This window comes from Palaemon carinicauda, chromosome 45 (assembly GCF_036898095.1).
Source record: "Palaemon carinicauda isolate YSFRI2023 chromosome 45, ASM3689809v2, whole genome shotgun sequence".
NCBI classification, from domain to species: domain Eukaryota; kingdom Metazoa; phylum Arthropoda; class Malacostraca; order Decapoda; family Palaemonidae; genus Palaemon; species Palaemon carinicauda.
In genome coordinates, this window is record NC_090769.1 from 24,770,521 (window position 1) to 24,905,879 (window position 135,359).

At 39.5% G+C, this 135,359-nt stretch overlaps 3 protein-coding genes across 7 annotated transcripts in view; 1 reads left to right on the top strand and 2 right to left on the bottom strand.

Moving 5' to 3' along the window:
* Positions 1-8,580, top strand: part of wash (washout) — a 136,634-nt gene extending 128,054 nt beyond the window's left edge. For all 3 annotated transcript variants that reach the window (XM_068367116.1, XM_068367114.1, XM_068367115.1), the window contains exons 10-11: positions 5,132-5,200; positions 8,323-8,580. In XM_068367116.1, coding sequence (XP_068223217.1) covers positions 5,132-5,200; positions 8,323-8,505 — 252 coding nt within the window. In that variant the 3' untranslated portion in view covers positions 8,506-8,580. The remainder of the gene's footprint in view (positions 1-5,131; positions 5,201-8,322) is intronic.
* Positions 8,581-54,484: 45,904 nt separating this feature from the next.
* LOC137634615 (uncharacterized) lies at positions 54,485-121,280 on the bottom strand. 3 transcript variants are annotated; one of them, XM_068367079.1, is made up of 7 exons: positions 121,161-121,280; positions 88,335-89,156; positions 73,824-73,985; positions 63,916-64,039; positions 63,403-63,578; positions 63,094-63,253; positions 54,485-58,481 (listed from the first exon to the last, which is right to left on the bottom strand). In XM_068367079.1, the coding sequence occupies exons 2-7, from the start codon at positions 89,153-89,155 to the stop codon at positions 57,933-57,935; spliced, it is 1,992 nt and encodes a 663-aa protein (XP_068223180.1). In that variant the 5' UTR covers position 89,156; positions 121,161-121,280; the 3' UTR covers positions 54,485-57,932. The 3 variants fall into 3 exon arrangements, with proteins under 3 accessions (XP_068223180.1, XP_068223178.1, XP_068223179.1); XM_068367077.1 differs by having other exon boundaries at positions 88,335-89,160; positions 121,161-121,278; XM_068367078.1 differs by having other exon boundaries at positions 88,335-89,160; positions 121,147-121,273.
* A 5,856-nt stretch (positions 121,281-127,136) lies between these two features.
* The window catches only part of LOC137634932 (wee1-like protein kinase 2), an 8,554-nt gene continuing 331 nt past the window's right edge, over positions 127,137-135,359 (bottom strand). The window contains exons 1-5 of the mRNA XM_068367494.1: positions 134,882-135,359; positions 132,286-132,558; positions 130,622-130,846; positions 129,834-129,991; positions 127,137-128,448 (exon numbers count right to left, since the gene is read on the bottom strand). The exon at positions 134,882-135,359 is cut by the window's right edge and continues 331 nt beyond it. Of these exons, the coding sequence (XP_068223595.1) occupies positions 127,838-128,448; positions 129,834-129,991; positions 130,622-130,846; positions 132,286-132,558; positions 134,882-135,359 (1,745 nt within the window). The 3' untranslated portion in view covers positions 127,137-127,837. The remainder of the gene's footprint in view (positions 128,449-129,833; positions 129,992-130,621; positions 130,847-132,285; positions 132,559-134,881) is intronic.

Below are 135,359 nucleotides of genomic sequence, written 5' to 3' on the forward strand. Positions count from 1 at the left end.
TGTGGTCATGTCATCACAAGCTGGAAAGACTGAAGTAGATACAATTTATTGAAGTATAAGAATATTCATATGACTAATGTTAGCCGGAAAAGCAGCGCTATCTAGCTATACTGGCAACATTATTTTCACTTAAGATTCATAGGAGGGTTCAAAACTAGTTTGACTAGTCTCACTGCCTGTCATTAAGAATTTTATATGCCATTAGTCTTAGTAGATTTAAGTTTTGATGTTATGATGGTGCTTTGTTCCTACACGTGTATAAACCATTCAGCCTTTAAAATGGGGAATGTCTTCTGCAAACCTGGAACATTCAATGAAATTGTTATCGAGATAGTTAACATCAGGTGGTGAGTACTGGCAAGTAGCACTACCCACTCTCCTGTCAAAGACACTTAACATTTGTCTTGACCTTACAAGTACGGTCGTACTGTTATGTCTTATCCAAAGCTTTGATCTTTTATTTTATACTTGAACTTGAGAAGGGTTGATTTTGGCTTCGTGCTAAAGAAACAATGCAGAAATGCAAGTGTAGGTTGGACACTTCATCTGTTTATGGCAAAACTGGAGATAGATCTACTCAATCAGTATTTATCCCCATTTACTAAGTGTAGATTGTGGCCTCTTGTTAAAGCGGGCATATTCTTCGAGTGGGAAGGCTAAGCCTTCTTTGGCATCATTCTTGGCAATGCTCATGACAATTTCAGAAAGACTGTTCAACACTTTACACTCCACATATAGTTTGCTGAAGCTTCTAGGTGTGCTTCCCTAGCTTTGGACCGAGGAGTATGCTTCAGGAGCAGGTAAAACCTTGATTTACATTGAGGAGTTTTCTCAGGGTTGCTGAATTGTGAAGTGATTGCCACACATGAGCATGATCTGTGCTGTAAGCTCCTTGTAGACTGCCTTATAATGAGAGGAAGAGAGAGAGCAAAAATAATAGTGAAGGTTTTGCAGGTAGGTCCTCAATGTCTTTCTTGCGGGAACTAGTAGCTAATGCTCTCTCATCCGTTTTGTCCCCATTAGCAGTGATTGCAGTTTTTCTATGTCATACTTGAGTAACGTGTCATACATGTTGCAACTTCTACAATCTCGGGCCTCAGGTCAAGTATTGGTATCTGATGGTCAGTTAAAAAGCAATAAACCTGTAGTTAATGTTAATCTCTTAATGTTCACATCTTATAAAACTGGCACTCCCTTTTGGTGGAGGTGGTGAATAGCAGTTGAAAAGTAAATGTCGCTTAAACACAGGGTATTAAATGCTTTAAACCAGTCATTAATGTAAACCTTAGTGAATATATGTAGATTTGGTATATACTTCTCTGACCTTGTGCCTCATCTCTTTAGGTATGAAACAAAAGAAAGAAAAGATTGAAAAGTCAACTTTTAGAGTTGGTAAAGGAGGACTCTAAAAATAAAACATATATATTGTAGTAAAAAATAGAGGGTTGGGCATGAATGTAAAGAGTTCTATATGAGAAAGTGATTGTACCAACTGTGATGTATGGATCGGAGCTGTGGGGAATGAAAGTGACGGAGAGACAGAAATTGAATGTGTTTGAGATGAAGTGTCTAAGGAGTATGGCTGGTGTATCTCGAGTAGATAGGGTTAGGAACGAAGTGGTGAGGGAGAGAACGGGTGTAAGAAATGAGTTAGCGGCTAGAGTGGATATGAATGTGTTGAGGTGGTTTGGCCATGTTGAGAGAATGGAAAATGGTTGTCTGCTAAAGAAGGTGATGAATGCAAGAGTTGATGGGAGAAGTACAAGAGGAAGGCCAAGGTTTGGGTGGGTGGATGGATGGTGTGAAGAAAGCTCTGGGTGATAGGAGGATAGATGTGAGAGAGGCAAGCGAGCGTGCTAGAAATAGGAATGAATGGCGAGCGATTGTGACGCAGTTCCAGTAGGCCCTGCTGCTTCCTCCGGTGCCTTAGATGACCGCGGAGGTAGCAGCAGTAGGGGAGTCAGCATTATGAAGCTTCATCTGTGGTGGAAATGTGGGAGGTTGGGCTGTGGCACCCTAGCAGTACTAGCTGAACTCGGTTGAGTCCCTGATTAGGCTGAAGGAATTATAGAGAGTAGAGGTCCCCTTTTTGTTTTGTTTTATTGTTGGTGTCGGCTACCCCCCAAAATTGGGGGAAGTACCTTGGTATATGGATGGATGGATGGATAACTTCTGCAGAAAGTTGGCAAGAAATATTTTTGCTAATTCCTCCTTACCTGCACTGCAAACGCAACCCAATAGAATTAATTTGGGGCCGAGGGAAAATTTTCAGTGAAATGAAATAATATTAAGATGGCAAATTTATAGGAACTTGCAAAATGAGCTTTGTATACTGTGATATCCAAAATATTTGGATAAGGTTTCAACGCATGCCAAGCAATTGGAAGTGGAAGATGTAGCCAAAGATATGATGATATGATAGAGAAATATATCAACTTGGTCATTATCTCTCTCTCTCATATGGCTTAAAGTATTATTGTATATATTAACCCTTTTACGCCAAATGGACATACTGGTACGTTTCACAAAACTCATCCCTTTACCCCCATGGACGTACTGGTACGTCCTTGCAAAAAAACTGCTAATTAGATGTCCAAAACATTAACAAGGGCTTACAAATAGTATAAGAAACTAAATGAAAGCCCGATAAAACAGAGATCACGAGGAAGCGACACCAATAGCCGCGGCAAACCCCCGAAAGGGAACAACAAGCGGCGATAACAAAAAACCAAACACGGTTAAGAATAAATAAGTGTTGCTACCTAGAAATCCCAAACAGATAAATATAGTACTCAGCTTGGGAGCAGCAGAGATCTCTAAAACGGAGCAGCAGGGATCTCTAAAACGTCGGACATCTTCAAAAACACAAAACAACACAGAGCAAAATAAAACACATCTGACCAACGCAGGTGCTGATAGAGGAATGATGATAAGGGGTGGGGAGATGTAGGGGTGGAGGGGGATGTTGATGAAGGAGAGGTCTAATTGGTGAGGGATCTATGGTCGTGGTTCAATCACGCCCCAGTTTTCTATACCGACGCTCAAAGAGTGAGCGCGAGGAGTTTATTCCTGGCATTCCATGCATCTCTTTTTTTTTCTCTGGTATATTCAGCAATAACTAGGCCTTAGAAATGGTGCTAGAGGAGCATTTCACAGGTACTGTAGAGCCCAGAAATAGATTTTTCCTTCGTCAAAATCCCTTTTTTAAATTTCTCTAATTTTTGTCATAGAGGTCAGGTTGGTCTCAATTCTTTTGGAAAATGCCTGAAGTTTCTCATAGTTATCAAAAATATGCAAAAAAAAAAAAAATTTTAAATTAATATTTTGGCAAGGTCATATTTTATAGCGAGCTACACCCTTCAGGTTTATTAGCGCTGTGCTTGTTAGCCTATTTGGCCGATCCGTAGGCGGTTTCTGTGGGTAGCCTTTCCTGCCAGGTTTTTTCTTTTGAATTTGTTTCGGGGAGATGAACACGTTCTCATTTGGTTGTTCTGGATCGTTATTAACAGATTTCGGAAGCCCCTTTTGGTGTATTTGCCTTTCGGCTTTTTCATGATTTGTCAAGGTTGTTTTTATTTTATATCCCCGTGTTCTTTTCCCCCTAATGTTCTCATTTGGCGTGTTAGCTTTTATTTTAGTCATTATGTACGTCTGCCATTATATTTAGTGTTTTTACATGGGTTCGCAGGAGCTACATGATTGCCACCGTTTCGGGTATTTCCTTTGTGTTACGGTGGGTGGCCTCACCCTCCCTTTCGATCACAATGATCACCCGATTTTGTTCTGGTCTCCCCCCCCCCCTTGGATCCTTCCCCTCCCCCTTCTTAGGAAGGGGTAGGCTTTGGTCACATGCTCTCTGATAGAAAACGGAAAATTCCTCGAGGATATTGCAAAATGTGCTTAAAAAAAAATGCCTGGGGGTTAAGGGATGGAAAGTTCCAAGTAGCCTGGGGGTAAAAGGGTCAAGTATCTTAAGAGTGATAAATATCTGAATAAAGGAAAAATAACTGTTATACTAACAGACATTTCTAAGGTAATTGTAGTTGACTGTAGGCATTTCCCCTTCACCAGACTCCAAAAGGAGGATAATCTGTACAGGACTCAAGTTTTTATTCCCTTGGAGAATTAATAAGAAACAAGTTTTATTCCCTTGGGGGATTAATAAGAAACACAAGAGCTTTGACTTTGGCTGCCTCCATAATGAACTTAGAGAAGTGGCACACGTGTTTTCTCCTTTGGTTACGCCAAAGCCCTCTCCAAAGATTGGTACTAATATGGAACTAAGGTGAAAAACGGTTATTATATAGGTATGCTTTAGTAAAATCTCTTCCAGAAATTCAATTTGAAGGGAAAATGTATTTTTCGTAAATTGAACTATAAATAAAAAATTCCCCATCAACCACCCAATTTCCCAATGGTTGGCAACGTAATAAATGACTGCATATCCAAATAAGCACTTCACTGTGGGTAGGTATATTGTCTTAAACCAATGAATTTGAAAAAATTCTTACAAAAGTGCAAACTTGTCAGGTTGTTGCTTGTCACTTGCCTTTAGAAGAGAATATATATCATAATCTTCTTGGCCTCTCATAAGAGCAGAGGATACACGAATAAGTGGGTCAAGTGCCAGACAGATACCCTAGTAATTATAACTTAGGACGCCCTCCCTCCTAAGGAAGACTCTCATATAAATGACGAGGGATTGTATTCATGTAGGAACAAATTTCAAAATGATTTTGTATTTTTCCTAGCTATACAAATAAGTCATTTATTCATGCACCCCATAAGTCCCGACCAAGAACAAAGTGATAAAGTCGCAAGCAGCGACGCAGCAAGTGCAGCTGGGAATATGATGCAACCATACATTGTCTTATATTTGTTTATAAATCAATTACGGAGCTAATCCATATAAATGACTCGAGTTTGTATAGCTGGGAAAAATTAGTTACTCATTTAGTTTCGAGTTAAGCCTTTTGTATATAAATTATTTCATCATTATTAAATAAATTCTTTTCTGGATATAGTAATGTACAGAAAAATCTAACAAACTACTGTAGATTATGGCCACCTTTTATGGATTAATATTATTATGATGAGGTAATAGGGAGAATTTAATTTTTTATCTTTCCAGACTGTTTCTGCACCCCCTGCTGGTGATTTGATGAGCGATTTATTCAACAGACTTTCTCAGAGACGCAAAGTAAGTGAATGGCTGCCTCAAGATTGTTACTTTCACATATGCTCGTATAAAAAAAAAATCAGCTTAATTGACCAAATTTCTGTGGTTAGGGGAACAACGTGTAGAATAATGTTTAAAAATGTATATCTTGATTTCACTGGTACCTGGTCAAGTTACAGTTGAAAATGATTGGTGGGTAAATAATATATTTATTTGTATGTTTATGGTGGCTTTATCATTGTTTGTGATAAATGTTAATCTGCTTCATTTAAAAGGCTATATGTGTGATTGAAAATACTATCTGATCATTCAGTACAGTATAGTACTGTATTGATTACTTTTATATTAATTTTTTTTCTTCTTTTGAGGATGTTAATTTAAAATTGGATTAAGTTATGAATTTGGGCTACAAAGCCTGGTAATGGGGTTTGCTAGAACATTCAGCATCAAAGTGCAACCAAGATAGAAAAAAAGAATGCGAGAATGAAGGAAATAGGACCTTTAGGAGTCCCACGTAAGACCTTTTAAAGATACTTAGGATTTTGAAAGTAGAGGACTTGCACACCGTCGCAGTACGGTACAGTACTTGTAGGTCGGTTCTCAGATTTCAGAGTTAAAGTTTATATACAGTCGAGATATTACCTCATTCATTCCGCCCTTCCAAGAGGGATTGTGCACTACCCGAAAAAATATAATTGCTTAGTCATTTAGGAAACTCGTGTGTGGTGTACATCATAAACCTACCACACCTATTTTTAAAGAAAATGTTTTTATCTTTAAGAAATGAATTATTGACAGTCAATTGGATGGAATATTTACCAGATTCAAAAGTAAAAACTTAATGTTAATGATATTAATCGAGTAGCTACTGCATACAGGATATTTAGTTTTTGCATTAAATATTTAGGGTTCAAGTACTGTGTGGTCTCCAAGGATTTTCTGGGTGAAAGGCTAGAACAGGGAATCCAATAGGACAAGATTATCAAAGAAATATTATTTCCCTCCCTGCATTAGGGCCAGTGTATCAACGTGCAAGGAATGAACTCGGTGATTATCGGGGGACCTTGCAATTTCAGGCTCATTTGAACTTGCCACAGCACCCTCAGTACTCTACTGTAGCTGAAAGTTGTCTTCTATAATCAGCAGCAGGATGACCATCCCCCTTTTGCTGGAAATGGCACTTTTTTGGATTGAGATAGTTGTGGCTCCTGCTAGAGGGACAGTCCCCCCACCCTACCATCAGTGGGGAATGCCTTCAAACTCTTAGGGACAGGAGGCCGTTCAACCTACCATCAGTGGGGGGATGCCTTCAAACTCATTGGTACAGGAGGCCGTTCTTTGGGGGTACCGAGTCCCATTCATAACTCTCTCGGACCTCTCTAGCTCTAATGCTGACAGTCCACGGGTTTAGTCCTGACGAATGTCACGCTGTCTGTTCTAGCTGTGGGATGCCACTAACCCTACAAAATAGGGACTTTGTTAACAATCTGAGGCTCTAAAGTAGTCGGGATGATTTTTTTGACTTTTTTTGACCGGTATGAATCAGTCTAAACAGAGATCTTTTTGTCTCCTGTACATTGCAGAATCTCGACAGGTAGATGGCAGAGGTGTCGTGAAAATCATCTCATTTAGATATGTCATACCAAGGGCACAACCTTCCTTTAGCTGAGAATTGCCAATAAAATTTCCTGAATTTGCTGAATTTGTATAACACCTGGGTGGTGATGACTACAAATCTCTTGATTTACCACGATCCCCAGATGGTACAAAATTAGAGGGGGAAAGAGTTGATGAATGGGAGGAGATACATGGGGTAGATAATGTACAAAATTAGAGGGGGAAAGAGTTGATGAATGGGAGGAGATACATGGGGTAGATAATGACTGGAGGAGCAAGGACTATCATATGACAGACAGGTTTCTTTTCAGCTTGTGCTGTCACGGCCTTTGGGTCCCTGTTCTCCGCCGCGAGTTCAGGCATGGAGAGTATGGTGTGATGAGTATGGTTGCAGTTCACTGGGAAGAAGTATGATCAGAGGTTGAGGTCTGAAGAGTGGGTAGGTGGTGGTTTTTTGTGCGGAACGATGAGGAGAGATTTCATTATGGAACACCCGAGTAGGTTGACTGCCCAAAGGAGGATGGAACACCCGAGTAGGTTGACTGCCCAAAGGAGGGTCTACAATCCCCAACTAGCAACCCCGTAAACATACTCTGAAGAGTACGCCATAAAGAGGAAGCCCTACGGAGATAGCCTTAAGGATCACATACTCGCTTCCTTGATCTTGAATTCTCCAACGCCGGAGATATCCTTGGCGAAGCATACTCTTCCTGAAGAGCCTCCGAGGGCGGGTGTCCATCAAGAAAAGCTCCAAATTAAGGAGACACCGTAGACAAAGCTGGAGGAGACTTGCTGGTGTCCAGCCGAGATGACCTTACTCAAGTCTTTCCTCTGAAGGGGAATCAGTCAACTCCAAGGAGGGCCACAGCAACCGAAGGTTAAAGGGAAAGACTAGCCCTGTGGGAAAGTCCTTAGTTTCTGAGGAAACAAGTTGCCCAAGCGTTAAAAGGCATTTCCATGTAGCTTATGAAGGTACCACAGGCATTTGGCAGTACCTCTATGTCCAATGTTGGAGAGAACACCAGTTCTCCGATGGCTGGTTGCTTACACCGTTAAATCACTTGGACTGCCAATTTCCACCTCGAATATCATCGTACTCCTTCAGGGATGAGGGCTTGTAAATAGTTTGGGAACAATCATCACTTGGATGGGGTCTGCTTTAATTTCCTGTTACACACTCTTCTCCTTCCCTTTACTTATGAGCTAAAATGATATAAAGTTACTGGCTAGTTACCAGAAAACCATTCAACATAAAATCCAGGGAGCTAATGGTCATGTAAAGTATTGTAGGTTGTATGTAAAACCACCTTGCCCATTGATGCAATTTTAGACGTGAAATTGCTTCAATCATTTGCAGTGTGAAAACATGGGCCATTGCATGACAACTTACTGCAGTAAAATAGGCTGCTTTTAATGTTTCATAGTATTTTTTCTTTTTAATGTCATTTTAATTTTAAAACATCTAATTGCAGGGAAAAACTACCTTGGTAGAAAAAAAATGTATTTTTTTTTCTTATTTATTCCAGGGTATATCTGGTGGACAGCAGAAGGATAAAGATGCAGTAGATTCTAAACAAACTGACAACAGTGGAGGATTGACAACAATGGAGAAAATGTCTGCATTAATACCCCCACCACCTGTTGCAATTGAAACTTCAGACAAAGAGGATAAAGACAATGGCAGTGATTTTGACTGGGATGAAAACTAAGTTTCTTGCAAATAATGTAGTTTTTACTCTTATAAACATCAAGTGTTGTCATAAGAAATATATGTATTGCACTAATGACATTTATCAGTTTTTCCTCATCTTCAAACTTTGATAGGATGTCAGTATCTCACTACTATCTCAGTTCTAGTAGCAGTTGTGATGCTAGAAGATACTGTAGTTATTGCAGAGGGTTAAGTGGAAATATTTCCTGCTTTACAAATAGTATACATGTTTGACCATAAGGCAAAGAGTAATGCTAGGCACCAAGGAACATTTAAAGGATTAAGAATACAATAAATTTCAAGAGTAAATTTATTTCAGGGCTGTATATCATTACCATTACATCGTAAATGAAATTTATCCTTTTCAAGATAGTTTGGAACAAAAAGACTATTCCACTAAAAACCTAACTTAGGTTATCCAATATAAGATGTATAAAGATTACTCAAGATAATGACAAAGCTAATATTTTACAAACTTAATTTACAACATAACTATTTATACATTAATTTTTATGAAAATAACTTACCTGGGAGTACAAGCCAACCCATGATACTGCCCATCAGACTTACAGAGCTGAAAGGTACGTTAAGTCATTAGTTGCAATTTAAGTAATTGCCATGATCAAATTAGTCCAGACTAATCAGGAGAAATTTTTAATCACAGCCTCATAGAATGTGGATAAAAGTCATCACTACAAAGACCAGCCTGCACAAAATAATGTTCAAGTATTGATAATCTTAAAATGAAAATTCAACTTTACCAAGCTTTTATTCAAAATGCCTCTAAAGCATCCTAATGCTAGCATAATTTTGACGACAACACTTATTTGTAAGAAAATAACTTACCTGGAGTGCAAGAACGACCCACGATACTACCCAACAGGCTAGCAGAGCTGAAAGATAGGTAAAAGTAATGAGCTGCAATTCAGTTAATTGCCCCGATTAAAATAGTCAAAACTCTTCAGAAGAAATATTTAATCACAGCCTCATAGAATGTGGATAAAAGTCATCATTACCAAGACCAGCCAACATAAAATAATGTAAAAGTATAGTAGTATTTTCATTCAAATACCTCGAAACCATACTAATGCTAATGTAATTTTGACATACTTTTCATTTATATTTGTATGAAAATAACTTACCTGGAGTACAAGGACAACCCACGATACTACGCAACAGGCTTGCAATCTGAAAGGTATGAAATTAATCAGTTGCCACTATCGTAAGTCAAAACTAAACAGAAGGAATAGTTAATCACTGCCCTATGTTTACTCGTATATTTAAGTTTAGTAGCAGCATGCTTTCATAAAAAGAATCCTACTTTTGCTTTAAGCACTGCTGGCTTTTAATTTAGTGTTCAATGTTTTGTTCCTGTGATTGCTCTGCATGCCAATATTAACACCTTTCTTATTTCCCACCATTGAGGTCTTTTGTATGTTTATTGCTTGTCTGTACTGCCATATTACTTTTATTATTACTAATAATACTACTATTATTTCCTGCTATTGTGCTCTTACATAAATACACTAGACTTTTTCCCAAATCCGACCTGCTGAATGTGTCATATGTCTGTGCATCTTATAACCGGTCAAGTACGCTAACTTTTAATTACAAAGTATCTCATTCTAAATATCTCCAGAGTACATAATATATGGTTACAACATCAAGGAGACTACTCAAAATCATTGACAGCTTCGCACTAAACCCTTTATCATTCCAATGTGCCGAGTGATGTTTAGAGTCTAGGGCTCAAAACCCAGAAGTCAATTTTATCCAAGTTTCAGTTGTAGTACTAAATAGGTATGAAAGGAGACTTTTTGTTGACAGAACAGGTTCACAGAGTATTAGTCTGTGCGTTTTACGTCTGTACATTTTTCTTTCCCATTTTACAGGCTGTGGTTGGCACTAACCAACACAGGGGAGTTAGGGAAAAATAATTAGAGAATTAATTCTAAATCTTGCTTATTGAGTACCTTTCATCCCAGCCTTAAATTCACACCACTTATCAAAAATTTGCAATATAACTCAAGGCACAAAATATTACTATCTTAGACAAATGACAAACACCCTTGTAGCTTTCTACCAAATGTCATCAGGATATTCAATTCTTCTGGATTCCTCCTCTAAAAAAAACCTACAATTGTAGAAGTGTTAAAACTTACAGCTAAAATCAGATGTATGGTATCAATCTCGTTTTAGTTCACTGGAAACCCTGCCATCTTGTGTAGAGCAACACCCTGTAAAGCAGTGTCAAGTATTAAATTTATTTGAAAAAAAAAATTCAAATTTATAAACTAAGTTAATCAGATTTTTATTGATTTCATAAAAATTATCAACCAAGAGGTGTTCATTTTCATCATCAAATTACCTTTGCTATAACTTCATTACAAGGAGGAATTGGGTGAGGGAAAGTAAATGAATCTTGCTTAACAGGGAAAGTACCACAAATCTTTACGTTAGTTAATCAAAATACTAGATATAACTTTCAAATCAAGAGCACATAAGCAAGCTATAATAACTAATCAATACCACCTCCCTCCCCCCCCCCAAAAAAAAAATGCTATCATGAACTGTCAGTACTGCCATAATACTAACAGTCAACCAGACCACTACATTACAACTAGTTTCATTTTGAATGTTTTTTTTTTTTTTTTTTTTTTCTAGTCAAGGAAATGTCTTAAATGTGGTAGACATCAATTACACATTTTTATAATAGACAGTAAGGAATTACCATTTGATCTTGGAAAAAATTTCAAATGAAAGTTTAAAAAAAAATCAAGTGAATAACTTGCCTTTAATTTTCCCTTCATTCGTTTCCTTGCAAATTCCATAGTTCCATGCAAACCGTCTGCCTTGTTCACCTTCAACACCTGGTAGCATAAAATCATGGCATTAATTTATATACTCAACATTACTTCAAGTACTTTCTTTTAGAATTCAGGATCTAACATTATCTTCAAATATCGTCAGGCTCTTCCAATTATCATCACTACAAAATCCAAACCTTTTATATACACAATTTTAACTAATTCAAGAAAACATTCATAGAAAATAATTTCTAGATTAAAACAAATATGAGAAACCTGATAAGATACTAACCTACAGGGTCTCCACAATTCTCCGAGTAAACTAGTGTACATCTGTAATATAAAGTTTAATTAATTATACTGTACAAGTTTCATGTTGAACTTTACTTTTAAATAACTTTCAGACATTAATAAAATGCAGCCATTACGTGGTTTCATTATACTCAAACGGTAATTCGATTTCATCACATTGATAATACAATAGGTAGACTATCTCTTGCTTTCTCCCAATTTAAGAGACCTAATATATATTGAAATAACTGACATCAATTAGAGCAAATCAAAGGTAATTTTAAATATGAAAACAATCTAACTTCTTTTACAACAAAATTTCTTTACGTTGATATTTTCCAGGCAACTTGTAATAATACTCTCAGATCAATAAAACGGAAAGATTTAACCTACGGAACTCTATAAACACCTTTCTAATAAAAATTAAAAAAAAAAAAAAAATCTATCAAGAAATTTACTTAGTAAATATAATTGTCCAAAGGAAATATCAATTACTTCCATTAATACTCTGATTAATAAAACAGATATAGCCTCCGTAACTTGATGGAAAAAAAAAATACTGTATAATTATCCAAAGAAATGATCAGTTACTTCTATTTTCATAATTTTAATGTGGAGAAGAATGTTAATCATCAATACCAAACATCCCACTAATAATGTACATGACCCAACTTACTTTAAAGAAAGAAATAGTTCCTCAGCACACAATACCTCAACCTGGAATAAAATAAAATTGGTGTCAAACATATTCAATAAAATTACCATTAATTGCAAACCAACATGATCAGATGGCCGTTCTTTGTGTCAATCATTATAATATGAACTGAACATTCATCACGAAAAATTGCAATTTATTTTATTTAAGCAATGACAAAATGCATGACAAATTCACCAAATTTTTATGGTCAATTTTCAACAAAGTAGGCCACCAACCCCTTAAGCAGTACCATTACTCAAAGCAGGTTATGGTAAGTTCCAATGAATTAGGTCATAACGAAAATGGACTGGTCCTGTATGGGGACAGGGAGGCCAAAGATAACCCAGCACAAAATATTAAAAATCATAAACAAGAAATAAAATATAATTCTAACTTTGTAGTGTAAGGAATTAGCAATTTAACTGTAAAATCCAGCACAAAATATTAAAAATCATAAACAAGAAATAAAATATAATTCTAACTTTGTAGTGTAAGGAATTAGCAATTTAACTGTAAAATCTACTATGACCATTTGAGTAAAATTTCCAGGGTAGTGCAAGAAAAACGATAAAAAATTGCACGTGTAGATGGATGTAAATCGGACAACTCAGTTTTTGGGGGCGCAGGCCCAAACAAAAACCCATAGTAATGCCTACACAGTATATCAAGGAGTAGGCAGCCCTAGGCCTTTAGGAAAATTCTCAGAATGGACAAGTAAAGAATCATGAGACCACCTTGAATAGTAATAGTTAAAAGCAGAGGGGCTGGGCAAAAGTCAATAAGTTAAAAATAGAATTTTATTTACTTACCCAGCACAAGATTTTCTTTTCCATTAGTCAAAGAAACCTGGCGGAGAAAAAGACATTAGGAATATGCATTTCTCACTTGGTTATAACAACTGTACTACTAATATCAGACATAATGGTCCACCACAAGCATAAGCTGTCTGGTTTTCACCGCGAATGAAAAAGATCAGTAATCATCATAAGACACTAATTCAATACTTCCCTTACACAAGTCACTAATTCCAATTTTATGCACATGACCAGTCACAAGTTTTTATACTGAAGTCAAATATTTTCAAATCTGTGTTCAAGTGACCATAGTTCCTTACAATTATCAAATGTAAAATCCCTTGTACTGCCTATTCTAATAATTTAACTGTATCAATATTATGACTAACAATTATATAAATATTAATAGGCTGAAAATTACTCTTTAAAATCTTGGACTGACCAACAAATTTAAAAAAAAAAAAGAGCATATATATAAATATTTCATCCATAAAGTGAAAATTTTCATGAACATTCAACACTGCAAATATTTTAAATTTGAAGTCTTAACCTGGCAAGGTATTTTCTATTTGACATACTAGGGGGGAGGGAGATGTATAAATCAATCTTACCTGGCAGAAGAATGATTAATCAGAGAAATCACTGAAGGTAAAGAATTCTCAATGCTCACAGTAGTTCTTGGAAAAGAAAAGAACACATTAAATGCTAAACTTTTTCACATATATAACAAATATATTAACCAAATATCAGTCTTCATTTGTCACCATCATTAATACTGACATATGCTTGTCTCGATTAAAATCATCATTAAAATTCTGCTATTTACGTTTAAGAGTCCTCACTTTCTTTTTCACTAATGCCTACTAAGCTATTGCATATACACACATGGATAACTTTACTACCAACACTCGTGCCCATCACTAATTTTCGAATGAACCACAAATACTTATTACAGATACAATTTGCTGTCACAGGATCACAGGCATGGAAATTCATTCAATGAGAAATATTTCTGCCCACCCAAGTTTCTTACCTAGCACTGATAAAGAGTAAAATGTGGGACTAACAGTATGTGTACAACATATCTATCTATAGTATATACATTGCCCAATAATATTTGTCACATCTTTGAGAAGATTTTCAAAGTTAAGGTCTCAATCCATAACCTGACAAGGCGGGACCAAAATAATTTCAACTTTTAAAAATTATCTAATGAACAGCTACCCAGGGGTTGTACAAATCCACCTTACCTGGCAAATGCACAATTAATATGGTTGATAAAGAAGGCCACACTGATGCTCAATGGAGTACCTGCATGAAGATGAGAAAAAAAAACTTAAAACTTATACTTAATCAACAATATAAAATATATTTACCAAATATCAGTTTTAATTTGTCACCATCATTAGTGCTGACATATGCTTGTCTCAATTTAACTCATCATTAAATTGTTAACCAATCCAAATAACTACCGAGGGTTTCACAGACTGATGCAAGCAAGTCTTTTAGGCAATAACTCTTTTAACAACCACTCACATTGGTAAGATATCAAAAAGAAAAAAATAAAGTCCTGACATTTTGTTCACACAAGAAATTCTCATGGTTACTTTATATTACGTTTATAATATGTAAGTTTGTATTGTCTTTTTACCGAAGATACTGATCGGAAAAACTATTGTGATAAAGCAACCTTGATTAGAACTTATGGGAATTTAAAAGAAATTTGTAAAAAAGGAGCAAGACACTCATAACCTATCGCCAGTCGAGTTAGTTGTGATTTTGTGAAGATTAAAATTATTAAAATCATAGAAAGACAGCAGGGAAGGAAGAGAAGACGATGGACAGACAAGTTAACAAAATTTGTGGCTATAGACCAGCCTGATGGGGGATAGTCTACTCTTCTAGGTTATCACAATAATCTGGCATGTAAACCCCCATAAATTAACTAGTAGAAACAAAACTATTAACTATACATTCCTGACTAAATTGAAACTAGATGCTTGCATACTTTCATCAAGCATGGGTTACTGATCCCAATAGGGTTTCATAGATGCGGGGAAAAACTTTCTTACCTAATAGTAGACCTTCAAGTTTTCAGCACCTCAGAACCTGCCCCTCACCACCTGAAACATTGAAAAGAAAATATCAAGATTCCACCAAGATTAATACATCCTTTCTGTAAGTACTCTTATCAGACAAATGCCTCGTAAATAAACATCTTTAAAGTGCACCAATCCCAAGCAGTTAAAGCAGCAACCATAGAACATGGCCAGACAACTTCACTTACAAGAGACTGATAACACCTCAGATTCGTCATCGTCTCATCCCGAAAAATAAAGTACTAAAACATTGCTTACATAAGATTTACTAAATGTGCTGTATAATAGTTCTAATACAAATGTATTTCTTATTTTTAGAGAAGGCCATGATATATAACATTGGAATAATTCTCTCTACATTGGTATGAGAATATTGTTGAAACAGACCTATAAGTTAATATTCTATATTCCAAAAATATTTGGTAGGCCTGTCATCACACTTTAAAATTCATCTTTACTACCTAACTGCTATATCTAATCACAATTTTTTTTTCCACAAGAAAATCATATTTACACGAAGTTTCGTACCTAACACCACCTTGTACAATGTAAGTATTACATATCAAAGTAAATTAAAATCTAAAACTTATGCAATAGTTTGTATAATCAAAATTTTATGACGGGCAATACAATAAAAGCAGGAATACCTACCTTGAATTAATAGACCTTGGCTGACGAAATAATTTGCCTGCATCTTGTATTTTCCAAATTAGAATCGCAGCTTGCCTAGTAAAAAGAAAAAAAAATCCTATTAAATCCTTGTTATGACATGAACTTATTATATAATATATAATGAAGTACAAATATGCCTGATAAACATATGTCAATGTTAACAAAACCAAGCAGGTTATGACGCATGCTTGCTTTACGTCAACACTAATTATTCTTTGACCAACCTTAGCACTCAAGTTGCAATTAGACTAAAATGAGCGACTCTGTGGTCAAGTCGAACCATTAGTTGGGAAAATCAACAAACACAAGATGATCACATGGACTAAAATTTAACCCACAAATTTATATACGGATGTTGAACAAGCCTGGACAAACTACAGCACTAAAAATTATAAGGAAAACATTACGTACCTCAAATGTTGGTTTAAGAGTTCAGGCAACTTTCTCTTGCATCCTGTAAAGGAACAATTTTTTAGTACTCTAATATCAACTTAGGAGAATAGAAAGTCATAATCTCAGTTATACTTTATCCACATATATTCCTTGAGACAGGGATAACAAATCATCACTAAACAGCTAAAAATTGTCCTGACTCATGTAAGCACACTATTACAAGTCTTGAAAACGGTATAATAACTAATTAAATGTCCAGTCATTACTCGTATCAATAAGAAGGAAACTTTTTCACTTTTAGATTAGAGAGAAATCCTTCTGTGAGTTTTACGCCTACACATTCCTATCTCCCCTTATCAGGCTGTGATTGTCATTTAAAGGAAATTTCATTATTACTTTTACCAGCTTCTGAATATTTTTATAAGATTTCCATTAGAAATAAAAAACACTAATTTGCAATAAACTTACCTCGTGATTACTGGGGGTTCCAAATGGTCAACTCTCCCAACCTGTCGTAAGATAAATTTTAGTCTAATGCTTTTCCATGTAAGAGAGCAATGAGAATATAACACTAGACTGCTTACAGCAATTTGTCATCAGGTCCTGCAATCCACAACAAATGGGTTCAACCATTGCTGGCTTTTGCTGTGTTAAGACTGCAGAACTCTTGACTTTCAAGATTCATCAGGAATGAATATTCAAGTTCACTACCAACCTCTTCAGCGAGGTTTCAAGAATTATCAGATTAAATACAGGCTCTTCAGAAAACCCTACTTTTTGTTGTAACCCCAACACCACCACCTAAAACAAAACTAAGATTTAATAAAAGAAAAAATTCTAATATCTTCCGATAGTTTTATATCAATCTTGAACCTAGGAGGGTAGATACAACTATTTACCAACATTCTGTTCCATTGATTTAAGCTCATACAATGTTATTAAAACTTACCCAATCTTTTCCTCGTTATTCTTGCTAATAATCACACAGTACTTGTAAAATACAATTAAATCTCCAATACCTGGAAGTATAAAACAAACACCTTTAATACAACATAGTAAACAGTATACATTCAATGACATCTTAACAAAATACTTCACAACTTGTAAAATACAATTAAATCTCCAATACCTGGAAGTATAAAACAAACACCTTTAATACAACATAGTAAACAGTATACATTCAATGACATCTTAACAAAATACTTCACAACTTGTAAAATACAATTAAATCTCCAATACCTGGAAGTATAAAACAAACACCTTTAATACAACATAGTAAACAGTATACATTCAATGACATCTTAACAAAATACTTCACAAAATTTATAAGAATCAATCTAGAGGATTAACACAAGTGAATCCTGCTGGTTATAATTCAAGTTAATCTTCCATTCATGCAAAAACAATAACACGTCTGTGTAACCGCTGATTAAGAATGGATAGTATTTAAATAGTCTATTGTCTATAAGTCTATAGTGCTGTACAGCACATAAATACAGAGCAAACCCATGAAAGGGAGGCATTATACTCATAATATATGGGATAATTTCCCAACCAAATATAACTGAATTTGAAAGCATGCCCACATAAAAAAGTACTAGTACTTACGATTATTGACAAAGAAACTCTTAGAAACTCCTATTGTGCTGATGAAACATATTGGCCACATCGATGTAATTTTCAGCATCTAATAGGCACCACTGCTTCTGTAATACAAATGAGTTTTAATATTCTATTAGAGCATAAGCTTCTCAACAAGGTTGAACACTTTATCAGTGTACGAATACGTTCAAAATCATTCTTAAATCACACAAACATTTTTCATCATCGAAAAATAAATGTACAAGGGAAATCAAAGTAAACCGATATAATTTTTCCAACTTCACTCAACGCTAAAAATTGTCCAAATATGTTTAGGTTTTATTTGTATGAAAGTAACTTACCTAGAGTACGAGGCAACTACTGTATATAATGCTGCACACCAAGATTGGCAAGCTGAAAGAAAAGCAAAGCAATCAGTGACAATTCAAACTTTTCACAAATCATATAAGGTAAGACTAGTCAGAAATAATATTTAATCACAGCTTCATAGAATGTGGATAGTCATCATAACCAATATCAACAAAGAACCCATCCCTCATAAAATAAAAGTACAATTGCATATCATGGAAAAGCTGTAAAATAATCTTCAACATACCTTCCTCGTGGCACTATAGCGGAACATCCGAAATTTTTTCGATAATCCTGAAACAAGAAAATTAAATAGCATCAATATCTTGATATGAAATGCAACCCAAATGGCTCAAAAACACCTTAAAAGAATAAACTATTCCCAATAGAATAAAAAGTTGATAAAATAAGCAGAGATTTGTCTTCACCATTCTATGAATAAAGTCCTTCCGGGGACCACCAACTACGAATTAGAAACATTAAAATATCAGTATGACTATATAAAGAAACTGGTTTTACATAAATACATCCATGAATCCTGATCAAAGCTAAATTGTTGACCTAGGTTAATATTTAACTTCTTTGAATAAACTTATTCAAAAAACATCAAACTACCCCCATTCCAATGACTACCAAAGAGGGTGTCTATGGGTTTATATACACTGGACCTTCAAGAGAGGATACTACCCTCTAAATTGAAATCCATTCAATGCAATGAGTGGTCAATGCTGAAGACACCTTCCTGCAGCCTATTGAATGAAGACACCTTCCTGCAGCCTATTGAATGCCTGTAGTTTATTACCAATTATTAGACTATTACTTAGAATACAAGAGCGAACTTTCTTTTATCTAAATTCCATACATAAGAAAAAACTAGAAGACCCTTTGAAAATGTGCTGTAATAGCATGTAACACTTCGAATACATGGCTTCAGTTGTACTATATAGGTATGTGAGGAGTGTTGGCAGAACAGGTTCACAGAGTATTAGTCTGTGCGTTTTACGTCTGCACATTTTTCTTTCCCATTTTACAGGCTGTGGTTGGCACTAACCAACACAGGGGAGTTAGGGAAAAATAATTAAAACTAATTTAAATGATAAACAGTTTGTTTATTACCTTTCATCCAGACTTTGCTTGCAATGGCCACGTGACGAGTTTCTTTCCTGCCCTGTTCCTGAAAACATATTAACATATAATTTTCTCATATGATAAATTTAAGTATTTCTATGTCCAAGCGCACCATTTTTGTCAGAAAAGATTAAGCCAAATAATTCAACATCGCAGTTCAGTCTTAAAATTTCTCATCATTTATCACTTGTAACAACTGCAAGCACATCAAAATTCCAATGCAAATTATTTACCATGTGACAAGTAGCTTCCTAACAAATGTCTGCTCGTCACCAGGACAAATTTATTTCAGATTCCTCCAACAGATAACCTACAATCATAGTGGACAACGAAGTGTTAAAACTTACCACTAGAATTGGATGTCAGGCGGCCATCTTTATTTAGTTCACTGAAAACCCTGCAATCTTGTGCTGAGATCCATTCTGTAAAGCAGTGTCAAATATTAAATTTATTCCAAAAAGGATGTTTTTTTTTATTTGTCGGCTTATCAGATTTTTAATTCATTTCATGAATATATCATCCAAGAGGTGTTAGATCTCATCATTAGATAACCTTTACTATATCTTATTACAAGGAGGAATGGGTAAGAGTAAAGTAGCATAAATGTTAATATTGTAGTAATTTGTCGCAATGATGGAACACAACCTAAAATTAAGATCGGAAGCATATGGCAAATATGAATTCTTCACTAACCTACCAATAAAATTATTCCCACAAACTAAGATTAAACTAAAATTAATTATGCTACCATGCAGAGTAAACTGGATTCTCAAATTAGGGAAATTTTTAATTTGAACATTTCGAAATTATCATTAAACCGGATTATTCCAGGGATGGGGGCCAACTGTATGTATGATTACGGCTAACTTAGGATATGACAGTGGAAGGAGGTCGCAAGGAGGCGTTAGCCACCCTCGTTAGGTAGGTAGGTAAGAACACGGGGCTTGTAAGTTAGGTTATGGGGGAAAATTTTAGTTAGTCGACTTCAATTTTTAATCCAAATGGGAGGAACTGGCCGCTGATATACAAAGGATCCAGGGATGTTTGAATACTCTACTAGGCAAGATTAATTTTTAAAACTGACCTACAGCCAAATGCTAGTTGAGGAAAAAAAAAAAAAAAGTGATTAACTCACCTTTACTCTGCTTCCTTGTAGATCCATTCTTCCATCACCTTTGACATCTGATAAGAGCAATATCATACCATTAATAAAAATCATTCAAAATTACTTCAATGCCATCCATTAAAAAATCAGAATTTTCATAGTGTCTTCAGATATCGTCAGGCTCTTCCAATTGTCATCACCAAAATATCAAAACTAATATAGAATTAATTATATCTAGACAAGTTAAGCCTGTCTAAATTACAACAAATGAAGAAGGTACTTGCCTATACGATCTCCAAAAATTCTTCTTCCCAGGAAAACTTGTGAACATCTGTAATTTATGGTTCAATTAGTATCCTGTACAAGATTCACGTTAAGCTCAACTTTCAAATAACTTTCAGACATTAATAAAATGCAGCCATTACATGGTTTCATTATAGTCAAACGGTAATTCGATTTCATCACATGGGTAAGTAAACTATCAAATACACTTTCTTGAATAAAAAAAAAAATTCTAGATCCTTAATGACAATGCACATAACTTAATAAATTAAAGGCTTTGTTAAATGCATATATTCATAATTTTGGTAAAACCACAAAAACTAGTGTTAATTTCATGATCTAAATTCCCAGATTGGATCAAAGATTTTTTTAAATAAAAAATTAGTTATGGAACATATTCCAATATTGCTCATCTTTAATAGCTAAACCAAAACTTTTAAAAGAAGATTCAACTTACTTGAAATAAAAATGGATCATAATCATTTGATTGCCCCAACCTGGAATAAAACAAAAATGCTTTTTACACATTCAATAAAATTAGCTTAAACTCCAAAACTAACATTTATCAGATGGCCGTTCTTTGTGTCGATCACTATAATCTGTATGAACAGAACAATCATCATGAAGAATTGCTATGAATACAATCTTTAAAAAATTTCAGATATAGATATCATTTATGGACGACAATCGGCAAGGTAACCCCCAAAATTCCCTAAACCTAAACCATCCCATTACTACAAGCTACTACAATATTCTAATCCAATCAAATCTACAAATAAATAGCCAATCTATTTTTCTATTCATTATAACTACGGACAATTATGAATGAATTCAGTCATTATGAACAATGATAGATAATGCTCAACCAGCAATTGCACTGCAAAATCTAGTACACCAATTTTGGTGTCAAAATCCTACCCAGGAGGCAAGCTCAAGAGAAAATTAGAATAAATTTTTGATGGGAATGACTATTTTATAAATCAGACAACTAAAAGCCAAAATAGGAGCTAGGCTCAAAAAGGGAGTAGACCAAATTCAATCTATTCTTATCTCATAGGATTTAATTATCAACTTTATGGATGTTTAGAAAAATTGTTGTTTCATCAGCAAAACAACCAAGAAATTAGACTACAACATGGGCTCAGTAAATAATGTAAATTTTCCCAGTCAAAACCCCATCAAATCTTGTCATATTTATCACAATTACTAAGTTTAAGGACTATCTACAACCTAATAAGGCAAGGCTAAACCGGTTATTGTAGAGAAATCTAATGAAAATGGTTGTATAATCTACTTTACCTGGCAAATCCACGATTTATGACATCATGGCCGATGAAGAATGGTAGTCCTTCATCACTGGAATTCCTGGATTTAAAAAAAAATAAAAAGGGTTAAACCCAAAGGTATTGGTAGATATAACAAATATATTTACAAAATATCAGGTTTAATTTGTCAACATTACTATTACTGACATATGCTTGTCTCTTTTCATATCATCATCTAAATTCTCTTCTTTGTGATCCAGACAGTTACATGATCTAAAATTCCTTCTGTAAATATTTCTACAATGCTATAATACATATAAATCTATCCAGTATTCCATTTCAATTCAAAGATTTCAATAAAGAAAAAACTACTTAAAATTTTAGTAAAGATATTCAGTTAAATGCAAACCTGTTTTCAGCTATGTATTTGGATGGAACTTTAAACAGTATGAATAACTGAAAATAGGCCAATACTATACTCAATCCAGAACTGGAATACATGTAACATTCATCCCCCTTACCACCACCAAGGTTTCAGGGGTCAAAATAAAATTAATTTAATGCAGTGACTTGGGCATGACTCTTCTAAGCATAGTGTGCAAGTCTCGTTTATACACAAAAAGATACCAATGTGCTCGTATCCCTAAGTTAATGTCACCCAAAAGACTAAATGTATGCCTATATATGACTGAACAAATTTCTATATTCCAAATATCTTTACCTCAGACCCTATAAAAATTTTGGTGGTAAACAAAGAAACCACTTTTTTTCTAGACTCTTGAATCCTTGGAGGCAGATAAGACAAACAGATTGAACTTACCTGGTAGTTTACTTCCAAGTTCAAGGCATCAGAACTTGTCAAGAGACTGAAATAGAAAAAAAAATAATCAAAATTCCACCAACATCGAAACATCCTTTGTATACATACTGTTATCAGACAAATGCCTCGTAAATGAACATCTTAATGATGCACCAATCCCAAGCAGTTAAAGCAGCAACCATAGAACATGGCCAGACAACTTCACTTACAAGAGACTGATAACACCTCAGATTCGTCATCGTCTCATCCCGAAAAATAAAGTACTAAAACAATGCTTTCTAAACAAGCTATGCTTTAATAAACATACACTACAAAAGATTATTAACAGTACTTTACTATTGCATCAGATTCAAGAGGGAGGGTCAATTCTATCCCTCAAAACACTGAAAATTGCCCGTGCCCATAACACCTACGCAGTAAAAACAAGAGGGCAAAAGCACAACCCAGAATCTGCTATTGTGCGAGAGAAATTTTGGTATCAAAGTAAAATTAAATATAATTAATGCAATATTCTACTGTATGAAAAAAATTACTTTTAACAATGGGCATTACATAAAAGCTTGAATGCTGACCTGAATTATTAGCTCCTTTCTGAAGAAATTCTTTCTTATTCAGCATCCAACATTTTCCACATTGGAACCACAGCACTCCTAGAATATAAAATAAAATTCTAGATAATTATACAAAAATAATCCAAGTACAGTACATGCAGTCTTAATTTCAAAAAATTTCATTCATCATATTGTATTCAAATGTTTAATGTTAACAAAACCAAACAGGTTATGACACATGCTTGCTTTACATCAACACTAATTACTCTTTGACCAATCTTAGCACTCGAGTTGCAATTAAGCTAAAATGAGCGACTCTGTGGTCAAGTCATAAACTGGTAACATTAGGGAGATGAGCAATGAGCAATTAGATTACCAGACATGAAAATTATTACACTAAAATCATACATGGATGTCGAGAGCCTAGATGGAAATTACAGAACTGACAATCAGGGGTCCAATAATACATACCTTGAATGTTGCCGTTGTAGAAACGAGACTATTCTACATCCTGTAGTAAAGAAGAAAATGAACTTTAGTAATCTATATACTCATTTGAAATGTTAAATAAAAATGTATAATCTCAGTTATTCTTTATCCACATATATTCCTTGAGACAGGGATAACAAATCATCATTAAAAGACTAATATTGGTCCTAAGGTACTTGTGACAAAGGACAGAAGCATGGGAATGGGAACCCCATGTAATCTATCAAAAGAAAAAATTTGATTTTGCAATAAATCATTATCTTCATATTGAAATATCAGCCACACATATTCAAAAGGTTTACCAATTCATAAAAAAAGAAAAGGGTATCTTAGATTAAAAATGCAATTACCCCTTTACTCCTCAACAATTTCAAATCAGTAATGCAGGGTGCACTATCTTCATTATTAAATTTGCTTCCTAGAATCACAGTGCCCCTATTGATATAAAAGTTGAAGAAACCCAACACTTATCTAAACTTTATACAAAAGATACTTACATAATAAATATAATTGATTCGTTGACTTCCTGGTCATCGGAAACTAGATGCAGGGTTCTGTGAAAAATAAAAGAATGTTAAGTTTAACAGTTCCAAGAAAAGTAAACTAATGTGTAAAGATATCTAAAATATGTTGGCAGGACAGGTTCACAAAGAAGGCTTTCTCAGTGAGTTTTACGCCTACACTTTCCTATCTCCCTTTATCAGGCTGTGATTGTCATTTGACTAACACAGGGGATTGAGGGACCTTTACCATAACTTTTTTAGTGTAATGTATACAGTGTAAGAACTAAAGACTTAAATGCAAAAAAATAACTTTTTAGTGTAATGTATACAGTGCAAGAACTAAAGACTTAAATGCAAAAAAATAACTTTTTAGTGTAATGTATACAGTGCAAGAACTAAAGACTTAAATGCAAAACAATAACTTTTTAGTGTAATGTATACAGTGCAAGAACTAAAGGCTTAAATGCAAAAAAATAACTTTTTAGTGTAATGTATACAGTGCAAGAACTAAAGACTTAAATGCAAAAAAATAACTTTTTTTAGTGTAATGTATACAGTGCAAGAACTAAAGGCTTAAATGCAAAAAAATAACTTTTTAGTGTAATGTATACAGTGCAAGAACTAAAGACTTAAATGCAAAAAAATAACTTTTTTTAGTGTAATGTATACAGTGCAAGAACTAAAGGCTTAAATGCAAAAAAAATAACTTTTTTTAGTGTAATGTATACAGTGCAAGAACTAAAGACTTAAATGCAAAAAAAAATAACTTTTTTTTAGTGTAATGTATACAGTGCAAGAACTAAAGGCTTAAATGCAAAAAATTAACTTTTTTTAGTGTAATGTATACAGTGCAAGAACTAAAGACTTAAATGCAAAAAAATAACTTTATTTAGTGTAATGTATACAGTGCAAGAACTAAAGGCTTGAATGCAAAAAAAATAACTTTTTTTAGTAATGCAAAAAAAAATTATTTATCATTTCCCAATTTCTAATTGAAAAACCTATACTTACATGATTAAAAATCCAACTGGTCAACAATCTCTCGCTACCTGTTGTAAAAGAAAGAAAACTATTAGCCTACTAAATTTACTTTTCTGGGCAAGAGAACAATGAGAAAATAACACTCAGACTGCTTTGAGCAATTTATCACCAGGTCCCGCAATCCACAACAAATGGGTTCAACCATTGCTGGCTTTTGCTGTGTTAAGACTGCAGAACTCAGACTTAAAAGCTTCATCAGGATAGAATATTCATGTTTATCACAAACCATATCAAAGAACATACATTCTAAAATTACAGAAGCAAATTTTTTGTTGTAATCCAAACTCAATTCAGTTATGAACTAAAACAGGATATTGCTCTTAAAACCTCATTACAGCAATCATGAAATCAATTTACCAGCATCTGGAATGTATCATTCAATATTTACCATACAAATGTAATTATTAACTTACCCAATTATCATCTTTGTCTGCATCTTTCCCACTTCTATGCGGGATCGATGTTTCTGGCCAGCTTTCTCCATCTACCTCTGTCCCACACTTCATTACCCAATCTTCTCTTACATCCTTATTCGTCATTGTGTATTGTACAATGAATGTTTCAATACCAGGAACTGCAAGTAAAATAAAAACACATTGAAAATTTGATAAAGTTGTGCATTCAGATACCTCAAAACAATAAAGACACCCGAAATGTAAATTGGGTCCTTCCAAACATTTGTAAGAATCAATCTAGAGGATTAACACAAGTGAATCCTGCTGGTTATGATTCAAGTTAATCTTCCATTCATGCAAAGACAATAACACGTATGTGCAACCGCTGATTAAGAATGGATATTCAAAAAGACTATCGTACACGTAGGCTGGAACCCAATGTACAACCCCGTCCAACACTAATTCAACAACAAATTTTGACAATAACCTAAGAGCTAAAAATTAAGATTTTCACAACAGGAACTTTACTGTTCCTTGTTCAAGAAAAGTTCTAATGAAACTGAAGAAAAATTACCATAGATATGGTGAAATTATTGCTATAAAAGTACTGTACTGTACACATATGAACGTATAGTTTGATCTATGGATATTCTAGTACCTGCACTAGATAAATTTAAGTCCAAACCAATTTGAAATGCATAAACAACCACGCCCACGACCAACCAAGCAATGCAGATCACGGGTCCTAAAACCTGCAAAACAAGCTTGAAATAATTTTCACTTACCGTTCCTCTCTCTAGTTGCAGCCGCACGCATTAGCAGGATCGCGAAAAGGCAGCCTTAGTATCATCCTGCACAAATAGACAATCAGGAGATTAGTATCTGGTAGACATAATTCGACAATCTTTACTGCATTCAATATTCAGTCCTGTTGAGCTTGAATGTACCATCATTAGACTTCCGGAATTAAATTCCTCATCATTAAACATGAGCAATGGTTAACATGCAATCAAATTACTTGTGGAATCCACAGTTTTGAATTGTTCAACTACAATTAAATATATTTGGCAACTGGGCAAAAAACTTTCATGGGAAATATCTGACAATCTAAAGAATATTACAAAATTCCATGTCTCTTTTAAATACTCACTTGTACTTCCCAATTATGCTTATTTTGTCAGTAAAAATCTCAATCCTACCCAGGGATCTGAAAAAGATATATTTAGATCCATATTAATAATATTTCTTTGCATTAAACATCTTCATATAGTAAAACAAATCTCAGGAACGAGGAATTGGTCCACACAATAATTAAGATCATATTATCATCATGTACAGATACAAAAAAAACCCCAAAAATAGCTTTCCCAAATACTCACTTGTACTTCCCATTTATGGTTATTTTGTCAGAAAAATCTCAATCCTAACCAGGGATCTGAAAAAGATATTTTAGATCCATATTAATAAAATTTCCTTGCATTAAACATTTTCATATAGTAAAACAAATCTCAGGAACGAGGAATTGGTCCACACAATAATTAAGATCATTATTATCATCATGTACAGATGCAAAAAAACCATGTCTCCTTTAAATACTCACTTGTACTTCCCATTCATGGTTATTTTGTCAGAAAAATCTCAATCCTAACCAGGGATCTGAAAAAGATATATTTAGATCCATATTTATAAAATTTCTTTGCATTAAACATCTTCATATAGTGAAACAAATCTCAGGAACGAGGAATTGGTCCACACAATAATTAAGATCATATTATCATCATGTACAGATACAAAAAAACAACCAAAAATAGCTTTCCCAAATACTCACTTGTACTTCCCATTTATGCTTATTTTGTCAGTAAACATCTCAATCCTAGCCAGGGATCTGAAAAAGATATATTTAGATCTATATTAATAAAATTTCCTTGCATTAAACATTTTCATATACAAAAACAAATCTCAGGAACGAGGAATTGGTCCACACAATAATTAAGATCATATTATCATCATGTACAGATACAAAAAAAAAACACCAAAAATAGCTTTCCTAAACAGCCAGGATCCAAAGGTTTTCCTCGGATCTTCTAAACCCTTATTACAGACAATTGAAAAATTTCTAAATCCCTTTTAAACTGGGCAGGGATGAAAATCAATATTTCACACTTGCAGTGTAAACTAAAAAGACTTTCTAAATTAATATAGTTTTCAAAAAATCGACTACTTTCCAATAATCTCAAGTGGGTAAGTATGCATCTGATAGAATAGTCGGGAAAACTAGTGGCAGCATAAAAGTCAGGATAAGCTAATTGGCACCATACTAGAGACATTAAAATACTTACCGCACTTGTCATAAAGGCTGCCCCCAACAATGAAAACGCCTGAAAACGATGAAATGGAAAGTTAGTTACCGTATACAGCACTGAAGGCTTCAAAATCATGACATACCCCTTCAGATACATTTTTAATCTTATACTTTTTCATTTGAGGTGTCAGTGTTATCATGTGAAACTTTCTAAAATATGTCAATAGAAGAAGTGATTGCAGTATAACAATTATGGTACCTTACCTACTTTCATCTCTTCAGAATGTTCACAAGCTTTCATGCCGCCAGGCAAGTGCGACAGATGAAAAGTAACGTCTCGTGGAGCCTACAGGATTTAAAAAAAAAAAACATTATTCAGTGCTTTAAAAATATTTAAAATATAAATGTATTATTTGACTTCAGTAACAGATGTTTTCATTTGTATATTCAATACAGGTCTGTTATCTCATCATTACATAATAGAAAGGGCAAGTATATCTACCAAATTCAAGAATAGTGATCCAATTTTAATGGTTAAATTATGAATTGTTAAAATGCTAAACTAATCACTACCATCACAAAATGAAAAAACAAATACCTGAGGCAGCAATAGATGAACTGGATACTAAAGTTCACACTAGTTCCAGCCAAAATAGTCTATACCAGGACACAGGCCAAGGGCCCATACTGCAGATTAGCTATCTTCTTGTGTATTTATTTCAACCACTAAATGAAAATATGCACCAGCTTCTTCCGGCTTTAATGGGCATGGCATCTTTAACGTGGATCTGGCATGGATTGTGATCCGAGTGGCAGATCGATTGATGATGTCAGCGTTGTCATTTGTTGACTAATTCCTGACTTATACCCAAAGTATATCATTTTCTGAGAGCCTATGCCAGTATAAATGCCACCCGATAGGAAGGGCAGATTACGAAAATCCTACACCTCAGGGAGCCTGGAATTAAGAAACCTTAATCAATACTTGAAATTTGTTACACTAGAAGTGTTTTTATTTAGAGCAACCTCAGTAACAGATGTTTTCATTATACTCAATACAGGTCTGTGTTTTTTTCATCATTATTACGCAAGACATGGCAATAATTTCTTCATGGATAAATCAGAAACTATGTTAAAATGGTAGGAAAACTAATTTCCAATGAAGAAAATTGCCAAGAACTCACTTGGAAACAAAAGAAATACAAAATTGGATAAAAAATTGCCAAGAATTCTCTAACAAATTCCTGACTTTGAACATTCAATATTTCAAAATTAAAAAAGCTTACCTCAGGATACAAAAGACATATTGAAGTCCAGAGCAAATAATTCCCAAAATTAGTTTCAACCACATATTAGTCCTGATACCAGGGCACAGGCAGAGAACTGTTCTGCAGTCAGATACTCAAGCTGCTCACTAGAGACACGTTTGGCGACTGGCACACACATTGGAAAGCAAACAAGATATCTTCTAGTTTGTTACATTTCTTTGACATTTTCTCTATCTTCCACGACTCCTTCCTGGTTTAGGTCTCTTGGGTGCAAAACTTCTATTTCATTAAATTTTCTACTGGGTAAAGGATTGTGTCACCTGTTCCCAAGTTCTGGACTTTTCTAATCGGGAGTTGTGCACTTTATTCCACCAATTGAATGAAAATATGCATCTAGTTTCTGTATGGTTGTGGAGCCAGTTCTTCAAAATATATATCTAGCATAACAAAAACTAGGACAGATTTTTTTCTTTTGAGATTAAATACTTCTTCCAAGACCATTTCCTGCTTCAAGTGTCTTGGGAGTCAAATCTTTATACTTCATCTAATCTTACAATTGCTTAAAGGACTATTTTGTTATCCGTTTACTTTAATCTTTTTTCCCCGAGTGCTGGGTTCTTAAGTTCTTTGAGTTATGCAGTTTATTTCAAACAGTAAATGAAAATATGCACCAGTCTCTTCCCGCTTTTGGGGTCCATAGCATCTTTAGCACGGATCTGTCTGGGCTCGTGATCAGAGTTGCAGATTGATTCATGTCTGCGATGTCATTTTCTGACTATTTCCTGAATCTTGTACTTAGAAGTATAGCATTTTCCGAGGGTCGGTGCAAGTATAAATGCTACCCGATAGGAAGGGTAGATTACGAAAATCTTACACCTCATGGAGCCTGGAATTAAGAAACCTTAATCAATACTTGAAATTTGTCACACTAGAAGTGTTTTTATTTAGAGCAACCTCAGTAACAGATGTTTTCATTATAGTCAATACAGGTCTGTGTTTTTTTCATCATGATTACGCAAAACACGGCAAATATATACTGTATTCCATATTTAAGACAGTGTAAAGTTTTCTTCATGAATGAATTAGAAATTATGTCAAAATGGTAGGTAACCTAATTTCCAATGAAGATAATTTCCATAAATTCACTTGGAAACAAAAATACAAAACTGGATAAAAAAAATTTGCCAAGAAAAGATCTAACAAATTCGACTTCAAACATTCAATACTTCAAAAATAAAAAATTCTTACCTCAGGATACAAGAGACATATTGACGTCCAGAGCAAATAATTCCCAAAATTAGTTTCAACCACATAATAGTCTTGATACCAGGCCACAGGCCAAGATATGTTCTGCAGGTCAGATACGAAGATGCTCACTAGGGACACTGTTTGGTGAATGACTTAAATATTGTAAAGCAAACAAAAGGGGCGTCAAGTTTGTTAAATCCTACACCTCAGGGAGCCTGGAAATAAGAAACCTTAATCAATACTTGAAATTTGTCACACTCAAAAGGTTTTTTTATTTATAGCAACCTCAGTAACAGATGTTTTCATTATACTCAATACAGGTCTGTGTTTTTTTCATCATTACGTAAGACATCTTCCAAAATCCAGACTTGTGTAATCACAGTTTTCTTCCTACATAAATTAAAAAATGTTAAAATGGCAGGAAAACTAATTTGCAATGAAGAAAATTTCCAAGAATTCACTTGGAAACAAAATACAAAATTGGATAAAAAATTGCCAAGAAAAGCTGTAACAAATTCCTGACTTCGAACATTCAATATTTCAAAATTAAAAAATGCTTACCTCAGGATATAAGACATATTGAAGTCCAGAGTAACCAATTCCCAAACTTAGTTTCATCTACATAGTCTTGATACCAGGCCACAGGCCAAGATCTGTACTGCAGGTACAAGAGATAGTCTTGTGTGTTACATTTTCGTTGAGATTTTCCCCAACATCTTCCACGACTCCTTCTTCGATTAGGTCTCTTGGGATGCAAATCACGATTTCATTAAATTTCCTACAGCATTAAAGGATTGTGTCACCTGTCCCCCCAGTTCTTGACATTCCTCTGTTCTGAGGAAGGAAAGAAAAAAAATAATCAATATAAGGAATCTCAATCGTAACTCAAGCTATTTCATTCCGAATCAGACATCAAAGGCCACCACAAGCAAACGCTGTCTGGTTTTCACCGCGAATGAATAAAGCTTTTTATCATCATTAAATTTGCAATTAGGTAGAATGTAAATGCAATTACCAAACATGACAATACTACTTCAACACTAGAATGCAAATGTATTGTAAAGTGAATAGTAAGTTGCACATTGACAAACATTCAAAGAAATCTTTGTCTTACCTTCGTTTCATTGGCATTTCATTCAGGCAATACATTTATCTGAAAAGAAACAAAAAACCAAACTAAGTATTGGTATTGACCACACTAAAGTATTTTTCAGACTATTAATTCAGGAAGACTAACCATGTCACCATAGGATTGTAAGACAGGGGCGAAATTTGTCATCATTTAATATAATTATGATCATTAAAATTAAACAAAAATAATTTCACTCAAAAGAAAATTCTCACCTTACGGTACCACCTAATTTTACCAGCCACAACCTGGGAAAAAAATATTGGAAATCTAATTAGTCAAGTAATACTTTTCATAGGAATATGCACATTAGAATACAAGTTATCAGACAAAAATAGCCACCACAAGCAGAAGCTGTCTGGATTTCACCGCGAATGAATTTGTGCAGTTATCATCATTAAATCAAACAAATATTTTTGAGCAGGAAGTAATTAAAGTTTCTCAAACTGTACCTTTCACACAAGGACAACTAGGGCTCTTGTACTTTGGCGATGTCCAAATCTGCATTCCAGATGATGGGTGCATTTAGTGGTTCTCTCGCCGCCATGATGCAAATGTTCTCCAGTAAGCACCACTGCATCTGTAATGAGTAAGTGTGTGTAATAAACTATTAAATCATATGCTTCTCGACATGGTTGAACACGATCAGTGTACGAATACGATCAAAATCATTCTTGAATCACACAAATAATATTCATCAGAAAAATAACATTACAAGAAAAATCACGATAAACTGACATAATTTTGCCAACTACTTCACTCAATTTTCATGATATATTTGTATGAAAAACTGCTTACCTGAAGTATAAGAACCATATGATACTGCACACCAGAATTAGAAAGCTGAAAGATTTGAGAAAAGTTATCAGTTGCAATTAATATAATTACATTATTCCAATTATAGTCCAGACTAGTCAGAATTTTTTTTTTAATCACAGCCTCATAGAATGTGGATAATAGGTCATCATTACAGGCAAAGCATACATTACAACATACGATAGTGTATTGAAGTTTTTAAACCTACCTTCTGATAATAGAGCAGGGCAGCTAAGCCAAGTTTCCTTCCTGTCCTCTGCTGAAAATATTTTCAATTATTAATTTTCTACTTGACAATCTTTTCACCAATGTCCATGCATACCCGTTTCAGAAAAGATTAAGCCAAATATATCAACATGACAATTCAGTTTTGAATTCTCTCATCATTTATCAAGCAGTTGAAATAACTTGAAAGGACAGTCATAAAATTAAACTTTCAGAAACATGAAAAAATACAATTCAAGCATATGGCATTACGGTTAAAACTTACCTTGTAACACATGTCTGGTATCCATTTCTAATTAATTCCTTGAAAGTCCTTCCATCTTTTGTAGAGTTATACCCTGTAAAGCAGTGTCAAGTATTGAAATTCATTCCAAAAAAAGGATTGCTACTTCATAAACGTTGGCTCATCAGATTTTTTATCATTTCATAAAAATATCATCCAAGAGGTGTTCTTATTTTTCATCATTATACGATCTTTACTATACTTTATAACAATGTGGAATGGGTAAAAGGGATAGTAACATACACCTTGACCCTTTTACCCCCAGGCTATTTGGAATTTTCCAACCCTTAACCCCCGGGGGTTATTTTTTTTCAAGCACATTTTGCAATATATTTTTTTTCAAATTGCTCTAACAGCCTTAATTTTCATCATACAGAGGTCAGGTTGGTTTCATTCTCTTGGAAAATGCCTGAAGTTTCTCAAAAAATTATCAAAAATAAAAAGAAAAAAAAATGTAAATAGCAGTTTTACGCAAGGGGGTAAAGGGATGAGTTTTGTGAAACATACCAGTACGCCCTTTGGGGGTAAAAGGGTTAACACTGTATGGAGTTGCTTAACAAATTCCAGGAAAATTCTAAATCATGACTAAAACGTAAGATTAGTGAATATTTTAAAGCCAGAACTACTCAGTTTTAATTACACATGCTAGCTCTCACCACGTCTTGCAACAAAGAAAATTTTCTATGAGAATTTTTTCGTGTAATTGAGGGATATACTAAATATTTCTAATAATGGAAGGAAGGAACAAATTTTTACAAGCAACCCAAATGGGAGATCATTTAATCTAGCATTTCAATCCTACAATCTTCTAAACAACTCTTACTCCCTAGATAATGCAAGTTTAAAATATAAATACTCACCTTTACTTCAATTTCCGTCTCTTCCTTGTTTTCATAATTTGTTTCATCATGCGTCTTTCTTCTCAACCATCTGGTAGCATAAATTTTTTAAACATTAAATACAAATCATTCAACATTACTTTAATGGCTTTCATTTAAAATTCAGAATTTAAAACTATCTTCAAATATCGTCAGGCTCTTCCAATTATCATCATAACAAAACAAGCTTCAATATACACAGAACTAGAAAAGAATAGTATTTATAAAATAAAAAATAAGAAACTTCAAAAAGTTCTCACCTAAAAGGTCTTGAAAATTCTTATTCAGCGCAAACTTGTGTAGATCTGAAATGGAGAGTGAAATTAGTAAAATGAACAAGCTTCACGTTCAGCCGAACTATTAAGTCACTTTCAGACATTAATAAAATGCAGCCATTACATAGTTTCATGATACTCAAACGGTAATTCGATTTCATCATTAGATCATAAGTAAAACAGCCTCAGCTTTTTCCTAAAATAACAGAAAGCATTGCTACTCTGTATTGCAAAATTTGTAACCAACCATATCTCTTACAAATTCCAAAATACTTGCCTTCACGCTTTTACATCACCACATCCAGAAGACCATACTCTATAGGATTTTCATACATATCGCACACGGAACCTACAAGCTTCACCACGTGGCAGCACCGTGGACCCCTAAAATGGGAAAAATCTCATGAAATCCCAACACGAGCCACACCAGTGTGCTTACTATACAGTATATATTAAGTACTGAAATTGTTCACAATATCTACGAATACTGCAGTATATGCACAGGGATTTGAAATGTCTAAATTTGCTGAATTACTTTAATACAGTATTCATGGTATTTAAAAACTAGTTAAAAATGTTTCCTTGAAATTAATTTACTTACCGCCAACTAAAGATTTTTCTTTTCCATTAGTTAAACCTGGAGGAGAGACAAAGACAACATGAGAATATATACTTGCTAACTGAATATAACAACTATTATCATTAAAATCAGACATAATGGTCCACCACAAGCATAAGCTGTCTGGTTTTCACCGCGAATGAAAAAGATCAGTAATCATCATTATAAGATTTAAAATTACGAGATGTCCTAAACCTTTAGTTTCTCAGTCAATACTTTCCACAATAACAATTAACAGTTCAATACTATAAAGAAAGGACAAAATTATTCCAACCTCATAAGACTTTAATAGATACTTTATGGATATTAATTAGCCAAGAAAGCAGTTTGATTCAAGACCAAACTGAACAAAATATACTACATATTTCTTTAATAGTGTAAATTTTCATTAGTAAATCTATGAAGAGGGGGGATACAGTGATACAAAAACCTATTTATATGATCTACAATTAATACTTTATATAAATTATTTAGCTTTAACCAATTCCTAAAATGCGTTAATGCCATACAGTATACCTAATTATATAATTTAGTTACATCAAGTGTGGGTTACTTTGATCACAATAGGATTTCATACTAGATAGGACAAAAACTTTGACCTTACCTGCTAGTTCACATAGAAGTTCACTGCATAAGAACTTGCCACTCATGACCTGAAACAATAATAAGACATCAAGATTCCACCAACATCAAAACATACCTTTGTGTACATACTGTTATCAGACAAATGCCTCGTAAATGAACATCTTATTGATGCACCAATCCCAAGCAGTTAAAGCAGCAACCATAGAACATGGCCAGACAACTTCACTTACAAGAGACTGATAACACCTCAGATTCGTCATCGTCTCATCCCGAAAGATAAATTACTAAAACAGGGAAAATTACTAAACAGTACTGTACTTTCAAACATACACAACAAGGGTGTACTAAAAGGGGAACAAGCTTTTACACTTTAAACCTTTTACCCCCAAAGGACGTACTAGTACGTTTCACAAAAGCCATCCCTTTAACCCCATGGACGTACCGGTACGTCCTCGCAAAAAAATGCTATAAAAATTTTTTCTTTTCATATTTTTGATAATTGAGAAAATTCAGGCATTTTCCAAGAGAATGAGACCAACCTGACCTCTCTATGACAAAAATTAAGGCTGTTAGAGCAATTTAAAAAAAATATACTGCAAAATGTGCTGGGAAAAAAAAACAAACCCCTGGGGGTTAAGGGTTGGAAATTTCCAAATAGCCTGGGGGTAAAAGGGTTAAAGGGGCACAAGCTTTGTATACTTTACTATTGCATAGATTGCTTTTTTAACCCTTTTACCCCCCAAAGGACGTACTGGTACGTTTCACAAAAGCCATCCCTTTACCCCCATGGACGTACCGGTACGTCCTTGCAAAAAAATGCTATAAAAATTTGTTTTTCGTATTTTTTGATAATTTTTTGAGAAAGTTCAGGCATTTTCCAAGAGAATGAGACCAACCTGACCTCTCTATAACAAAAATTAAGGTTGTTAGAGCAATTTTAAAAAAAATATACTGCAAAATGTGCTAGGAAAAAAATAACCCCTTGGGGGTTAAGGGTTGGAAATTTCCAAATACCCCGGGGGTAAAAGGGTTAATTACACCCAATGAAAATTTTATTATCCCTATAATCTACAACACGAAAATATCCTCACCAGTGAGGAGTGTATCATGGGAAGAAATTCAAAATGTTTAAACCTGGACAACTATAACCACAAACTGCAAGAGAAAACTACTTTCTCTAACCAACAGGACAAAATTAGACAGGGTCGCTGAACAAATCCTTTACAGCATCATTATAGGACCAATTAATAATAATAACAGGCAAAATCATATGTAATATTTTACTATATAAAAAAAGGACTTTTAAAAATGGGCACTACTTAATAGCAGGAATACTGACCTTGAATCAATAGCCATTAGCAGAAGAAATCCTTTGCCTGTAGTTTACATTTTTCGAAACAGAATTACAGCACACCTAGAAAAATAAATTTCTATTAAATCTTAAAGTCATCATGGATTTATTGTATAGAATGTGAGTCTTTCTGTCGAGAAACATGCCAAGTGCCATTTTATTATCATTATAATAATAATAAATGATGATAATAATGATGGAAATAATCAAAATAATAATAATGGTAAATAATAATTATAGTTTTGATAATAATAAAATGGCGCTTGGCATGTTTCTCGACTGAAAGACTCATATAATCCAAGTATATACAGTAAATGCTCAATCTTGATAAAATTAATTATATTTAAATGTCAGTACTAACAAAAACCAAACAGGTTAGGGCACATGCTCGCTTTATTGTCAACACTAACTAGTCTTTGACCAAACTTAGCACTCAAGTTGCAATTAGGCTAAAATGAGCGACTCTGTGGTCAAGTCTTCAAATAACTAGATAAAATTAAGATACATCCATCATGATCCAACAATATAGACCAATATGGCCATAAAAATATCACAAATTTTCAAGTAATGTGTTTTTCCTAACATACTTACCTAGAACTACCTTCTTAGGAGTTACTGGTTAACTCTACCTAACCGACCAGCTTTTTGTATAGTTTACCCACTTCCCGTTTTCTACGGGGTCAACCTCAGGCAGTGTGGTACATGCCGAGGCGACCCGGGGTCGCGCAGCGTGCTAGCTCATAAAAATTATTATATTAATTCATACATTAATGCCAAGCCTTGGCTAAAATTAAAGCAATAAAATCAGCATACCTGGAATGATGCAGATGAAGATCATATTCTATCCCACATCCTGTAAAGTACAGGAAAAACTTAGTACAGTTATCTAAATTTATTAGAAATGAAAAATAAAGGTATAAACTCAGTTATTCTTTATCCACATATATTCCTTGAGACAGGGATAACAAATCATCATTTAAGATTTAATAATAATAATAATGTTTATTGGACAAAAACATTTACATAAAAAATATTTACAAAAAAAGATTCGGTCCAAGCCCATGTGGAGCAGAGCTCTTCGGGCAATAATACAAATAAAATAATATCTTCAATTAAAAAAAATTTATAAAAAGTAAATATTGATATAGATAAACTAAATGTACACATATATATACACAAGTATATACATATGCATACATATACAAATACATATACACACATGTACATATACATACACATATACATGAGATTTTTAGCCTAAAAATAAATGGAATTGTATATTCGTATAATAAAGTATAATAAAGAAGGGAGGAATAATAAATAGTGCAAATTTTGAATTTAAACATTGATATGGTAGATATGCTAGAATTACAAATGTATACAAGCAATAAACAATATAAGAATTAAGAACATTATTGCATGAATGGTTAGGTCATGAAGAAATGTCTACTAATAAAACTTAGTACACATGTGACTTCAGGAAAATAAGAGTTTACGAAGTACTCTATTCATTAAAAAATATTTAAATGTAGCAGCTAGTTTGTACTGTACATCAATTTCCATTTTTGCTTGCGTGTAATTTCAAATCAGTAAGGCAAGACAAATGGCTCGTTACAATATAAGTTTCAAAGAAATATATGGAGCCCACACAAATAGAAATATTAACCCTTTTACCCCCAGGCTATTTGGAAATTTCCAACCCTTAAGGGGATCTGCCGGTTTCTGACTTTTTTAACGACAGGTTGTTGATATATAGGGGGTTTGTTAAAGGACAGTGTGGAACTTTTGGGGAATTTTTATTTTGTTCAGTGACGCCAGAGCTTTTTTCGGCCAAAAATGGCCATTTTCAAAATGCATCTCCTCCTTTGATTTTTGATTTTAAGGGATGAAATTTGAACCATGTATAAAACACATATGGACCTTCGATTTAAAGCCGGGGATTTTTTATTTTTCAATTATTTTTCAAGATGTGAATTTTTTTTAGGAAAATTTTCCCGGAAAAATTACAGGAAAAAATTTGCCAAAAATCAGAAACTAAAAATATTAAAAATCCCCGGCTTTTTTCTTAATCTACCATGTTTCCCCATATTATATATGAAATTACATTAAGATTGGTCCAATACTAAGGGAGGAGGAGATACATTTTGAAGGTGAAAAACTTATGTTTTGAGAAACGGGCCTTCAAAGTTTTAGGTACATGAAAAAAAAGTAAAAGACTGTGTTACCATTAATTTTTTTTTTTTGAGTATTAATTGTATTTCAAATCTTATTTTTAATGTCTATTGCTTTAATGCAAAAGTATTATGAATAGAAATATTAATCAATTGATTATCTTTGTGCGTAAGACATTATTATAAATTTTAGGTTCCTGGTCCCCCTTTGTCTGATCTTGTTATAAGGTATTACTCTAGGGCAGTGGTTCTCAAACTTTTTCATGAGCGACCCTATTTGAAACATTTCATTCCTTCGCGACCCAGAGTAAGGTGAAGAGAAAGAAAACATGCAATGATATATACACTTTATTTTGGAAAAAAAATGTGTACAGCTTTTCATTCACAAAACTAAACTAGTGGGATTTATGGCACTGCTTTTCCTTTTCACAAAACTAAACGAACAGGATTCACGGCACTGCTTTTCGTTCCCAAAACTATAATAGAATCCATGGCACTGCTTTTAATTCACAATACTACATTAATAGAATCTATGGCACTGCTTTTAATTCACAAAACTAAATTAATAGAATCTATGGCACGGCTTTTAATTCACAAAATTAATAGAATTCATGGCACTGTTTTTCATCCACAAAACTAAATTAATAAAGCATGATAATGTTCCTGTGTCCCTGCGACCCATCAAAATTGATCTCGAGACCCATAGTTTGAGAACCACTGCTCTAGGGTATCATAGTTGCCTACACTACTCATTGTTGCCAGGTTATTTAAAATCCTCCAGCTTCATATTCTTGATTTTTCTTGTGTATTTTCTTTCTTTCTGGGAATTTCTTCTTTCTGGCACTCAATCTTCTTCTTTCTCTATCTTGATGTTCTAGGCTTTGTTGAAGAGCAGAAGATATGCCAAATTCTTGGAAATGTTGCCTTTCTGTATCCAAAATTATGGTCAAGCACAGTTGTTTGTACTACAAACTTTACTCTATTTGCTCCAGCAAACTTAGTCTTGTGTGCTCTGTTCCAAATGTTTGTATCAGACAATCTATTCTTTCCACTTAGAGCACTAAATTTTCTTCTTTTTCCAGTTCTTGTTACTCTCTCTTCTTTTTCATCTTCTCTTAGTCACTTCATTCTGTTAGTCATTCTTTTCTTTACATGGTTGATGAATTCTACTTTCGTCACTTTTAAATTTTCATACGGTCCATTTCCACCGTTCATTGCACAAACACTATAGTTTATATTACAATCTTCATCATGAAGGGTTCTCCACATGTTGAAATCTTCTTCTGTTATTTTCTTTTCTTTTAGTTCAGTTGTTTTAGCGGCACATGCTTTGCAAACTTTGTTCATCACTTCAAAGTCTATCACATATCCTGTGCACACTTCTATTATGACTCCCATACCTATATTAGAAACATGGCCTCTTTTCATCCATGTCCCATCGTAGGATACGTCAATATTGAGTATTCCATTTTCATCAGGCACAACTCCCATATATTTCTTGTAGTATGTTCTTATATTTTCAAATATTTTCTCTATTGTTTCATCTGAAAATATGTATCCATTTTATCATAAAGATATCTAAGATGGCGTGAATACTTGTTATTTCCCATTGGTTTTATACCAAGCGTTCCTTGTAATCTCTTCAGTCCCGCGAATCCATAATCTTCCAACAAAGAATGATAGATTACTGACAAATTGGTTTTGTAAATTGGAGCCTTCCTTCCTTCTGTAGAAATCGGTGGGCATTTTGCAGGTTCTGAAATAATTTTCCCTCTGCATTTAGGACATATCTTTTTTATTAGTGTCTCAAATCCATCCCTTGCCAAATGGATCCTCGGAATTACTTTGCATCTACAATTCGGTATTTGTGATTCAAGTAATTTTTCAAGTCTTGCTTCACTTATTATCATTTTATTTTCACTATCGTTGATAATATCAGCCTCCGATCCACTGCATTCTTCTTCTAAAATATCTTTGCCCTTTAGCAGTGATGAACGAATAGACAAGATTAGGGGTGGATGTGGTTGGTCTCTGGCCAGCAGTGATCATAGCATGCGCCATTTGCTGCACGGCCCCTCTCTCTCTCGTCGCCGCTTCATTCCCCTCTATGGCATTAGTTTCTTGAATTCTCTGTTCTACTTCTTCGATGGATATATCAAATTGGCGTTTCCGCATTCTAGAAGATGAAGTGAACTCTTGGACCTTTTAGGCATGGTGAAAAACTAAAAACCACCGCAGAAAAAAAATTTCAGTCAAGGCTAGCAAGCATGAAAAAATGCGACCTTATTATGTGAAGATTTATAGGCAACTGAGCCTCATGACGGGTGTTTTGTCTTGTCTAGGTATAACCAGAAAGGTGCCAATTAGGATATTATTGACATTATATATTTCATTTCAAAGGAAGTTTTTGTAACATCACAAAAACTATACGACTAAATAATTTGCGCTACTGGTGTTTTCTGTATATAAAGTTATTGTTACATTTCAGGCCATAACTAGAAAAGTAAGGCGAATTTTAGCATAATTCTTCATGCACACTTTCTTGAATGCTCTACGAAGCCATAGAATTTTTTTCAGCAAATCGAATATGTTTCCTATTTTTTCGGTTTTTTAGGCGGCCGATCGCCTTGACCCCAGGGGGTTATTTTCCCAGCACATTTTCCAGTATATTTTTTTCTAATTGCTCTAAAAGCCTTAATTTTGTCATAGAGGGGTCAGGTTGGTCTCATTCTCTTGGAAAATGCCTGAATTTTCTCAAAAAGTTATCAAAAATATGAAAAGAAAAAATTATAGCATTTTTTTGCAAGGACGTACCGGTATGTCCATGGGGGTAAAGGGATGGCTTTTGTGAAACGTACCAGTACGTCCTTTGGGGGTAAAAGGGTTTAGAATCCAAATAAATCACCTTACCTACATACAATACAGAAGATACTTACCATAAACAATTTTACTCCACTACTTCTTGGCAACCAGCAACTGGATTCAAGGTTCTGTGAAAAAACAAAACAAAAACCTTAAGTTTCAAAGTGGTGAGAGCACTAGATTGTTTTTGTGAACATTTCTCAAATGTTGGCAGGACAGGTGCACAGAGAAGGCGTCCTCCGTGAGTTTTACGCCTACACATTCCTATCTCCCTTTATCAGGCCGTGTTTGTCATTTGACTAACACAGGGGAATGAGGGAAAGGTCATTATCACTTTAGTAACTAAATGACCAGCCATAAAAAACAAAATAATTACAGGCTTCAAGTGCTAAAAGAGCTGATTATTCATCAATTTCCATTTAAATCAAAACTATTAGTTTGAAATATAACACTTACATGATAAATACTGCAGCTGCATATCGTAACCATTTCACCAACCTGTTGAAAAAATGTAAATTCATATCAGACCAATGCTTTTCGCAGCTGGAGAGCTAAGATAATATAACACTCAGACTGCTTTGAGCAATTTGTCACCAGGTCCCGCAATCCACAACAAATGGGTTCAACCATTGCTGGCTTTTGCTGTGTTAAGACTGCAGAACTCAAGACTTTCAAGATTCATCAGGTTAAGATAGGTATATTGTACCAAGCCCTTAAGAGAATTTACAAGTCAAAACTACATTTCACTGCGAGTTCAAGAACACCAAAATTATTATATCAAGTCATCCATGAAATGATGAACACTCACCTTGTCTTTTGCCTTTTCATCCATATCCCTGTTCAGTCATATATTTTTAAAGTGAAGGTTTTGACTTCAGCATCTGGAAGTATAACAAAAACACATTTAATAGAATTTAGTTGACAATTCAACATCCAAAGACATGTAAATATTAGATACTTCACACACAAGAAATAATAATAAGCCTAAATTTGGCCCTACCAAAAATTTGTAAGAATCAATCTAGAGGATTAACACAAGTGAATCCTGCTGGTTATGATTCAAGTTAATCTTCCATTCATGCAAAGACAATAACACGTTTGTGTAACTGCCGATTATGGATGGATATTTCAAAGTAATAAAATGTTCACCTAAAATATTAATCTTCTATACTAAAATTAATTAGCAGGCTGCAACCCAATACACAAATATCCAATGAATCGTGACAATTACCTAATAACTAAAAATTAACTATCATTATTTAACAGTCATATTTTGCTAGTAGTGGGGCAGTTTAGCTCGAAATTTCAAAAGGATTGTGCATTTTGAGATACAAGCATCAAATTTGGCACAAATGTATATTGATATATGGCAAACATTTTCAGATATTGAGCCACTCTGAATTCTCCCTTCATGTCTGCCATATTGGAATTCAAAAAGGCCGCCATTTGAAATGTACATTTGCGATTATCTTTGGGTCTAATGCTGCTATGACTCTATTCTGGTGTCTAAATGTATGTTTTGGGAGGAAAGGCATACGATGGCTAATTTTCGAAAATACGCCTTTAGCATTTTACTTATCAAACAAGGAACTTTGGTGCGAAAAACTCATATTTAATGAGATTCCTTTTATTCAAGGTAAAGTTTACATTTTCTGGCCTTTAAAATCAAAATAAAATGAAAATTTTCACATCACAGATATTGGAATAAACCAAGAAAAATACTTTTGTCTTTCATTATAGACAAGACTCATTCTTAATGTGATTTCTCTAATTCAATGTAAAGTTTACATGTTTTGGCCTTATAATCCAAATAAAATAAATCTTCACAATTATAAATATCGAATTAAGCAATTTTGATATTTACCCATAGTAGACACTATCTCTTATTTAATGTGGTTTCTTCTATTCAAAGAGAACTTTACATGTTCCGAGATTTAAAATCCAAATAAAATGCAAGTTCACAAAATATCTACTGAATCAAGCATAGTATACACCAGACTCATATATATGATGTGATTTCTTTTATTCAGGGTAACATGTACAAGTTCTTGCCATTAATAAACAAAACAAAAAAATTCAAATCAAATACTGAATTGACCAAAAAAAAATCATAATCACTTATTCACAGGTTTCATAGTATTTTTTCATCCTCGTCACCATCTGCAGACCAGGAATTTGTACAGGTTTGACCAATGCATGAACACATGGTTTGTACCAAACATTCCTGCTTTACGGCAATTACACCTCTTCGCACACCCTCCCTTACATCCACAGGATATAATAGCAGCACTTGCTCTGGGGCTACAGGCCTATCAGTAAAGACAGGAGTCAGCATGCTACCTTTGTAGTACCAACCCCAATTTGTAGGATCCAGCTTTCCAGGATAACCCAGCCACTCTTGTATTGTAAAGTAAGTCCTACATAATAATGTTTATTGGACAAAAACATATTTACATACAAAATATATACAAAAAAAAAAAAAAAAAAAACGGGTCCAAGCCCATGTGGATCAGAGCTCTTCGGGCAATAATACAAATAAAATATCATCAATTGGCATTACTCTCCGAGATGCCATGCCTCAAAATAATCAGTTAGATTTTCATTCCTATTTGCCTCCTTCAAATCAGCACTCTATTTATTTGACCCCATCTTCTCCACTTGAAGTAATAAACATTATAAAAAAACTAAAGAACAAAAAGCAAATATTCATTCTCCCCCTACTAAACTATATAAGAATAATGCTAGTCTACTTGCCTTTCCTATATCCTTATTGTTCAACCGTTGTACTGCCTCTGGCATTTATCCTGACATTTTTAAAATAGCGTGCGTTACTGTGCTACATAAGTCTGGTGATAAATCGGATGTCAATAACTATAGACCAATAAGTTGCCTTCCCTTATTGAATAAAATTTTTGAAAAATTATTGTACAATCGACTCTACTCTTTCTTTACTAGATGTAATATCTTTTCTACCTGTCAGTATGGCTTTCTGCGTGGCGTTAGTACAAGTGATGCTGTAAATGACCTTCTTGAAAATATCTACAATGCGATGAATAAAAATGAATACCTTGGTGCGGTCTTTTTAGATTTGAGTAAAGCCTTTGACACAGTGTCTCATGATGTGCTGCTTAAAAAGCTCGAACATTATGGAATACGTGGAAATGCGTTACTCTTACTAAAATCCTACTTAACGAGTCGAAAACAATTTGTGACCCTCGATGGCCATCTCTCAGAGGTTATGGATGTCAAAATAGGTGTTCCCCAGGGATCAGTCCTAGGACCGTTATTTTTCCTCGCCTATATCAATGATCTACCTCGATCAGTAGGTAGGTTAAGCTCCATACTCTTTGCCGATGACACTACGCTTCATTTTAGACAAAAATATCTACTCCCTCTGTGATACACTAACCAATGATTTAACTAGTGTAAAAAACTGGCTACTAGCAAATAAGTTAACCTTAAATGAAAGAAAGACATACTTCATTATCTTTTCTCTACGAAGAGTTCCTGTTAACATAAGGGTTGCTATAGGAAATCACACTCTGGATCAGAAGTCCAGTGGTAAATTTTTAGGGATAATTCTTGATAATAAACTAACTTTCTGTGAGCATGTAAATATGACAGTTAATAAAATTGCCAAAGTAATGGGTATCATATATAGATTAAAAGAGTATTTCCCCTTATATATTATAAAACAATTGTATCACTCGTTAGTATCTCCTCACCTAAATTACTGCAATACGGCGTGGGGGAGTAGTAGTAGAAATGTCTTGCAACCATTAATTGTAATTCAAAAAAGACTGGTAAGAATCATAAGCTCCAGTGATTACTTAGCTCATACATCGCCACTCTTCCGGTCTCTCTCGATATTGAAGCTGGAAGACAATTATAAGCTCTCCTTAATGAATATGATGTTCCAAACACTTATTTTGAACAAATTTCCAGATTTAAGACGAAAAATAATTCAGGAACAATCGGTTCATCCATACGGAACAAGAAATTCAAACTTAACTCTTCCTTTCATACGTATTAATAGATGCGAGCAATCCTATCTATACCAAGGTATTAAACTTTGGAATACTCTACCCGCTTATCTAAAGGCACTGCTTAGCGTTCGGTCTTTTAAGAAATCATATACAAATCTCCTGTTATCTGGGTATTAAGCTTTACTAATAAATATTTATACTTGCCTACCTAACCACATCGCAAGTATGTTTCATTGTTTAGAATATTTTTTTTATTTGTAAAACTAGTTCTTTTACTGAGTTTTTTGCTTAATATCTACAATTTTTTCAATGTATATACCATCTTTCCTTATCATATAAATATGCATTTCCATTTGTTTTTAGGCTAAGATTCTCATTTATATGAATCTATTTGTATACATATGATTATGTATATGTATGCGTACATTTTGTATATCTATATCCATACTTACTTTATTTTTTATTTTTACTTAATTGATGATATTATCTTATTGTATTATTGCCCGAAGAGCTCTGCTCCACATGGGCTTGGACCGAGTCTTTTTTTCTTTTTGTAAATCTTTGAATGTAAATATCTTTTGTCCAATAAACATTATTACTATTATTACTATTACTAATTAAAAAAATTTATAAAAAGTAAATATTGATATAGATAAACTAAATGTACACATACATATACACAAGTATATACATATGCATACATATACACACACATATGCACACGTGTACATGTACATATACACATATAAGTGAGATTTTTAGCCTAAAAAAATTGGAAATGTATATTCATATAATAAAGAAGGGCGGAATAATAAACATATCAATGTTTAAATTCAAAATTTGCACTGTTTATTATTCCGCCCTTCTTTTTTATATGAATATACATTTCCAATTTTTTTAGGCTAAAAATCTCACTTATATGTGTATGTGTATATGTATATACTTGTGTATATGTATGTGTAAATTTAGTTTACCTATATCAATATTTACTTTTTATAAATTTTTTTTAATTTATGATATTTTATTTGTATTATTGCCCGAAGAGCTCTGCTCCACATGGGCTTGGACCGAGTCTTTCTTTGTAAATATTTTGGATGTAAATGTTTTTGTCCAATAAACATTATTATTATATTTATTACATTGCAAATTTTGAATTTAAACATTGATATGGTAGAAATGCTAAAATTGCAAATGTATACAAGCAATAAACAATATAAGAATTAAGAACATTATAGTGTGCATTAATGGTTAGGTCATGAAGAAATGTCTACTAATAAAACTTAGTACACAGATAATAACAGATTAGTATATGATTTTTTAAAAGATCGAATGCTAAGCAATGTCTTAAGATAAGCAGGCAGAGTATTCCATTGTTTAACTCCCTGATAAAGATAAAACTGTTCACATTTCCTTACACGTACGAAGGGAAGAGTTAAGAGTCTCTTGTTCCATATTGGTGTGCTGATTGTACCCGAATTATTTTTCGTCTAATGGATGGATATTTATGCAGCGAAAGTGTTTGAAACATTAAATTCATTAAGGAGAGTTTGTAGGTGTCCTCCAACTTCAGAATCGAGAGACCGGAATAGAGGTGATGTATGAGCTAAATAATCACTAGAAGTTAATATTCTCACCAGTTTTTTTTTTGCATAAAGATTAGCGGTTGCAGGACGTTTCTACTGCAACTCCCCCACGCTGTAATGCAGTAGTTTAGATGAGGAGATATTAAAGAGTGGTAGAGTTGTTTTAATATATATAGCGGGAAATAATCCTTTAGCCTATATATACCTGTTAACTTTGGAAATTTTATTGACTATCATATCCACATTACTCCTAAAAATTTTCCGCTGGACTTCTGGTCAAGAGTGTGATTTCCTATTGCAACTCTTATGTTACCGGGAACTTTGCGCAAAGAAAATATTATGAAATGGTACTTAGCTGCTGCAGAGGTTGGGGGAGGCTTTCTAGCTTAAAATTGCTGCTCATTCTGCACAGACCTGTCAAGGTTATAAAATACTACGGCGAGATATTTTGAGATGATACCAGATGAATATAAAGTACCTGAACAACCTTGTCTAATGAAATGTGGTGTAATGACGAAGGATCTGTGTGGTAGACTAAGTCTGGGAACGGCTCACCAGTGAGATACGGGAAGTAGCTTATACAGGTCCAGGACAAGTTAACTTTTCCTCACCAAATTGAAAACGGGAGTTAGTAACGACTACAAATCATATTTTGAATTGCATAAAATCTCACGCCACGTTATTTTGAGGAAATAAAGAATTTTTCTTATATAATCATATTTTGAATTGCATAAAATCTCACGCCACGTTATTTTGAGGAAATAAAGAATTTTTCTTATATTAAAGTATGACTAAATGGGTAACATATCAAATAAATGACATGAAAAAAGGTACTTTCCACTACTTGAAACCTAATTTGTAAAACCTTTTCCCCCATTTTTAGCGTTATTAGTTCAGAAAGTGGGTTCCATACTAATGGCAGCCCTCTTGCACGCCATTTGGAATTACAGAACTCAGCAAGCTCAGGGTTAACTTTAGTATGTCATTCAAATGAGGAAGAATTGTACTACCATCAGTACAAAAAAAAAAAAAAAAAAAACTTTCTGCATTTTTCAAGTTAATGTTTTACGACCGAATGCTCCTGTACTAGTTGTCTAACGACCCCTCCGTACACTGGCAAAAAAAGGCTTTTCATGCAAAAATAACTAGGCGGGACACTACATACTCTCCCATATATCATTCTAATTTTACTAGTTAATTTATTAAATTCCACTAAAGTCCAATGCGAGGCCCGTGAATTCTGAGTCGCCTGTTCAAATTCCCCAATTTTATATAAATGTCAATGTTTTATTCATAATCTGTTAGGTTGGGTAAGGAAAATCTAACCATCACAATTACGATATAGAGACTGCTAACTATTTAAAGTGTTAAGAGACCATGAGCTTGTAGGATTACTGTACTCTTCTTTATCACGATTTATAAGCTGATTGCAGTCCCAGGGTTCTACTTGAACAGCCTTTCATAGTGACCTTAGCCTTGGCTCTACGTCCTGCCTAATTTTAGACCATGGACAACATGTTAGCACGAATTGCCGAAGTGATATACTATAAAGAAAATAGAAAAACGGGGGTGTACGTATGATAATAGCAATGCCACCTAACTCTTATTTTCAACCGTTCCGCTAAGAAAACAGTAGTATAAGCGGGATAACAGCGTCCCCGTTATGCAAAAAGGCAAGGACACGACTTGTAGGTTAGGTGTTGTTCAATGACCACAGGAGATCCTGTCCATCGTTATAAAAAAACTTCAAACAATTTTCGTCACTAGCTAATACTTCGGGAGCCTTTGTATATCAGCGGACAGTTCTTCCGGTGTGGATTAAAAAAGGAGATCACCTTAACTAAACTCTCCCCCTTTACCTAACCTAAAATCCGCGTCCTCGCCTACTTGCCTAACGGAGGGGTCTAACGCTCCCTGCGAACCCCCTTAGTCAGCCATGATCATACACACAAGTGGCCGCTATCATACACCCCATACTTCCAAAGACACAACATACAAAAATTTACCAAACCTGACCAGATGGCAAGGCTCCCTTTGAAAATACTTAAAACTAACACTGACTAAGACCATAGAATTTTAGGGTTGTATGTATGATAGCAGCCAACTGTATGTATGGCTAACTTAGATTACAGCATTTAGGAGATTGGGAAGAGAAGAGCTCAAGGCCAAATTTAGAGAAGTAGATGGTAAAAAGTGGAGGGACGAGATAAGAGAAAAATTTAGAAATATTAAGGCCACTAGTTTGAAATTAAATGATAGAAAAAGACATGAAGTAGGAAGTAGGGTAGAATACAAGCTATGTGGGGCAGTTAATGAAGACCTCGCCCATTTCATTCTTGACTGTCCAGACCTCAGCTACGAAAGAAGAAAAATAGTGGAATTGCAACAGCCGCATGAAGAAGAAAAGAAGACAATTGGAAACGTGCTGTTCAAGAAAGAAGGAATAGCGAAAAGAAAAAGTATATTTATCAAATGTGGAAAAAAAGAGAAGAAAATAAAAGAATTAGAAAGAAGAAAACCAATGAGGTGCCGATGGAAAGGCGAATCCCTTCGCGCAACAACTGAACTGAATTGTAAGGGGGGTCGCAGGGGGCGTTAGGACCCCCGCTAGGTAAGTAGGAAAGGACATAGCCTAAAGGTTAGGTGGGAAAGTTTAGGTTAGCTGAAGTCAATTTTTAATCAGAGCAAGGAACTGGCCGCCGATATACAAAGGCTCCGAATTATAGGAGCATCCCAGCAACACAGTTGGAAAGCAAACAGACATCAATAACAACCAGGATGCATCCCAACCCTTGACCAACCATTATGCTCAACGTTTACGATACTAAATCTCGCAGCTGGGAACTTTTTCTATCTGCAACACCCTTGGTTACACATTTGACAACCTATGCCACTGGGTAGAGATTAGCATGAACCATGCCCAACAAAACATTAGTGCCACCCTAAGTCTTGAAAACGACCACATTCCTACCTACCGTAAATATTGCAATAACATGAAATATTTCCTTCACATAAACCTAACTACTTAAGAAATCTTTAATAATAAATGGCTACATTCCTAACTTTTACTTGCAGGCCACATTAGAACACAAAACAGCAGTCACCATGAAAACTGTTAATCTTGGCCGTTTAACAAGAATAGCTAATAGCCGCATCTATGATATCCTTACAACAGCTAATGTAACAAGCAACTAGCACTACTATTTGAAGAGTATTAACTTGAAAATAATAAACTAAACTCAAAGCATGGGCATTATACCATTAGAGGAAGTTTGGCTCAGGAATTGAGGGAAAATATTTACCAACCCAAAATTCCTACCAAAGAAAATTAAGTTGTCGGTGTATTTTAGTACTTTAAACTATTCTGATGTAATCATTCTTCAAAATCTTGAAATTTTAAAATTTCGATGGTAGACAAAAGGGCTGAGGGTAACAAATGCATAGGCACCGGCTAGTTCTAAAGGGGTCTGTGTATGATAGCGGCCACCTGTATGCATTATTATGGATAACTTTGAAAACGGCGGTGTAAGGAGGGTCGCAAGGGGGTGTAAGCCCTCCCTTTAGATAAGTGGGTAAGGACACGGCTTGTAGGTTAGGTTAGGGAGGAAAGCTTAGGTTAGTTAATGTCCATTCTTAATCCACGCAGGAGGAATTAGCCACTGATATACAAAGGCTCCGCTCTAATGTTTAACCCCCACCTAACCTAACCTAGGAGACATATTAACTTTAATCTCGATAAAGTCTCAACCATGTGGTGTGTTCCAAAGCATTTTCCCCTTAACAATTTCAATTTGACTTGTCCCAATTAAATGCATACACACCAAGATGTCTGTATGGCAGTTTTGAATCTAGTAATAGTTAACATTCTAAAGTAGCAGTGATCAAACATACCTACTTAATAATCAGTTACCTGGGATAAATCTAACCTAATTATAATCATTTGGTAGACAATGACTTTAGTAAGGGACCAGATCTATCCACCGGTTAGGTTAAGTAACCGATGTAGGACAAATGGCTAAAAACGCAAATATGTACTTTGGCATTATACCATTAGAGGAAAGTTTGGCTCAGGAATTGAGGGCAAATATTTACCAACACAAAACTCCTACCAAAGAAAATTAAGTGTTGCCAGTGTATTTTAGTACTTTAAACTATTCTGATGTAATCATTCTTCAAACTCTAAATTTTAAATTTTCGACGGTAGACAAAAGTATTCTGGGCAACAAATGCATAGGCAATGGCTAGTTCTAAAGGGGTCTGTGTATGATAGCGGCCACCTATATACATTATTATGGATAACTTTGAAAATGGCGGTGTAAGGAGGGTCGCGAGGGGGTGCAAGCCCTCCCTTTAGGTAAGTGAATAGGGACACTGCTTGTAGGTTAGGGAGGAAAATTTAAGTTAGTTAATGACCATTCTTAATCCACGCAGGAGGAATAGCCACTGATATACAAAGGCTCCGCTCCAAAGTTTAACCCACCTAACCTAACCTAGGAGACAATATTAACTTGAACCTAGAGAAAGTCTCAACCATGTGGTGTTCCCAAGCATTTTCCCCCTAAAAATTTAAATTTGACTCATTCCAATCGAATGCATACACCAAGATGTCTGTAACCTGTTGCAGTATGGCAGTTTTGAATCTAGTAATAGTTTACATTCTACTTCTCAAGTAGCAGTGATCAAACATTCCTACTTAATAATCAGTTATCTGGGATAAATCTGAACTATAATTATTTAGTAGAGCGTGGCCTTAGTAAGGGACCAGATCTACCCACCGGTTAGGTAAAGTAACCGATGTAGGACAATGACTAAATACGCAAATATGTACTTTACAACTATACACTACCTTTCAAGGCAATATTTGCTAGAACGGGACAATATTGGTTTTGCAAGTGGAAATATCTATAAATAAGGGCTATAATGTAGCACCTAACAGCATAAAGCCATCCTGACGACTACGATAGTCCAGGATTTTGGCAGAAATTCAAAACCATGATAGCATGAAATAAAATGTTTCATAATTTCTTTCATCAGGAATACATGATATAATAGATTGGAATGGCATAAAAAATATGGAATCGAAGTGGTAACAGCTCACCTTCATCTTGAATGAAATCGATGTTATAAAATAAGAGCTGAACTAGACCACATTACAAAAATTACTTTTGTATGGATCTAGTACTAGTTATGGAGTGTATGCAGCCTTACATAATACAATATAGTTAGGTTAACTATACTGCATTGCAGGAGCAACCAGCTTTGACGGTTAACGGTCGACACGTGACTAGCCGGTGACCGTAACGTCAACTTAAAAGTTGTGTATTTTTAACCAAAACAAATTCAATCTGTCAAAACTTGTTTGATCGACTGAATAACATTGGTAAGAACGATAAAACTGAAATATCTTGTATTAACAGCATTGCATTACCATGAGGACCTTGGGTGTGGACTTGTCACAAACAGACGTTAAGACTTTTCGGGTGTAGAGCCAGTGCTCGAGTGGAAGAGACCGTCGACTTTTAGTCTCAAGGTTAAATTTAAACATTATATGAGGTGGTGATTTTTATTTAAATATTTACTATTATTGTAATAAATGTCTTTTATTAAAATATTTGTTATCGAAAATGGTATTTTCCTATTATTCTTTAGTTTCTTTTGCTTTATTTAACTTGAAATTGTAAGCTGTTTCACGTGACGTCACCACACCGAATAACCGACGAAACATAGGACGAATGAGTCAAAAACATTGTATTCAATAATTTATTGATTAGTCTTTTTAAGCTTCAACCATAACTGGAAATTTAAAAGTACAAACCAAAGCAGTAATTAATATACCACTCCAGTCAGGAGAGTAATTAGAAACTCGCTTTCCCTCATTCGTGTTTTGTCAGAGGCTAAACTATTATTATTATTATTATTAAACTATAGATTAGCTTTTCGGTCCAGTAAAATTAAGTCTTTTGAGGGACCTAGATGAGTGTAGACCCCTATGGTATCTTTTTAATAAAGACTGTTGATTTCTTAGCTCCTTAGTTATCAATTATTCTGCAAGCTGGACAGGTTTTTTTTTTTTTTAGTTCCTTTTGGATTATTGGTAATGCTACTCGATTATATAAATATTTGTGGTAACTGTAATGCAGACAATTACCATCCTGTTTTCATAAATCCCATATTATCTGATTTTTCAAATTTTGGTTTTTGGGGTGGTGCAGTCTAAATAAGTATGATATATGTAATGGTGTTCCCTAGTTTGCAATTTGGATTTCATAAAGGTTTTGGAGCACGTGATGAACCTCTTACAATGTCCACTCTTGTTTAGAAATCCCTTGCTTTGATTGTGGTCAAGAAGTTCATATGATTGGCTTTGATCTTAGTGTTGCCTTTGACCATGTTAATTAGGACCCTGTTTTCAAACTCAAAACAGTTGGGAGTCAGTAGGTCTTTCCTTACCATTATTACAGAGTTTTTGAGCAATAGATTACAGAGTTGTTCTTGGTCATCATAGGGAATATAGAAATGTGATATATGGTGTTGCTCAGGCTACTGTTCTTGGCCATTACTTTCCATACTATACACAATGTGATTTGGTCTAGAACACAAACTTGTTGGAGATGATGCAACTATCGTTGCTTCAATCCAATCTCCTAATTGCAGATCTGTGGTAGTAACTGAATCCATTAATAGAGATCTGGGTATAATCAGTACACGGGTAAGGACTATGAAGCGTGAAGTAGGAGATGATGAATGGCGAAGTATTGATTTAAAGCTCAAGATAAAAATGACTGGCAAAATCTAACAGAGGACCTTGACATCAACAGGCACTGGAGATGATGATGCTGATGAAAATTAAGGGGTATCAAGTTGGACATTAACTAAACTCAAAGTATGATTGTAAGTAGGTTGACAGTGGCTCCCCTATACATCAGGATCATTTTGACTTTATGACAAAAATTAATAACTTCTTTTTTCATAACAACAATACTTCTCATTTTATAAAAGCTCTTCATACATTTTGTTTTCATCCATTCATAACTACAAAAAGATCTTTTAAATATTGTAGTGTGAATGGATGAAACTTTAAATTATTTTCCGACAATGAGATAAAACACTGATCTAATGCATACCGTTTATTTGTTCCAATTCCATTTCAAATTATTCATGATGATATATACTAAAAAAAAGATGGTTTAACAATGATAAAGGTACTTTCATCAGGTACAGTAAAAAATAAATGGACGGCTACAGCCACTCATTTTTTTCTTCTTTATTCTATAACTTACTATCAAACACAATTCAACTCTCTAAAAGAATGACACCAACGGAAACTATTAGAAATGTGACCCAAAATATTGAGAAAAACGTTGTACTTTTGTGATGTACCTCTCTTCAGTAGTGGATTTAATTTAATCCTATGGTCAATTTTTTTTTAGTGAGGCAGATTTACACCGACTCGCAGGGGTGCCCTTTTAGCTCGGAAAGTTTCCTGACAGCTGATTGGTCGTAAGTATTTGGACAAAAATACGTCTGACCAATCAGCTACTAGGAAACTATTCCCGAGCTAAAAGGGCACCCCTGCGAGTCGGTGCAAATCTGCCTCACTAAAACAAAATTGACTATACTGTAGTTACATATTTACCTTGGAAATTTAGTGTTTTAAAGTTAAGTGCTAATGAATAAAATGGCTGAAATTTGACTTTATTTCAGTGAGCATGGCAAAGTTTAAATGACCGAAACAATAATGGTTCGTGGCAGTTATGACAAATTTAAAAAAACAATTCAATTTGACCTACTTGCATAACTGAATGTTATACATAATAAACAAGAGAAACAAATAAATTATTCATCAGGATTAAATATATCTCTGGCACTATTTAGTGTAGGATCTTTAAAATGCAGAGCAAGAGAGTATCTTCCAGAACAGTCTAGTCTCTATTTCTAAAATGCTAACTTCCAAGATTTTAATTACTAAGTACAATATACCCTACAGTTCCAAAGGATCCGCAAATTTATTACTCAAAATATCATTAAAACACCACCACATCTTAAATATGTGTTAACATGTATTTGTAGCAGCTTTGGTGACATCACCATTTTTAAAACAATTCCTGTAATGTTGTTTGAAAAGCATTTGTTCTCATATTTAGTACTCTTTTCAACTTTGTCAATACACAAGAAAAAAGAGGAATAGATATTGTTATCCAACCTAGTAAGAATGACTACTACAGATCAATAGTTTAGAAGCAGCAAAATGATAAAAATTAATCATTTCTCACCAGGAAAGACGACACAGAAATATGTTGGAGTTGTCCTACACTACTATTCACTAAAATTAAAGCATTTCTTACTCTATAAATCACGCTATTATTTTGAAGCTAAATTTGGCTTGGCTGCCGTGTATGTGGTTAGCTCCAAGGGTTTTGACTAAAACCTGCCATCTGTCCCAAGTACCAAGGATACAGAAGGGCTGGTGTAGAATCTCATGAAGTGTCTGTGGATCCAAATGCTAATCCTTTGGAACTGAATAAGTCATTTGTAATACAGTACTGAACTGGGGAATATTATAAATTTCAAATACTGCACTATAATACACATCAATTTGCATTTATAGTAAAAAGACTTGTCTTGGCTTATATTAAATTATCTGGATTAAACTAATACTGTACTTAGTAATCAAAATTCATTAGGCACATCACATTTAGAGTAAGTTCATAAAAATTTAATTATTTCTACATTTATCAGTTATGACTAACAAACTAAAAAAATTTCTTATGATCAAACAAACTTTTTCAAAACCTGAAATGCAATTTAATAACATTATGAAAGAGATGATGAACCTATTAAGGTACAGAAAACAAAACAAAAACCTAATGTTTGTTAAGAAAAAAACAATAGAACATTGATGAACCTATTAAGGTACAGAAAACAAAACAAAAACCTAATGTTTGTTAAGAAAAAAACAATAGAACATTATAAAGCAACTCCTAAATATTGATGTAAAGTCTTTAAAACAATACAATGAATGGAAATTTACATTCTTGTTCAATACTTGAGAGATTGACTATTTTAAGAGGATGACACTCAAGAAATAAAAGCTCACTACATCAAATTTGCCTCTCACAAATTACAAGAAAAACAAAATGAAACCTTAACACCTGTAAATTAAAAAAAAAAAATAAATAATAAACTAAATTCTTAGCAATGAATAACTTAAAAGAAATTTGTACCAAACTCCCTTAATTGGGAAGAAACAACAAAACTAAATGGTTAGAAATTAGTATGTACACTAGAGATATATACGAGTATATATGCACTTATATATAACAAAGGGGAAACACTTTGGAGGCACTTTCAACACAAAATCAAACAAATTGATAACCAAAAATCTACACACCACTGTGCAAACAATTTTTAGGGAATCCTAAGGAGTTCCAAAATGCCCCCTCTAACAGGCACTCACACAGAAAATTACACACGCAAAAAAAAAAAGAAAAAAAAAGCATAAAACTTGAGTTTCCTGAGTACAATGAGAATACTACGGTATAAGGATTATTTGAACTTGTTCAGCTTCCCTGAGCTAGTAACTAAATTTAAAATGTTACAAAAATCAAAGTTTTAGAGAAGTCAAAGTCTCTCTGGCTCATGATTTAAGACATTCCATGATTACTGGCCAAAAATTTTGATTTTGATTTAGACTTAAATGCACTGAGAAATATAATGATATATCTTCTATCCAATAAACAAAGTAAACATGTCACAAATTGAGATAATCAAATGAATTGCAACAAAATTATTCACCAATAAGGATGATCTTTTGATTTCATAAACAGCATATATTAATATGATAAGATCCCAGTTCCAAATGAGAAATTCCTTTCCCAATTTTAGACATGTACAACTGCTGCTACAATCAACTGATTGAAACCTTTATTTTCATAGCAATGGAGTTGACAATTGAAATAATCTTTGTAAAATAACATAGGATTGCTGAAGGACTAAAATGCAACTAGTGTTACCTCAAATAGGCCAGAAACTAATAATTCCCTCAAGACAAAACTGGTATGAGTAATTACGAAAACAAAAATAAATGGATATCCCATAAAACTTTATATAAGAATACATATAAAAACAATTTATAATCCTTTCAGCAAATGTGAATAGAGGCAATAGCAGTGCATGGTAATGGTATCTTTATAGTAAGGCCATATAATAACAAAATGATATAAAAGTACTTATTAATCAAAGGTCCCACAACACCGGCCCTGAGAAAATATTTGACACGCTAGAATTTTACCTTGATAAAGTAGGGGAAAAATCATGGAGTGGTAAAATAAACTAAGCCTCCTTAAACAAATAAGTACACGAATCAAACTTTGAGAGATAGTGAAGACAAAATTAATAATGCCACCATTTGGCTTAATTTCACTAATCAAGAGGTTTGCAACTCAGGTGGTCTTCCAAAAGTCTTACAGATTATAACTCTTGTTTTAGAATAATGTTTAAGTACCCTGTACTTGTATAAAATACTGTAAACTGACTTAAAAATCTCCATCCTCCTACTCCTCTCAGTTCCATTGACCTTCAAACACCACACTTTTGTTTTTTGCAGAGTAACATTTCTTTTCCGGTTCCCCTTCCATAACCAAAACTTCATCAAGAGTATCCTCAGAATTGTGAACCAACTTAGCGACAAATCGTATGAACTGGTTTTCGCTACAATGTTGTTTCAAGAGATACAGAGTATAAAGGTCGTTCAAGCTGCTCATTGACTGAACTTTGCTTTTCATTTGATCAAATCTTGGTGATGACGTGAATAACCATAAAAATAAATGGCTAAAGGGTGGGAAAGAAACCAAAAGCAAAACACATATACTCAAAATTGTCACAAATGACAAGAATGCAAGCCACAGCCAAAGAATGATGAAGATCTTGTCATACAATTCCATAAGATACAAATAGCAACCAAATGTCTCTTCCCTTTCCACATTAATCAGATGTTCCCTATGAACTGTGCAGTTAGCAAATGGAGGAAACGTCTGCGATATATAATCAGTGAAGTACGGTGGGTTGCGCTGATAGGGGTAAGAATAGTACATAAGCCCAATAAATCGATTCTGAAAAGCAGATACAATAAGTATTAATAATTTTATTTCCTTTCACTTACACCAGCAAAAATAAAAGTAAAAACCATGTAAACAATACTGCATAGTACTTAAAAAACTTATAAAATAAAAACATTAAAAATAAAAAAAAAAAACTATTTGTATTTCTCCTGGCTATACAAACCTGCGTCATTTAAAAAGAGTCAACTCTAGCATGAGATGGAGATGTCCGACAAGCTTTAGCATTGCACTGGTTAACCCCAGTGAGGGGATTATGATAACAAAAGAGAAAAAAGAAGGCCAGACATTCTGCTCTCATATATAAACTTAATGATGAAATGGAACTGCTAATGTAAACATGCTACTTCTCCTGTAAGGAGCAAGGCTAGCTACACCACTTGCTGGTCAGCTACTGCAGGGCCACTGAATGATTCTTTTGAAAAGCTAGTGGCAGCAATCCCTCTAACAGCATGTGCTTCAGAGGTCATCCCTGAGAAGGATTTCTACTTGATGCTTATAGGCTTTGAAAATGGTCTCGTGAAGTCAAAAGGAGATTGTTGCCTCAAGCGGAGCATTATTTCGTCAACTACACCAATCACAGAAAACTGACCACTTTGGTTGGTGTACTCCCGTGAAGGACTTACAGAGGTAACCTTAGAGTTGTTTCGGAGTCTGTCTCATACAGCCTTTCTCACTGAGGAGATGCTGGATAACCTCTGCTATGAGGAGATAGGCAAGTCACTGCGCTGTGGTACAGTACCTCTTGATATGCGACTAGCACAGAAGATTGGGCCAAATGTGAAGCTCTCTTGGGACTTCTACGAGCATGTTGCGAAGGTCCAGGTACCATTCCGCATGAGGCCATTTCAGGGTGACTAGCATTACTCAAAGGTCCCTAGATAACCTGATCTCGTTGAGGACTTGTCTTATCAGACAGACCGGGGGGAAACACATAATGTCCATATCATCCAATGGATGTTGTAAACCATCTTCCATCACTGCTGATTGGGAACTGCGGAGCAGTACATCTTCAGCTTCTTGTTCAAGTGTTTGGCAAACATATCAGTGACCAGGTAACCCCACAAAGTCAGGAGTTCCTTTGCTACCAGAGAATTCAAAGACCATTCTGAGATAGCTATCCAACACAAGCAACTCGGATTGTCTTCAATCCCGTTTCTCTTCCCCAGAATGAACCGGGCTGTGAGGTGTACTGTATTGGACATGGCCGACCAATGTAGTGTCACTGCTAACTAATAAAGACGGTGTGACACCTAACTCCCTTGCTTGTTGATACAAGTCACTATAGTTGTGTTGTTGTTCATCAATATTTACACTGCCTTAAATTCTAGAGAGGTAGTAGTCGACTTTACGACCACTTTTGCGACTGTGATGTCACAAGTCTGTCGGAAATGCACCAATGTCCCATTATACGAATGATTTCTGTTCCTGAAAAAATATTCGTTAAGGGAAAACTCATTTATTGAAGCCCAGTTTCCTATTGACTTCTGTTATAAAACATTTAGATAATTGCCTACAAGCTCACTAAAGTTCACTTGTTTCCCAATACAAGGCATAATATACAGTAGCTAGATAAGCAGAGTGCAGACCTATGCCACGGCAGCTTATTTCTCCAAACCAGTTTGCCTTAACCAGAATCAACTTAGTCCTCAGGCATATTTGAAGTCTGTGTGACAACCATGTGCAAACTTAGGGTTAATTTGGTCAACCTTTTGGTTGATCTTGACCTTTGACCTAGGACTTTCAAAATTAAATCACTTCCATGTTTCAACATTACAATAAATCCCTGAAAGTTTCATTGCTCTATGAATAAAATTGTGGTCAGAAGTTGTTCATAAACAAACAGACAAACAGGACAAACATCCTCCCAAATTTGTAGGCATAGGTAATGTAATAGATCACCTGACCAAATTTGTATTATTAACCCTTTTACCCCAAAAGGACGTATTGGTACGTTTCACAAAACCCATCCCTTTACTCCCGTGGACGTACCGGTACGTCCTTGAAAAAAAATGCTATAAAATTTTTTTTTTTCATATTTTTGATAATTTTTTGAGGAAATTCAGGCATTTTCCAAGAGAATGAGACCAACCTGACCTCTCTATGACAAAAATTAAGGCTGTTAGAGCAATTTAAAAAATATATACTGCAAATTGTGCTGGGAAAAAATAACCCCCTGGGGGTTAAGGGTTGGAAATTTCTAAAGAGCCTGGGGGTAAAAGGGTTAACATAAGTAAGGTAATAATAACCAGACAATAACAGTTAAGAAAGTACATTTTGTTTCTGTGCGTAGCAAAAATAAAATTTAAAATGTCACAGCAATATTTTCAATACAGTAGTGTTCCCTTAACATCGTAATTCAAAAAGATGAAAAGATAATTCTAAAATTAATAACTATTACAATTACAATCTACATGGGGCACTCAGTAGAGAGCATGCTTCCGCCAAGGCAGCTTATTTCTCAAGGTTAGGGTTAATTCGATCCATTTTTCTTTCTCGACCTTGACCTTAACCTTTGACACAGGACTTTCAACATTGAATCAATTCCACGACTCAACATAATTAATTATTAAAAGTTTCACTACTCGATGAGTAAAATTATGGCCAAGAAGTTCACAAACAAACAGACAAACGGACAAACATGGGCAAAAACATAAACTCCTCTCCAAATTCATTGGCGGAGGTAATTACTAATCTAAATGCCTCGTAATTTAACATAATATAATACAATTCAAACACACAGAGAATGTTCGTAAAAAGAAAAATAAAAATAAAGGGAGATGAAAAGCAAGTGTAGTCAGTTGGGGTGGGAAACCCTGTGGCAGGTCAAAAATTAAACTTTGATATCCCTTATAGACTTCTTCGTCGCCTACCGTACAGCTTCCACTGGGAGGATGGCCACTCCCGATACTAGTCGCATGGAGAATCCTGCGTAGTCTACATGAGTGTCATCTGCATGTAGGTCAAAGCCAGTGAAGGTCTGCCTCCTTGGCCCGCTATGCCAAGAATAACCCGCATGGTCACAAATCCAAACCATGCATACAGTACTGTGCTTCCAAAGCAAAAGTAAAACCTTAATAAGTTTAGGGACAGTGAAAACGGGTTAACGGAGGAGCGAAACCGTACATCTTCACTCTACCAAGCCAAAAAAAAGTGAGAGATCTCACTGGGTGTGTGTGAGCAGGGTGGTCGGTTTACGGTGCAACAACTCCCGCTAACTAGCGTAGGGTCGTTTACACGTAGCATACAAGTTTATTTCAAGAATCCAACTATGCTGAAAACATATAGTATATCCCTAGTAAACAGCAAATGGTTTGTATCAATGTAAGAGCAAATTTACCAAGGGTATAATGAATTTACTTTAACTTCTCTTAAATATTCAAAAGGCAAATACAGTATCTCTTTATTCATACATACAACCATTATAGTATGTTAATCTTGTCTTAATTTTCACATCCCATCGACAAGAGATACGGGCAAAGTTTTGAATTTTGATGGTGTGAGTGGCATAATGTTCTTCCATGCAATGTCTAAAACACACCGCAAATGTTCCTAATATTCAACAACTACAAGATAATAACCACAAATCCACAAGCTATTAAAATTGGATTAGATGGGATTTAAGAGATTTGGGCTATACAGTATAGCATTGTGACATTTGAGGCCCTTCAGTGCCCAAGTGCATCAAGGTTGAAATCCTTGAGATACACTATGATGTAAAAGTTGGAAGCAGCTGAACCATAAGATGAAAGAAGGGAGGCTAGAACAGATGTAAGGAAGAGAGCTAAAAAGCAAATTCAGCCAAAGGAATGGTGCTAAGACCCATTGCTAGCTTTTTAAAGTTTAAAATTGCCAGCAACTAAATACCACACACAAAAAGGAAGTGCTTGCGTATCACAGATTGGGAACCATTACTTTACTGACTACACGAACAGGGATAAATCATATTTTAAAATTTGTTCCCCACTTCAAATGAGTGTAAATCTCCCTTATATAATAAAGAGCAAGTGTTTGGCTATAAAAATACATAAATATATATTTCTTTCTGGTCATGCTTAGCTCTCCCCATCTCTTGGGTATAGGGGGAAGGGAATAGTCAAAATTGGCTGCTTTCTCTGCTGGAACACTGCTTGCATTCTGTTGCTCCCATTAGGGTTGTAGCTAGCTAGTAATAATGGTAATAATCAAGTGAAATCCTACCTCCTTTCAGGTTCAGCAAAATTACAGGCCATCGATTTGGCATCATACTGAGGCTGGGTTGTCGTCAAGTTCTTACTATTCAACAGCATTAAGACCACTGTACATTTCCTCTAGGTCTGCCATAGTTTGTCAAATATGATAACATATTTCAAACCATAATAAAGTTTGGCTAAACATGGCAACGTTACATGCCACCTCGTGTGATAAATTGAATTTCAATTATAAAATTTCCCATTTCTATATTCACCTGAGGTTCTTATGGCTACTTACTCAAAGCTAGCTAATTGTAGATTTCTATATCAAAATTTAATACTTCCCATCCCCCCCACACTTCAACTGTCTTACGGTGGCATATGACTAAGGCTAATGTCAGTAGAATTTGTTAAATACATGTTATGACACTTACCTGCAGTGTGAAGTGGAAGAAATGTATAACACCTAAGTCTATGACTAAAGCAACCAAATGGCAAAACACAAGCCACAGGTACTGCGAACGTGATCCTCTGTCCATATCGATGTATTTCATCATCTTTTCTGCTACTTGTTCACACGAGACATCATCATACCTTTATAAACATAAAAGTAAAAAATAAATAAGTCTATTTGTATTATCTGAATCAAATTTTATGGGCAAAAATTCACAGAATATCAAACATCATAATGTTGTAATCAGAGAAGAGAGAATACACTAAATCACAAGATAATTTTATCTTACCGAGCTTCATTAGAAGCGAGATCATAAAGGAGTTTCTTTAACCTTGGATTCATAACCTTTTTGGCAATAAATCTTGGTATGTAAAACAGACAAGCAATGACTATAAAACTTGTGTGAATCCAGCGATAAAATAAGAGGTATCGGCGCGAGCAGGAGTCACCTAATGATGATGTGATCTGGAATAAATTAAAAAGGAAAATACAGAGCAGTATTATAAAATTTAATATGAATGTATATTCTCATATCCGACAAGTTATTTCTGTGGCTAGTGAGGTTAGGTCAAGTATATAACAAATTCACATTGTGTAAAAGCATACCGGTACTAAAAACAGGAATACTTAATTATAACAAATTTAGAGCAAAATAAAAGGAACAAAAATGGTAAATTAATCAAGATTCTATATTTACAAATAAAAATTATTAGAACTGTCTTGAATGTCATAAAGTTACTACCATGGACCCATGGTACAAGAAAATACAAAAAGTTATTTGATAAACTCCAATTCTACTTACATCACAAACATATGAAAAAGATAAACAAAAATTCTTCAAGTGAAAAGGGAGCTCGTTATTACAACTTGAATGGAGTGCATGGCCAGGTATGCACTTTATGGACTCCTTCACATACCAGTTAGACCTAAAAGAAAGAACAGAAGGATTGAGAGTTTATGTATCTCATACATTTGATTATCATATCAATATTACTGTGAAAATTTTAGCCAGATAACTCTTATAGTGCTGGTTTAAAAGTTTTGTTTTTTAATGCAAATAAATTATTATTATTACTAGCTAGTCCGAAACTCAGGATGCTATATACCAAAGGGTACCAACAGGGAAAAATAGCCCAATGAGGAAAGGAATTAGGAGATAAATAAACTGAAAGAGAAGTAATGAACAATAAAAACAAAATATTTGAAACAGTAACAGCGTTAAAATAAATTTTCCATATCATCACCCTCATAAACTAACTGCCTAATTCATTTTCTCCACTTGTTGGGAAATAAAAAAAACCTTCTCATTTCCTAATTCTTTATATCATTGTATTGAGCCTCAATTCACAAATTCTAATTAAAAAATTCTTCTGCTAAGAATTTGTGAATTGAAACTCAAGACAATGATATAAAGAATTAGGAAATGAGGTGGTTTTTTTTTTGAGTTCCCAACAAATAGAGGAAATGACTTAGGCAATTAGTTTATGAGGGTGCCGATATATAAACTATAAAAAGAGACCTGTCAGCATGTTCAACATCAAAAAAATAATTCGCTGTAAGGTTGAAGTTTTAAAAGTTCACTGGTTCGATCCAATCAAGCTAAGGCTCGCTTTACACGAGTGGTTTGAAACCGTGCAGCAGATTCAACTTGTCAAAGACCCTGTCTTCATACGAGCGGTTGTTTCCCAAGCGGTTAGTCTGCATCAGGGAAGAGAATGCTTAGCCTATCAGTGTTTGTTTGAGATAGAGGACGTGAAGAAGAAAGTGGTCTTTGTGATACTACCGCTGGTGTTATTGGATCCTTTGATTGGCCAGACAGTACTATTTTCTTATTTCCTTTCTTCACTATTATTATTATTATTATTATTACTTGCTAAGCTACAACCCTAGTTGGAAAAGCAGGATGCTATAAGCCCAGGGGCTCCAACAGGGAAAATAGCTCAGTGAGGAAAGGAAACAAGGAAAAATGTTATTTTTATTAGTAAAATAAATTTTTGAATATACTTACCCGATAATCATGTAGCTGTCAACTCCGTTGCCCGACAGAATTCTATGGAGGGATACGCCAGCTATCACAATACTAGAAGGGGGTGTATTTACCAGCGCCACCTGTGGCCAGGTACTCAAGTACTTCTTGTTGACACCTCCTCAATTATTCCTCGGTCCACTGGTTCTCTATGGGGAGGAAGGGAGGGTCGATTAAATCATGATTATCGGGTAAGTATATTCAAAAATTTATTTTACTAATAAAAATAACATTTTTCAATATTAAACTTACCCGATAATCATGTAGCTGATTCACACCCAGGGGGGTGGGTGAAAAACCAGTGTACAAGACTAAAGGATAGCTAAGTATCCCGTATTTCATATAATCAGTTATCCACAATAACAATGAAATAATAAGTACCTGGTAAGGAAGTCGACTTGAACCGTTACTCTGCCTTTAATAAGATCGTCTTCCTTACTGAGCGCAGCGTTCCTCTTGGGAGGCTGAATCAACTCAAAGGTGCTAAAGTATACAGGGCTGCAACCCATACTAAAGGACCTCATCACAACCTTTAACCTCGGCGCTTCTCAAGAAAGAATTGACCACCCGCCAAATCAACAAGGATGTGGAAGGCTTCTTAGCCGACCGTACAACCCATAAAAAGTATTCAAGAGAAAGGTTAAAAGGTTATGGGATTATGGGAATGTAGTGGCTGAGCCCTCGCCTACTACTGCATTCGTTGCTACGAATGGTCCCAGGGTGTAGCAGTACTCGTAAAGAGACTGGACATCTTTGAGATAGAATGATGCGAACACTGACTTGCTTCTCCAATAGGTTGCATCCATAACACTCTGCAGAGAATGGTTCTGTTTGAAGGCCACTGAAGTAGCCACAGCTCCCACTTCATGTGTCCTTACCTTCAGCAAAGCAAGGTCTTCTTCCTTCAGATGAGAATGTGTTTCTCTAATCAGAAGCCTGAATAGTAAGAAACTGAGTTCTTAGAACTTGGAAAAGAAGGTTTCTTGATAGCACACTATAAGGCTTCTGATTGTCCTTGTAAAGGTTAAGACCTTTTTAGATAGTACCTAAGAGCTCTAACTGGGCAAAGTACTCTCTTCAGATCATTCCCCACCAAGTTGGACAGGCTTGGGATCTCGAACGACTTAGGCCAAGGACGTGAAGGAAGCTCGTTTAGCAAAAACCGAGCTGCAAGGAACATGTAGCCGTTTCAGATGTGAAAACAATGATCCTGCTGAAGGCGTGGATCTCACTTACTCTTTTAGCTGTTGTCAAGCACACGAGGAAAAGAGTTTTTAATGTGAGGTCCTAAAAAGAGGCTGATTGGAGAGGTTCAAATCTTGATGACATAAGGAACCTTAGGACCACGTCTAGATTCCAGCCTGGAGTGGACAACCGACGTTCCTTTGAGGTCTCAAAAGACCTAGGGAGGTCCTGTAGATCTTTGTTGGTGGAAAGATCCAAGCCTCTGTGGCGGAAAACCGCTGCCAACATACTTCTGTAACCCTTGATCGTAGGAGCTGAAAGGGATCTTACTTTCCTTAGATATAACAGGAAGTCAGCAATCTGGGTTACAGTGGTACTGGTTGAGGAAACTGCATTGGTCTTGTACCAGCTACGGAAGACTTCCCCTTGAGACTGATAGATTCTGAGAGTGGATGTTCTCCTTGCTTTGGCAATCGCTCTGGCTGCCTCCTTCGAAAAGCCCCTAGCTCTTGAGAGTCTTTCGAAAGTCTGAAGGCAGTCAGACGAAGAGCGTGGAGGATTGGGTGTACCTTCTTTACGTGAGGTAGACTTAGAAGGTTCACTCCTAGAGGAAGAGTCCTGGGAATGTCGACCAGCCATTGCAGTACCTCTAAGAACCATTCTCTCGCGGACCAGAGCGGAGCCAACCAACGTCAGCCGTGTCCCTTTGTGAGAGGAGAACTTCTGAAGTACCCTGTTGACAATCTTGAACGGCGGGAATGCATACAGGTCGAGATGGAACCAATCCAGCAGAAAAGCATCCACGTGAACTGCTGCTGGGTCTGGAATCGGAGAACAATACAACAGGAGTCTCTAGGTTATCGAGGTAGTGAACAGATCTATGGTTGGCTGACCCCACAGGGCCCAAAGTCTGTTGCAAACATTCTTGAGAAGGGTCCACTCTGTGGGGATGACCTGACCCTTCCGTCTGAGGTGATCTGCCATGACATTCATACCGCCCTGAATGAACCTCGTTACCAGTTAGCTTTCGATCTTAAGACCAGATGAGTAGGTCCCTTGCGATCTAGAACAACTTCCACGAAAGAGTCCCTCCCTGCTTGAAGATGTAAGCCAGGGCTGTGGTGTTGTCAGAGTCCACCTCCACCACTTTGTTAAGCTGGAGGGACTTGAAGTTTATCAAGGCCAGAATAACCGCCAACAACTTCTTGCAATAGATGTGAAGTGTCCTTTGCTCCTGATTCCATGTTCCCGAGCATTCTTGTCCGTCCAAAGTCGCACCCCAGCCCGTGTCTGATGCGTCCGAGAGGAGACGGCGGTCGTGTTTCTGAACAGCCAAAGGTAGACTTCCTTGAGAAGAAAGCTGTTCTTACACCACGCGAGAGAAGACCTCCTCTCTTCGGAAACAGGAACTGAGACCGTCTCTAGCGTCATGTCCTTTATCCAGTGAGCAGCTAGATGATACTGAAGGGGGGGGGAGGTGGAGTCTCCCTAACACGATGAACAGGGCCAGCGATGAAAGTGTCCCTGTTAGACTCATCCACTACCTGACTGAGCATCGGTTCCTTCTCAGCATGCTCTGGATGCATTCTAGGGCTTGGAAGATCCTTGGGGCCGACGGAAAAGTCCGAAAAGCTCGACTCTGAAGATCCATACCCAAGGAGCCAATGGTCTGGGATGGAACGAGCTGAGACTCCTCAAAATTGACCAGGAGGCCCAGTTCCTTGGTCAGATCCATAGTCCATTTGAAAATCTCCAGACAGCGACGACTTGTGGGAGCTCTTAAAAGCCAGTCGTCTGACGGAGCCGGACACAAGATCATGATACTGCTGCACAGTCTGTGAACTGTCAATCATGGGCAAGCGAGGAAGTACAGTGACAACCCGAATCTGTCTAGACTGTCTGGGTCGTACAGACAACTCCTTATCGGGTTGCTGAGGTTGCCGCACTGCGTCACAACAAGTCACTTCTGTTGGTTGTTGAACGTCTTCCCCGTGACACATTGACTCCGTAAACAAAAAATCCTCTAACAAGGACTAAGCTTGGACTGCATGTCATGCAACACAGCTCAAGGTCTATGGGAGCAGGTGTGGTAACAGACGGGATTAGCGACTGAAGTGGAACCATTACCTTCCCTGGAAGCATGTTATGCTTAAATAAAAGTCCATAAGAGGTTATGCAGTTAAAGGCTCCCTCCAAATGACAGAGTCCTCAAGGGAATATCAGAAGGAGGGAGAAAAGAACTTTCTCATCTACAGGGACCATATCCTAGAAAAGCTAAGTTCTCTCAGTGAGGGTTCACTGGTGCAAAAGCAGCAGACTAGAAGGCAACGTTATGAAACTGCTTGACAGTCTAGTGAGTTGGCAACAACCAAAGATGTGTGACTGAGAAGCATGCGGTAAGGTATGCAGAGCATGATGTATGCAGAGTATGCTGTATGCAGAGCATGCTGTATGTAGAGCATGTTGTATGCAGAGCATGCTGAATGCAGAGCATGCTGTATGCAGAGCATGTTGTATGCAGAGCATGCTGAATGCAGAGCATGCTGTATGCAGAGCATGTTGTATGCAGAGCATGCTGTATGCAGAGCATGCTGTATGCAGAGCATGTAGTAAGCAGAGCCTGCTGTAAGCAGAGCCTGCTGTAAGGAAAGCAGAGCGTGTGCATGGCGTTTAACATTTCTCAGAAATTCCATGACCAGTGCTAGAGTGCTTTATGCATGCTTGCATGGGGTTTTAATATCAACATAATATTTACCTTACATTCATAACTCATGATTCATATTTTTGCCATATTTTGCGATCTTGTTAAAAATATATTGCAAGGAATACAAATATATTTTTATAAGTAATACAAATAACCTCCATTATCATATGGTTTGAAAATGGAGGTAAGGTATGCTGAACAGCAGAGTCAGAACGAGCTGGAACAACAATAGTTGTGGTTTCCTCTTCAAGACTCTGTTGAGGGAACCCCTGAGGCTCAGTCTGCAAAGGCTGAATAAAAGACAAGCAGAAGGAAGGCGCATGGGTGGAGGAGGCTGACTCCTAGCATGAGTGGTTGAACCCAAGGGTTGCGCTTGCTGAGCGGTTGGCGGAAGTGGAGTAGCAAGTTCCAGTTCCTGTGGTGTGAGCGGAGCGCGATGAGGAAGAGGCTGCGCAGAACAAGGTAAATGTCTCGCAAGCTGAGGCTCCTGAGGCGCAAGGCTAAGGTGTTGTGGTGCTTGCCTTGTGGAGGGTTGAGCTCGCTGCAGCGAGAGCTGAGGAGACTGACTCATGGACGGGAGAGGTTGTTGTACCTCAACCGAGTGTTGCATCACTGGTGGAGCAGCAAGTGGAGGCGGAGGAAGATAGGTATAATCCTCCTGATCCCATTGTAAAGGTTGCCTTAAGGAAGGCGGAGGCTGAACACCACTGGGAACAGCAAACTCAGCACGTGGCTCAACATCGTACGCCTGGCAGGTGGTACTGCGATCAGGCGGAGCGAGCGTAGGCGGAGGGAGTGTAGGCGGAGGCGGAGGCGCAACACTCTCAGCCCGACACTCACGCATCAAGTCCGAAAGCTGTGCTTGCATGGACTGTAGTAGAGTCCACAACATCGTACGCCTGGCAGGTGGTACTGCGATCAGGCGGAGCGAGCGTAGGCGGAGGGAGTGTAGGCGGAGGCGGAGGCGCAACACTCTCAGCCCGACACTCACGCATCAAGACCGAAAGTTGTGACTGCATGGACTGCAATAGAGTCAACTTGGGGTCGGCAGACACTAAGGTCTGCTGAGGTAAAGCCTTAACAGCAGAGATCTGTTGTGGCAGAACCTTACTCCTCTTAGGCGGAGTGCATTCAACTGATGACTGAGGAGAGTCAGAGCTAACCCAATGACTGCATCCGGGTTGAACTTTAACTTCGTACGTCTGGCATAGGTCTGGACTTTACGTTTAAGAGGTCTTGAGACCTGAGACCAGCGTTACTCTGCCTTTATTTCCTCCCCTAAATCTCTTCTGCAGACGAGCAAAATAAGGGCTCAATCGTCTGCGGGTGGGAGTGACGGTCTCGGTAAGACACGCCCACAACCACCGAGGATACTTCTGTGCGCCGATCAAGGCCTGCTGAACCCTTATGCCCTTCGACATTGCTTCTCCCCTGGGCTTGGGAGCTTGCAAGAGGTCCCGGACTGGGAGGACGACTGGCGCGCACAGAAGTACCCTCACGCACAACACTGACATACTTTGCGCTAATCACTTATCACTTTGATTTCTGTTTGCACTTATTTCACTGAACTCGAAACTTTAAGTGGTTTGTACCTGAAACACGCAATTCTATCCTTTCTCAAAAGTTAGTAATTGCGAAAACAGAATTACAATGTAACAGAAAAATCTAATGAAAGATAATTCAGTGGCTGGAAAGAGACTAAACACTAGATCACTCTAGAAACGTTTAGTTTCTTCCCCTAAAGAGACTAGGGAGAAGAGCAAAAACGATAACGACGTTACTCGTACGCCTGGCAGGCTTGAATGAAACGTTTATCCTCCTCTTTCTCCCTCCGTCTCTATCTCTCTCTCTCTCTCTCTCTCTCTTGACTTAGAACCTGAGAGAAGAGCCCAATCATATATATCGTTAAAACATATTATTGTTAAAGGAAAAAACTGAAATATTTCCCAAAATGAAAAGTTCCTTTATTAGGATCAAAACCATTAAGTTAAGAAAGAATGAACAAAACGCTAGACACGGTTACTCTTACTGCAACGTGAAACCGTGAACATTCTTTCTCTATCGTAACGATAGAGTGCAAGTTGAACGTTCTGAACGTCAACAACTGCAGAGACAAAACAAAACGTTAGTTCAACTTTGAAAACAGTACGAGACTATCAAAGAAATTCTTTCAAACTCTGTGGCGGAAATAGCATAATATGTTAACAGGTAAAACCGAAATGACGGGCTCAATGTTAATTAACTTCGGTACCAAGAAAAGATCGCCTACTATTAGGAAGGTCGAATATAAACAAATATAAAAATTAATTTTAATAAGTTTATAATAAAAGGAAGTTAATCGAAGAGGCCTATAAGAGGCGGAGAGATATAAAATAAATCTATAACTTTTGTTAAGCAAAATTAAGAAAGAGAGTCTATGCTCTCTTAGACACCAACACTTCCGTCTAAGGGAAGGGTCGGCCATAGAAAGGTGAACGAGAGTTCATACTCTCTTCGTCACCATAATTAATCAAATTAATTCCAAAAGCTAACTAAGCTAATATAGAAGTTTCCAGTAAAGCGACAGCCGAAATCAAAGAGAAATACTTCACCAAAGTCGTGAAAATACTCCAAGAACATAAGCGTATCCCAGAACGTCTTGCCGGAAGCACGACAGAGGAATAATTGAGGAGGTGTCAACAAGAAGTACTTGAGTACCTGGCCACAGGTGGCGCTGGTAAATACACCCCCTTCTAGTATTGTGATAGCTGGCGTATCCCTCCATAGAATTCTGTCGGGCAACGGAGTTGACAGCTACATGATTATCGGGTAAGTTTAATATTGAAAAATAAAATATTTTAAGAAGAGCAACAATATTAAAATAAATATCGCTTTATAAACTATAAAAACTTTAACAAAACAAGTGGAAGAGAAATAAGATATAAGATAGAACAGTGTGCTCGAGTGTACCCTCAAGCAAGAGAACTCTAATCCAAGACAGTGGAAGAGCATGGTACAGAGGCTAAGGCACTACCCAAGATTAGAGAACAATGGTTTGATTTTGGAGTGTCCTTCTCCTAGAAGAGCTGCTCACCACAGCTAAAGAGTCTCTTCTACCCTTACAAAGAGGAAAATGGCCACTGAACGATTACAGTGCAGTAAGAAGAATTGTTTGTTAACCTCAGTGTTGTCAGGTGTATGAGGACAGAGGAGAATATGTAACGAATAGGCCAGACTATTCAGTGTGTGAATATGTAGGCAAAGGGAAAATTAACCGTAACCAGAGAAGGATCCAATGTAGTACTGTCTAGCCAGTCAAAAGACCCCATAACTCTCTAGCGGTAGTATCTCAACGGGTGGCTGGTGCCCTGGCCAACCTACTATTTTCCCTGTTGGAGCCCTTGGGCTTATAGCATCTTGCTTTTCCAACTAGGGTTACAACTTGGCTTGTTAATAATAATTTTTCTCTCTCTCTCTCTCTCTCTCTCTCTCTCTCTCTCTCTCTCTCTCTCTCTCTCTCTCTCTCTCTCTCTCTCTCTCTATGGGAAAAGGATGCCTTTGATAGTAGTCATTGGAAAGGGCACATCAAGCAACAGACCCCTTAATGTAGGGATAACAGTGAGAAAGAATGCATAAGCTCAGAAGAGCATGTGCGATCGCAAACAGTCGAGGTGTCACTACCATAGGAGCAGTCAATTGCAAACTGGTGTTTGTAATCCTGTAATAGCACCCAATCAATAATATGTGAGGTGGTGCGCAATCACAACCTGGTGAGGTGATGAGCAATCGTCAGCAGTTGAGGTGGCTCACAAAAGCGAGCAAATAAGTTGGTGCTCTCTAAAAAACAAGTGAGGTGGCACTTCTGTAGTAACACACGGTCTCGAGCGGGTGAGGTGGTGCTCCCATAGGAGAGCTCAATTGCGCAAAGTATCATGCGAATACTGTATATAGTACTGTACGTAGAGTGCAAAGCAGTGCAAGCGATCATGGACTTTTCCTTCGTCCTCAGTGAAGGATTGGCCATCACTGTCTATCAAAGGAAGAAAAACAGTAGGAGCAACGAAAATGTAACTTCCAATGATCAATCCAAAATTACTTTCTCTCCAAAAAGGGAAAAAGAAGGGCGGAGCCCTTTTTCCATGTGACCAGCAGTAAGCTTTAAGACCAGTGAAAGCGTGGATACACTATGGCACTAAGAGAAAAAGGTACAGCAGGAGAGAAGGAATATCTTCAATTCTCCTTTCATCGAATGTGTAACAAATTTCAGTCCTGAGATACAATGTACATCATAGTCACTAATCCACATTCACAAGGGAATAAACAGCAGGACTGCTCTAAAGTCGGCACACAGAAACTATCAGTCAAGTACAGTTATCAGATAACTGCAAACCCTTTAATAACATCTAGAAGAAATTAAAAGAGCCACTTAGGGGTACTGGAAGTACATCAGTACTATACAGCTGCTGAAAACAAAGTGGTTACAAGGTACTGGAAGTATATCAGTACTATCCAGCTGCTGAAAACAAAGTGGTTACAAGGTACTGGAAGTATATCATTACTATCCAGCTGCTGAAAACAAAGTGGTTACAAGGTACTGGAAGTATATCAGTACTATCCAGCTGCTGAAAACAAAGTGGTTACAAGGTACTGGAAGTATATCAGTACTATCCAGCTGCTGAAAACAAAGTGGTTACAAAGGGTTTGTATTCTAGGAATAAATTTAGCATACAATGATACTTTCAGAAACTATTACAATGCTTTGTAAGGATTAAGAAACATCTTTCATAAATTTTAAAAACAGTAATGATACACTTACTGAACAATGGTAAACAGGATTATAAATAAGCAGACACTCGTTCGATAATGAAGCTTCAGAACGAAACTATCGACAGGTTCTGTTTTGTCCTTCTTCTTCCAAAACGGATCAATGACAGATTTCACCCCTCTGAGAAGGTCTCTTAGCTGTTCATCACCTTTCCTGAGGATACAAAATCACAAAATCTATTCAACTTACATGAGAGAGAGAGAGAGAGAGAGAGAGAGAGAGAGAGAGAGAGAGAGAGAGAGAGAGAGAGAGAGAGAGAGAGAGAGAGAGAGAGAGAGAGAGAGAGAGATACAAAATCACAAAATCTATTCAACTTACATGAGAGAGAGAGAGAGAGAGAGAGAGAGAGAGAGAGAGAGAGAGAGAGAGAGAGAGAGAGAGAGAGAGAGAGAGAGAGAGAGAGAGAGAGACAAAAGTGTTGCAATCATGATTCTCCCTGTCATTTCAGGGTAGGAAGAAATTTTCACATTCATTTACTCTGCGAGGGAAACATTTTGCATTTTAATGCCAAATAGAAAACAAACTAACCATCTGCACAGTGAAAGGAGAGATCTCTGAACATTTCGAAGAGATAAAGAACCATCATACCAAGCAATATATGTACTATATAACAAAACAAAAATACAAGCCAAATAAAAATAAACTAAACAGTAGTGTATTCAAGTCAAGGGTTAACAGACTTTTAAGGTAGCCATTAGAAAGTGGAAAGAAAACATATCTGAACTCAGGGGTGGCTGAAAGAGAAGTAAATTTAGCATGTAAGCACTTATAAGATGGGAGAGTCCCCTTTCACTTAGCAGGTAAAAGCTGGTAGAGCATTATGTTTCCAAGATTCTTAGGTACAGTCATCATCATCTACGCCTAATGATACAAAGGTCAAGGATTTGCAAACTTGTAAGAATACTCTGTTGCAGACATTTAACACATTAAGACTAAGTACTATCAACCCTTTTACCCCCAGGCTCTTTGAAAATTTCCAACCCTTAACCCCCAAGGGGTTATTTTTTCCCCAGTACATTTTGCAGTATATTTCTTTTAAATTGCTCTAACAGCCTTAAGTTTTGTCATATAGAGGTCAGGTTGGTCTCATTCTCTTGGAAAATGCCTGAATTTTTTTCAAAAAATTATCAAAAATATGAAAAATGATATTTTGATTATAAAATAAATTTTTGAATATACTTACCCGGTGAATATATAGCTGCAACTCTGTTGCTCGACAGACAACTCTACGGAAAAACTCGCCAGCGATCGCTACACAGGTTGCGGGTGTGCCCAACAGCGCCATCTGTCGACCAGATACCCAGCTCTTATGTAAACAAAGACTCAATTTTCTCCTCGTCCCACTGCGTCTCTATTGGGGAGGAAGGGAGGGTCATTTAATTTATATTCACCGGGTAAGTATATTCAAAAATTTATTTTATAATCAAAATATCATTTTTAAATATTTAACTTAGCCGGTGAATATATAGCTGATTCACACCCAGGATTGTGGGTAGAGACCAGTAATATATGTTTACATTTTATGAGCTAAGAGTTTTTTATTTCATTTTAGAAGTTATCAAAATAACAAAAACAAAACAAATAGGTACCTGGTAAGGAAGTCGACTTGAACAATTACTCTGCCTTTTAAGTACGTCTTCCTTACGGAGCCTCGCGATCCTCTTAGGATGCTGATCGACCCCTAGGAGCTGAAGTATCAAGGGTTGCAACCCATACAACAGGACCTCATCAAACCCCTAATCTAGGCGCTCTCAAGAAATGACTTTGACCACCCGCCAAATCAACCAGGATGCGAAAGGCTTCTTAGCCTTCCGGACAACCCAAAAAACAACATTAAAAATATTTCAAGAGAAAGATTAAAAGGGTATGGAATTAGGGAATTGTAGTGGTTGAGCCCTCACCCACTACTGCACTCGCTGCTACGAATGGTCCCAGTGTGTAGCAGTCCTCGTAAAGAGACTGGACATCCTTTAGATAAAAAGACGCGAACACTGACTTGCTTCTCCAATAGGTTGCGTCAATTATACTTCGCAGAGATCTATTTTGCTTAAAGGCCACGGAAGTTGCGACAGCTCTAACTTCGTGTGTCCTCACCTTAAGCAAAGCTTGGTCTTCCTCACTCAGATGTGAATGAGCTTCTCGTATTAATGAATGAATGATTTAAAGTTTTCAGGCATCCTGACATCTAAGGTCATTGACGCCGGTAACATTTAATTTATATATACAAAAGTAAAAAATGAAATAAAATAAAAAATTAAAGAGTATTCAATTAAAATCATAGAAATTGAATGTCATAAAAGTTAAATATTTTTCAGAAGACCTGCTTCTGAAAGAAATCTAAAAATGCCACTTGCATGGTAGGACACATCATTTCCAAGAATCTTGGCAAGGATGAACCTGCCACCCTCACCTCGAGCCTCAAACAGATATCTATTTCTTAAGTTAGTAAAATTAGGGCATTCGGTCAACAAATGCCTCACTGTTAAAGGTACTAAGCAGTCCTCGCAATACGGTTGGTGTTGGCCCTTCAGCAGAAACTCGTGTGTCAACCGTGTGTGACCAATACGGAGACGACAAAGAGTCGTCTCCCATTTTCGGGGAATCGTGTTATACCTCCAAGGTGATATGATATTTGTTACTTCCCTCATTTTATTGCCGTCTTGACTGTCCCAGTGCTGTTGCCATTTATCACAAACCAATTTCTTGATGTAAGGTAGGAGATCGTTACATGGAATGGGATACCTCCTTGGTAACAACTCGGATGCCGCATTCTTCGCCAGTAAATCTGCCTTCTCATTCCCAGACACACCTACATGTGCTGGAACCCAACAAAATCGAACAGTTATACCTTTCCGTCCAATAATAAAAAGCCATTCTAAAATCTTTAAAACTAGAGGGTTACTAGAATTAAAAACTTCTAAAGCTTGAAGAACACTCCTTGCATCACTAAAAACTGTAAAATTACCCTCCTTTTCCAAAGCTATTTTCTCAATAGCGGTTAATATGCCATACAGTTCGGCAGTAAATATGGAAGCTGTTAGAGGAAGTGCACCTCTACAATTAAAATCATTACTATGTACTCCAAATCCAACGCCAGCATCAGATTTGGAGCCATCAGTATATATAAAAGTCGATCCCCTATGTTCTTCGACATGTTCCATAAAAAGAGACCTGGATTCTAAGTCAGTCATATTCTTCTTAACTCCAATAAAGTATTTACAAAATGATATGTCAGGTAATTTCCATGGAGGTGTTGATGATACCTTGAATGGAAGTACCTTATTTCTAATTATATCCAGACTACTTAAAAATCGTTTCACCCGAAAGCCATAAGGTTGAGGAGATTTTGGGTGCAACTCAAAGTATGATGCGTGTCTTACAAGGCTTGCAGTCTGAAAGGCTAGAGAGCTAGGGAGTCTTTGCAATCTAAACCAATACCGAAGAATGGAAGACATTCGGTAAAGGTCTAGAGGTAACTCTCCAGCATCAACAAGGAGACTTGGGATAGGCGAGGTTTTAAAAGCTCCAGTAGATAATCTAATACCTGCATGATGTATCGAGTCTAATATTTTTAACCGGCTTGGGGTGGCTGAAGAATATACCTCACAACCATAACTAATTTTGGAAAAAATCAAGGCCTTGTATAATTTTAAAATAGTATTGCGGTCTGCCCCCCATGATGTATGGGACAATACTTTTAAGATATTCAGAGCTTCAACACATTTAGCTTTTAGCGCTTTTAGGTGAGAAACCCATGTAAGTCTACAGTCAAATATCAAACCTAAAAATTTGGTTTCCGATACACATGGTATCCGTTGACCTTTAATGTATATATCCGGGTCTGGATGTACTCCCCGGATACGACAAAAATGGACAATGGTAGTTTTACTTGTCGAGAACTTAAATCCATTCATGTCAGCCCACTGGATAATTTTATCAATAGAGAGTTGGATTTTTCTCTCAACCATTGCCATTCTAGTGCCAGCAAATGATATTGAGAGATCATCCACAAATAATGTTGAGAGAACATCCTGGGGAATGGCTGAGGATATCCCATTAATTGCTAGTGCAAAAAGGGTTACACTCAGCACACTACCCTGAGGAACTCCTTCTTCCTGGCACTTACTCTCTGATAGAGCTTCCCCCAATCTCACTTGAAAAACTCTACGTGAAAGAAATGCCTGAATAAATAGTGGCAGCTCTCCTCTCAATCCCAATTCATGAATGGTTTTAAGAATACCATATCTCCATGTGGTATCATATGCCTTTTCAAGGTCAAAAAATACTGTAACATGGTGCTGTTTGGAAGCAAAGGCTTCACAAATAGATGACTCAAGTCGTATCAACACATCAGTCGTTGAGTGCATTTTTCGGAATCCACATTGAATCGGTGATAAAATACCTTTCTTTTCAAGGTACCATATCAGCCTTGCATTGACCATCTTCTCCATGATTTTACATAAACAAGATGTCAATGCAATAGGACGATAGTTTGCTGCTAAAAACTTGTCTTTACCGGGTTTTAAAAAGGCTAAAATAATGGCTAGTTCCCAAACACTTGGGTAGCTATGATCATGCCATATTCTATTAATAATGCTTAAAATAAATAGCTTTGTATTAAAATGTACATGTTTAATCATTGCATATGGAATTCCATCGGGTCCAGGGGCTGTATCCTTGCAATGAGCAAGTGCGGAATCAAATTCTCTTTCAGTGAAAGGAGAATTATACGACTCTTCCCTTCTTGTTGCAAAATTTAAAATTTTCTTTTCTTCAGTGCTCCTATACTGGTGACCAGGGGCTCCTTCACACTTGCTGGATACATTTGAAAAATGATTAGCCAGGGCATTGCTAACTTCATTTGCTTCAGTTACATACTGGCCATTCACCTTCAACACTGGTGGTGGGTTGGGGGTGAATTTGCCAGCTATCTTTTTTACTTTCCTCCACACAGAAGATGGTGGTGTTCTACTGTTAATAGAGGAAACAAAAGACATCCATGACTGGCGCCTTGCTTCTTTCATGGCACGACGGAACTGTGCTCTACATTTCTTGTACATTATTAAATTCTCATCAGTTCTGCGTCTACGCAATCGTGTTAGAGATCTTCTTGTGGCTCTATGGAGGGCAGTTAGTTCTGAAGACCACCACGGGACTGGTCGTCGTTTGAATAACCCTGTTGTTTTGGGAATTGAATTGACTCCTGCTGTATGAAGAGTTCCATTCAGTAGGTCTATGGCATCATCAACACTTTCAAACTGTTCTGCTCTCCCTTCGATTTCACTTAGCTCACAAAATTTAACCCAGTCTGCCTTGTCTAGATTCCAACGTGGCGATCTTTGCAAAGGCGGACCCTTGTTGGTGTTTATAATGATTGGTGCATGATCACTAGTATGCCAATCATCTAATGTCCTCCAATCAAAATCAAGAAGGCAGTTAGAGCTTGCAATTGAAAGGTCAATGCATGACAAAGTACCTGTCTGAACATGGAAGTGTGTGGGCTCTCCTGTATTAAGGAGTCCCACATCCTCATTCTCCACAATTGATGAGATAATATTGCCCCTTGTGTTGGCCAAAACATCACCCCATAAAGGATGTCTACCATTCATATCTCCCAGTAAGAGAAAAGGTTGAGGGAGTTGTTGAATGACCTCTGCTAAATCATCATATAAAATATTATCATTTGGAGGTAAGTACAGAGAGCATATTGTATATTTTCTCCCTATATCAATTTGTACAACAACTGCCTGCAGGGTTGTACGTATAGACATGGGTATTTGGGGAACATCTCGACGAATGTACATGAGACTTCCGCCATGGCTCCCTGCTTGTTGATTATATGGTGTTCTATAGCTAACATACTCTCGAGGACTAGGAGTGTTAGAATCAAGCATACTTTCCTGTAGACATACAATTATGGGGGAATGCTCATGAATTAGGAGCTTAAGTTCTTCATATTTCGCCCTCAAACCCTGACAGTTCCATTGCAAAATGGAGGAGAAAACTATGGATTATTTCTGGAAGACATCTTGGATGAGGTCTTCCCATTAGCAGTTTTTAATGTAACATTATTACCAGTAGGTTTCTTCAGAGGTGGTCTTGTTATGTTGGGTTTAACGTTGGTGATTTTCTTTGTATTCTTTTTATCTATTTGTTGAGGTGGATGGTGGACCTCAACTTGAATTTCTGATTTATTCAGTCCATCTTCTGGTTCATTAGAAACATCAACAGACAAAACATCAAATTTATTTGATGTCATAACCTTAACGTTTCTAATGGAGGGTGGAGAGAGAGATGGAGGTCTCTCTCTTTTGCGATTAATAGATGGTGGGATTCGAGGTTTTTGCACCTTTCCCACAACAGGTGCATCAGGTAAGTTAGTCTTAAGTGGAACCTCCATCAGATCAGGCAAGGACATGGCCTGAGAGAGGTTTGTATTACTTTTTGTAATGGCGGCTGAAGGCTGTACAGCAATGGGCAATGACCTAGTGTTAATACACCGTGGTAAAGCCTCAGGAGGTGATAAGGTTACCTCGTTATTTGACATTTTGTCAGATAGTATACTTTTTTTGGAGCTATTGGCAGTGCTAGGTTGGTTTGATTTTAATGCCTTAGCATATGTATTTGATTTATTTAATAATCTTTTGGCATGGGTCACACTTATGTGTTCTAAGTTTGATTTGTTGAGGGCAGCTTCCTCCAACTTATATAGCTCGCAAATCTTGTCTGTGGATTTGTGATTCGAGCTGCAATTTAAACACCTGGCTCCAAGTGCACACTCTCCATGGTAAGATTTGGAGCAAATACCACACATCTTCTCATTTTTGCAAACTTTGGACGGGTGCCCAAATTTAAAACAATTAAAGCATTGCAATGGCTTCTGCTTGAAGGGTCTTACTTTAATCCTTTCGTTCTCGATAATAATATGAAAAGGTACATCAGCATCCTGGAACGTAAGGATTATCATTGATGTACCTGGGACTTTATGAACTTTCCAAACATTTAATGGACACATGGCCAGTATCTCCTCCTCTGTAAAATCATATAGGTCTCTGTTAAAAACTACGCCCCTTCCGTAGCTAAAATTTAGGTGGGGTTTGACATCTAACTTAATGTCATCATTATTTATTTTCATATTGGACAATATTACCGACTGTGTACTGGATTTGGCATGGATAAGGAAACTATTTTTTCCGAAACGAGATATATCGCCTGGTGCAATAGTTCCTACTTTTTTCTGAATCAATTTGCATATTTTAAAATAATTCCCTGTAACCCCCTTTGATTCAGCTATAAGCCACATCGGTGGTTTTGGATTTCTCTGGGAGGGCATGACTAAATCTGTGCCTTTTTCCAACCAATCGGCAGGCCTGTACACATCTAAATCTTTTGGTACCTTATCGCAGAGAGCAGCCGCGACATTCAAGTTATTAATTTTAATATTATTCAAATTACTTATTGCACTAAATGCTTCGTCATAACTACTATAAGATATCCATGAATCCCAAGTTTCAGCTTCAAGTTTCATCCTTATTTCTTTTATGCATCCATAGCATTCAAATGCTTTACATAGATCATCATAATTTGTTTCTATTGAAATTTGTGTAACATGGAGGATTCGAAGTTTCCTCGTGTTACCCAAATTACTCCATTTAGAAATATCAGTAGAATGGTCCTTTCCCGTTCCGAGGTCATCAACAGAGCTATCCCTTATCACATTAGCAGAGATCGTCAACAGTGCCGGGGGAGAGTCAGCGTATCCAGGGGATGGGGGTTCGTTCCTTAAAGAATCCATAATAGTAAAGAGAGGGAAAAGAGTTAGTTTGATGTACCTGCTCGAGAATGTTAGGCCATCACGCGTCGGAAAGGAAATTTGCACTCTCTACTATCGGCACAATGAGAGTATACTTCCCAGATGGTCCACTCCATACCCTACCCGAAGGATAGCATCAAAACAGATATAGAGGCACAGGTGTAAGCTGAACCCGCCTGTTAGGACTGAGACCAAGAAATTATGGAATCATCCTCCCCATATCTATAATGACGGGCTTCCGGCCAAAAGCCGAGAGTCCTACCCCAAGCATTGGATCCCCCTGGATTCCGAAGACCCAACACTTGAGAATAGTTCCGCCAAAAAGGTCCAAACCATCTTCGGGATGGCTGAAATCATCCAATACTCTCATATATAGCTTTGAATGCAAACACCTCCCAACCGCGATACCTCCTCCCACTCATCAAAGCAGGCAGCAATAAAGGATGTATGAACATCCCCGCCGGGGCTACAATGGATGTGAAAACATCCAAGCCATAGGAGAAAAGAAAAAAAAAATAAATAAATAAATATATATGTACATAATATATACACACATATAATGAGGGAAATTTTTCTCATAGAGTTTGGAAAGCAAGACTAAAGAAAGTTTGTGAAATTAGGATAAGGTTGAAGTAGTATTGAGAAAAAGAAAAAGGTAAAAGAGAGAAATTTAGATTCGAACTGGGGGAGCAATTTCCCCAAGTTCGAGAGCTCTCTTGCCCGTCACCAAGTTTCAGCACGGGAATTAAATGCCGTGCTGAAGCTTAATGACTTCATCAAGGCATTCTCTCATTAAGAGGGCTTCTCGTATTAACAGTCTAATAAAGTAGGATAAAGATTTCTTTGACATAGGCAAAGATGGTTTCTTAACTGAACACCATAAAGCTTCAGATTGGCCTCGTAAAGGTTTAGTGCGCTTTAAATAAAACTTAAGAGCTCTCACAGGGCATAAGACTCTTTCTAGTTCATTGCCTACAATCTCCGATAAGCTGGGAATATCGAACGATTTAGGCCAAGGTCGAGAAGGCAGCTCATTTTTGGCTAGAAAACCAAGTTGTAGCGAACATGTGGCTTTTTCTGACGAAAATCCGATGTTCTTGCTGAAGGGATGAATCTCACTGACTCTTTTAGCTGAGGCTAAGCATACCAGGAAAAGTGTCTTTAAAGTGAGATCTTTCAGGGAGGCTGATTGTAGCGGCTCAAACCTGTCTGACATGAGGAATCTTAGTACCACGTCTAAATTCCAACCAGGTGTAACCAAACGATGCTCCTTAGTGGTCTCAAAAGACTTAAGGAGGTCTTGAAGATCTTTATTGATGGAAAGATCTAAGCCTCTATGCCGGAAGACCGATGCCAACATGCTTCTGTAGCCCTTGATAGTGGGAGCTGAAAGGGATCGTCCTTTTCTCAGGTATAAGAGAAAGTCAGCTATCTGAGCTACAGAGGTACTGGTTGAGGATACAGAGACTGACTTGCACCAGTCTCGGAAGACTTCCCACTTCGATTGGTAGACTCTAAGGGTGGATGCTCTCCTTGCTCTAGCAATCGCACTGGCTGCCTCCTTCGAAAAGCCTCTAGCTCTTGAGAGTCTTTCGATAGTCTGAAGGCAGTCAGACGAAGAGCGAGGAGGCTTTGGTGTACCTTCTTGACGTGTGGCTGACGTAGAAGGTCCACCCTTAGAGGAAGACTTCTGGGAACGTCTACTAGCCATCGAAGTACCTCGGTGAACCATTCTCTCGCGGGCCAGAGGGAAGCAACTAGCGTCAACCTTGTCCCTTCGTGAGAGGCGAACTTCTGCAGTACCTTGTTGACAATCTTGAACGGTGGGAATGCGTAGAGATCTAGATGTGACCAATCTAGGAGAAAGGCATCTATATGTATTGCTGCTGGGTCCGGGACTGGTGAGCAATAGATTGGAAGCCTCTTGGTCAGCGAGGTTGCAAAGAGATCTATGGTTGGTTGGCCCCAAGTGGCCCAAAGTCTCTTGCATACATCCTTGTGGAGGGTCCATTCTGTTGGAATTACTTGCCCTTTCCGACTGAGACAATCTGCCATGACATTCAAGTTGCCTTGGATGAACCTCGTTACTAGTGAGATGTCTTGACCTTTTGACCAGATGAGCAGGTCCCTTGCAATCTCGTACAACGTCAGTGAGTGGGTCCCTCCTTGCTTGGAGATGTACGCCAAGGCAGTGGTGTTGTCTGAGTTCACTTCCACCACTTTGCCTCGAAGGAGAGACCTGAAGCTTTTCAAGGCCAGATGTACTGCCAACAGCTCCTTGCAGTTGATATGCATGTTCCTCTGACTCGAGTTCCACAGTCCTGAGCATTCCCGACCGTCTAACGTCGCGCCCCAGCCCACGTCCGATGCGTCCGAGAAGAGAACGTGGTTGGGAGTCTGAACAGCCAGGGGAAGACCCTCTCTTAAGTTGATATTGTCCTTCCACCAAGTCAGACAAGACTTCATCTTTTCGGAAATCGGGATCGAGACCGCTTCTAGCGTCTTGTCCTTTTTCCAGTGAAAAGCTAGATGGTATTGAAGCGGACGGAGGTGTAGTCTTCCTAATGACACAAACTGTTCCAGGGATGATAGCGTCCCTACCAGACTCATCCACAGCCTGACTGAGCAGCGTTCCTTCTTCAGCATGTTCTGGATGAATAACAGGGCTTGACTTATTCTGGGGGCCGACGGAAAAGCCCGAAAAGCTAGACTGTGAATCTCCATCCCTAAATACACAATAGTTTGGGATGGGACCAGTTGCGACTTTTCCAAATTGACCAGGAGTCCCAATTCCTTGGTCAGATCTAGAGTCCACTTTGGATCCTTCAGACAGCGACGACTGGAAGAGGCTCTGAGAAGCCAGTCGTCCAAATAAAGGGAGGCTTGGATGTCCGATAAATGGAGGAATTTGGCAACATTCCTCATCAGCCTCGTAAACACGAGAGGAGCTGTGCTTAGGCCAAAGCACAGGGCCCGAAACTGGTAGACAACCTTTTCGAAAACGAATCTCAGAAAAGGTTGGGAGTCTGGGTGGATGGGGACGTGGAAGTAGGCGTCCCTTAGGTCTAAAGAGACCATCCAGTCTTCCCTTCTGACCGCTGCTAAGACTGACTTTGTGGTCTCCATGGAGAACTTCGTCTTTGTGACAAAGACATTCAGAGCACTGACGTCTAGCACCGGCCTCCACCCTCCTGTCTTCTTTGAAACCAAGAAGAGGCGGTTGTAGAATCCCGGAGATTGAAGGTCCGAGACTTTGACCACCGCTCCCTTCTCTAGCAAAAGAGACACTTTCCGTTTCAAGGCTCGTCTCTTTTCTTCCTCTCTGTACCTGGGAGAGAGATCGATGGGAGACGTTGCTAGAGGGGGTTTTCGTACAAACGGGATCTTGTACCCCTCTCTGAGCAACTTCACAGATTGTGCATCTGCGCCTCTCTTCTCCCAGGCCTGCCAGAAGTTCTTGAGTCTGGCTCCCACTGCTGTCTGAAGTTGCGGGCAGTCAGACTCTGCCCTTAAAGGACTTGGATCCTTTCTTCTTCCCTCGCTTCCCTTCGGCACGAGCACCTCCTCTGCTGGAGGCTCTGCCACGAAAGGGCGGAATAAAGCGAGACGCTGGAGTGTCCATCCTTGGTCTAGCTGACAAGGTAGGCAAAGGGGGAGCTTTGCGAGCTGAGGACGCAACAAGATCGTGAGTGTCCTTCTGCACTAACGAAGCGGCTATTTCCTTTATAAGGACTTCTGGAAATAGGCACTTGGAAAGAGGAGCAAAGAAAGGCTCAGATCTCTGGCACGGTGTAACTCCAGCAGAAAGGAATGAGCAGAGAGATTCTCGCTTTTCCAGGACTCCGGACACAAAGGATGCAGCAAGCTCATTAGACCCATCACGGACGGCCTTGTCCATGCAGGACATAATGAGAAAAGAAGTCTCTTTATCTGTCGAAGAGATCTTCCTGCTTAGGGCTCCTAGGCACCAGTCTAAGAAGTTAAAAACTTCAAAAGCCCTAAAGATTCCTTTCAAAAGGTGGTCCAGGTCCGATGATGACCAACAAATCTTTGAGCGTCTCATGGCAAGGCAGCGGGGAGAGTCTACAAGACTTGAGAAGTCGCCCTGGGCAGAGGCAGGAACTCCCAAGCCGAGAACTTCTCCCGTGGCATACCAGACGCTCGATCTAGAAGAGAGTCTAGCAGGGGGAAAAGCAAATGCTGTCTTCCCTAAACTCTTCTTGGACTGTAACCAGTCTCCTATCACCCGCAAAGCTCTCTTGGACGAGCGTGCGAGGACGAGTCTAATAAAGGCAGGTGCGGTAGAGGGCATGCCTAAAACAAACTCTGAAGGCGGAGAACGAGGAGCCACAGAAACAAACTGGTCAGGAAACAGCTCTTTGAAAATAGCCAAAACTTTTCTAAAGTCCAAAGAGGGTTGAGAAGACTTAGGCTCGTCCAATTCTGATTGTTGTTCATCTTGATGTGCAGCAACATCATCATCAGAAAGTTCCTCATCCGACAACTGATGAGGAAACGGCAACGGAGTGGGTAACGGCTGGTTCGCTGAGTCCGGTCGCACTGGTGCATGCGTGATTGAGCCGGATGCAACGTCATGGAACTGCTGCACAGTCTGTGAGCTGTCAACAACCATGGTAGCGCGAGGACGCACAGCGTCTACCCGAGACTGTCTAGACTGACTGGGTTGCGCAGTGGAAACCACACTGGGTTGCGGAGGTTGACGCACCGCGTCAAAACAAGGCAACTCTGATGGTTGTTGAACATCCAGAACGTCAAAGCCAACCTCCGTGCGTCGCTTAACGTCAACATGCGGCTGGCAGCCCACACTGGAACGCATGGGTGGAGGAACTCTCTCAAAACTGGTGTGCGTGAGAAGGTTACCTCAGCGTCCACAGGACGCACAACCGATCGCTTGGAGGGTTGTAGGCTAGGTACTGCACTAGCTGGTACGGCAGCAACCTTCTCCGCATGAAAGTCCTGCATCAGAGACGTAAGCTTAGACTGCATGTCTTGCTTTAAAGACCACTTAGGGTCTACGGGAGCAGGTGCGGCGACAGACGGTGTTAGTGTCTGAAGCGGTACCGCTTTGCCTCTCTTAGGCGGTGAGCAGTCATCGGATGACGGCAACGAGTCCGAACTGACCCAGTGGCTACAACCGGGCCGTTGGACTTGTCCTGAAGGGACCGATTTACGTTTTAACGGTCGCGAGACCTTGGTCCAAAGTTTCTTGCGAGAAACAACTTCAGACGACGAGGTATAAATGGGCTCTCTCGTCTTAGGTAGATAGGGGCGATCTTGGGGAGATACGCCCGATACCACGGAGGGAACGTCTGTTCGCTGATTAAAGCCTCTCGAACCCATGCATCGTACGACATTGCTTCTCCCCTGGACTTGGGAGCTTGCAAGAGGTCCCGGACTAGGAGGACGACAGGCACGAACAGACGAACCCTCAAGCGCAACACTGTCCACAACACTATCACTTGGCACTTTAGCACTTCCCACTGCACTTTGGCACTTAAGCTCCTTAACATCCGCCATGAGCTGATTGCGGTCACTTGCAAGGGACTCAACTCTCTCACCCAGAGCCTGGATGGCACGCATCATGTCAGCCATCGATGGTTCCTGAGTGCTAGGAGGGGGGTTAGGAACAACCACTACAGGGGAAGGAATAGGTTGTGGGGCATGAGGAGAGGATACATCAATAGATCAAGAAGAACTTCTCCTAACTCTATCTCTCTCTAGCCTACGTGTGTACTTTTGAAATTCGATAAAATCGAATTCCGAAAGGCCAACGCACTCCTCACACCGATCTTCCAATTGACAGGTTTTACCCCGACAATTGGAACAAACAGTGTGAGGGGCGATAGAAGCCTTCGGAAGACGCCTAGAACAGTCCCTAGCATTGCATTTCCTAATTTGGGAACTTGTGAAGGGTCAGCCATTTTGAATTGGTCAAGGGAAAATTCCAAAAAACGATTTAAGTCATCAACAATGAATCCGTTACAAAAAAGAGTTCAAGGATTTGTTTGAAGAAAAACCCTGCACAGCGAAAGCTCAAAACCAGAATATAGTACTTCACCAATAAGATGTGAAAAACTCCAGTTTAGCAATAGCGAGTAAAGTACGTCTTGTCGACACCTCGACAGAGAGAAAATTGAGTCTTTGTTTACATAAGAGCTGGGTATCTGGTCGACAGATGGCGCTGTTGGGCACACCCGCAACCTGTGTAGCGATCGCTGGCGAGTTTTTCCGTAGAGTTGTCTGTCGAGCAACAGAGTTGCAGCTATATATTCACCGGCTAAGTTAAATATTTAAAAAAAAGAATTTTATAGCATTTTTTTGCAAGGACGTACCGGTACGTCCATGGGGGTAAAGGGATGAGTTTTGTGAAACGTACCGGTACGTCCATGGGGGTAAAGGGATGAGTTTTGTGAAACGTACCAGTACGTCCTTTGGGGGTAAAAGGGTTAAGCTTTCAGATGATTTTAATTGTATAAAACATGACAGTAAATGAGATTTAAACTATAACTGAATAACAAAAAAAAACTTCAATAATTTTAACTACGACTGTGCCACATTTTTGGCTTCTGCTTTTGACGTGTAAACAAACAATTGAGGATTCAATATTAGATTTACGTAATTCCATCTATTGTTAAATACCACATACAGTACTGTACTACTTTACATACCCTTTGTTATGGTGGTTGTTGTTGTTATTGTTGTTGTTGTTGTTATTGTTTTTATTGTTGTTGTTCTGGTTGCTATTGCTCTTGTTGTATCCTCCTTTTTCCTGATATTTATTGCTATTATTTTGATTGTCACTGGGCTTCTTAAACTGTGCAGAATTTGTGTTTTGAAAGTTACTTTGCTTCTGGTTAGGAGTACCAGCATTAAATTTTAAAGGGCCATCCTTAAAAATAGAATTTTCTTTTGGATTACCTTTCTTTTCATAACTTGCTTCTTTTGTATCCTTGCTGTTCGAGTCAATCTTACTGTTATCACAGTTACTGCTATTACTATTGCAATTCCCTTTATTGGCATTGAAATTCTTGTTATTTTCCCATTTCCCCTTTCCCTTTTTAGCATTCCCACCTTTCCAATAACTCTTCCCTTGGAAATTATTATTTCTCCTTCCTCTATTTCCATCTCCTTGAAAATTATCTCTTTGAAAATTTTGATGCTGTGGTTTGTGACTGGGAGTACTGGTTTCCGCAATGAAAGTTGAATCTCCATCTTCCTCTACCAAAACCACCACGCTATTTCCAACTACATCAGCAGTTGTAGCAGCAAATGCATCATTTCCATCTGTATCATCACCCACATTTACATCATCATTTGCATCGCCACCGTTATCACTATCTTCGCAATCACTTGTTTCAGCAGCGCTCCCTTCAGTTGCATTCGATTCTCCACCACTGTCTTCATCAACCACTTCAATCACTGAACTGTTATCATCAGATTCAGAGTCATCAGCAGCTATTTCTGTTTGGTGCAAAATATCAAGAGTCATCCTACCTGAAAATAAATGTATATGGAATATACAGTGTACAATAACTTTAATATAAAGAAAAACAATCTTAAATCAAAATTCATCATTTCAATACATACCCGATCTTCATAAAGATGACAAATTCGAAGATAATTTGTATTTTTCCTAACCATACAAAACTTAGCTATTTACAAGGGGTTTACTTTTAGCGCAGCTGAAATGACGAGCCAATAGTTTTTAACGAGGGTTAATTACCCCCGCGCTAGTTAGCGGGGGGGTGGGGAAGGGTAGCTTGCTACCCCTCCCCCCTCCACACACCGGTGACTTGCTTCACTTCACTTAGAGGTAGGACTTGACTTGGGGGTCAGGGATGGCGGGCACATATGTGTAAATAGCTAAGGTTTGTATGGTTAGGAAAAATACAAATTATCTTCGAATTTGTCATTTGTTCCGTAACCGAAATACAAACCACGCGAGTAGGAAAGCCGTCTTCCAAGACAGGTGGCGATCGGAGGCCTGGCGTAATGGCTCGAAGGGAGGTCTCTTGAGAGACCTAAGAACTCGAACCACGTTCCAAAGAGGGGGTCTCACTTCCGACTGGGGGCAGGTAAGCTCATAGCTACGTATGAGTAAAGAGAGCTCTAGCGATGAAGAAATATCCACGCCCTTCAATCTGAAGGCCAAGCTTAAGGCTGAGCGATAGCCTTTCACTGCCGAGACAGAAAGGCGCATTTCTTCTCGCAGATACACAGGGAAGTCCGCTATTGCTGGAATAGTGGCATCGAGTGGAGAGATACCCCTTCCACGACACCAACCACAAAAGACTCTCCACTTCGCTTGGTAGACTCCCTCAGAGGACCTTCGCAGGTGCCGAGACATTCTCTCCGCAACCTGTTGCGAAAAGCCTCTCTCCGCGAGGAGACGCTGGATAGTCTCCTGGCGTGAAGCCGAAGCGAGGCTACGGCCCTGTGAGGGACACCGGAGTGGGGTTGTCTGAGAAGCTCGTGTCGTGGAGGAAGCTCCCTTGGGAGTTCCGTCAGGAGTTGCAGAAGGTCCGGAAACCATTCTGCGTGATGCCATAGCGGAGCTACTAGAGTCATGGATTGATTGATTGATTGATTGAAAGTTTTCTGGCATCCTGACATCTAAGGTCATTGACGCCGATACCATTTACTGTATATGAAAATTAAAAGCAAATTCAATTAAAACCATAAAAATTAAGAAGTCATTACAATGGTTAAATAGTTTTCAGAAGACCTGCTTCTGAAATAAATCTAAAAATTCCGCTCGCATAGTAAGACACATCATGTCCAAGAATCTTGGCAAGGATAAACCTGCCATCCTCACCTCGAGCCTCAAACAGATATCTATTTCTTAAGTTAGTAAAATTAGGGCATTTGGTCAACAAATGCCTCACTGTTAAAGGTACTAAGCAGTCCTCGCAATACGGTTGGTGTTGGCCCTTCAGCAGAAACTCGTGTGTCAACCGTGTGTGACCAATACGGAGACGACAAAGAGTCGTCTCCCATTTTCGGGGAATCATGTTATACCTCCAAGGTGATATGATATTAGTTACTTCCCTCATTTTATTGCCATCTTGACTATCCCAGTGCTGTTGCCATTTATCACATACCAATTTCTTGATGTAAGGTAGGAAATCGTTACATGGAATGGGATACCTCCTTGGTAGCAACTCGGATGCCGCATTCTTCGCCAGTAAATCTGCCTTCTCATTCCCAGACACACCTACATGTGCTGGAACCCAACAAAATCGAACAGTTATACCTTTCCGTCCAATAATAAAAAGCCATTCTAAAATCTTTAAAACTAGAGGGTTACTAGAATTAAAAACTTCTAAAGCCTGAAGAACACTCCTTGCATCACTAAAAATTGTAAAATTACCCTCCTTTTCCAAAGCTATTTTCTCAATAGCGGTTAATATGCCATACAGTTCGGCAGTAAATATGGAAGCTGTTAGAGGAAGTGCACCTCTACAGTTAAAATCATTACTATGTACTCCAAATCCAACGCCAGCATCAGATTTGGAGCCATCAGTATATATAAAAGTCGATCCTCTATGTTCTTCAACATGTTCCATAAAAAGAGACCTGGATTCTAAGTCAGTCAAATTCTTCTTAACTCCAATAAAGTATCTACAAAAAGATATGTCAGGTAATTTCCATGGAGGCGTTGATGATACCTTGAATGGAAGCACCTTATTTCTAATTATATCCAGATTGTTTAATAATTGGTTAACCCGAAACCCAAAAGGTTGAGGAGATTTTGGGTGCAACTCAAAGTAGGTTGAGTGCCTTACAAGGCTTGCAGTTTGAAAGGCTGAAGAATTGGGGAGTCTTTGCAATCTAAACCAATACCGAATAATAGAGGACATTCGGTAAAGGTCCAGAGGCAACTCCCCAGCATCAACAAGGAGACTTGTGATAGGGGAGGTTCTAAAGGCTCCTGTGGACAATCTAATGCTAGCATGATGTATTGAATCTAGTATTTTTAACCGGCTTGGGGTTGCTGAGGAGTATATTTCGCATCCATAACTAATTTTGGAAAATATCAAGGCCTTGTATAATTTTAAAATTGTATTGCGGTCTGCCCCCCATGATGTATGGGACAGGACTTTTAAAAGATTCATAGCTTCAACACATTTAGCTTTTAATGTTTTTAAGTGAGAAACCCATGTAAGCCTACAATCAAATATCAACCCTAAAAATTTTGCTTCACTTGCACATGGGATCCGTTGACCTTTGATGTATATATCCGGGTCTGGATGTACTCCCCGTATACGACAGAAATGGACAATTGTAGTTTTACTTGTTGAGAACTTAAATCCATTCATATCGGCCCAATGGATAATTTTATCAATAGAGAGTTGGATTTTTCTCTCAACCATTGCCATTCTGGCTCCAGCAAATGATATGGAGAGATCATCCACAAATAATGTTGCAAGAACATCCCGGGGAATGACTGAGGATATCCCATTAATTGCTAGTGCAAAAAGGGTTACACTCAGCACACTCCCCTGAGGAACTCCTTCTTCCTGGCATTTACTCTGTGATAGAGCTTCCCCAACTCTCACTTGGAAAACTCTATGTGAAAGAAATGACTGGATGAATAGTGGTAGCTCACCTCTCAATCCGCACTCATGGATTCTTTTAAGTATACCGTATCTCCATGTGGTATCATATGCCTTTTCAAGATCAAAAAAAACTGTCACATGGTGCTGTTTGGAAGCAAAGGCTTCACAAATGGAGGACTCAAGTTGTATCAGCACATCAGTCGTTGAGTGCATTTTCCTGAATCCACATTGAATGGGTGATAAAATATTCTTCTTTTCAAGGTACCAAATCAGTCTTGCATTGACCATCTTCTCCATGATTTTACATAAACAAGATGTCAATGCAATAGGTCGGTAGTTTGCTGCTAAAAACTTGTCCTTACCGGGTTTTAAAAAGGCTAAAATAATTGCTAGTTCCCAAACACTTGGATAACTAGTATCATGCCATATTCTATTAAAAATGCTTAAAATAAATAACTTTGTATTAAAAGGTACATGTTTAATCATTGCATATGGAATTCCATCGGGTCCAGGGGCTGTATCGTTACAAGTAGCAAGAGCAGAATCAAATTCTCTTTCAGTAAAAGGAGAATTGTATGACTCTTGCTTTCTTGTTGCGAAGTTTAAAACTTTCTTTTCTTCATTGCTCCTATACTGGTGACCAGGAGCTGCTTGACACTTGCGCGATACATTTGAGAAATGGTCAGCCAGGGCATTGCTAACTTCGGTTGCTCCAGTCATATACTGGCCATTTATCTTTAACACTGGTGGTGGGTTTGGGGTGAATTTTCCTGCTATCTTTTTGACTTTCCTCCACACAGATGATGTTGGTGTTCTACTGTTGATGGAGGAAACAAAGGACATCCAAGACTGGCGCCTAGCTTCTTTCATGGCACGGCGGAACTGTGCTCTACATTTCTTGTATATGACTAAATTCTCCTCATTACGGTGCATGCGCAATCGAGTTAAAGACTTTCTTGTGGCTCTGTGCAGGGCAGTTAGTTCTGACGACCACCAGGGGACTGGTCGTCGTCTGAATATCCCAGTTGTTTTGGGAATGGAATTCACTCCTGCTGTGTGAAGAGTTCCATTAAGTAAGTCTATGGCATCATCAACTCTTTCAAACTGTTCTGCATTTCCTTCAATTTCACTTAACTCCCGAAATCTATTCCAGTCCGCCTTATCAAGATTCCATCGAGGTGATCTTTGTAAATGTGGACCATTGTTGGTGTTTATAATGATTGGTGCATGATCACTAGTATGCCAATCATCTAATGTTCTCCAATTAAAATCGAGGAGACAGTTAGAGCTTACAACCGATAAGTCAATGCAGGACAAGGTACCTGTCTGTACATGAAAATGTGTGGGCTCTCCTGTATTGAGGAGTCCGACATCTTCATTCTCCAAAATTGACGATATAATATTACCCTTTGCATTTGCTAAAACATCACCCCATAAAGGATGTCTACTATTAAGGTCTCCTAGTAAGAGAAAGGGTTGTGGGAGTTGTTTAATCACCTCTACTATATTATCATATGAGATGTTATCATTTGGAGGCAAGTAAAGAGAACAGATTGTGTATTTTCTCCCTATATCAATCTGTACAGCCACTGCCTGCAGAGGGGTACAGATAGACAAAGATATTTGGGGAACATCTCGACGAACGTATATAAGACTTCCCCCATGGCTCCCTGCTCGTTGATCATATGGTGTCCTATAGCTAACATACTCTCGAGGACAAGGAGTATTAGCATCGAGCTTGCTTTCTTGTAGACATACTGTTATAGGGGAGTGCTCACGTATGAGGAGCTTAAGTTGTTCATATTTCGCCCTTAAACCCTGGCAATTCCATTGCAGAATGGTGGAAAAAACTATGTTTTATTTTTTGGAAGACACCTTAGATGAAGTCTTCCCATTGGCAATATTTGATCTAACAATGTTTCCCGGAGGTAACTCTAGAGAGGATCTTGATATAGTGGGTTTTGTGTTTCTCTTTTTCTTTGTGTCCTTTTGATCTAATTGTTGAGGAGGATGGTGGACCTCAACTTGAATTTCTGATTGGTTCAATTTACCTTCTAGTTGTTCAGAAACATCAGCAGACAAGATATCATATTTATTGGAAGTCGTGACTTTAATGTTTCTTATGGTAGGAGGAGAGAGGGAGGGAGGTCTCTCTCTTTTTCGATTAAAAGGTTGTGATCTGTCAGGTTTTTGCGACTTCCCCACTACGGGTTCACCAGGTAAATTGGTTTCGAGTGCAACCTCCATCAGATCAGGCAAGGAAACGGCCTGTGAGAGGTTTGTACTATTGTTTAAAATCGGAGTAGTTGGCTTTTGAATAATTTTCAGATCTTTAAGTGTCCGTTTTGATTTTTCCACAATTTCTGGATATAGATTTTCGATGGGACTTTCAACCTCTTTAACTACTTTCATTTGTTTCTTTATCTTAGAAGTAGAGATATAATTTTCGTCTGTGTGGTTTGACAAGTTTTTCTTCAGAACCATTGAAAAAGGTTGCCCTGGTCTTATTTGCTTTTCAAGAGCTCTTTTACGAGCCTCTTTAAAAGTAACCCTTTCCATGGTCCTAATGGCCTGGATTTCTTTTTCAAAAATAAACTTTACACAGCTTTTAGATGTAGCTGGGTGTGCTTCCCCACAATGTATGCAATTAGGGTTTTCTATGCATACTCCATGACTACTTTTTCCACAGTTGGCACAAACAGCTGGCTTATTGTTTAGTTTTTCTTTACATTTCTGGCTTAAATGGCCATACATTTGGCAATGATAACATCGCAATGGTGACGGGATATATGGTTTTACCTTTAAAGATAGCCATCCAGCTTTTATAACATTTGGTAATCGGCATTGATCAAATGTTATAATCAGAGTAGCAAGAGGGATACGTTGTTCTCCAACTCTCTTTCTCATTCTGACTACTTTAACTACTCCTTGACTTCTCAGTTCATCCTCTATTTCTTTCTCCTCTATATCCAACAATTCTGGAGCATATATCACACCTCTACTCTGGTTGAAAGTAGGGTGTGAAACGCATTTTACGCTATGACCATTCAATGTTGTAAGTGTTTTTAACCTTTCACCTTGTAATGGGGAGAGTGTCTCTATCAAGAGACTTCCATTTCCCTGGGGTAAAATTTTTGGCTGCCCTCCACATAAGGTAACTATTTCTCTATTAGCTTTAAAAACATTTATACGCTCATTTCTTCCGTTTTCAAATTCCAAGATAAAAAATTTTTCATAATTCACTACTTCATAGTGACCAGGTAATACTTCTACTTTTCTATATCTTTCTGTACTGTCATAATTTTTCACTCTCTCTCTCTTCTTCTCTAGCATTTTATTATTCACATGACGTGAATAAGGTTCTAACGTTACAATGTTAGAACCCGAGTTGGAGCTGTCTGTGCCGAGGTCCATGTTTGTATTTTCCAGGTCGTCAACAGAGGTGTTGGGTTTTTTTGAAAAAGCAAGCCGGGTTATCCACCTCTTATCGGAGGATGTCAGTCCTCCTATCCCATGTGGCCCAACACGAGAAGAGGCTTCAGCGGGGACCAGTCCTCTATTAGAGAGGGGCTGCCTCTCTTAAGGTGGGCGTACACTGGTCAGTGGGGGTAGTTAGCCCCTCCCACCGTCGACTCCAATGCCTGGCGTCAACCATTACCCGCAAATATGGGTGACTTAAGACCGGATCACTGGAGCCCGACTCTTAACAGACTTGGTCTGCACCCAATGGGGTCTGCCAGAGGGTGATGGCGTCTAAATTGGCACAGGTTGAGATGGAATGCACTCCATCCCACACTCTGCCAAATACAAAGCGGCATCCAAAGTAAAATCGAACATGCCAAAGTCGTCAACAATATCGAGCCCAAAAGGAAGAGATGGGAGGAAAAAAGAAATAATCAAAAGTAAAAGAGAAAGTGCTGACTGATTTAGTTGAATCGACAGCTGGGCACCGAGGTCCAATGGGAAATAGTTCCCACTGTTCATTAGAGCCCAGCTGCTAATCCCTAAGCCCCCCATCCTCGTCAAGGCTTCAGCATCTGGGGGGTAGAGTCATGGAACAGTTGACCGATAGTCTGGTCCTGTTGAGCACCCTTCTCATCAGACAGAATGGTGGGAAGGCGTACACGTCGATGTTGTCCCACCGTTGCTGGAAAGCATCTTGCCAGAGTGCCTTGGGGTCCGGGACTGGTGAGCAGTGCAGGGGCAGCTTGAAGTTCAAGGCTGTCGCGAACAAGTCCACCGTCGGGGAACCCCACAAAGTCAGGACTTTGTTGGCTATCTGAGGATCCAAAGACCACTCGGTACTCACTATCTGCGAAGCCCTGCTCAGACTGTCGGCGAGCACATTCCTCTTGCCAGGAATGTAGCGAGCTGATAGTGTTATCGAGTGGGTTTCGGTCCACCTCAGAGTCTCTACTGCAAGATGGGATAGCTGTTGCGAAAAAGTGCCTCCCTGCTTGTTGATATAAGCCACTACCGTGGTGTTGTCGCTCATCACCACCACGGAGTGACCCGCCAGGAACCGTTGGAACTGTTGAAGGGCCAGAAAGACGGCCTTCAATTCTAGCAGGTTGAAGTGTAGGCACTTTTCTGATTCTGACCAAAGGCCTGAGGCCCTCTGGTTCAGAACGTGCGCCCCCCACCCTTCTTTTGACGCGTCCGAAAACAGTCAATTCCGGGGGAAGGACGAGAAGACTCACTCCCTTTCGCAGGTTCTCGTCGGCCAGCCACCACCGCAAGTCCGTCTGTTCCAGAGACCCCATTGGGATCAGAGTGTCCGGGGAATCGAATCCTTGATTCCACCGGGACTTGAGCCGCCATTGAAGGGATCTCATCCTGAGGCGGCTGTTTGGAACCAGACGGGCCAGGGAGGATAGGTGGCCCAAGAGACGCAACCACGATTGGGCGGGGAGTTCTTTTCGCCTGAGGAAAGGTTCCGCCACCCTCCTCAGCCTTGCTATCCGGTCGTCTGATGGAAAGGCTTTCTGGAGATTGGTGTCTATTAGCATGCCTAGATAAACCAGTCGTTGGGACGGCTGCAGAGAGGACTTCTCGAGGTTTACCACGATCCCCAGATCCTGGCAAAGATCTAGAAGCCTGTCTCGGTGTCGAAGAAGGGTCGACTCCGAGTCTGCTAGGATCAGCCAATCGTCTAGGTAACGAAGGAGACGAATGCCGTTCCTGTGCGCCCAAGTCGAAATCAGGGTGAACACTCTGGTGAACACCTGAGGAGCTGTGGAGAGACCGAAACACAGCACCTTGAACTGGTAGATCTTGTTGTCTAGGCAGAATCTCAGGTACTTCCTGGAAGACGGATGGATTGGGATCTGGAAGTACGCATCCTTTAGATCCAGTGTACACATGAAGTCTTGTGGTCTCACCGCAAGTCTGACCGTGTCTGCTGTCTCCATGCTGAACCGGGTTTGTTTGACAAACCTGTTCAGAGCCGAGAGATCGATGACGGGTCTCCAGCCTCCAGTAGCCTTCTTTACAAGAAAGAGTCGACTGAAGAAGCCTGGAGAGCCATGCACGACCTCCTGGAGAGCACCCTTCTCGAACATGGTCTCGACTTCGGCCTGAAGGGCCAGCCCCTTTGCCGATCCCATGGCATAGGAGCTCAACGACACTGGATTCGCTGTCAGGGGGGGTTGAGATGACGTGAACGGGACGCGATAACCTTGGCCGATCACTGAGATCGTCCAAGCATCGGCCCCGAGATGTTGCCACCTGCGGACGCAACGCTGAAGGCATCCCCCCACAGGTGGACACACAGGGGGACTGCCACCCCTAGGGCTTGCGGCCGCGGCCGCCACCCCTAGAAGTCTTGCCTCCCCTGGAGGACTTACCGCCCCTCTTGACCTTGGCTGGAAAGGGCTGGGGCTTAGACACCACTTTCTTAGCTGCCGGTGCCTGTTTGGGAGCCTTACGAGGCTGTTGCTGCTGTTGTGGCGGGGCTGGAGGCTTATAGGGCCGAGTTGTAAGGGCCCTGTGGAGGAGGGAGTCCGTGCTGGATTTCCTCCACCTCTCAGCCGTTCGCTCCAAGTCTTGAGGCTCAAACAGGCTCTCCCCCAGGAGGGAGGCATGTCGGAGCCTACACACATCTACGGCGGGGACCTTCGGATGGAATCTCTCGGACACAGCATCGCGACGCTTCAACACCGAGTTGGCCCACAGGGTGGTAACCTGGTGCGCCAAGAACTCGATGAAGCGGGTGCCCGAGAGCAAGAAGGTCTCTAGGGCCTTCCTATTGGTCTCCTTGGACAAGTCCTCAGATCGCAATAGGATGCCCAGAGATCCTAACCAGAAGTCCAGCCACGAAGTGGCCTGCATGGCACACTTAGCGACCTTCTCGTGGTTAAGGATCTCTGCCGCCGAGAACGACACCTGCCGGGCAGAGAGTTTCTCCAAGGGAACTCCCTTCGCCAGCTCCTCCACAGAGTGATGGAGAGGAAGAGCGAGGTTGTGCTCACCCAGGATCTCGAAATACCTCCTCTGCTGAAGGCGAGGAGGAGGGATGAGTTTGTTCCCGGCAGTGGAACGACTGGAGGAGGCAAGAAGTGCGAGCTGAGCATTGGCCCTAGCTCTGGCACTCTTCAGCCCCCGAGACCAGGGCAGAGCTGCACTGGTCTTAGGGGCCTTCCGAACGTCAAACACTTCATCCAGAATCGTGTCTTTGCCTTCACGGGGGGGGATGACTGGATCCGTAAGACTGTTAAGTTGCCTTATCAGGCTTAGGACCTGCCAGAAGGCATGTTCGGACTCTTGCTGTTCTCCTCCCTGCGGGCTGGCAGCTAAGTCTCCTGCCCCAGGAATCTCTTCCTGGGGTGATACGTGGACATTCCCCTGGGTAGTCGTGGGTTCCTGTCGAATCCTTGCAGAGGATTTAGGGATGGTCTTGGAATCCTTGGGTTCCCTCCTAGGAGGGATACAGGATCCCAACAACGAGGTTCGAGGGGCCCTTTCCTCACGAGACGATTCTCCTGCCTGAAGCGAAGTCTCCCCCCCTGGTGCCGAGGGGAAGACTACCGGCCCACTGGACTCACCTGAGGACGGAAAGGCTTCGTCCATGGGAGAAGGAGAGAGTACTCGTGCAGGAGAGGGGACCCTCGAGACCGACCTCTTGGGAACCAACTTCGCCCTGGGGGAAGTCACCATGAAGTCCACTCCTCTCTTTCTCTTCAGCGTAGGAGAGACAGCCGCTGGTTTGTTACCCTGGCCGGCGAGTGCTGGTTTCATAACCCTCACTAACGCCCGTGCCAGCGGACCAAACCAAGTCTGCTGCTCAAAGGACACAGAGTCCGAAATCCTCGCTAAGGTGAAAGGGATAGGGAGATCCTTTGGAGTGGACACGACGGTACCTGCCTGAAAAGAAGGTGGGGAAGAATGCTGTAATGACCTGTCCTCGTCCTGCAATACCAACCTGTGCTTGGATGGAGGTGATCCCGAGTGCCGTCTAGGAGCACGCGTCCCTGCTGCTACCACCGGCTGTGGAATTCGCCGCGAACTATGGTCGCGCGAGGGTGAACGGTCGCGCAAAGGCGAATGGTTGCGCGGGTGATCGCGCGGGCGCGCAGGCGAGCGGTCGCGCGGGCGCGCAGGCGAGCGGTCGCGCAGGCGAGCGGGCGAGCGGTCGCGCAGGCGAGCGGGCGCGCAGGCGAGCGGGCGCGCAGGCGAGCGATCGCGCAGGCGAGCGATCGCGCAGGCGAGCGATCGCGCAGGCGAGCGATCGCGCGGGCGCGCAGGCTAGCGATCGCGCGGGCGCGCAGGCGAGCGATCGCGCGGGCGCGCAGGCGAGCGATCGCGCGGGCGCGCAGGCGAGCGATCGCGCGGGCGCGCAGGCGAGCGATCGCGCGGGCGCGCAGGCGAGTGGGCGTGAGGGTGGGCAGGTAAATGAACACGTGTCCGAGGCGACGAACGCAAGCGATGGCGCGACGGCGAGGGATCGTGCTGCCGCGTAGGTGAAGAAGATCGCTGGCAATAATGACCACGTGATGGTAAGCGATGGCGAGCAGCATGTGTAGGTGAATGATCGCGCGCAAGAGGGCGGTCGTTCAGGGTTGCGCGATGAGGAGCAGCATGCGTAAGCGGGCGATCGTGCAGGGTTGTGCGATGGCGAGCAGCATGCGCAGGTGAATGATCGTGTGAAAGGGTGCGATGGTGATCAGCATCCGCAGGAGCGCGATCGTTCAGGGTTGTGCGATGAGGAGCAGCATGCGTAAGCGGGCGATCGTGCAGGGTTGTGCGATGGCGAGCAGCATGCGCAGGTGAATGATCGCGTGAAAGGGTGCGATGGTGATCAGCATCCGCAGGAAGGCGATCGTTCAGGGTTGTGCGATGAGGAGCAGCATGCGTAAGCGGGCGATCGTTCAGGGTTGTGCGATGAGGAGCAGCATGCGTAAGCGGGCGATCGTGCAGGGTTGTGCGATGGCGAGCAGCATGCGCAGGTGAATGATCGCGAGAAAGGGTGCGATGGTGATCAGCATCCGCAGGAGGGCGATCGTTCAGGGTAGTGCGATGAGGAGCAGCATGCGTAAGCGGGCGATCATGCAGGTTCGTGCGATGGCGGGCAGCATGTGTAGGTGATCGCTGGCGAACTGGTGATCGCTGGCGAGCTGGTGATCGCTGGCGAGCTGGTGATCGCTGGCGAGCTGGTGATCGCTGGCGAGCTGGTGATCGCTGGCGAGCAGAAGGTCGACGCGTGTCCTGTGAGAGGATAGGTGGTGCGGCGCGTTCACGAGCAGGAACGGGAAGATCGCTGGCGCGTTGGCGAACATGTGTTTCTGACACACGCGCAGCACGATGTTGCGTAGCCACAGGACCAGGGAGTTCAGCAGGAACTAAAGGGTGGTCAGAGACAGCAGGGCGATGGTCCTCAAATGAGCGCTGACGCTCGGAAGAGAGCTGACGAGCAGGAGAGCGCTGGCGAGGGGGGCGAACCTCCGGAGAGAGCCGACGAGCAGGAGAGTCTTGGCGAGCAGGAGATCGTCGACGAGCAGGAGATCGCTGGCGAGCAGGAGATCGCTGGCGAGCAGGAGATCGCTTGTGCGCTGGCCCTGCTCGCGTAAGGGAAGAATCCCTTAGCCCCGAAGGGACCGTTGCCCGTCGGGTGACGAGTTCTCCAGAAGGCGAAGATCCGGCAGGAGATGGTGAGCGGTCTGCAGAGAGGTTCAAGGAGAGCGGAGCAGTCGGTTGAGGCTGACGAGGAGAGTCCCCCCCGGAGGACGAAGACCCAAAAAGGCACCTCTTAGTCCCCCTGTAAGGGGAAGGGAGACCCTTGTGGCGTAGAGGGCGGTGAGCCTTACGGCGGAGGCGGCCTCGGGGGAGATCGTCGGGACCATCGGTCCTCCGAAGGGGAGTCTCCTTCAAAACACTTCCCTCAGAAGGAAGCTGGGCAGCAGTCGAGACCGAAGGACTCACTTCCCCCTTCGAAGGATGCATGGAAGGAGGAGGAGAGCCTAGAGCACCATCACCAGCAACAGCACCTGCGTCGGAAGGCCCAGCCACGTCGGAGGCCTCTGTCACCACGACGTCGACAATAGACAGAGGGTCTACCTCCGCTACCACCGGCGACTGTTTAACAGCGGCCCCCAACGAGACAAGGTCAATAAGAGCGACCCTGGAGGGCAAGCCCTTAAGCCCCAGGGACGACCAAATCTGTAACAGATCATCACTGGATAAAGCATTATTATCAATAACCTCCCCCGGAGGAGGAGGGGGAACCGCCTCGCTATGGGAGGCGACACCCTCTCCCCCCACCGAAGGTAGGGAAACAGAACAAGGGCCTGCGCTCCCACTCGGACGACTCTCCTTAGGAGGCGGACGAGGGGGAGCTTCGGAGGAGGTTTGGGCGGCGGAAGAAGAGTCCCGAGAACCTTCCTCGTTCAAGGCTAACCCCGGAGGAGAACGGTCTCTCTTGGACTTCTTCTTACGCCGACGGCCAAACCTCTCCCACTGGGAGGCAGACCACTCCCTGCACTCACGGCCCATGTTATCCTGGTCGCACCGACGGCCCCGACATTGAGGGCAGAGGGTGTGAGGATCCGTAATCACGTCCGACATGAAAGTCCCACAAGGACGGCCGGCAACTCCAGGGCATGTCCGCATATTAAATAAAAGAAAATAACTGAAGGTCAACTTCCAACCAATCACACAAGCTGAAAAGAAAAAGAAGAAAATTAAAGGCTGTCACGAAGGCGATGAACAGACACGTCTGATCACCGCCGAGCCAAAAGTGAAGTGAAGCAAGTCACCGGTGTGTGGAGGGGGGAGGGGTAGCAAGCTACCCTTCCCCACCCCCCGCTAACTAGCGCGGGGGTAATTAACCCTCGTTAAAAACTATTGGCTCGTCATTTCAGCTGCGCTAAAAGTAAACCCTTTGTAAATAGCGTGGTTTGTATTTCGGTTACGGAACAACTTACTTTTCAGAACTACAGCTTTCTGACCTCCTACATAGGTAATATAAAATGAAGTAATTAATGGACATATTTGTCCGGATTGCTGGAAAACTAGCCACAAACTTTTACGCAAGGTATAACAACCAGCCGCTAGTTAAAGGACGCAGACCAGCCACCCTGCTCACACACACACAGTGTATTATGTCACTTTTTGATTGCAAGCACGACTGACATGGGGACAGGTGTTGGCAGCTCAAGTATGTATAAAGAGCTCAAGGTTTGTATACAGTAGTTAGGAAAAATACCAATTACAAATTTGTAATTTTTTCCATCACGACACACAAACCCTTTCACTCTTTAGCCTGGCTTTCGGCCATTTCATGACCCCACGCCATGTCAAGCATTTGTCTAGTATCAAGTTTCTCTCCCTTAAAAATCTAACTTGTAACCTTTATACAACATGACAAATTCGTAGATAATTTATATTTTTCCTAACTATTCAAACTTTAGCTATTTAATAGGGGTATTAATTTCGGCGTAGCTGAAATGACGAGCCATTAAAATTTAACGAGGGTTTACTACCCACACCACTAGTTAGCGGGGTAGGGGAGGGTAGCTTGCTAAGCACACACACACACACACACACCTGTGCTTGAGCTCACTTTGCTTGGAGGTAGGACTTCAAGGGGGATAGGTCTGGCGGCCAAGTTTGATTGAATAGCTAAGGTTTGTATAGTTAGGAAAAATACAAATTATCTATGAATTTGTCATTTGTTCCGTAACTGAAATACAAACCACGCTATCTAATAGGGGTGACACACCCATTAGGAAAGGTGGACGTCCCAGCCAGTACTGGCTTTTTGGCTTTGCCTGGGGACTCGTTATTTGAGTTTGTCAGCACCCAAGAAATAAGGAGTCCCTGCACCTCGCTAGAACCTTGCTACGCAAGGACTGCAGCCTATGCAAGCTGTGTGTGAAGCTATAATGAAGTGTGACTCGTCCCAGGAAGTTGATCTGAAGTTCTGTAGATGGAAACTTGTAGACTAGGACTTTCCCAATACCACTTCGTCAGGGTATGGGGACGTGACAGTATTAACTTAATACTAGGAACACAAGGGAACATGGTTTACCTGCAGTGGTTTGAGGTCAGCTATGCAGAGAACCCAGGATGCTGCTTTCCCCAAGAGAGGGGATGATGAAGAAAAGAATAAGGGCCAGTCAAACCTTTTCATTCATGCAGACTAAAACCGGGTAACAATACCCTCAACCTTCTGCTACTTGTCCAATAAGGAGCTTGAGGTTTTAAACCAGCTGTTGTGCAGCCACCACAGGACCGATAGAGAACGTATCGAGCCTCCTGTGGGTCACGTCTTGCAGGCAATGGGCTATGAAGGTTGTCTGACGCTTCCACAACCCAGCTTGAAGAACCTGCGTCACTGAAAAATTTCTTTTGAAGGCCAGGGACGTAGCTATGGCCCTGACATCATGTGTTCTAGGGTGACGTGACAGAGGAGTATCTGGATTCAAGGCCAGATGAATCACCCTACGAATCCATGCCGAGATGGTGTTCTTGGTGACCCTCCTCTTAGTCCTCCCTGTGCTGACGAATAACGCTGGCACATGAGGACGGACTGCCGCTGTTCTTTAAAGATATAGCCTCAAACTCCTTACTGAGCATAGTAAGAGATGGTCTGGGTCATCTGTTACAGAACGGAGATTAGAACTCCGGAAGGAGTCAAATCGAGGATCCGCTACCCCAGGATTCTGAGTCTTAGCAATAAACTCAGGGACGAAGCTGAACGTTATCTCCCCCCATCCCCTTTAATGGGTGATGTCATACGAGAGACCATGAAGTTCCCTAACATGCTTGGCCGAAGCCAAAGCTAGTAGGAACACCGTCTTCTAGGTTAGGTGGCGATCTGATGCCTGGTGTAATGGTTCATAGGGAGGTCTCTTAAGAGACCTGAGAACTTGAACCACGTTCCATGGAGGAGGTCTCACTTCCGACTGAGGGCAGGTAAGTTCATAACTACGTATGAGTAGAGAAAGTTCTAGCGATGAAGAAATGTCCATTCCTTTCAGCCTGAAAGCTAGACTCAAGGCTGAGCGATGGCCTTTCACTGCCGAGACTGAAAGGCGCATTTCTTCTCGCAAATACACGAGGAACTACGCTATTGTTGGAATAGTGGCATCGAGTGGAGAGATACCCCTTCCACGACACCAACCACAAAAGACTTTCCACATTGCCTGGTAGACTGCTGCGGATGACTTTCGCAGATGCCCAGACATCCTGACAGCAACTTGCTGCGAAAATCCTCTCTCATGGAGGAGATGCTGGATGGTCTCCAGGTGTGAAGTCGCAGCGAAGCTACGGCTTTGTGGAAGATGTTGGCAGGTGGTTGTCTGAGCAGATTGTGCCGTGGAGGGAGTTCTCTCGGTAGCTCCGTTAGGAGTTGCAGAAGGTCCGGAAACCATTCCGCGTGATGCCATAGCGGAGCTATGAGGGTCATTGAGATATTGACCGATATTCTGGTCTTATTGAACACCCTCCTCATCAAACAGAACGGGGGAAAGGCGTAAACGTCGATGTTGTCCCATCGTTGTTGGAAAGCATCTTGCCAGAGAGCCTTGGGATCTGGGATTGGGGAGCAGTACAGCGGAAGCTTGAAGTTCAGGGCTGTTGCGAACAGATCCACAGTCGGAAAACCCCACAAAGTCAGGACTTTGTTGGCTACTAGATGATCCAAAGACCACTCGGTACTCACTACCTGAGACGCTCTGCTCAGATTGTCGGCGAGCACATTCCTTTTGCCTGGAATGAAGCGTGCCGATAGTGGAATCGAGTGGGTTTCGGCCCATCTCAGTATCTCTACTATAAGATGGGATAGCTGCTTCGAAAAGGTACCTCCTTATTTGTTGATGTAAGCCACTAATGTGGTGTTGTCGCTCATCACCACCACAGAGTGACCCGCCAGGTATTGTTGGAACTGTTGAAGGGTCAGGAAGACGGCCTTCATCTCTAGGAGATTTATGTGGAGGTACTTTTCTGATTCTGACCACAAGCCTGAGGTCGTGTGGTGCAGTACGTGGGCCCCCCACCCTTTCTTAGAGACGTCCGAAAACAGCATCAAATCTGGGGGGAGGACGAGAAGATCCACTCCTCTTCGTAGGTTCTCGTCTGTCACCCACCACTGGAGGTCCGTCCGTTCCGCAGGTCCCATAGGGCTCAGGACGTCCGGGGAATCATAACCTTGATTCCACCGGGACTTGGGTCGCCACTGGAGGGATCTCATCCTGAGGCGACTGTTGGGAACTAGACGAGCCAATGATGAAAGGTGACCGAGGAGACGTAACCACGATTGGGCTGGAAGTTCTTCTCGTCTATAATCATGCCCAGGTATACCAGTCTTTGAGTGGGAAGCAGAGAGGACTTCTCGAGATTTACCATGATCCCCAGATCTTGGTAAAGTCTCAGAAGTTTATCCCGGTGTTGAAGAAGGGATGACACCGAGTCTGCAAGGATCAACCAGTCGTCCAGATAACGGAGGAGATGGATGCCGATCCTGTGTGCCCACGAAGATATTACGGTGAACAATCTGGTGAAAACCTGCGGTGCTGTGGAGAGACCAAAACACAGCACCTTGAACTGGTACTCTTTGTTGTCTAGGCTGAATCTCAAGTACTTCCTTGAAGACAGATGGACTGGGATCTGGAAGTACGCGTCCTTTAGATCCAGTGTACACATTAAGTCTTGCGGTCTCACTGCTAGTCTGACCGTGTCTGCATTCTTCATGCTGAACGGAGTTTGTATGACAAACTTGTTCAGGGCCGAGAGGTCAATGACTGGTCTCCAGCCTCCAGACGCCTTCTTTACAAGAAAGAGTCGACTGAAGAAGCCTGGGGACCCGTCGAGGACCTCTTGGAGAGCGCCCTTCTTCAACAGGGTCTGGACTTCTGCTCGAAGGGCTTGCCCCCTTGCTGATCCCATGGCATGGGAGCTCAATGACACTGGATTAGCCGTCAGGGGAGGTAGAGATGTTGTGAACGGGACGCGATATCCCTGACTGATTACGGAAATTGTCCAGGAATCGGCCCCGAGTTGCTGCTACCTGTCAGCACAACTTTGTAGGCATCCCCCCACTGGTGGACATGCAGGGGGACTGCCAATATGTTATTTTTATTAGTAAAATAAATTTTTGAATATACTTACCCGATAATCATGTAGCTGTCAACTCTGTTGCCCGACAGAATTCTATGGAGGGATACGCCAGCTATCACAATACTAGAAGGGGGTGTACTTACCAGCGCCACCTGTGGCCAGGTACTCAAGTACTTCTTGTTGACACCTCCTCAATTATTCCTCGGTCCCACTGGTTCTCTATGGGGAGGAAGGGAGGGTCAATTAAATCATGATTATCGGGTAAGTATATTCAAAAATTTATTTTACTAATAAAAATAACATTTTTCAATATTAAACTTACCCGATAATCATGTAGCTGATTCACACCCAGGGGGGTGGGTGAAAACCAGTGTACAAGATTAAAGGATAGCTAAGTATCCCATATTTCATATAACAGTTATCTCAAATAACAATGAAATAATAAGTACCTGGTAAGGAAGTCGAATTGAACCGTTACTCTGTCTCTTTTTTAAGTTCGTCTTCCTTACTGAGCGCAGCGTTCCTCTTGGAGGCTGAATCAACCCAAAGGTGCTAAAGTATACAGGGCTGCAACCCATACTAAAGGACCTCATCACAACCTTTAACCTCGGCGCTTCTCAAGAAAGAATTGACCACCCGCCAAATCAACAAGGATGTGGAAGGCTTCTTAGCCGACCGAACAACCCATAAAAAGTATTCAAGAGAAAGGTTAAAAAGTTATGGAATTATGGGAATGTAGTGGCTGAGCCCTCGCCTACTACTGCATTCGTTGTTACGAATGGACCCAGGGTGTAGCAGTACTCGTAAAGAGACTGGACATCTTTGAGATAGAATGATGCGAACACTGACTTGTTTCTCCAATAGGTTGCATCCATAACACTCTGCAGAGAACGGTTCTGTTTGAAGGCCACTGAAGTAGCCACAGCTCTCACTTCATGTGTCCTTACCTTCAGCAAAGCAAGGTCTTCTTCCTTCAGATTAGAATTTGCTTCTCTAATCAGAAGCCTGATGTAGTAAGAAACTGAGTTCTTAGACATTGGTAGAGAAGGCTTCTTGATAGCACACCATAAGGCTTCTGATTGTCCTCGTAATGGTTTTGACCTTCTTAGATAGTACTTAAGAGCTCTAACAGGGCAAAGTACTCTCTCTAGTTCGTTCCCCACCATGTTGGACAGGCTTGGGATCTCGAACGACTTAGGGCAAGGACGGGAAGGAAGCTGGTTTTAGCCAAAAAAAAAAAAAAAAAAAAAAACCGAGCCGCAAGGAACATGTAGCCGTTTCAGATGTGAAACCTATGTTCCTGCTGAAGGCGTGGATCTCACTTACTCTTTTACCTGTTGCTAAGCACACGAGGAAAAGAGTTTCTAATGTGAGGTCCTTAAAAGAGGCTGATTGGAACGGTTCAAATCCTGATGACATTAGGAACCTTAGGACCACGTCTAGATTCCAGCCTGGAGTGGACAACCGACGTTCCTTTGAGGTCTCAAAAGACCTAAGGAGGTCCTGTAGATCTTTGTTGGAGGAAAGATCCAAGCCTCTGTGGCGGAAAACCGCTGCCAACATACTTCTGTAACCCTTGATCGAAGGAGCTGATAGGGATTTTACGTTCCTTAGATGTAACAGGAAGTCAGCAATCTGGGTTACAGTGGTACTGGTTGAGGAAAACTGCATTGGCCTTGCACCAGCTTCGGAAGACTTCCCATTAAGACTGATAGACTCTGAGAGTGGATGTCGTCCTTGCTCTGGCAATCGTTCTGGCTGCCTCCTTCGAAAAGCCTCTAGTTCTTGAGAGACTTTCGATAGTCTGAAGGCAGTCAGACGAAGAGCGTGGAGATTTGGGTGTACCTTCTTTACGTGAGGTTGACGCAGAAGGTCCACTCTAGGAGGAAGAGTCCTGGGAACGTCGACCAGCCATTGCAGTACCTCGGTGAACCCTTCTCTCGCGGGTCAGAGGGGAGCAACCAACGTCAACCGTGTCCCTTTGTGAGAGGCGAACTTCTGAAGTACCCTGTTGACAATCTTGAACGGCGGGAATGCATACAGGTTGAGATGGGACCAATCCAGCAGAAAGGCATCCACGCGAACTGCTGCTGGGTCTGGAATCGGAGAACAATACAAGAGGAGCTGCTTGGTCATCGAGGTAGCGAATAGAACTATGGTTGGCTGACCCCACAGGGCCCAAAGTCTGCTGCAAACATTCTTGTGAAGGGTCCACTCTGTGGGGAAGACCTGACCCTTACGGCTGAGGCGATCTGCCATGACATTCATATCGCCCTGAATGAGCCTCGTTACCAGCGTGAGCTTTCGATCTTTGACCAAATGAGGAGGTCCCTTGCGATCTTGAACAACTTCCTCGAATGAGTCCCTCTCTGCTTGGAGATGTAAGCCAAGGCTGTGGTGTAGTCGGAGTTCACCTCCACCACCTTGTTAAGCTGGAGGGACTTGAAGTTTATCAAGGCCAGATGAACTGCCAACAACTCCTTGCAATAGATGTGAAGTGTCCTTTGCTCCTGATTCCATGTTCCCGAGCATTCCTGTCCGTCCAGTGTCGCACCCCAGCTCGTGTCCGATGCGTCCGAGAAGAGACGGTGGTCGGGGGTCTGAACAGCCAAAGGTAGACCTTCCTTGAGAAGAATGCTGTTCTTCCACCACGTTAGAGTAGACCTCATCTCTTCGGAAACAGGAACTGAGCCCGTCTCTAGCGTCATGTCCTTTATCCAGTGAGCAGCTAGATGATACTGAAGGGGGCGGAGGTGGAGTCTCCCTAACTCGATGAACAGGGCCAGCGATGAAAGTGTCCCTGTTAGACTCATCCCCTGCCTGACTAAGCATCGGTTCCTTCTCAGCATGCTCTGGATGCATTCTAGGGCTTGGAAGATCCTTGGGGCCGACGGACAAGTCCGAAAAGCTCGACTCTGAAGATCCATACCCAAGGAAACAATGGTCTGGGATGGAACTAGCTGAGACTCCTCAAAATTGACCAGGAGGCCCAGTTCCTTGGTCAGAACCATAGTCCATTTGAAAATCTCCAGACAGCGACGACTTGTGGGAGCTCTTAAAAGCCAGTCGTCTGACGGAGCCGGACACAAGATCATGATACTGCTGCACAGTCTGTAAACTGTCAATCATGGGCAAGCGAGGAAGTACAGTGACAACCCGAATCTGTCTAGACTATCTGGGTCGTACAGACAACTCCTTAACGGGTTGCTGAGGTAGCCGCACTGCGTCACAACAAGTCCCTTCTGTTGGTTGTTGAACGTCTTCCCCGTGACACATTGACTCCGTAAACAAAAAATCCTCTAACAAGGACTAAGCTTGGACTGCATGTCATGCAACACAGCTCAAGGTCTATGGGAGCAGGTGTGGTAACAGACGGGATTAGCGGCTGAAGTGGAACCATTACCTTCCCTGTAAGCATGTTATGCTTAAATAAAAGTCCATAAGAGGTTATGCAGCTAAAGGCTCCCTCCAAATGACAGAGTCCTCAAGGGAATATCAGAAGGAGGGAGAAAAGAACTTTCTCATCTACAGGGACCTTATCCTAGAAAAGCTAAGTTCTCTGAGTGAGGGTTCACTGGTGCAAAAGCAGCAGACTAGAAGGCAACGTTATGAAACTGCTTGACAGTCTAGTGAGTTGGCAACAACCCAAGATATGTTGAGAAGCATGCGGTAAGGTATGCAGAGTATGATGAATGCAGAGTATGCTGTATGCAGAGCATGCTGTATGAAGAGCATGTTGTATGCAGAGCATGCTGAATGCAGAGCATGCTGTATGCAGAGCATGTTGTATGCAGAGCATGCTGAATGCAGAGCATGCTGAATGCTGAGCATGTAGTAAGCAGAGCCTGCTGTAAGCAGAGCCTGCTGTAAGGAAAGCAGAGCGTGTGCATGGCGTTTAACATTCTCAGAAATTCCATGACCAGTGCTAGAGTGCTTTATGCATGCTTGCATGGGGTTTAAAAATCAACATAATGTTTACCTTACATTCATAACTCATGATTCATATTTTTGCCATGGTTTGAAAATGGAGGTAAGGTATGCTGAACAGCAGAGTCAGAACGAGCTGGAACAACAACAGTGGAAGGTGCAGAAAGTTCCTGTTCCTGTGGTATGAGTGGAGCGTGAAGAGACCGAGGTTGCGCAGAACAAGGTAAAGTTCCCGCAAGCAGAGGTGTCTGAGGCGCAGGATCAGGGTGCACGGGTTGAGCTCGGTGCAGCAGCTGAGGAGACTGACTCACAGGTGGAAGAGGTTGTACCTCCACCGAGAGTTGCACCACCGGTGGAGCAGCCAGGGGAGGAGGAGGAAGAGTGGAGTAATCCTCCTGATCCCAAACCAAAGGTTGCCTTAAAGAAGGCTGAGGCTGAACAACACTGGGAACAGCGAACACAGAAAGAGGTTCAACATCGTACGCCTGGCAGATGGTGCTGCGACTGGGTGCAGCGAGTGCAGGCGGGTTGAGCACAGGCTGAACGGGTGCAGGTGGAGGTGCAACACTCTCAGCCCGACACTCACGCAACAGGTCCGAAAGCTGTGCTTGCATGGACTGTAGTAGAGTCCACAACATCGTACGCCTGGCAGATGGTGCTGCGACTGGGTGCAGCGAGTGCAGGCGGGTTGAGCACAGGCTGAAAGGGTGCAGGTGGAGGTGCAACACTCTCAGCCCGACACTCACGCAACAGGTCCGAAAGCTGTGCTTGCATGGACTGTAGTAGAGTCCACAACATCGTACGCCTGGCAGATGGTGCTGCGACTGGGTGCAGCGAGTGCAGGCGGGTGCAGCACAGGCTGAACGGGTGCAGCCGGTTGGTGCACCACCGGTGCAGGCGGGTGCAGCACAGGCTGAACGGGTGCAGGCGGTTGGTGCACCACCGGTGCAGGAGGAGGAGGAGGTGCAACACTCTCAGCACGACACTCACGCATCAGGTCCGAAAGCTGTGCTTGCATGGACTGTAGTAGAGTCCACAACATCGTACGCCTGGCAGGTGGTACTGCGATCAGGTGGAGCGAGCATAGGCGGGGGAAGTGTAGGGGCACTCTCAGCCCGACAAACTGATGACTGAGGAGAGTCAGAGCTAACCCAATGACTGCATCCGGGTTGTTGAACTTTACTTCGTACGTCTGGCATAGGTCTGGACTTACGTTTAAGAGGTCTTGAGACCTGAGACCAGCGTTACTCTGCCTATATTTTCTCCTCTAAATCTCTTCTGCAGACGAGCAAAATAAGGGCTCAATCGTCTGCGGGTGGGAGTGACGGTCTCGGTAAGACACGCCCACAACCACCGAGGATACTTCTGTGCGCCGATCAAGGCCTGCCGAACCCTTTAATCCTTCGACATTGCTTCTCCCCTGGGCTTGGGAGCTTGCAAGAGGTCCCGGACTGGGAGGACGACTGGCGCGCACAAAAGTACCCTCACGCATAACACTGACATACTTTGCGCTAATCACTTATCACTTTGATTTCTGTTTGCACTTATTTCACTGAACTCGAAACTTTAAGTGGTTTGTACCTGAAACACGCAATTCTATCCTTCTCAAAAGTTAGTAATTGCGAAAACAGAATTACAATGTAACAGAAAAATCTAATGAAAGAAAATTCAGTGGCTGGAAAGAGACTAAACACTAGATCACTCTAGAAACGTTTAGTTTCTTCCCCTTAAGAGACTAGGGATAAGAGCAAAACGATAACGACGTTACTCGTACGCCTGGCAGGCTTGAGGGAAACGTTTATCCTCTTTCTCCCTCCGTCTCTATCTCTCTCTCTCTCTCTCTCTCTCTCTTGACTTAGAACCTGAGAGAAGAGCCCAATCATATATATCGTTAAAACATATTATTGTTAAAGGAAAAAACTGAAATATTTCCCAAAAAGAAAAGTTCCTTATTAGGATCAAAACCATTAAGTTAAGAAAGAATGAACAAAACGCTAGACACGGTTACTCTGTACTGCAATGTGAAACCGTGAACATTCTTTCTCTATCGTAACGATAGAGCGCAAGTTGAAACGTTCTGAACGTCAACAACTGCCGAGACAAACAAAACGTTAGTTCAACTTTGAAAAAGTACGAGACTATCAAAGAAATTCTTTCAAAAACATTAAAATAGCATAATATGTTAACAGGTAAAACCGAAATGACGGGCTCACGATAATTAACTTCGGTACCAAGAAAAGACCGCCTACTATTAGGAAGGTCGAATATAAACAAATATAAAAATTAATTTTAATAAGTTTATAATAAAAGGAAGTTAATCGAAGAGGCCTATAAGAGGCGGAGAGATATAAAATAAATCTATAACTTTTGTTAAGCAAAATTAAGAAAAAGAGTCTATACTCTCTTAGACACCAACACTTCCGTCTAAGGGAAGGGTCGGCCATTGAAAGGTGAACGAGAGTTCATACTCTCTTCGTCACCAAAATTAATCAAATTAATTCCAAAAGCTAACTAAGCTAAAATAGAAGTTTCCAGTAAAGCGACAGCCGAAATCAAAGAGAAATACTTCACCAAAGTCGTGAAAATACTCCAAGAACATAAGCGTATCCCAGAACGTCTTGTCAGAAGCACGACAGAGGAATAATTGAGGAGGTGTCAACAAGAAGTACTTGAGTACCTGGCCACAGGTGGCGCTGGTAAGTACACCCCCTTCTAGTATTGTGATAGCTGGCGTATCCCTCCATAGAATTCTGTCGGGCAACAGAGTTGACAGCTACATGATTATCGGGTAAGTTTAATATTGAAAACCTAGCGTTTGCGGCCTCGGCTGCTCCCTCTAGGATTCTTACCTCCTCTGGAGGACTTTTTGCCTTTCCTATCCTTGACAGGAAAGGGCTTAGACACCACTGTCTTCGCTGCTGCCATCGATTTCATGGTCTTGGTTGGATGGGACCGCTGGGGTGCTGGAGGCTTATAGGGCTTAGATGTCAAAGCCCTATGAAGGAGGGGGTCTTGGTGGGACTTCCTCCACCTCTCAGCGGCCTGTTCCACATCCTTAGGCTCAAACAGGTTCGTTCCTTCTAAGGAAGAATGCCTGAGCCTATTGATCTTGGTGCTAGGGACCTTCTGATGGAACCTCTCAGCAACCGCATCCCGACGTTTCAGGATGGTGTTTGCCCACAAGTTCGAGACTTGGTGGGCCAGAAACTCAATCGTGCGAGTGCCTGAGAGGAGGAACGTCTCCATAGCTTTCCTGGTATGTTCTTTGGAGAAATCCTCAGAGCGTATCAGAATATCTAAGGTCCCTAACCAGATGTCAACGTGGCTTGCACAGCACACTTCGCAACCTTCTCCTGGTTAAGGATCTCGGTTGCCGAGAATGAGACCTGCCGGTTGGAGTGTCTCTACTTCAAAATCTCGAAGTACCTCCTTTGCTGTACGCGAGGAGGTGGGAGAAGCTTGTTGCCGGCATTGGAACGGTTGGAGGAGGACAACTCGGAGAGCTGAACAGCTATCTTGTCCCTGGTACTCTTAACCCCCTGAGACCAGGGCAGAGCCGCACTGGCCTTGGAAGGTTTTTGAGTGCCAAATACGCGGTCCAAAACCGTGTCCTTACCCTCTCGAGGAGGGATCTCTGGGTCGGCAAACCCATTGAGAGCCCTCAGAGTCAAAACTTTCCCAAATGCATGCTCTGACACTTGTAGTTCTCTTCCTGACGTCGGACTTGCAGCGAAGTCTTCTGCCCCCAAAAACCTCTTCTTGGGGAGATTCGTGGACGTTCTCTGAGTGGCTAGTTGGCTCCGTCCTAGGTCATGTAAATGACTTTGGTACTGGCTTCGAGTCCTTCGACTCCTTCCTGGGAAGGATGATGGACTCCAACATAGACGGTGGCAAATTCTTTTCAGCCCCTACCCGGGAAGACTTCTCAGGGCGAGGTGGGGTTTCCCCCACTGGTGCGATGGGGGAACGTCTCACCTCACGTGATTCCCCTGAGGACGGGAAGTACTCGTCCGACAGGGAAGGAGAAAAAGTCTGGGGGGGTGAAGGAACCTGCCTGGAAGTCTTGCGTGGAGTCAACTTAGCTCTCGGAGAAGCTACCACGTCCAGAACTCCTCTTTTTCTCTTCAGAGGAGTAGAAACAGCCAAGGATCTGTGACCTAATTCAGAGAGAACAGGCTTGAAAGCCTGCGTAACCGCTCTGATTAGAGCACCGAACCATGGCTGTTGGCTGACAGTCGCGATATCAGACACTCCCTCTGGAGGGACAGGGATCGACAGATCCCTGGGAGGAGTTCCCAAAGGTGGGTTCGCCTGAAAAGAAAAAGGGATCCTGGACCTTTCTGGATGTTTCCCTTCCGCCGCAATGCGCGCTGTTATGCGTTTGCGGGAAGGGGAATGCGGCAATAGCGACCTTGCCGTACGTTGTCCCGCAGCCTCGTACGCGGGAGGGTATTGACAGTCACGCGGGGGCGCGTAATGGTGCTCGTGCGAAAAAGAAGAACCGGGGTCGCACGCGGGAGACTGCTGATGCGCGTGCGTGCGGGCGATTGCGAGGGCCCGCAGGAGAATGATGGCGCGTAAGAGCGTGCGTGGGAGACTGTAGGCGCAGGCGAAAGTTCGCACGCGCATGGGCGCGCCGGATCAGGGCGTTGAACACGCGGTAGCCCGGGCGAGGGTTCGCGCGCCCCAGCAGATGTCGTAGGGCGCGGGCGCGCATCTTGTGGGCGGGCGTCAGCATGGTAGCGTGCAACAGCAGGAGAGAATGGGCGCGTAACCTCGTGGGCGAGAGTAGGAGAATGCGCGTGTCGGCGCGATGGCGAGCGCTGGCGCGCTGGAGACAGCTGTTGGCACGTTGGTGAGCGCTGGCACGTAGAAGTCACCTTAGACTTCCCAACAGCGCCCAGATCCGAAGATCGTGGACGCGCAGGAGAGATGATCGCTGTGCGTGGGCGCTGGCGCGCGGAAGAGCGCTGGCGCACGGGAGTGCAGTGGCGCGCAGGAGATCACTGTCGTACAAGAGGCTGGCGTGCAAGAGAGCACTGACGTGCAGGAGAGCACTGTCGTGCAGGAGAGCACTGGCGTGTTGGAGAGCGCTGACACGTAGGAGGTTGCTGGTGCCCAGGAGGTAGCTGGTGTGCAGGAGGTTGATGGCGCGCAGTAGCGTGCTGACGCGCAGGTGAGCGTGGGCGCGCTGGCTCAGGCAAAGCCTGGCGCGCAGGAGAACGTTGGCGCGTATGCCTATCATCGGCATGGCGCGTAAGGGTAGTATGCGCGTAATGGAGCATACTCCCTTGATGCCCCGTATTAGGGTTCAATGCCTGACGAGCATGAAAGTCAGGATTTGTTGTTGGCGCGTAGCGCGTATCAGCCCTTAGGAACGGAGACGGCAGGTCGGCAGGTCTGACGGGTGGAAGGTCGACGTGTCTTTTAAAAGGACGACCTTCCACCGAAGGGGATCACGAACGATCCGCTGAGAGGTCCAGGACCAGAGCAGGAACAGTCGGTGATCGCTGAAGAGGCTCCTCTGCGGTGGACTGCAACGAAGATGACGAACCAAAGAAGCGCCTCCTCACCGCAGGTGAAGGAAGGCCTCTCTGGCGAAGAGGAAAGCGAGCTTTGCGGCGGATGCGCCCTCTGGGGGCCGTTGGATCAGCAAGTTGACCTTCTACAGTCCTCCGAAGAGGAGTCTCTGTAAGTGAACTCCCCCGAGGGAGAGAAACACCAGCAGGAGAGACTGTTGGACATAGTTTCTCCCTCGTAGGTTGAGCAGGAACGGGAGAAACTAAGCCTTCAGCTACTGCGGGATTTGAAGAATCAGAGGTATTAGGAGATACCGCATTGGATACCTCTGACACCACAACGTCGACAAGAGACAGAGGATCAACCTCTGACAAAGTCGGCGATTGCTTGACAGCGGCACCCAATCGGATGTAGTCAAGTAATGCTTCCTTGGAGGGCGAACCCTCGAGCACCAAGGAAGACCAAAGCTGCAAAAGATGGGTTAGTGACACATCTTCCCCCGGGGGGAGAGGTGGAGCTGCCTCGCTAGGGGAGGCAACGCCATCTCTCGAACCCCGAGCTTGGAAAACAGTACAATGGTCTACGCTAACACTCGCCGGTCTCTCAAAAGAGACCGACCGAGTGGGAGCTTCGGAGGAGGTTTGAACAATGGAAGAAAAGTCCTTGGGTTTTTCTCCTTTCAAAGAACCCTTCGAAGGAGAAATATCCCGCCTGGACTTCTGCTTACATCGCCAAGAAAACCTCTCCCACTGGGAGTTAGACCACTCCCTACACTCACCACACTCGTTATCACTATCACACCGTTGACCTCTACAGTAAGGGCAAAGGGTGTGAGGGTCTGTCTCGACTGCCGACATGAATGTTCCGCAGGGGCGGTCGAGTAATCCAGGGCAGGTGCGCATAATCGCAGAGGCCAACTTCACACACAAACATGTCACGAAGAAAAAGCAAAAAAAGCATTAATGGCTGCCAATGGGCGATGAGGATGAAAGCAGACACGTCCGACTACCATCCAAGCCGAGAGCAAAGTGACCTCAAGCACAGGTGTGTGTGAGTGGGAGGGTGTAGCAAGCTACCCTCCCCTACACCCCCTAACTAGCAGTGTGGGTAGTAAACCCTTGTTAAATTTTAATGGCTCGTCATTTCAGCTACGCCGAAAGTACTACCCCTATTAAACAGCGTGGTTTGTATTTCAGTTACAGAACAAACATCAACTATAAGAAAAATTAAAATTGTATTCACTTTAGTTGCTGGATATTCACAGCATTTAATCAAATTCCTCAGTCTACTCAGTAATTATCCATACTTTAGGATGAGCCTTGGCAAGCATGCTTGAAAACATGCCTTTCATAGGCTACATATAATGGATAAATAAATGAAACGAGAAAGATGTTCCCTCCAAGAGGAGGAACATGCCTAGGACTTTGCTAGCCTACCACCCCTAGAGGAGAAGCAACGTCTTCGGCGTCGGCCACGAGAGACCAAAGACGGACCGACAGGTAGCAGCACCTGCGACAACCTGAAGGTTCAAAAGGGCGTCGCCTACCGCAGGGGGAGGAGAAAGCCCCAGAAGAAGAGGGGTCAGAAACTCCTCCTCCCGATGGACCACCAAAGGAGAAAGTCAAGCAGGATCCTCCGGAGAAGGAGTATGCTCTGACACAAAGCTGATCACAAGTTTTCTCTCGCGAACGAGAGAAAGGTTTTCCTGAAGGAGGACATTGCCTAGGACTAGCTTTCTCCCAGCACTATTGGAAAAAGCATAGGCGTATGACACGTTGGTCACTGAACAATCTCTTTCGCGGACGAAAGAAGTGACCTTGCCTTGGACTTCACTTTTCCCTAGCCCAGGCAGGAGAAGCACAGTCTTCGGCGATGAAAAAGTAACAGCTGATCTTAGTCGAGCTGTCAACAATTCTCCCCGAGGAAGGAAGGTTTCTAAACAACTGATGAAGAGAAGCTCTCCCTCGGAAGGGAAAGCAGCCCAACACCCGGGGAGGTTAACTCTCCCTCAGAAGGAAAAGTTCTCCAACCCCTGGAGACAAACCTCCTGGCAGTGCTCTCTGCTTCCCTTCCACAAGCCTTGTTCAAGTTGAAGGTTGGTATCGATGCTACCACGTAACCAGCAAGCAGCTCACGAGCTGCCCCAGGTAGCGCAAGACTGTGACTGGAGCAGCCGAATCCATTAGAACAAACTGAAGTGCTTTCTATGTCGGCTGCTTTAGCCGAACAAAGAAGAACGGCATCGTCATCTGAGGAAAAACAAAGGTTATGATGAATTACAATTCATAAATCCGCTGCTAAAAAGACTACTCCGGGGAACACTCAACCCTCGTTTAAAAGGGAATTGCCTGAGAGTAAGCAGACCAAGTAAGACTAAGCACTTCCTCTGCTCGCCAAGAAAGGCCGTTGGCCCATCGCCGGTAAGGAGGAGAGTGGAGTTGAGAGCTGTAAAAGTCAAATTACAAGCAGTTGTTAAATTTAACTTGAAAACTGAAGAAACCAATTAACCTGCACAGAAGAAAGGTGTACCCCCGCCGAATATCTGCCGGCCATCCACGTAAGAGGGAGAGCGGCATAGTAAGGGAGTGGTAGTATCAGCACAATGACGACTCACTTGCGGCGGAAACCGCCGTGTTACGCTGTCACACAAACAGCAACTGTAATAAAAGTTACATATATATAACAACATACAAAATGTTTTCATCTAAATAAAATGAATAAGAAAAACAGAATTAATTGTTTAAAAAAAAAAAAAAGGCAAGTCTTTGCGGGAGAGAGCGGCAGTATGACCATCCTCTACTGAGCCAGAAAGAAAAAGTGGTTGCTCAATCAAGGTGTGTGTGAATGACGGGGGTAGAGTGTGGTACTCCCACTCCCACCTGCTAACTAGCGGTTAGGGTAGTTATCCCTCACTCAAGTGTCTTGTCTTTCAGCTTCGCCGAAAGTAATACCTATAAATAGCGAAGGGTTTGTACTTGTGCAGGAACAAAAAAAAGACTAAAGAGGAAAGTTTGGAAACCCTAGCATATGTCTGTATGGCTCGGCAATCGAGGTCAAAGTGGCTACTCAGTGAGCCCAACAACAACTACCGACACCTCATTAATGTATAACTTTCAAAATCCGAGTGTCCAGCTTCGCTGATATCATACGCCTATTAAAGGATAAAGGATTATATCCTGTGTAGAAACAAATTTATGGTTAATGTAATTGGCATTTAAATAAAGTATAATTACGTGTAATTTATATCAGCTTCCGCTTATGGTCTTTGCTTCGACGTGGCTCGATTCACTCGCAAATACTGTAGACAGTACAGTACTGTACGTACTTGCTCCTCTGTTTGGGCAGGCGGTACATAAATGTGCTGTTAATGCCAACAATGTGGGTCATCATTTTGGTGATATTTTTCACTTTCACATGACCAGCGAAAGCTATATAGCAAGCAGAGGGTTTTGAAATAAATTGTATTCTCTGTCCACTTTGGAAACAGTGTTTTTTGGACACAGTGTTTTTGTGAAAGTAGTCAGGCTGGTATTGAAGCAGAGGGGACAAAAATGGCTGTTGTAAAACTACATATGGGAACTTGTGCATAAACACTAAGAAGCTGTAAAATGGTTAAAAACCCAACTAATATTTGTCATACCGGTATACAAAACAGAACAGCTGCCAAAAGCAATTGCACCCTCTGTCTCCCAAAAGTAAAAAATGGACTTGGACATGGATAGTGTTCACATTTTAGCCGATGGGTACGTAAGTTTTTATGGCCAAGCCGCCACAAGTCATGTAGAGAAAATGCTAAAATAAACAGCACTTGTCTTTTATTATTAGGAATTTCAGCTACACTAGAAACCAAAGCTTCATATATTAACCGTTATATTTATATGGGGGGTACAAAAACAAAAAATCTGAAGTCATGGTCACAAAAAACACAAGATTGTAAGAATATATAGTTCACATAACCAAAATAAAGGGTTCTATAATAGTTTATTACAGGGTAATGTAACCTAGGGAAAAAACTACTATTTTCTATAGAATAGGGTCCGTTCTCTACGAAAATGACACTCGTTCCTGTCGGAAATGAATAGTTTCAGAAATATATATATAGTATATGTTATTGTAACATTGCTAATGTTAGCGAAGCGAGCCAGTGGCGGAACAATAACCATTATATTTAGCATTGCTAATGTTAGTGTGCGCAGCTCAACATAACCGCTTGGCAGTACCTACGAGCTTGATGTCTTTGTTTTCTGGAGAGCAAAGTGGGCCACGGCTGAACAAGTCATTATATTTAAAAATTTTAACAGAAAATATATGTAAATAACGTGACTTAACCGGTTTTTACTTTCTTCTCAACCGCAACAACAACAACCAGTTCGGCTACTTGAAGTTAGTCGGATTGATTGTTCTGTTAGTTTTCGGTTGAAATAAAGGTCAAATTCGGTTAATTCACGTTATTTGCTACATGAAAACAAATAATTTTCTGTTCGAAATGAGAATCTGTAATATAGTACAATTTCACCAAAATCTGAAGTCTTGGTCACAAAAACAAAAAATCTGAAGTCATGTCACAACAACACAAGATTGGAAAACCATGTAGTTCACATAACCAAAATAAAGTATCATATATCAACAGTAGTGATTTGACACTTACTAAACACCTGGTCTGGAGATTACACAAGTGCCACTAGCCAACACAACCTAACAGATTAACGTTTAGTGAATACTAAATTTTTAACAACTAGTATAGTCAATTGAAAAAATGGTACAAAGAGCCATAATAAAGTACAACACAATAGGGCAAATAGTAATTCAGACATCAAACCTTAAAATGGTAGCTTGTTCACACTACCTCAGAGTGAGGCATCATCCAGCAAGTTTATCTACAATTCTACAACTTGGATCACATTATTTTCATATTGGTTACCTGGATATTCTTACCTTACGTCTAAAATATTATCTAAAACGAGTAAATAAGCGTAAATAACTTGAAAAAACGGAGGATTTTGAGCTTGATCACCAGGGCAAAATCTTTTCGCCAACAAACGTTGGAATTTTGGAAACATGCAATGACCGTGAAATGATGTCCTAAAGCATAAGATGAGCTACCGGCAAACTATTATTTTTTTAAACATCACCATTTAATCCGCCATCTTTGAACGTGACTTCAAGGTTTTAAAATTCTAAAGATAAATTTTTCCAAGGCGCATATGATTGAAACACTTCTACGGAAAAATTAAAAGGGAAAGGCTGTTAAGCATTCATTGAATGCCCATACGATGACAGATAATATATAGCAATCAATTATATTGAATGTCCGAAATGTTTTAAAAGGTCTTATATATATATATATATATATATATATATATATATATATATATATATATATATATATATATATATATATATATATATATATATATATATATATATATATATATATATATATATATATATATATATAATCATGTATACCTAGTTCACTGCAGGACAACGTCCTTAGACATGTCCTTCCACTCCAGTTTGTTCATGGTCTTTCTACACCTGCAATTTTTCTTAGCTTGTCAATCCATAATTTCCTCTTCCTTCTAGATTTTTTTTTAGCAATCTTTAAGGACCCATCATGTTATTCTTAATGTCTATTTTTTATTTGCTGTTCTCAATATATGCCCTGTCCATGTCAATTTCTTTTTCTTACATGTTGTTAGAATATCCTCTACTTTAGTTAGCTCTCGTATAAATGTCGCTTGTTTGCTATCTCTTAGTGTTATTCCCATCATTATTCTTTCCAAAGCTCTTTGAGTTGTATCTAAATTATGTTCTAGGGCTTTATAAAGGCTCCAAGATTCTCCATCTCGCGCTTATCCTTCTCTTAATTTCAGTCTTGAGTTCTAGGGAAACACTTACTGTTTGTACTCCTAAGTAGCCTAGGCCTACGTATATTCAGTAACAATCTCTGGAGATTTGTCCATAACCCTTATTTGTTGTCTGCATGTTCATTGAACATTATTTTAGTTATAATCATATTTAGTTTTTCTCCTGCATTTCTGCTTTCTCTATTCAAATTTCCTATCATATTTTGTAATTTCCACCATGATTCACTAAACAAAACTAGGCCTATACTATCTGCAAATCTTAATTTGTTAAGGTAATCCCCATTAATTTTAATTCCTATATTTTCCCAATCTAAATATAGCTGCAGGTATGTATTTTTAAAGAAATGTTTTAATAGGCTTTCGAAATTGCTCACTCCGCAAAATAAGTTTGCGGGCACTCTATTACATAATAGATATATGCAAAGCTTCTAAGCCTTTAGCTTGAAAAGCTAAAGGCAAAAATTTTCACAAAATCAAAACGAACTAAATTGCCTATCTTAAATGTATGAATTGATCTACTTGTATTAACTAAAGTCAGGAGCTTATCCTACGAAATAAAGGAATCGAATACAGAATAAATGTATAACATCTGAATAGAAAAAAAATAATAATAAAGTAGTTGATCAACGCTTCATTTTCTGTTACATGTCACAGAGATGGAAGAAAATGAAATCTTAGTGTGCTATAAATTACTAAGGAGGACTTCACTAATATTCCCCATCCCCCATTTCTCTCTGGGCCCCTCTTTGTGGTATGTTTATGTATGTATGTATGTATGTATGTATGTATATATATATATATATATATATATATATATATATATATATATATATATATATATATATATATATATATATATATATATATATATATATATATGTGTGTGTTTATTACAGTTTCCTTATAAATTAGGATATCGATTGTTTTCTTTATTTTTAAATGTTTGCTTTTTTAAGATTATCCAATTAACTGCAATTTTGGAGCCCATAAGTCCTTCTAAAAAGTACGTGTCAGTAGTTGACTGTCATGGATTCCGTTGTGCGGACGTGCAGTGGTTGTTGCTCCTCATATTTTGAGGTTATTAGCCTGTTTTATGTGTCACCAACATTCAACATCTGATTCTGTTTAAGGTAAGTGAACTAGTTAAACAAAATGTTATGAAAATATTTTCTGATTACGCTTTTAAGTTTGTATGGTTGATAATCAATGCCGGGGCTAATGCGCGTAGTGAAACATGGCCCGCTTGCCAGAACATAGGAGCAATGAGATCATGTTTAATCGTGAGTGAAGTGAGAATAAGACAGAGCAAAAAAAAACAAAGCAAAAAAATAAAAGAAAAAATAGTTCAATGAAGTCACGAAGTATTCGTAAAATAATACAGACTGCTAGGCCTACAAATGACTAGACTCTATAGAAAACGGGATGGAAATCCCGTTTTCTATGCGGCCCGGAAGCGTGGCCAGCGAGTCTGGTAATGATAATAATGTCTGTTGGATAAAAGATGTTTACATACAAAAAAGACTCAGTCCAAGCCCATGTGGGAGCAGAGCTCTTCGAGCAATAATACAACTAAAATAATATGTGTTTTGATCGTGTTTTATTACTATTACTCAATTTTGATTGCTTTAACATTTTTTTTATTACGGTGATTGGTGTGTTTAGGCTAGACAGCTTCTCTTATTTTACCATTTTTCTGTGCTCTCCCACCCAAAAATCCCGATTCCCTACTGTAGAACCTAAGGCTAAATTCTTTTAATTAAGGACATAAATAAACTACAAGAGAAGTAATGAATACAAAATATCTCAAGGTTGGTAACAACGTTAAAATATATCTGTCATATATAAACTATGAAAAGAAGATTTATGTCAGCATGTTCAACATAAAAACATTCGTTGCCAGTTTGAACTTGTGAAGTTCCACCGATTCAACTGCCTAGTTGGTTTGGAAGATCCTTTCCCAATCTGACTTCTTCTTTGTCTGCATCCTTTCCCACTTCTATGTGGGGTCGATGTTTCTGGTCAGCTTTCTCCATCTACCTCTGTCCCACACTTCATCACCGGTTAATCCCTTTGATCGAAGGTCATCCTTGATACAGTCCATCCACCTTCGCTTTGGTCTCCCTCTCCTTCTTGTTCCCTGTACCTCCATTTCCATCACTCTCCTCCCAATATACTGATCATCTCTCCTCATGACCATACCACCTCAATCTATTTTCTTGGATCTTATTTGATAGTTTTCTAACTCCTGTGGTACACCTAATTACTTCATTCTGTATCTTATCTCTTCTTGTCACCCCAGCTGGATTAAAATTTCTATAGAATATTGTGTATTACTGAACCTTATTTGCAGGTCTGACTTTTAGAATTAACTGCATAGTGAGTAGCCTACTACGTAGGCCTACAGAATGGATATGAAGTTGAACCCTAACAAAAAAAAAAAAAATGTATTCTAAGTAGGTAAAAGACAGTAGCTCCTCAATATTTAGATCTGCAGTGACACTGTCCTTTTAACTGTATACAACTCATTTAAGTTTCTAGCTGTGATTTTTTTTATTGAAATTTTATTTCTAAACACATTTGGTCTGTTTCTCTTTCAGTTGCTCAGAAAATACCCTTTGCCTATCGGGTCTTTCAAGTTTTTTTTTTCTTCTTTTTTTGACTACACATACACCGAATAGTCTGGCCTATTCTTTACAGATTCTCCTGTCCTCATACACCTGTTAACACTGAGATTACCAAACAATTGTTCTTCACCCAAGGGGTTAACTACTGCACTGTAATAGTCCAGTGGCTATTTTCATCTTGGTAAGGGTAGGAGAGACTCTTTAGCTATGGTAAGCAGCTCTTCTAGAAGGACACTCCAAAATCAAACCATTGTTCTCTAGTCTTGGGTTAGAATTCTCTTGCTTGAGGGTACACTTGGGCACAATATTCTATCTCATTTATCTTTCTCTTGTTAAGGTTTTCATAGTTTATATAGGAAATATTTAAATGTTACTGTTCTTAAAATATTTTATTTTTCCTTGTTCTCTTTCCTCACTGGGCTATTTTCCCTGTTGGGGCCCCTGGGCATCATGCTTTTCCAACTAGGGTTGTAGCTTAGCTAGTAATGATAATGAAATGTTCCAACTCTTTGTCTTTGTTTCGAGTTTATTCTTATGTTTGATCTTCAGCTGCTGACTCTATTCTTAATTTGTTGGACAAAAATTTGCAGTCCATCGAAAATCTTACTCGGGATCTGGATATTAATCTCTAACACAGCTATTCAGTCAGTTATGTGTACATGTTGCCTGAATTTTTCATAATTCTGATCAACTTTTGTAGTCAGTTTCCACTGTACCATCCTGTACGTAGTGCTAGCTATGCAGTTAATTCAAAGTCATGTAGTCTCCATCATAAGGTTCAATATTTCATAATTATGGTAAGCAGCTCTTCTAGGAGAAGGACACTCCAAAATCAAACCATTGTTCTCTATTCTTGGGTAGTGCCATAGCCTCTGTACCATGGTCTAACACTGCCTTGGATTAGAGTTCTCTTGCTTGAGGGTACACTTGAGCACACTTTTCTATCTAGTTTCCCTTCCTCTTGTTCTGTTAAAGTTTTTTATAGTTTAAATAGGAAATATTTATTTTAATATTGTAACTATTCCTAAAATATTTTATTTTTCCTTATCTCCTTTCCTCACTGGGCTATTTTCCCTGTTGGGGCCCCTGGGCTTACAGCATCCTGCTTTTCCAACTAGGGTTATAGCTTAGCATTTAATAATAATAATAATATAACAAAAGTATTATTCCACCTGTTACTAGATTGAAGAACGATCATTCTAATCTAGCAGCTGAATTGGTGGAACTTCATTAATTCAAACTTGTTGCAAATGCATTTTCGTTTAACAGATTAAGGTGTACATGTCTATAATGGTCAGCCTATTTCAACACTGTTACCTGTTAATTATTACTTACTTCACTGTTTGAGCATCCAGAGTTTCCAATTAGGGTTTATTATTATTATCATTATTAATTGCTAAGCTACAACCCTAATTGGAAAAGCAGAATGCTATAAGCCCGAGGGCTCCAACAATCGCAGTGAGGAAAGGAAACAGGGACAAATAAAATATTTCAAGAACAGTAACATTAAAATGAATATATAATATATAAACTTTAAAAAACTAACAAATTAAGAGGAAGAGAAATAAGATAGAATAGTGTACCCTCAAGCAAGAGAACCCAAGACAGTGGAAGACAATGGTCCAGAGGCTATGGCATTACCCAAGACTAGACAACAAAGGTTTGATTTTAGTGTCCTAGAAAAGCTGCTTGCCATAGCTAAAGTCCCTTCTACCCTTACCAAGAGTTAAGTCCCCACTGAACAATTACAGTGCAGTAACCCTTTGGGTGAAGAATTTTGTTTATGTGTTGTTGGGTGTGAGGACAGAGAATATGTAAAGTGTGTAGGCAAAGGGAAAATGAACTGTAACCAGAGAGAAGGATCCAATGTAGTGCTGTCTGGCAAGGCCAAGGGTAGTCTTTCCCGGTACCTTAGGAATTGGTGTTTTATTCCAGTTAAGTTCTAATAAACTTCTTGTCAATATCCAAACCTTTGTCACTAGTAAAACAATGGTTTGTTTTTCCTAAGCAAGCAGTTCTTAAACCACACCCAACTTTTAAGGTACTCTTTCAACATAAAAAAAAAAAAAAAAATGGTTTATGTAATAACTTAATCTGTGGGGGATAGATACGTAACAATAAAGGATTCCTATTTAAAATGTATTGTAAACCTTTATTCATTAAAAAATATATTGACAGATGTTAAGCAATTTACACAAAAAAACAAAGAATTTGGGTACTCTTTCATGAGCAACAATATTGTCACAAAACTTCAGTACATTTGTTCGTCAAAATATCCAACCCAACATTTTGGAATCCCCACTTTATTTGAAAAGCCTAAAATCCTTCTACCTTAATTTACAGCCATGAGCACATTGCTTAAAAACTGCATTTCCAAACTTCATAAGCAGTAAATGGAAGTACAATGAAAAACTATAAAATATTCATATAAAATTTATTTATACAAAACAGTACAGGAAGGCAAAAACGATCACAGTAGACGGAATGTCTTATTAGAAGACAAGTTTACTTTATTGAAAACTTTGTGACATGGCTAATTGAAACGCCAATTCTTCCATGCATTAAAAAAAATGACCATGGATACATAGCAATATGTACTGAAAAACAATTGAAAATAAAATACTCTTTTACTCGAGAAACTTTACAATTACCCTAGAAATACTAGATACAACTACTATCACAAAATATAAGGCACATATATTCAGATTTTATTAATGTATATAAAACAAAAGGAGTTGGCAGCAGAGACCAAAATAATGAAGTTTGTTAAAGGATAAGGTTATTTTTTACTTTAGTTAACTGCAAAAAGGGTATAAATTAAATTGACACCTATACACAGTACATCTTAGTTGCTTTTCTAAAAAATAACAGCTGCAAGATGTCAAAAAAAGGGTAAAATAAAAAAGGAAAGCAAAGTAAATACATAGATAAATATACCTATACAATTGCCGACTAATTCTCCGTAGATATGAGCACTGCACGAGTACAACCCCATGCAAAGACTAGAACCACTTCACAGCAGGACTTTAGCATTCGACCACCAGGGGAAGAATGCAAAGAAGTCCAGACTATATATAAAATAAAACAAAAATGATTACATGACTAATCATTACTCGAGTCAGAAATCACTGGTGCTCAGACTTCTGTTCACCTTTTTCCCTATTAGTCTGGAATTTCTAGTGGTAGGTCCTGATCTTTGGGAGGGAAACTGAGGAACACCGACAGGAGCTGGTGCAATTCCTGCCAGCACTCCCGATGCTACAGCAGCTATTGTTGAAGCTACTCCCGGAGTTAGACTTTGCAAACACTTGGCTGCTTCTTTCAACTGTCGCGATAAAATCTCATTCTTCAGCCGCTCTGCGTTGAGCTCACGACGCAATTCTGTGCGTGACATGCTTGTGGGAGGGCACAATGCAGGATGATTAACCAGCTGGGCAGCTGTGGGACGAGCAGCTGGATCGGCATTGACCATGTGTTTCAGCAACTTTTGAAATTCCATGGAATACCCAGGAATGTGCTCCAATTCACCATTACGAATATTATGCCATTCTTCTCCATTGAGGGGCAGTGGTTTTCCCCTCGCAGCTTCGTACATGGTGAGTCCCAGGGCAAAAATATCTGCCTTTTGTAAATGACTGAAGTCGTCCTGTAATATTTCCCGAGGAAGATACCTGCAATCTCCTTCTTCCACTTGAGGATTCAAGATTGATGTTACATGACCCAGGTCACCTGCAATTAAAGAGAAAATATTACTAAAAATATTCATAAATAAATATATACCTAACAATATTAGAACCTATTTTCTTTGTGCCAAAAGCCACCAAAACACCTTACACGAGGAGGGAAAGAAAAGACAGCTATATAGTACTACAATCAATGCAAGTACAGTATCTGTGAAAAGTAAAGACCCAAGATTTATAGGAAACTATACCAATACATGCGTAACTGCTAAACAGCCAAATATTATTGACTGTTTAGGCATATTATATAATGTGCATCTCACTGACACTGTAATTCTCTTTCTTCATATCCTTCCATTGAACCATGTACTAATTTTGTTGGAAACTTTATAAAATGTAATAAATCAATATAATTTCATATCTAATAATTTTGTTATGTAAATTGGACTTCCAGATTTGTCACTTGAGGAATAGATATGTTATCCAAGGATAACTTTACATGAAACAAAAACTGTTCTAATTGAATTGCATTACTTCACTTAGTAGAACTTGGTAATTTGAAGGTATTCAGTACATATCGCAAAACATTTTTTGACTGTCAGGTACTATTCCTGTTATTTTGATGGCTCTTCTTAAAATATTTAGATATACATACACACAAACACAACCCTCGGTGCTATTATAGTATGCTATCTACCTTCGAATTTCTACTATAGTACGGTATCTACCATAAAGTATGTTATCTACCGTCAATGTTAATCCTCCTGTTTGATGAGGATTATCAAACAGATTACTTACCACCAGTATGTTATCCTCATTGGACTTTAATGATAGTTTAATAATATTTATTGGCAGGACAACATTGGTGTATAATTATAAGCAGTTTATAGGTTAGGTTAGGTTATCAAGTCGGTAGTGATCCTCCTTATTAGAGGCAGATTAGCAAGTAGACCGTATCCTTAGGGACTGATGGTAGGTATCATACTATAGTCAGAAAGGGGTGTTAGATAGCAAAATCGGCAGTAGATAGCATACTATAATAGCACCCAACCCTCCCTACAGGTTATTTCTATTCCCTTCCCCTTACCCCAGGGATGGGGATTGCTAAGTGTGCCCAAAATTAAATATGTACTTGACCTTTATGAAGAGATACATTCAATACCTTGTATCTTTTATTCCCAAACTAATTTACGTTAGAATTGATGTTAATAACACAATGTCAAGGCTAGACTATACTGTACTGCAATGTATGACTCCTGTTTGTTCCTTTTGAACCTAAATAAATTACAGGACAAACGTTCCTTTGAGGAATCAGATAAAATTAAAATGCTTAGATCATCAAAAGCAAGATAGTCTAAAGAATCTATTAAAAATAAAAATACAACTACTGTACAAAATGAACAACAACAAAATTGCTTTCAAACAATAACTTACCAATTTTGTAAGTGACTTCTTCGATGTCCTCCACCTGTTCATCTTCAAAACCATCATCGGCTGAATCTTCTCCGGGTAACTTGACTTTTTGTTCTCTAGATATGAAAATGTTGGCAGACTTAATGTCCATATGAACAAGCTGTTGGGAGTGAATGTACCTGTTGAAAAACAAATCAAGACCGGATTAGAAATAGAATTTTAACAAATGTCTGCAATTAAATCTATAAACCAAATGGAACTGTGGATAAATACTGTAACATCACGTCATTTCTGGCTATAGTTTAAACAGGAAATATTTATCTTAATGTTACTCTTCCTAAAATATTTTAGTTTTCCTTATTTCCTTTCCTCACTGGGTTTTTTTCCCTGCTGGGTCCCCTGGGCTTATAGCATCCTGCTTTTCCTACTAGGGTTGTAGATGAGCAAATAATAATAATATGGCTACTGTACTGTAATGTTACTTTTCTTAAAATACTGTATTTCATATTGTTCATTATTTCTCTTGTATTTACTTATTTTCTTCCCTCACTGGGATATTTTTCCCTCTGTTGGGGTCCTTGTTCTTAAATAATAATAATATGGCTACTTTACTGTAAGGTTACTTTTCTTAAAATATTTCATTTTGTTCATTATCTCTCTTGTATTTACTTATTTTTTTCCCTCACTGGGCTATTTTTTTCCCCTGTTGGGGGTCCTTGGGCTTATAGCATCTTGTTTTTCCAACTAGGGTTGTAGCTTAGCTAGCAATAATAATCATAAAAAGGATTAAACAATTAATCAATACTTACTTCAAACCCTTCGCTGTGTGAAGTAAAACTTGTTTGATAAAATTTTCATTGAGTCTTCGACCAGTTCTTCTACAGTTCTCGACCACATCGGCTAAGGAGCCTCCATTACAATACTCATTTTGGATGATCATGTGATCGTTTTCTGCCCACGCTGAGTAGTACCTAACGACATGGGGGTGTTTACCCAGGACAGCATGTGCGTATACTTCATTTAGTGCTATTCTCCTGGAAAAGAAAACAAAATATCAATACTAGCCTTAGAAAGTCTGTTGCTAAGGAATACAATTAGCAATACTAGCCTTAGAAAGTCTGTTGCTAAGGAATACAATTAGCAATACTAGCCTTAGAAAGTCAGTCAAGTAAAAATGTCAATACTAGCCTTAGAAAGTTTTTAAAAAGTAAATATATCAATATTAGCCCTAAAAAGTCAGTTGTTAAGTACAAATATCAATATTAGTCTTAAAAAGTCTGTTTTCAAGGAGTCCAATAATCAATACTAGCCGTAAAAAGTCTGTTGCTAAGTACAAATATTAATACTAGATTTAAAAAGTCAGTTAAGTACAAATATCAATACTAGCCTTAAAAATCTGTTGTTTAGTACAATTATCAATACTAGCCTTAGTCAGTCAAGTACAGTTGTCAACACTAGCCTTAGAGTGTCTGTTAAGGAGTACAATTACCAATACTAGTCTTAGAAAGTCTGTTGTTAAGTACAAATGTCAATAATAGCCTTAAAAAGTCAGCTGTTAAGTATAAATATCTCTAACAGCCTTAAAAAGTCAGTTGTTAAGGAGTACAATTAAGCCTTAAAAAGTCAGTTGTTAAGGAGTACAATTAAGCCTTAAAAAGTCAGTTGTTAAGGAGTACAATTAAGCCTTAAAAAGTCAGTTGTTAAGGAGTACAATTAAGCCTTAAAAAGTCAGTTGTTAAGGAGTACAATTTAGCCTTAAAAAGCAAGTTGTTAAGGGGGTACAATTAAGCCTTAAAAAGTCAGTTGTTAAGAACAATATCAATAATGACCTTAAAAAGTCTGTTGTTAAGGAGTACATTTATCAACACTAGCCTTAGAAAGTCAGTTGTTGAGTACAAATATCAATATTAGCCTTAGAAAGTCAGTTAGAAAGTACAAAATATCAATACTAGCCTTAGAAATTCAGTTGTAAAGTACAAAATATCAATACTAGCCTTAGAAAGTCAGTTGTAAAGTAAAAAATATCAATACTGTCCTTAGAAAGTCAGTAAAGTACAAAATATCAATAATAGCCTTAGAAAGTCGGTCGTAAAGTACAAAATATCAATACAGTACTAGCCTTAGAAAGTTAGTCGTAAAGTACAAAATATCAATACTAGCCTTAGAAAGTCAGTCGTTAAGTACAAAATATCAATACTAGCCTTAGAAAGTCAGTAAAGTACAAATTATCAATACTAGTCTTAGAAAGTCAGTAAAGTACAAAATATCAATACTAGCCTTAGAAAGTCAGTAAAGAACAAAATATCAACACTGTACTAGCATTAGAAAGTCAGTAAAGAACAAAATACCAATACTAGCCTTAGAAAGTCAGTTGTAAAGTACAAATATCAATGGCCATAAAAAGTCTGTTGTTAAGTACAAATATCAATACTAGCCTTAGAAAGTCTGTTAACAAGCATAACACCATACTTACTCATTCACCGATCCAGCGACGGGCTTGAGAGATTTCTTGATGGCATAAATGCAACCATCCAATCTATGCCTACATTTGTACACCCCTCCGAATTCCCCTTGGCCAATCAACATCAACTCCAGAAATTCATGGTTATATCGTGAAACGTTCGCATCTTGCATGGCTAGTCTCTTCGTAGGTCGGCCAGTTTCATCCTCGCATTCATCACAGGAATCATCACAGTAGAAATCATCAAAACTAGTGTCCATGTCGGTTGTTGACATTTCAGTTTCCCTGTAAACAAGAGATGAGGATCGATTAAAATGATGTATGTATAAATATCCAAAAAGGGAAAATCCTAAAAGTAAATTAAGACATTTAGAAGTGACATGAGATACTAACCTAAGACTTATCAATCATGAAAAATGATGTGTTAAATATATGGCGAATTTAATAAGTCTTTGTAACACCTATTTCAGAAGAGACCATTAATATCTGAATAAAAATGGCATGTCACTAAATTTACACCCCTTGCTACATCCCTCATGCTTAATTGTGCTATTTTCCCTGTTGGAGCCCTTGGGTTTAAAGCATATGGCCTTTCTAACTAGGGTTGTAGCTTAGCTAGTAATAATAATAATGTCACTAGGGCTTCATTGCAGGTACCAAATTCTTCAGAGCTTCTTATTGTGTCCAATACTTATGCTAAAACCACAATAGAAACTTAGGCCAATTTTAAAATACAATGTATTTACTTCTGGAAAAAAAATAAATGTAGCTGACTATACAGGGTTCCTTTCATTAAACTTGTATAAAAGTTTATAGAAGTCTTTTATTTACTTGAATGTAAGGGGTACCATACAATTCACGTGTTTCTATTTAATAAAGGGTACAATGCACCCTTATCAACATTTATTAGTGTTAAAGAATTAAGTTGCCTTCCCTTTAATGTACTCCAAAAAAAAAAAAAGCTTTGTACCAGTGCTTTTAAGAAAATTTACATTCGTTGCTTGTAAAATCTCATAAAACTCTCGATATATACATACATTATACACACACACACATATATTATATATATATATATATATATATATATATATATATATATATATATATATATATATATATATATATATAAATATGATTATTATATACAGTAATTTTTAGACAAAATTAAAATAGCAAGAAAGACTAAAGCAATATTAATGCATGTAAAATTTATTCCTATTTATTACTGAAGTTATCAAACCCCCGAAAGTATTGATGAGTTGGGAAACTAAATCCAATAATGGTCTTGACAGACAAAAAAAAAAAATACTAGTTACGGTCATTTAGTTATCTAATTTGCTTCCATGCTTAACTACCGAGTTGATAGACTTCGAGTCGTTTAAAAATAGGATTTTATTTTCCGGCTAATTTCTCATTCCTTACAGTAATAACCTCCTTTGCTGCGAAATTAATGTTGGTTTAACGTATAGGCTGTCTACATTTTGTATCAACAATCAAGAACATGGAAATTTAAATATCATGGTTAACTGCAAGATTCGAAAACGAGAGAGAGAGAGAGAGAGAGAGAGAGAGAGAGAGAGAGAGAGAGAGAGAGAGAGAGAGAGAGAGAGAGAGAGAGAGAGTGTGTGTGTGTGTTGAACGCCCCACTGATCATGACAACAGTAGGCTTTTCAAAAAACAGTAAGCTCTGATGAGAACTAAAACTCGTCACTAAATTTTACCATTATTGCCAATTGTCATGAGAATGGGTAGACATGGAACAGACAAACGTCATAATAATACACATCTTGCATTACTAAATTGAACTGGAATGTGGAGAGGAGTATTTTCACATTACCCTTTTCACCACACCGGTCCGGATACATGACGCGCATAGCAACAGAATTCTAAATCTTACTATACATCTATACATTCTCATTACTATCTTATACGCTCTACCTGTACATGAACATAATAAGCGAATCCTTAATATAATAAACTGCATAACGGTACACGCTAACAATAAATCCTTTAGGTTATTATAAAGCGACTGAGTAAAACGTTAACTAGCAACCGCATGGCGTGGTAAGACCAGTGGGCCACCCTTCAGATTACATTGAAGATGGTCAAAAATTTTGCCTGGTAAAGTTCTTTCTCAATCCCTCTGTCCTCCCTCCCCCCTTCTCTAAGCCCTCACAAATGTCAATCTATATATAGCGGAAGTTTTGTCATTCTACAAGTTGCAGATACTGTGCGTCATTCTTCAATGTGCAGATACTATTACTAAACATTTAAACAAAAATGGGTAGCATACTAGCATGAGTCGAATCATAGCCTGCCAAGTCCATATTGTATACCCAGTACTTATTACCGGTATATACCAGTATGAGGACTCGGTTCCTCTACTGGTCTGTGATAGGATTTAGGAGCTTTGGATTGACAGTTAATAGATTTTTGAGAGAGAGAGAGAGAGAGAGAGAGAGAGAGAGAGAGAGAGAGAGAGAGAGAGAGAGAGAGAGAGAGATTCTTGTACTGGTTATACTGATTAGGAACGTTGGAATGACTTAGTGAGCGAGATGAGAGATGACTTAAACATGATCGTTAGGTTTTTTTAAAAAACACCACTTACCCCAAGTTGGCCTCGTGATCCCTGCGCGACCTTGTTCTCTTTCTTGAGGATAACAGCATCCCAGATGGGGTGAAAGGATTAATATTGGCTACCTCCCTGACCTTACTTCTCGCCGAGCCATTGCTATTCGTGCTGCCTCCGCATCCGTGCTGGGAGGAGAGGACCACGGCGCTGGCAGCAGCAGCAGGTGGGGAAGGAGTGACGGGCGTCGTGTTATTCCACGAAGCAAGTGTTCTCGCCCTTGCTGAAGGGAATAGTCTCGTTCGGGATACGGGTCTGCTGTGATGAGAGGAAGAGTCGCCTGAAGATGCCGCGGAAGTCGTGCTCTTGAGCAATAGCGTTTTCGGAGTAGCGGGAGAGTCGAAGAGCCTCAACGCTCGGATTTTTTTATACGGAGGCGATTCTAGCGTCGGCGCTGTCGTGTTGTCGATCGTAGGGCGGACGGCAGGTCGTAAGGCCTTTCTCGGACTAAACATAC

Excerpts from the sequence above, each read along its gene's own strand:
- LOC137634615 (XM_068367079.1), bottom strand. The coding sequence starts at position 89,155 with ATGACTCTTGATATTTTGCACCAAACAGAAATAGCTGCTGATGACTCT. Across the intron at positions 64,040-73,823 it reads ATCCTGTTTACCATTGTTCA|GTCTAACTGGTATGTGAAGG; the intron begins GTAAGTGTATCA and ends TCTTTCTTTTAG. Across the intron at positions 63,254-63,402 it reads CTCGCTTCTAATGAAGCTCG|GTATGATGATGTCTCGTGTG; the intron begins GTAAGATAAAAT and ends ATGTTTATAAAG.